Genomic DNA, 118821 nt, shown 5'->3' with positions numbered 1-118821 from the left:
TACAGTGGTTACTTTGAGAAACTGTTTATATGAACTAAATCGTTCCTTTGGGAGTCACTTTAAAGCACAAAGGAAGCAGCATCCCAAACATACAATTGTCTACACGTTTTTTAATTTATTGACTTTAGAGCAAGGAGCAAGAGACGGAGAGACAGAGGGAAAAAACACATTAATTTTTTTGTTCCTCTCATTTATGCGTTCATTGGTTGCTTCTTGTATGTGCTCTGACTGGAGACTGAACCCACAACCTTGATATTTCAGGGCAATGCTCTAACCCACATGTGTCAAACACAAGGCCCGCGGGCCAAATCCGTCCCACCAGGCCTTGCAATGTGGCCCGCACTGCGCTGTCATCACTGCACTCCGCTGCGTTTCCATCACAATGACAGTTTATGACTGTTCAGTAAACCATTCGGCCCGCGATTTAGGCTGGATTTTAGATTTTGGCCCCTTCTCTGATTGAGTTCGACACCGCTACTCTAACCAATTGAGCTAGGGCCTGTCCACATTTTAAAGCAAGAAGAAACTTTCAAAATATATTCAAGGGATATATTTTGAAATTGCCTCCTTAAAAGATTCCTTGGCAAAGGCAAGAGAAAATTGTGAAAATTTAAAAATGAAATATTTTAGATCCCTTAAAATCAACTTTGAATATAAAGTCCTTTATTCTTTTCTATGTTCTCTTATGTTCCTTCATTTTTCTCTTTTCTGTTTATCCTTCTGATCTTCTCTCCTTTCCTCCAAAGTACCTCATAAGAAGATGGTCTCATAGGTCTAAAAGAGAAAAATCACGTTGTTTCATATGAGAAACACCACTTTCCATACTTCAATTTTTATAATTACTGCCTCCTGCACGCCCCCTGCTGGGGTTGACAGGGACTTGAATTGACATTTTGGTACATGGGACAACACTCAACCAACTAAGCTACACCAGCCAGGGCTCTAGTCTAATTTCTTTAAGTAACTGCCTTAAATTATCAATTTTAAAAAATAATTTTATACATTATTCAAATTTTAATAAACTATTGAACTTTTCACTTTTACCTAAAATATGGTTGATTGGCAATACAAATTCTGGCTTTTAAAAGATGACTAGAGCATCCTTCAAGTTGCTATCCCATTCATGATTCATGAATCACTTAAAGCTAATTAGAAATTCTTTTTCTTTTCTTTTTTTTGTTTTTTTAGATCTTGAAATTCTTATGTAAATATACTGTCTTAAGATCTTTTCAAGTTTGATTAACATTTGAAAATATAATGTTCTGATATTGGACTTTTAGCAATAAAAAACATGGGTATATTTAGACCTTCAAGAAGAATTTAACCAAGGGAAATAGGCAAGAACAAAACAAAAGCATTAGCTTTTAGTAGCTGTAAAACAATGTGTGGCTTTCACAGGGACAGACTTCTTTATCAGTTGCATAATAGTAATTCTTTATTCATGAGGTGCTTATTTCCATGGAAACACTGAGATCATTTTAATTTTTAATTATACCAGAGTTTACAGTTCCATAGATTTTAACTCTAGCAGTAAGCACAGAAGCTAGAGCTTCACCCACTTCCAATTAAAAAATACAAAGGAAGACAAGGTAGTTTAAAATGATCAAGAATTTCATGTAGCTGTAATTGTGTGTTTTTTCTTTTTAATTCTTATAACATTGTATTGCTCTAAGAAAGAAATATTCCTTGTTACATGACACGTAAAGAAATCCAGATATTGATTAACATGAATTTGAATGAGAATAATTGAATTTCAAGAAAACTGCTTTCTGAGAACAAGAAATCTCTCCCACTCTCAAAATTTTCTTTTGTTCACAGGAAATAAGAATTTAAAAAGAGAAAATGCTAATTTTTAAATAAAAAATTTCCTGTAATTTCTTTTTTCTTCTTGATTAAAGAGTTTTTCTCGACTGTAGATTGTGGAAGTCTTAACTTTTAATTAACTTCCCAGCCATGAGAGAAAGTTTATTATACATGAAAGCAAAGTGGTTTTCTTTCATGTTTCAACTGAATTTTAAGCACTACATTTTGTATAGTGAGGGGAGTATATGACTACATGTTGCCTTGGGAAATATATCATAATGTCTAGAACAATAAATATAGTTTTAATATTGTCAAGTCCCTACTTAAAAACTCTAATTTTATACAGAATGAAATCTAAATAATTGAGCCAGCACTCAGGACTACTTGCAACCTGAAATGGGACCAGGCCAGAGTGGGCCTGCCTCAGACTGGCCTGAAGTGTATGGGTTCTTGACCTCATGCAGGAAAGATGTCCCAGCATGAGTCCAGGTGGTTTTGAGTATGTTTATTAAAGCTGGGGCAGTGAAACAAGGAATGTCCTAGGATAGAAGAAGCAACAGGAGACAGCCTAGGCGGGGCTGCTTTGGCTCTCTGGAAATCTTAAAGGAAACAAGTGAGCCAAGGTGGGGCCACTGTCAGAAAAGGGGGGGCCTTGGGAACAGGTTCAGGGGGTCAGCATGGGATGAACGGCCGCTGCCCATGGCTTCCCTGGTTGCAAGTCTGGTGGGGTCCCTTAGAGCAGCGGTCGCCAACCTGTGGTCCATGGACCATTGGTGGTCCCTGAGGTCCGAAAGGGTGGCGACCGCTGCCTGAGGGCTTAGGAGAGGCACCTGTGGGAGAAAGGTGCTGTTGTCCTCTGGGCGGGCCAGAGAGTAGGCGCCGGGTCCTTCATCTTGAGGGTTTTAAAGGTTGGGGATTTAGGGGAGGTCTCGGGTAGGATCTCAATAGAAAGTCATCAGCTTTTCCAGGGGTAGCCTTTCCGGTCCTGGTCTCCCCTGCCTGGTCAGCATCAGGGGTCATTAGTCATCACAGCTGGTCCTGGCATTACCCACCTTGTTTTGCTGGTTTGCTGGGCCTGGAGCTGAAATACAACTGAGGCCTAGATGTTATCTCCAGGGAGGAAAGGTGTGTGTGTGTGGGGGGGGGGGGGAGGAGGGGGTTGTCTAAACACATAATCAGTGATATGAAAGGTCACGAGGACCTAAACCACATGGTCAGTGATTTGCCAAGGCAGGGAATGCCAATCTTGCCCATTGCTAGGCACCAGCAGCTTTCTGCACTGGTGACCTTCTCTGTCTGGTGGTAAATTGCTCAGCCAGTTTGTTCAGCTGTTTCCCCATTCCACTTGCCAAGGAATTTTTATAGCTTTTTTACTATCCTGTCTCAGATGGAGCATGCATTTAAGGGTTTTTTGTTTTTTTTTTAAATAAAAGTAAGTTGAAAAAAAAAGGTATCAACTGCCAGCTTGGGGAAGATGACAGTCTAAGTGTGCAACAACCGTCCTGCTAGCCAGGAACCTACATGGCCTTCTTTTGGCCAAATGTTGAAAATGTTTATTTTTTAAGAAAGATGACAAGCTCTGGCCAGGAGGCTCAGTTGGTTGGAGAGTCGTCCATTTGCAGGTTTGATTCCCGGTCAGGGCACAGACCTAGGTTGTAAATTCCCATTAGGAATGTTCGGAGTAAAAGCGACTGGAGCTTCACTGGAGAGACACTGATGACCACTGGGAAAGATAAGGGGATGGCGATTGTCCAGTAGACACTTCTTATTTAAACCTATGCAGTGAAGTACTGCACTTGTTTCTTTTTGGTGTAAGAAAAGAATGAACTAAACAAAGACATAGCTCCTAATCTCCCCGTGACTCTCTATAATCTTTGGGCAACTTGAAACCTTCAGCACAAGAACTGCTTAATCCTTCACTGCAATTCAGATGCTAAATGTGTCTTTCATCTGAGGGAAAATGGAAAGGAAATATTAGAATGGGATAATCCTTGTTCACAAAAGTTTAATGGTTACCTGCCTACCTCAATATTAGAATGATTAGATGGGAAAGATAATCAACTAGCAGATTCCTCAGAGACAATATAGATAAATTCCCTGACTTTCTCCTCTTTAATGCATTGCTAGGGACCTCCTGGGGAACAGAAAGGATGAACCTGCCCCACAGGTTACATGCATTAGTCCTACAGGTTACATGCATTAGTCCTTTGTGAGTTTACTAAGGTAATTCAGAGCCCTGGAGTCTCCTTAGACTGGTGACAAAGCTGAGGCCTGATCCTGTGATATGAACATTAAAACAAAATATTGCCACCCCTTGTGTCTAAACAGAAACATCCATGTATCAGATGATTTATCTATCTCTTTCTAGATGTAAGCTGAAAGAGGTCGGGGCCTGCTCCTGCATTGAGCCGTCTGCCCCCTGGTGGTCAGTGTATGTCATGGCAACTGGTCGTTCTTCCAGTAGTTCCACTGATTTGCATTTTAGGGTTTTATTATATAGGATAGCGAAAGAGATTATTTCTTTCATTATACTGTCTTCAAATACTTATTGTACTGTACATAGGACACTACTCAAGGACCTGAAGATATAGTATTGAATAAAGTCCCTGTTTTCATAATTCTTAACATTTTATTAGGGGGAAACTCAAAATAGGCAAATAAATACATCAGCTGATAAGTGCTATAATGAAAAATAAAGTAAGAGAAAAGGGGATACTGTTTTCTAATGAAGGGACTGCTTCATGGATGTGTTAGTCTTTTGGGCTGCTGTAAAAAATACCAGACTGGGTCATTTCTAAACAGAAATTAATTTTCATAGTTCTGAAGACTGGAAGTCCAAGGTTAGTGTTGTTGGAAGAATGCCTTCTTTCAACTCCCAGACTTCTACTTACCTACTCACAGGGCAGAGAGGGCTGGGGAGCTCTGTTAGATCTTATAAAAGCACTAATCCCATTCAGGAGGGCACTCTCTCATGACCTACCGGGAAGTAGCTCCCAAAAGCCCCCACCGCCTAATGCCATCACACTGGGGTTTGAATGTCAACATCTGAAGAAGTTTGGCATACACACACACAGCAGGAATGGACAAGGGGATTCTGGAGTGGAGACTTGAAGATTGTGGAAAGAGCATTTCTGGTCCAGTTTATGTAAAATCTCTGAGACTGCAGTGTGCTTTGTGAATTTGAGGAACAGCAAGGAAGACTTGTGTCTGGAGTGAAATAAGGGAAGCTCAGGATATTAAAGAAGTTAGAAAGTGTGGGAGGAAAACACAGGTCCTTCCTGGCCATTTAAGGTAGGATGGGAAGCCATTGGAGAGGTTCTAGTAGAGGAATGGCATCTTATTTCTATGTTAAAAGATCACTTTTGTGCAATGTTGAAAATCATCCATGGGTGAGGAGAGTGCCTAAGTAGAGGCACAGAGAAAAACTGGCTTTGTAATAAACCAGAAAAGATTATTAAAGCTTTTTATTTTTTGCTTTAAAATAATATTTCTATTGATTTCAGAGAGAGGAAGTGAAAGAAACATCGATGGGAGCGATGAACAGTACTTCCTGCACACCCCCTAGTGGGGAGTGGGACCCACAACCCGGGCATGTGCCCTGACTGGGAATCTAACCGGTGACCTCCGGGTGCTGACACTCCACCTGGAGCCACACTGCCAGGCAAACCAGAAAAGACTTAATGGCAACTCACATGAGGGTGGTAGTGGTGGTGGAGTAGATAATGGTTAAAATCTGGATATATGACCCCTCCCCTAGCCACAGGACCCAGGAACTTCCTTCACCTCTCCAACCTCTGTCCCCAATCCAGTCCTCTTTCCTCTTTACCCAGGGTTGATTTATTCAATAAATACACAAGTTGAGTCAATCTAAAAAAAAAAATAAATCTGGATATACTTTGAAGATACAGCTGAAAGGGTTAGATTGAATGTGACATATATGTGACAGGTGGCAAGGATACCCCCTAGGTCAGCGGTTGACAAACCGTGGCTCGGGAGCCACATGCGACTCTTTGGCCCCTTGAGTGTGGCTCTTCCACAAAACACCACGTGTGGGCGTGCACGAACAGTGCGATTGTAACTTCGTGGCCCATGCACAGAAGTCGGTTTTCGGCTCTCAAAAGAAATTTCAATCGTTGTACTGTTGATATTTGGCTCTGTTTACGAATGAGTTTGCCGACCACAGCCCTAGGTTCTTGGTCTGACCAGCTGGAAGAATGGAACTGCTAATTACTATAATAGCAAGAGGAATTCCTCCCCTGAAGTTTTCACATGCTGAGCTGCACATGCATGTTAGCCAGCCAAGGAGAGATGCTGAAAAGGCATAATTTGCAAGCAACCACTCTAAATGACTCTCAACTCAGCAATCTTGGAGTGAAAGTAGCTGTTAATAGTAAAGAAATGAGCATGGCTGCATCTCAAACAATCTTAACAACACTGATACCTGAATTTCACCAATTTTTCATGTATCATGAATTATTTTGATTTTTGTTGTCTACAAAACCTAAAATATTTTACTCTCTGGCTTTTACAGTTAGCTGACTGCTGGTATATATGAAACAAGATGGGACATTAGTTGGTAATTTTGAAAGATTGGTAATGGTATGTACATGGGGTTTCATTATATTAGTTTTGTATATGCTTGACATTTTTCATAATAAAACGTTAAAAATGCTTATGTCTACCAAGGGCGATCAATCTTAAGAATTATCCCCTCCCCCTTAAAAAAAAAAACTCTAAAAGTTGTATCTCGTAAATGCAGCCGTTTGTATTTTACTTCTTTTCCTAACAAAGCAAAAGCAGTTTTGAAACTTTTATAGTGGTAAAGGAGATTTTTAGGACTGGACGCTCAGCGGCGGGAAAAGTACGAGGCATAAAAGCGTTTAAGGAAACGGATTTTTGTGGCGTGTGGGACAGTTGTCTGTTTTTTTACATTACCATAGACTACAAGGGCCAATCCCCTTTTACAACAAGAAACCCAAACAAAACACACATCAGCTGTCAGGTATACAGCCCGCTGCCCTCCGAGGACTCCCGAAAATGACGCCATGAGGCAAACGCTACGTCAGCCAGACCCCGCAGCGCCGGCGCGGACGTCAGCACGTAGACGCCCCCCGTCCAGTCCGGGCCTGCGCGAGGACTGGCTGGCCTGGCGCCCGCCGCCGGCTTTTCGGGAGACGGCGAAATTGCGACTGCGCCGGCATTCCGGGGCGGGACCTCGCCTCGCCACGCCCCTTCGCGGCATGAGTGACCAATGAACAGCGACTGCCCTGAGGCCGGGGAAATCTTCACAGGCTGGAATGACTAGCCGAGGGGACGGCCCCGCCCCCGCCCCCCTCCCCGCCCTCGCGCCCCGCCCCGCGCCGCCACCGCCCGCCTCCCTCCGCCGCCCGCCTCCCGGCTGCGGGGTGACACGGGGCTGCGGGCTGGTTAGGGGGCGAGGCAAAGTTAGACGTGGGCCCGAGGCGGCGGCGCCGTCCCCGGCGTGAGCGCGGTGAGGAGGAGGAGGAGAAGGAGCGGGTCTGCGTGGCAGAAACGGGAGGGCCGGGCGCTCGGTGGCTGCGCGCCGCGGTCTGAGGGCGGCTGTGAGGAGGCGAGTGGACCCGGGTGTGTCCCGCGGCGGCCGGCCGGGCGCGGGGAGCGGGGAGCGGGCGGGGGACGCCGGGCTGTCCCGGCCCCGTTTCCACAGCTTTTCTTGGCAGCGGGGCCCACCGAGTTTGCCTTCCTGACGGCTGTGTGCGATGCGAGGAGGAAATGGAAAGGTCTCCGCAAACACTCAGAGGCTTTCCCGGCGGGGAGTGCTCCTGGCCGGTTCTTCCTGGGTGGGGAGCGGCGGGGCAGGTGGGCAGGTAGCTGTTCACGCCCCAGGGATCGTTCGGACCCACAAACAAACCGGGAATTCCTCCCCCCGCCCCACGCCCTGCCCTGCAGCCCGGCCGCCAACACTTCCAAGTTTGCGAAGCAGACTCGGAAATTCTGAGGGGTTCTGTGTGTCAGGAGTAAGATTGCTTTTTTCTTTTTTCTTCTTTTTAATAGAAAATATGAGTGGCGACGTCGTGCCGCTCTGTATTATGACTGGACGCATTTAAAAAAATATTTTTTTTATTGATTTCTTACGGAGAGGAAGGGAGAAGGATAGAGAGTTAAAAGCATCCACGAGAGAGAAACATGGATCAGCTGCCTCTGGCACACTCCCCACTGGGGATGTGCCCGCAACCAAGGTATATGCCCTTGACCGGAATCGAACCCGGGACCCTTCAGTCCACAGGCCTACGCTCTATCCACTGAGCCAAACCGGCTTCGGCTTGAAGCGTTTTTTGTTCTGGGCACACATCCTCCGGAGAGGCTCTGACCTGATAGCCACGTGAAATGCCATTAGCTGTCAGGTTCCCCTGAAACACACATTTCCGGGTAATCTAAGTGTAAATAAGAGCTTAGGCTGTAGTTTAAGGGAATCGAGGTGGATACCTCTCTCTGGTTCTGATAAATCTACAGTTTTTACCAGGACCTCTTTTTTTTTTTTCTAGCAGATAATTTGCATGTTTCTCCCTTTCACAGGTTTATTAAATGACCAGCTACCCCTGATGAAGATAAGTTGGAGTAATTGCTGAAACGGAATTTTAATGACCGGAAGACAGTCCATCGATTGCACTTCTTTTTGTTTTCCCTACTGCTCCGAGCTTTCCTGTAACAGCTGAAAAACTTGGAAAATAAAATGAACATGCTGTGGTCTTGAACATAACATTTTTTTTTTTTTTTGGAGGAAAAATTAAAAGTTGCCAGAGTGAAAGCCAGAATGGCATCCAGAGAGAGGCTCTTTGAACTATGGATGCTGTATTGTACAAAGGTAACTGCTTTCTTTTATATTTCCACGTTTTAAAATACTTGGTTATAAAGTTTTGTGACCGGCCTTATTAGCACTTTATTTAATGGATAATAACTTATTTGTTTATTGCAATCCATTTCTTCAGGTTTGAACACGTGCACGACACTGGCGTACTATTCAAAACTGTGGGGTGTGGGTTTTATTTGATGTTTGTCTTCAATGATCCACAAACTATATAAGTAGAATGATGACCTTCATAGATAAATAAAATATTTTCATTTTTGTTTGTGCTTTCCTCTTTCTCCCACAAGTGGGAGGAGAGTTTCTCGAGAAGAGCATTAGACATTTTTCTCATGGTTAACCTTTTAAGTTGTATTAAAAAGGTGACTGGTTACATAAAACGGTTTTTGATTTGAGGTGGTTACTCTGAGCTTGCCGTGATGTTAGTGCCTGGTGAGCATCCTCTCATCTCTTCCTCACAACAATGCTGGGCGGGTGCTGTCATTATCCCCTCTGACTGATGCTGAAGTTAAGGGTGCTGAGTAGCAGAACTGAGCTTGCAACTCACTACTGCCTGATTCAAGTCCATGGTCTTAGCCATTGTGACTCCTTGCTATTTTTGATTTTGTCATTGAAAAATAATTTTCTTTTCTCTCTTTGCCTTTATGGGTGTTTTTTTTTTTTTTTGTTTTTTTTTTTCCACATGTTAGCTTTGATTTTAGGTTATTGGAGGAGAAGGGTACTACTTTAAACATCTGTTTCAAGTGAGGAGCTACATACCACTTTGAAGATACTGGCTAGGGTCAGAGAAACATCTTTAATCTACTTTAGTTACTTTAGGTCTCTGTGGTGAAGTTTTCAAGTCTCAGGCTCTGTTTCTGTTACCCCTTCTGGCTTTTTTTTTTTTTTTTTTAATACTTTCAGCTCTTTAATAAACAAGTTATTTTTTTATTTTTATTTTTAAAATATATTTTATTGACTTTTTACAGAGAGGAAGGGAGAGGGTGAGAGAGTTAGAAACATCGATGAGAGAGAAACATCCATCAATCAGCTGCCTCCTGCACATCCCCCGGTGAGGATGTGCCCGCAACCAAGGCACATGCCCTTGACCGAAATCGAACCTGGGACCCTTCAGTCCGCAGATCTCAACGCTCTATCCACTGAGCCAAACCGGTTAGGACAACAAGTTATTCTTTAACAAATAATCTCAGTTATCTGTAATATTAAATTTTAGAGGTTACACTGGAATTTTGTTTGACTTTCTGGCTTGGTTTTTGTTTTTTTTAAATATGTTTTTATTGATTTCAGAGAGGGAAGGAGAGGGGGAAAGAAATAGAAATATCAACGATTAGAGAGAATCATTGATCAGCTGCCTCCTACATGCCCCACAACCTGGGCATGTGCCCTTGGCCCGAATCGAACCCAGGACCCTTCAGTCTGCAGGCTGACACTCTGTCCACTGAGCCAAATCTGGTTTGGCATTTCTTACAATTATAGAAGGACATATACTTTGAAATGTTTAATATGGATTTTTAAAATAGCTTTTAGTCTTGTGTACTTTAATGCCAGAAATGTCTTTTTAAAAATAGACCCTTCTTCCGATAAAAAAGAATCCAAATCACCAGACACGTTTGAAAATAGTCACTAACACGTTAGCCAAAAATTAAAATGCATTTTAATATGAATGCCTAGTAGTTTGAAAATAATTTTATTTAAAAATACCTCAAACTTATTAGGTTTTACTATTTTCTGGATGACAAAAGGTAAATGGGGTTATATTGTCTTATTAATTAGTTACGTTGTTTCTTGGTTGAGTTCATGTTTATGTGACACTGTGCTAATTGAAAAAATAGTATAGTTTGTTGGCATACACAGAATTTTGTTCTTAATGATGTTTAATATAAATACGAATCCTTCTGTTCATTAAAATCTAAGTAAATAGTGAAGGCCTGTCACCATCAAATTTTGAAGCTATTCTTGGACAGGAAGATAAGTCCCATTTTTCTGTCCCATTTAAATCACTTGTGCACTTAAGATTTAAAATTCCTTTCAACTGTTTTTAAAAAAATTGTTATTTAGTACAATGATTTTATGTTTCACTATTCATGAGTAAGCTACTTGTAAGCTAGACAACATTCTTTCCCACAAACACCTTGAATTCAACTAGCTTTCAAATATACATCATAAATTTAACACTTCCGTAGTGAGGATGATTGCCATATATTCAGTTCTCTATACTTTCTCTCTAGCTTTATTGCTCTCCCTCTAGCATATAGCCCTTCAAGCCAGCTGACCTTTTTTTCACCTATTTAAGACCTTTTTAAATCTTTGATGAGTTTTCAGACTACTTCAGGACTGCTTGCATCTTTTTTTAACTGAGATCCAACTTGGAGCTCTTTTTGGGCTTGCAAGTATGGAGTCTAGTTTTGATTGTGCTGGTGTTTTGTTTTGTGAACTTGAACAAGACTTACCTCTTTGGGTCTCAGTTTTCTCTTTTGTCAAGTAATAATAGTGTGTGTACAAGGAGTATGCTTGTCTAACTCACCATTAAGAGTTTAGTTCATTTGTTTTGACCTTTGAGGGACATGGAGTTCTTTTGTCCTTATTCTATGGATTATCATATAGAACTTTTTAGTTCATCTTTCATTTTTAATCTTTTATTATGGAAAACTTCAGACAGTTACAAGTAGAGAGGATACTGTAGTGATCCCTTTTATATCTGTCACCCTGCTTCAGTAATTATCAATTTACTACAGGCTTGATGCACGAAATTCATGCAAGGGGCTCGGCCCTCGCAGCCCCAGCTGCCTTGGCTGGCCCTCATAGCCCTGGCTTCATCCACAATGTCATTCAGACAGTCGTTCTGCTGTTTGGTCTAATTAGTGTATTAGCTACTTATTATATAGGATTTTTAATGATGTTTCATCTAAACCTTACACTCACTATACCTTCTCTATCCCTGAATTATTTTGAAGCAAATTTCAGATAACATAACGATCTTAGCCATAAAGATTTAAAAAAATATATCTGTATATATAAAAGGCCAAGCAACTGTCTGACCGTCCGACTGGCCGGTAGGTATGACACGCACTGACCACCAGAGGGGCAGATATGTACTCAACAAGGAGCTGCCCAGCTGTGGTGACTTGGCAGTGGCTGTTCTTGGGAGACACAGAACAAGAGAGGAGGGAGCCTGATTCCGGGCTGTCACCCGAGGACTGCTCTTTCCCAATCCAGGACCCCTCGAGGGATGTCAGAGAACCAGTTTCAGCTTAATCCCCGCAGGCCAGGCCAAGGTACCCCACCTGCCAGAGGACCCTGCTCACTCCACAGACACCCTTTGAGCTACCGTGCCAACTTAGGTGTAGCCTGGGAGGGATGTGGGGGTGAATGGAGGGTGAGGTTGACTCCAGGTGTGTCCAGCATGTCTTGCCCAATCCCACTTTGCTGGCCATCTTCTAATTAATTTCCTTTAATGTGCACAAATCTGTGCACCCGGGCACTAGTTTATAAAATAAGAACTCTTAAAAACATAATCACAATATGATAATTCTTTAAATCATTCGCTGAGACCGGTTTGGCTCAATGGATAGAGCGTCGGCTTGGGGACTGAAGGGTCCCGGGTTCTATTCTGGTCAAGGGCATGTACCTTGGTTGTGTGCATATCCCCAGTAAGGGGTGTGCAAGAGGCAGCTGATCGATGACTCTCTCTCATCGATGTCTCTAACTATCTCTCTCCCTTCCTCTCTGTACAAAATCAATAAAATATATTAAAAAAATAAATAAATAAATCATTAAATATTTGGTCAGTGTTTAACTGTCCTGCTAGTATCATAAATGTTTTTATTTTTTGCTGTTTGACTCAATATTTATTCAAAGTAAACACTTACTTTTTCGAAAATCTGTTCAGTTTTTAACCTATACATTGCCCCTCACCCTACTTTATATTTTTATTCCTTCTATATGTTGAAGAAACCAGATTTTAACATTAGTGCTTTTCTCAGTCTGGGTTTGCTGGCCAAATTCCCTCGATTTAAATTATTGTTCCTCTCTACTGGTGTCTGCAAATTGGAATATTTAGAGGCTTGATTGATTCATATTCTATTAGGTGGGGGGAGGCTAGAATAATTTTTGACCATCTTGGTTATCAGTGGGTTTTGCCTTCATACATTAATTATTTTGTTAGGAGTTTGCAAAGCTGAGACATCCAATTCTGTCATTTCTATATTAGTAGCATATATATTGAGAAATGTTCCCTCATCAGTTATTTGATGACAGTTCTTTAAAGGGAAGTCAAGCAGACTAAATGTTTGATATTTCTCTCGCTGTTTTTAGAATGACTTGATATGTTAGCATCCTTCCAAGGTGACCTGTTATTTTTTTGAGTATCAAGTTAGACTTTAATGTTTAAAATTTACAATTAATCGTCTACTATTTTGCTGCTCCAGTTGATATGCTATCTATATCAAACAATGTATACACACCTTATTAAATGGATGACTTTGAAGACTTTTGAAGGTTTGCTTCAGGGCATTAAGATTAAGAGACATCCCTCTTTTTGTTACCTTGCTAATCTTAACACAGGTGTTCTACTGTGTATTAGCAATAGATTGATATTAAGGTACCATCCCAGTATTTATATGTAATGTGATGTTTTAAAAGGTTAGTAGGTGTTTAAGTAGAACTATATTAGAAATAACTCTTGGGTAATATCAAAAGAATACTACGAGCATGTATAAAGGTCTTCTATCAGTCTGGGTTCATTTGCAAGCCTAAATATTAAGATTAAAGTCCTTTAAATAGAACTAAAATAAGTTACTGGTTTTGGTTTTTAGCAGATAGGTGCTCGTATATTAAACTCAATATTTGAAAGGAATTTGGGTAAAAAAACTTTGCAGTTTATTTTTTTAAACAAGCTAGCCTAAATTTTCACTTTCTCTTACTGCAAATAAGGTTTAATTGCATTGTTAGAAACATTCATTTTCTAGTAGGTTGTTAACTGCATGTAATTATCATTGCATAATACAGGCAGGATAACTTATGATCACCCAACATTCCTGCTCTCTACAGATTATTTCAACAGTGTACAAGACTAATTCAGATTGCTTCTAAATGGTCATCCACACCCAGGGTCAAGGATTCTATTAACAGTGCACTCCATATAGCTCTTATAAGTTAAACATTAATTAGAACAGGTTTAATGTTGTATCTGGATTTTAGTTCAATAGTTAACTACTACTTCTTGTCTGAACATATTTTTCTTGAGTGTAGAATGCAAGTTGATTTCTTAATATCTAAAGACTTTAGCTTATATTATCTGCATTAGGCACCTGTTATTCCTTGTATCTTTTGACATTGCTTCATTTAATGTGCTTGTGGTAAGAGACAGTGCTGGCAACCATTTGATCTCTACATTATCTGACAACTTTTTGAAATTTATGTATTGCATAGAATAAGACATATATATTATAAAGTCCTCCTTAGATAGGAATAAGGATATATTTTTGTTCGACACTTAGTCTTTTGGGAGTGCTGCAGTTGGTCACCATAATATGCGGAAGAGAAACTGAGCCTCGAGAGGCTTATCAAATTCTTTGATAAGATTAAGTTATTTTTGTTCTGTCTGGTGGAAAGTATCAAATGTATTAACTCAGTAAAAAGATACAAAGTGACTCAAAAGCATGACATTTTGAAATACGGCAATGTGGGTGAAATTTGTGGTTATTTTTGTCATTACCAGGTTTATTTAATTTTTGGTAATTCAATTTACACAGAAAAATTTTGTGAAGCTACAGAATCAGAGCCAAGATTAGTCCACATCTGCTTCTGATCTTAAGGACCTAAAAGCAGGTTACCTAATTTATATCTTCAGATTTCTCATCTGTCAAATGGAAAAAAAAAATTATTTTGCATATTTCTCAGAGTTATTGAGAAAAAAATGAGTTGATTGTATTTAAATGCAATCAAGGGAAGAAATATAAAAATGTAATCTTAAAATGTAATCTTTTATTGCTATTTTAAAAATACATATATGGGCATGAGAATATATCAGTATTACTTCCATTTTGCCTTTGTATTGTATAATAATAGAGGGCAGTATTTTGTTGTCTTTTTATGAGTATTGATGAAGCTGTGCTCATGAAAGTGTTAATTTTTAATTTATATTCTTGCTTTTAAGCATAGTGCTTCATTATCTTAATGATTTGTGGTTTTATTTATTTCTTTTAACTCTAAACCAAGTTTGTTTTGGACTTTGATGATGCTCCATTTCCTGCTGTTGCCCTTTGTCCTGCTAAATCTGGAATATGACTGAGATGGATAGTTTTGAAATGAGCTCAGAGTGAATTTCCTTTTCAGAATAAAAGTTTTGTTTCATAAAGAAAACAGTTATAGAGGTGTTTCATTCAAATAAAAAAGCAAGCACCTCTTTATATACATATATTTGTATAAAATTGAATGAATGAATATTCTGAGAAAATTATAATTTATTTGCTCAATTTTGGTTATAATCCTAAGCACAGTTTTCCATATGATACACAGTATATACCAACCCTTATAATTTAACCTCATTTAGTAAGTTTTAGTATATGCAGAATGTATTAATAGCTCTTAATTTTTTGCGACTTAATCATTACTTTGTATTTAAGGAAAGTAATGTTAGATCTAAGCAAAACAAAACAAAATCATTAGCAGCTCAATAGTAGTGGCTACCAATTACATCTTTATTTGAGGACATTAGATGTAAAAGCAAGAAATGAATATTTTATATCTATAGACATGGGAGTAGCTTTTAGGAATATTACTTTTGTGGTTTGAATTGAGCTTATGAACTATAAAAAGTTAAGATGCATGAAAATTTCTTGTTCTTTCCTTTTGAATATCAATTTATTATTTTCCTGGTGGAAGACAGAATTGATAGTACTTAAATGTGTAGAACACATGTGTCAAACACAAGGCCCACGGGCCAAATCCGTCCCGCCAGGCCTTGCAATGTGGCCCGCACCGCGCTGTCATCACTGCACTCCGCTGCGTTTCCATCACAATGACAGTTTATGACTGTTCAGTAAACCATTCGGCCCGCGATTTAGGCTGGATTTTAGATTTTGGCCCCTTCTCTGATTGAGTTCGACACCCCTAGTGTAGAACATGAGGGAAAATAAACAATTTAAAATAATGTCTAGTACTTGGTCATCCCATTCACCAAATTAGCTAGCACAGGTTCACTAGGTTTTCAGGTAAACATGTGAGTTTGCAGTGGGACATCTAGGTAGAGATACACTCGTAAACCTGGAGTCAGAAGGGTAGTCTATGCTGGAAGTAAATATTTGAGTATTAATCATATTGGCAGTTATTGAAGAATTATATGAGAGAAGAGGTTCAAAGTCAGGGAGTCCTGGATAATGTTATAATTTAAGAAGTGGATAGAGGAGGAAGAATTTGTAAGGAGTTTGAAATGGAGGGAATCAGGAGTGAGTGGTTGCTTCAGAAAGTATAGGGATGTTATAAAGAAGAGAGTAGTCAGTAGTGTAAAATTCAACAAAGCAGTGAAGAAAAACATTATGGAGCATGTATTGCATTTGACAGTTAAGAGATTATTGCGTATATGTATAACCCATGGACACAGGCAGTAGTGTGGTTAAGGTCTGGGTCGGGGTAGAAGCCAGGTGGAGGGAGTCAATGGGGGGTGGTGAAGGGAGACATTTGAAATACTTTCAACCAATAAGGATAATTTTTTAAATTGATTTAGAGAGGAAGGGAGAGGGGAAGAGAGAGAGAGATAGAAACATCAATGATGAGAGAGAATCATTGATCATCTGCCTCTACATGCCCCCTACTGGGGATCGAGCCCGCAACTCCGGCATGTGCCCTTGACCGGAAATGAACCTGGGACCCTTCGGTCCGCAGGCTGACTCTGTCCACTGGGCCAAACCGGCCAGGGCAATAAAGATAAATTTTTAAAAAGATTATTAGCAAAGTAGTTCTAGAAAGAGGGGGGGGGGGGGGAGTTGTTAAAAATACAAGTTCTCATTTTGTTTTTAAATCCAAGATTTTAAATTATTTCTAAATTGCTATTAAAATATTTAAGTGTTTACTCTTCATTTTTATGTTTATCTGGATAAGTACCTTTATTGATCTGTATACCACTCTTTGCATGGTTCTAGTCACCAGCATCTGAAAATTTTCAGATTGCCAAGAATCCATCTGTAATTTGAAAAAGACTGCTCTACAAACTGAAATCATAATGATCACTTGGTACCAAAGCATATGTGATCACTGAAATTGAGTAATAGTACTAGTTACAAGGTAGTCAGCTCTACTATGCTTAAAATAATTTAAAATGAATAGAAGTGTTAATGTAGGCTTTAAAAATTCTTACATGGAATTTTTGGACTTGGGATATGTTTCTAATTACCCCAGTGTTGTTGCACCTAGTTTTAGAAACATAAGCCTCAATCAGTATCTGATATACTGCTGCAATTTTGCTTTTTGTATAGCTTACTTTTTCCATTGCAAAATTACATGGTAAATTTACTACAATGGAGTGAAAACTTGGAATCAAGCATCCAGTCTACTACAGTCATATTTCTTGGATACAGTTATTCATATTCCTCCCATATGCAGTGTCTACTTCATGTCTATCTTAAGAACTCCAAAGTCTCATCCAATCATGATATCAGTCTTAATCCTGAGATCTATGATATATATGATAATCAATTGTGATTTCTAGTCATACTGAGACCTATGATCTTAGAAGGCACTTCATAATCTGGCCCCATATAGTGCTGAAACTGAGATAGGAATGACATAATGAAGACTTCTGAAAAAAAGAAGAAAGATGCTTAAGAGGCATTGGTCCATGGCAATTCTGAAAATGGCAATGTTCCCTGGTGCCCACTACCCTCAGAGAAGGAATGTTCCATTATTTATTTGACTCTGGTTCTGTTCCTTGGGAGTAGTTGCACAGGCTGCTGTTTTTTATTGCTTTTGGATCCATACTCTTGGAACGTTTTTTTCTAACTTTATTTTTTAATTACATCTAAAATGGGCATTGGAGACTATATACGGTCTTGTGACTGAACAGCTCCCTCATTTGGCTTCCTGCATATAGAAAGTTCCCTGTGAAAACTCTTGTGCTAACAGTTGTTTTCTCATATCTAATTATATAGTTTGGAAACTCCCAACATGACATTCTGTAATATTTGAAATAAGAGACATACTTGTTGTTTTACTCCTCACTTTAGTGAGAGACTGGAGTTTCCTATTAGGTTATCTTCAGATTTTGGGGTCCCAGCCTGTATGACTGGCTTTAATTAATTTTTAAAATCCAACTCAAGCCAAAACTGGTTTGACTCAGTGGATAGAGCGTTGGCCTGCAAACTGAGGGGTCCCAGGTTCGATTCAGGTAAAGGGCATGTACTTTGGTTGCAGGCACATCCCCAGTGGGGGTTGTGCAGGAGATAGCTGATCAATGTTTCTCTCACATCGATGTTTCTAACTGTATCCCTTTCCCTTCCTCTTTGTAAAAAGTAATTAAAAAATCCAACTCATATAATATTGTAAGTTGGGAGCTGCCTAACATATGGTTGAAATATATATATGTATCTAAAAGTTTCAAGTTTTAAAACTTGAAGGAATACTGCAACCCAAATATTATTGGAAAGAGGAAGTAAGGTGTTTTTCTTATTCTTACCTGTGACTTTATGGATAAGAACTAGGTAAAATTGTGTGGATTCCTTAATTATTTCATTACCTGCTAAGGCCTCCCTGCAGGAGAATGAATGTTTTATATATATATAAATATGTAAATATTTATATGCCTGTTTGACCATTCGGCCAGTAGCCATGACATGCCCTGACCACTAGGGGGCAGACACTCAACAGGCATGGAAACATGGAACAGACTTATGAATCTCAGAGGGGAGGGGCGAGAAGGAGGATGGAAAGAGATTAACCAAAGATCTTACAGTATATGCATACAAGAGTCCTGGTACATGGATTCGTGCACTGGTGGGGTCTCTTGGTCTGGTCTGTGGGGACCAGGCCGAAATCGGCAGAACGACATCCCACGAGGGGGCCCCAGATTGTGAGAATGTGCGGGCCAGGCTGAGGAACCCCACCAGTGCACAAATCTAAACACCGGGCCTCTATTGAGAAGATAATAGCCTCCTTTAATGTACAATAATTTCAATCATATTTGGCTAGTGGCCACTGTATTGGACAGCACATCCCTAAGTGTTTAGATTCATTTTATGGTAATGGGGAACAATTTGAGGTATTTGAACTGGAGAAAAAGAGGTAATTAAATTTTAATTTAACAAATTCCATTAGTAGCTGTGTATAGGTGAAAAAAATTGAAGCTATAGAGACCAGTGGGAAGCTACATAGCAATTCAAATGAAAGAGTGTAGTACGGTATCTTAAACATTGGCAGATGATTGGATGAATATTTGAGTGCAAAATCAATAAAGTTGATTTTGTAATTATTTTATAATTGCTTATTTTATTACATTGGATCATGACATATGATAGTACAGTCAATATTCTAATAATGGTAGCCAACATGTTTTTAGCATTTGCTAAATGTCAGACCTTACATATATTATTCAGTTCTCTCAACAGCTCTGTGAGATAGGAAATATTATCTTCAATTTACAGATGGAAAGCATCAGTGTGACACAGATAGTAAATGCAAAAAAGATTTGAAAAGACTACAAAATAATGTGGCAAGCAGGATCATGAAATATTTAAATATGTTTATATGTAGCATGGAACATTTCAATTTTGTGGGAGCTTCCTAATTTTGGCACACAGGTTATAAAAATATTATTTATTAATATTTATTAAGCATATACTATGTGTTAGGCATTGTGATGTAATAAGCCTTGTACACATATTAGGTTGCTTAATTTTCACAATAGCTCCATAAAGAAGGGTACTGTCATCTTCATTCTCATAGGGGAAGAAACTGATGTGCAATCATAGGATGACTTGTTTAAGAAAGTGACGGAGCAGGGATTAGGGTCCACATAATTTGGCCCCGGTGTTCCTGTAGTACTTAATACATTTGTGTGCTGTGTTAATAAATATTGTATAATGTGGAGATAGATCATCCTGTAGTGTTTCAATATATCAAGCTCTCTTAGCCATGAAAGTGACAAAGCTTAAGATTTTTTTAAAATATATTTTTATTGATTTTGTACAGAGAGGAAGGGAGAGAGATAGAGAGTTAGAAACATCGATGAGAGAGAGTCATCGACCAGCTGCCTCTTGCACACCCCCCACTGGGGATATGCCCGCAACCAAGGTACATGCCCTTGACTGGAATCGAACCCGACGCTCTATCCATTGAGCCAAACCGGTCTCGGCCAAAGCTTAAGATTTAATTAATGTTTTTTCTGGGTGTGTGTGGATCTTTCTATTTATGGCCTCTGGCAGTAAAGTATAGATCCTCAGGCTTTACTCAGGCTGTGTGGAATGGGGCTGATTTATGTGTTAAATTATTTAAGGCCTTGAGTTTATTGATTCTGACTAAACTCTTACTACCTCTTTTTGCCCACTAAACTCCATTTTATTTCTGCTCATGATTCAAAGACAGTGTAGTATAGTGAGAAGAGCACAATTGGATTCATATATCCTCGCATTTTAAACTCAGAACTATTGATTATTAGCTGTGTGTTCACAGACAATATCCTTAGAACTTCCCTTTCTGACCTTTAAAATGGGGGAAATGAAACCTTAAGATAGTTATAAAAAAATACATTGGATGATTAAGCTATTGTATTTAATGTTTGCTATAGTACTAGGCATATGGCAGATGCTAAAAAACTGCTTTACTTTTTACTAAATGAAACATTTACAGATTTAAGTATCATTTCTTATAGTTGTTTAACCTCCTAGGAGAACTCTGCATGTGCCAAACACTTGGTTGCTCCGACCTTTAGACTTTAAACCAGATACTGTGGAGTATCTAGATAAACTATTGAGGGAGAATGCATTGATTCTTTATGGCATTATGAGACTATTTTGTTATTAACTTTTATAGAGAATCCTCTGCTTTATTAAAAAGGAAAAAATTATTTTTAAAAAAAGCTCCAGTTACTTGTATTTCTGGGGCCCTATCCTGAATTGATGAATGAATGAATGAATGAATGCTCAATGAATGAATGTCATTGATAGTTGGAAATGAAAAGGCAAGTAATGAAATCCTTGAGAAAATTGCCCAGAAGATAGGTTCCCCCCCACCCCCTGAAATATTTCCATCTTCTCAGTGATGATGAAGATAGTGGCAAATTATGATTTGATTTTGGAACAGTATATTAATAGAAAAACAAATACACAGAAGGTCAGCAGTCTGCATATTTGGAGAACATTCTTTTAGGAATTCTGATTTGTAGTGTAATACTTTTATTTTAGGGAAATAACTTATGATAAAGTAACAAAGACTCCTGAATATCATGTTGAAATTGATTAAAGAAATGTTAAGGATGTGAAGGGAACAAATTTGAACATCATTTAAAAAAAATACGTTTTTATTGATTTTAGAGTAAGGGATAAGGATAGAGAGATAGAAACTTCAATGAGAGAGAAACATCCATTGGCTGCTTCCTGCATGTCCCCCCACTTGGGACTGAGCCCATAAACCAGGCATGTGCCCTGATCAGAAATAGAAACAGCAATCTCTTGGTTCATGAGTTGACACTCAACCACTGAGCCATAAAGGCTGGGATGAACATCATTTTTAATGATGCAATTGTAATTTTAAAATACATTCAATAAACTTTTTCCAAATCAGCTTTGAAGTGTAACTTACAGAGCACAAATGCACAGATTATAAGTCAATTCTGATGAGTTTGATAAAACACACATTAATGTAACCTAATAGAAAAATAGAAAATTTCAATCACCTAGTAAAGTTACCTTTGTGTTCTATTGTAGTCAGTCTTCTTAGAGAAGAAGATCTAATTCCTGTCACCTTGTTCTAGAATTTTGTATAAATGAAATACACAGTTTGTATGCTTTAATGCCTATCATCTTTTGCTGAACATGTTTTTGAAATTGTTTGTTGTTGTATCAATCTTTCATTCATTATTAGGGATTAGCATTCCACTGTGTGACTATAGCACAATTTTTTATCAGTTAACCTGTTGATGGAATTTTGGGTTGTTTACAGCTTTTGTCTATTAAAAATAATTCTGTGGCCAAAGCCGGTTTGGCTCAGTGGTAGAGCGTCGGTCTGCGGACTGAAAGGTCCCAGGTTCGATTCCGGTCAAGGGCATGTACCGTATTTTTCGGACCATAAGACGCTCCGGACCATAAGACGCACCAGTTTTTAGAGAAGGGAAATGAAGAAAAAAAGATTCTGAAACAAATAGTGTCCTAAAATATTTTATGTGCATTAAAACCCAACATCACAGTCATAAACACATGTAATCAACCCTGTAAAGTAAACAGCAGCATTTAGAACCCTTTTAGAGCAGGGCAAGCACACAGACCACACAGAGCCGGGCAAGTAAAAAAACTTTTTTTTAAAAGTATATGTGTAGGCTATATTTGGACCATAAGACGCAGGGACTTTTCCCCCCCACTTCTGGGGGGAAAAAAGTGCGTCTTATGGTCCGAAAAATACGGTACATTGGTTGCGGGCACATCCCTGGTAAGGGGTGTGCAAGAGGCAGCTGGTTGATGTTTCTCTCTTGTCGACGTTTCTAGCTCTTTATCTCTCTCCCTTCCTCTCTATAAAAAAATCAATAAAAGATATTTAAAAAATAATTCTGTGAAAAATTTTCTTACTGGAGTGACATTGGTTAATAAAATTACATAGGTTTCAGGTGTGTAATTCTATAATACATCACCTGTATATTGTTTTTGTGTGTTCAATGCCCCAAGTCAGGTCTCTTTCCGTCACCATGTATCTCCCCTATACCATCTTCTACCTTCCCCCAACCTTCTTTCTCTCTGGTAATCATCATACTGTTGTCTGGGAATATGAAGTTGTTTTTTCCCCTTAATCCTTTCATCTATTTCACTGAGTCCTACAACTCCCATCTGACAACTGTCAGTCTGTTCTCTAACTATGAGTCTGTTTCTATTTTGTTAATTTTGTTTGATTCCACTCATGAGTGAAATCATATGGTACTTGTCTTTCTTTGACTGGCTTATTTCACTTAGCATAATCCTTTCCTGTTGCAAAGGGTAAGGATTTCCTTTTTATGATTGAGTAATATTCCATTGGGTAAATGTACTACAGCTTTTTTATCCACTCATTTATTGATGGACACTTGGGCTGCTTCCAAATTTTGGCTATTGTAAATAATACTACAATGAACATAGATGGGGTACATATATTCTTTCTAATCAGTGTTTTGTGTTTCTTTGGATACATTCCCAGAAGAAAATCACTGGATCATAAGGGAGTTCCAATTTTAATTTTTTTGAAATAACTCCATATTGTTTTCCATAGTGGTTGCACCAATCTGCATTCCCACCAACAGTGTGTGTGGGTTTGGTTTTGTTTTTTTCACCACATCCTTTCCAACACTTGTTTGTTGATCATAGCCATTGTAAGAGGTATGAGGTGATATCTCATTGTGGTTTTAATTTGCATTTCTCTGATGATTAGTGACATTCAGCATCTTTTCATATGTCTGTTGACCATCTCTATGTCCTCTTTGGAGAAGTGTCTATTCAGGTTCTTTGCACATTTTTTAATTGGATTGTTGTTGTTTTTTTGGTATTGAGTTATATATGTTCTTATACATTTTGGATATTAACCCCTTATCAGATGTATCATTGGTGAATATGTTTTCCCATTCAGTGGGTTGTCTTTTTTAAATCCTCACCCGAGGACATGTTCATTGATTTTAGAGGAAAGGAGATCTGAGAGATGCACAGACTGACAGAGACAGAACATTGATTGGTTGCCTCATGTACCCCGACCAGGGACCAAAACCTGTGACCTAGGTATATGCCCTAAACAGAAATTAAAACTGCAACCTTTCTGTGTATGGAATAATGTTCAACCAACTGAGGCACACTGGCTGGGGTGGGTTGTCTTTTCACTTTGTTGATGGTTTCCTTTGTTGTGCAAACATTTTTAGTTTGATGTAGTCCAATTTTTTTTTGTGTGTGTGTGTGTTTCTTGCCCAAGGTGATGTATCAGAGAATATTGCTATGGGAAATGCCTGAGATTTTACTGCCAATGTTTTCTTCTAGGATTTTAATGCTTTTGAGTCTAACATCCTATGACCATTTTTGTATAAGGTTTTTTGTGGATATGTTTTCACTAATCTCTGGATAAATAGATAGACCATGTGGTAAATGTATGTTTAACTTTAGAAGAAATGTCAGATTGTTTTCCAAATGATTATATTATTTTATACTCTCACCAGAAATGTAGTTTCGGTAGCTCTCCATTTTCACTATGTCTTTTAACCATCTGTGTGTCCCAGAAGTCACTTATATTTGGTATGATTAGTCTCTTTAATTTTAGCCATTTTAATGATTGTGTAATGAAGTTTCATTTGATTTTAATTTGCATTTCCCTGAATAACTAATGATGTCGAGCATACTTTCATGTGCTATGGAGCCATTTGTGTATGCCCTTTTGTAAAGTTATTTAGTCTTTTACCCATTTTTAAATTGAGGTATAGCTTTGTATACTCTTGGTAGAAGTTCTTTGTAAGATATATGTACTGAGAATATTTTCAACTGATATATTGCCTTTTTATTTTCTTAATTATGTCTTTTGAGAGTTTTTAATTTTGATTAAAACCACTTATAATTTTTTCTTTTTTGGTTTGTGATTTTTGTGTGCTGGCTAAGAAGTTTTTGTTTATCACAAAGGTTGCAAAGGTATACTCTTATATTTTCTTTAGGTTAATGTTTAGGTTTTTTATTTTATTTAATTTATGCATTTTCTATTTTTCATTAATTCATTGAAGAAATATTTATTGAGCACCTACTGTTCAGTGCTAGGCACTATTTTAGGCACTTGATGTCCATTAGTAAACAAAAACAGTTCACTCTTAGTAGCCCCTTAGATAGGCTCTGCACTTGTGAAACCTACATTTTATGGAGAATGCCAAACTAATAAACAAGTCAATTATAGAGTAGTATTTTAGAAGGTGAGAAAGAACCATGAGGTAGGGCAACAGAATAGGTAAAAGTAAAGCTGAGTAAGGAGGTTTGCAATTTTAAGCAAGGGTGATAAAATTAGGCTTCATTGAGAATATGTCATTTAAAGAGTGAATTTAAGGTGAGGGAATTAGCCATTTACCTATTTGAGGGAAGAGTGTTTTGGGTAGAGAAAATAACTATTACTAAGGTCTGAAGGTTGGAGCACGTCTCCTATGTCCCAGTAACAGCCAGCAAGCCAGTGTAGTACAAGGTAATAATGGATAAGGTCAGAGAGATAGGGGAGGACAAATTGTTTAGAATCTTATAGGCTATTACTAAAACTGTAACTCTTTATTTTTTATTTTTATTTTAAAATATAATTTATTAATTTTTTTACAGAGAGGGAGAGGGATAGAAAGTTAGAAACATCGATGAGAGAGAAACATAGATCAGCTGCCTCCTGCACACCCCCCACTGAGGATGTGCCCGCAACCAAGGCACATGCCCTTAGCGGGAATCTAACCTGGAACCCTTGACTACGCTCTATCCACTGAGCCAAACCGGTCAGGGCAAGACTGTAACTCTTTGTGTGAGTGACACAAAAAGCTATTTGGGGGTTCACTATAGTTGGAACTTATGTCTTTCTAAATGTCACTTAGATTTTATTTTATTTTTTCTTTAGATTTATCAATTTACATATGCATAAATAGGAGTAAACCTTTGTTTTCTTTTCTGACAGATATATTTAATATTCTTAATGGTTTTCTTATTTCAGAAAGATCCAGATTACCTGAAGCTATGGTTGGACAATTTTGTTTCTAGCTATGAACAATTTTTAGATGTTGACTTTGAAAAGCTGCCTACCAGGTACGTAGAAACACTTAATTTCTTACCCTTGAGGGAGTTTCTCAATTTTTGACACAAAGACTTCATTGATGACATATACAGGGAAGGCAGTTATGTGACATACATGATACTCCTTCCTATATAACCATGCTCTCATGGCAGACATTGCTCATTGATCTCAGCAGTCCTTTTTACTGATACTAGACTTGCTTCTAGAAGGTTCTTTTCTTTGGTCAGTCCCTGGCAACTGTTTGTCCTGCAATTTGCTTCAGTTCTGAAACTACACTGAGTGCTAGATCCCACAACTTAAGGGCAAAGTCCACCTTAAGACTGCCTAAGCTTCAAACAGTTTGTAAGTCTTGTAAGCCATATATACTTATTACCAACCAGCTATAAATTTGGGGATTCTCACAACTCTCTCAGGTTCAATAATTTGCTAGAATGACTCACAGAATGCACTGAAAACACTATACTTACTGATTGTGTTTTAATCATAAATGATACATGTAGGACATGGCCTGGAAGAGTCTTGGATGCAGGGCTTCCATGCTCTCTCCCTATGGAGTCAGGGCATGTTGCCCGCCTTGAATATCAGTGTGTTCAAATAAGGAAACTCTTTGGGCATTGGGTGTCAGAGTTTTATTGGGTCTTATACTTCATTGACCATGTGATTGAATTCAGTCACCAGCTTCTTTCCCTCCCAGAAAGTTGGGAAAAGAGGGTCTTTTAGATGTGGCCAGTCTAGCTTTTTTCAAAACCTGCTAAGGGCCTACCCTGCATCATTTCATTTGTATAAAATTTCTTTATTACACCACAGGCATTTGAATTGAAACTTACTTTTCTATTTCTGGCCTTAGAGTAAGGCCTTAGAAAAACATCTTGTTAGATGTGAAGTATTTATATTTTAAAAAGATAGATTTGGAAATGGGGGGGAAATTGAAATCTATGGAGAAGTATAAGTGAAAGTACAAATCTACCACTTTCCAACTCTTGCAGTTCCAAGCCCACTGCCCAGATAAAGTTGTATCTCAAGTCATCTTGAAGACCCTTGTGTAATTCAGGGAATAGAGGTTAGGTTGGCTGGGTTAAAAAAGCTGGAGAAATGAGGAGATACTTTTAATTACAAGAGAAACTTCATTTATAGAGATGTGTTGAGAAGGGAGGGGAAAAACAGATGATGAGAAAGAATATCTGGAGAATTAAAAATCTTCAAGGAGGAAAACATTAGCAGGTTGGGGGTGGAGGTAGGCAGTAAGAGAGTAGGCACAGATGAGTTGAATATGGAGAATCAAATGGGAACCAGATAATGAAGATCCAGCATGCATTGTTAATGGACTTTGATTTTTTTGTTATGGAAGATACAAATCTCTACTAACGAATTTTCTGCATAAGAACATCATGATGAAGTGTTTTTAAAGTCACTTTGGTGGATTTTGGAGGTTGGATTGGAAAAGGGTTAAGACTGAAGGTAGGAAGCCCTGTCAAGAGGTGATTGTAATAATTAAGAGAAAAAAAATCAGAAGAGCTTTGGACCAATGCATTGAGCTTTTTTTTTTTTTTTCTCTTTAAAAATATTTTATTGATTTTTTACAGAGAGGAAAGGAGAGAGATAGAGAGTTAGAAATATTAATAAGAGAGAAACATCGATCAGCTGCCTCTTGCACATCCTCTATTGGGGATGTGCCCGCAACCAAGGCACATGCTCTTGACTGGAATTGAACCCGGGACTTTTCAGTCAGCAGGCCAACGCTCTATCCACTGAGCAAAACTAGTTTCGGCTTGAACTTTTTTTTTTTAAAGAGAATAGTGGTTGTTTTGATTTTGTTTTCAGTGCATTAAACTTAAGAGAGGATGTGGTTGTGCTTCGAAAGCAATAGTGCTGTAGTATTTATAAATACAGTTTCAGAATTCTTCCTCATTAGATTATTTGTAACAGGTTTATAAAGGTTAAAAATATTAAAATTTTAATTCAAAATAAGGTATATGTTATTGATTCCTTAAAAGAGTATTCTTGTAGTTTGTGCATAGAAGTGCTTTTAAAATAATTTATAGTTCACTTTATATCTTGAACCTAAGGATTTTATGGAGTTAAGATTTGGACCTTTGAATGCCTAGGATTTTCTAAGGGGCTCTTGTTCCTGTCCTTACATTATAAGTGTCTCTTTTTTGGGTACATCATTTCTAAAAACATTATGTACATTTATAGTACCACTACTACATTAAAGTAGGTGGGAGAATGCCAAGAACAATGCTTTATTTATGATTTTGTTGGCTCCTTTAAAATTGTATTTTATATCTTCATCAGGAAACTGAATGATAAATTAGATTTAACTAGTAGAAAACTTTTAACTTCTCAAGTGAATACTATGTACAAGATGTATGAAATTAGTCAACCATAAAGAGGAAACTCACAGATAATCATTTAAAGTAAACTAATCTATAGAATTTACAAGTTAATTCATAACACAAGACAAGGATTGTTTTTACTGGAATTTAAAGCCTTAACATTTAAGCTGGATTTCTTCCTGTGATAGAGACAGCAATTAGTAGCTCTTTACAATAAACATTTATAGTCAAATAGAGGAATAGAACAGATTTCTAGAATAGGTTAGGGAAATTTCAGGAAAAAGGAACATAGAATTTTGTGTAGTAAAGTCCTAGAAGTAGGAAAATGCTTCTCAATTCTTAAATCCTCCTCATATTAGGAACATGGCTAAAAATTTCAACTTTGTTTATATATCGTGTTCTAACCAAGTCCAATTTTATAATGACTTTGTAAAAAAAAGCCCCCCAAAATAGATTTCTATTTTAGAAGCTGATTTTCCCCCCTGACTAGTAAATACAAACATGCAAGTGGATAATGGGACAACTAAGAACAAAAGGGACTACTTGAAATAACTAGGATTGATTATTAGAAAATATTTTGTTTGCTTATGTTTTTGGAAAAGTGAGAAAGAATAGTTGAGCTTAATCTTAAAAATCAGTTATCTTTAAATGTTTATTACTTTGAAGTTATTCTGTTTTTTCTAATCTCTTTTTTAGCTTTTCAGTAAGAAAAAAGTATATATACAAATGAGAGTTTCTCTGGTACCATCTACACTAATAAAAGAGTATAATGCAAATTGACCATACCTTCACGACACCCACCAACAAATCAGGAGTGAGTATGCAAATTAACCCAACAAAGATGGTGGGTTAATTTGCATATGCAGGGGCCCACAGGCTGAGGGCAGGCATTTTCACCGTTGCAGCCACTCCGGGCCTGAGGGCAGCATGAGAAGGTGGGAAGGCGGGAAGGCGGCTCCAGCCGGAGCAAAGGCGGTGCTGGCGGCCAGGGGAAAGAAGGCCCATTCTTGCACAAATCGTCGTGCATCAGGCCTCTAGTCTATAAATAAGAGAGAATGAAAGAATCCACAGCTACAAGTGAAGTAATGCCTACATTAAAATAAAACATGTATTTTTGTAAGATAGTTGTAGAATTTGACAGTCTTGGCAATGTGACCTGTGATTTATTTCCTGTGTAATTAAAGTCAGGTGTTGATTTTATAAAACACTTTACATTGTAGTGTGGTTCAGAAAGAGACTAATAATATTTATCATATTTCTTACTGTAATTGCTAGTAATGTGCTTTACATTTTCTGGCCACAGTGAATGAATTAACCTTTTTTTAACTCTGTAAAAATAGTAGTAATACTTCATATTAAGCATTATCAGAAGAGGGACAGTTATGAAGTATAATTATTATTAGGAGTTTTTTAGGTATTTCTTTGTGATTTGGGCAGTTTTCTTAATAGTGTCAGGGAAATTAGTATACAGAGGCTTACAAAAAGATTCTTAGGCTTTAGTGATAGTACTTTTAAAATATACTACATTTTTAGAGTTCTTTACATATTTCAAAGCTAAAAATGTACATTAACTTTCTGATTTTAGAACCCTGTGAAGAGAGTCAGATGATACTACAATTTTATAGATTAGGGAACTTTATAGATTAAATGAAGTGCTTCATGTTACATAGGTGGAACTTAGTAAGCAGGTCTTCTGACTGTGCATCTAGGGAATTTTTATTCTAAGAGATACACAGAGGAGCCAGTCACATCTGGTGTTGGATTTGTCCTTAAAGAACCATATAGTCTTCTTACACAGAAACCAGTTGTCAAAAATATTGAAATATTACTTTAAAATATCTTCTATTGATGTTCATGCTTGGGTTCTACATTCACCTCTTTATTCTGTCTACTTTCTTTTTGCTGGTTATCTTCTCTCCTTTATCTGATCACATGGCTTGGAGAACCTATAGATAGGTGAATATTATTTATTTAAAGCACTTGACAAATATTAAACTAGGTATAGGTACTACATTTCTGTTTGCTAGTTATTTCTTTTAGAAATGATATACACATTATTTCTAAGTAGAAAGTGAACTAATTTATATTCTAAATATTTTCTTTAAAAATAGCACAATTCAAAATATAAAAAGTCTCTTTCTCTGTCTTTTTGGTAAGCCTCCTCTGAAGTAAGACTAACCACTCCTCTTTAATAATCTTCTCAAGTGTCACTAATCATCCATCTGGCAGTGCCTTGCAGAGAAGAAGGCATAGAATGTCTGGAATAAAAGAGCTTCTTTAGGATTTGAGCTGAAAAAGCAATTCCTCTAAAGTACAAAACATTTTCTTCCTGTATTTAAACACCCTTCTTTTTAAAATTCTTTATTGTTTAAAGTATTTCATGAGTCTCCCCCTCCCCCCTCTTCTTTTGTTCTCCTTGTATTGTAGGGTAGATGATGTGCCTCCAGGAATATCTCTGCTTCCTGACAATATTCTGCAGGTTCTGAGGATCCAGCTACTATACTGTGTTCAGAAAATGGCAGATGGGTTGGAGGAAGAACAGCAAGCTTTATCAATTTTGCTTGTCAAATTCTTCATTATTCTTTGCAGGTATCTAGTGCAAATAAACTTTGTTTTAAGTAAATATTACCAAAATGGTAATGCATTTATTGATTATCAATGGTGTTTTATCAGATGGAGCTTTAAAGAATGAGTGTTTCTTTTGCAATAGGCTTGTGGTTTGTTATATTAGAAAGCCATTTCCTAGTTATAGAGAGATTCAGCCAAGATTTTAAAAATTGCTTTAGAGTAAAGACAATGACAGTTTTTCCTAACCAAGAGTTTGTTGCACTGGCATTTTCTAAGTGGTCCTTACCTATAGACATATGTACATTTTTATTACTGTGAATTATTTTTGAAATGTATTTTTCTAATGTTTCGTTTTACAAATGTACCAAGAAATTATAGTTATTTTATAGCTTATATTTTTCAGGTTTATAGATAATTAGGTCTGTGGTACTTAAATTTTGGTATGTCTAAGAATCAACTGGGAAAGCTTAATAGAAATATAGAACTTGAGCCTTATTACAGAAATTCTGATACGGAAGAGCTCAGGCACCCCAGCTGGTGTGGCTCAGTGGTTGAGGGTCGACCTATGAACCGGGGTTTGCGTTTCTCTTCCTAGTTAGGAGACATTTATATCCTGCTATGTTTCTGAATTCACTTATTAACTTCAGTCTTTTTTTTTTTAATAGAGTCTTTAGAGTTTTATATGTACAATATCATGTCTTCTGTGAATAATGACAGTTTTACTTCCTTCTTTCCAATTTGGATGCCTTTTATTTCTTCTTGTTTGATCACTATGGTTAGCACTTCCAGTACTATGTCAAACTGGAGTGATGAAAGTAGGCATCCCTGTCTTGTTCCTGGTCTTAAGGGAAATGGTTTTAGTTTTTGCCCATTGAGTATGAGTTGGCTGTAGGTTTATCATATAAGGCTTTTATTATGTTGAGGTAAGATCCCTCTAATTCTCACTTTGCTGTGAGTTTCTATCAAAAAAGGATGTTGGATTTGTCAAATGCTTTTCCTATATCAGTTGATATGATCATGTGATTTTTGTCCTGTAATCTGTTAATGTGCTATATCACATTTATTGATTTGTGAATATTGTGCCAGCCTAACATCCCTGGAATAAATAAGCATACATTTTTCTCACTATTTATATGTAATAAATATATGTATATTTTTTTTCTTCTCACAGAAATCTATCTAATGTGGAAGAAATTGGGACTTGTTCTTACATAAATCATGTCATCACTATGACAACACTTTATATCCAGCAAGTAGGTGTGAATTAATATGTTCCTTTTTGTGGCTTTACTGAGAGTAACTAAGTTTTACTTTTTCTGTAGCATAGTAAAGTTAAATGTTTTCAGAGGACATAATAATTGAGAAGAGAATTAAAATTGCTATTGGTACAATATATTTCAGGCATCTTATACATATCTAAAAATAGAGATGCAATTATTAATATATTTATTTAAATAAGCAAATTATTTTATAAATGGCTTTTAAAATGACACAATTTGTCATTTTATGTATTATTTATTCATCAAACATCTCTTATTGAGCACATGGGTTTTTTTGAAAAGATGTTTGGTTATTCATTGGAAACCCTTCCTAAGAAATTAATAAAGCTTGAGAGGTTATATTCAGTTCATCTAATTGACTATATATTTTAGATTCGAATGAAACTTAGACTTATATGAATAAAAATAATTTATTATTAGATAATGAATGAAACATAGTCCTTTAATGATCTAAGAACGTTATAGAGTTTAATATTTTTAACTAAATATAATTTTATGATTAACTTTATTCTCAGTTAAAAAGCAAAAAAAAAGAGAAGGAATTGGCAGATCAGACATCTATTGAAGAATTTGTAATTCATGCATTGGCATTTTGTGAAAGTTTATATGATCCATATCGGAATTGGAGACATAGAATTTCAGGGTATGTCTTATAAGTCATAATTTTCATTTGAACCTGCATGTCATAATATGTGCAATTCTTCAAAGCAAAGCATATTCTCTATCAAATCAATTGGTAAGATGTGTATAGGATGACCCCTATTTCTGTCTCTGAAGTAGAGAACTATATTGAATTCATGTTAAATGCCACTTCTAGATAATCAGTTCACCCTGAACTTTTATTTTGTGATGCAGTTGAGTGCTAATAAGCAGATAGGGAAATTTCAGAGCACAGTGGCATCAAGTAGAGAACACATATTTTTCATGGAAAGGTCTCTGTTTTTAAAGCATATTTCATAATTTGAAAATGATTTTTAACATTTTGTCTAAGGGGCGGGTCCAGGGAGGAGGGAGTCAATGGGAAAAACAAAGGGGACATTTGTAATACTTTCAACAATAAAGATAAATTAAAAAACAAAACAAAAAAACCCCACAACATTTTATCCATTTATTTTTAATAAGTGGAGCTTGTGTCAGTCAGTCGGTCTAGTCAGGAAAACAAACCATACTAGTATTTAACAAGAGAGAACATTCCTAGCCTATTTGGCCCAATGGATAGAGTGTTGGCCAGTGGATTGAAGGGTCCCGGATTCGAATCTGATCAAGGGCACATACCTGGGTTGTGGGCTTGATCCTCAGTATGCAGCATGCAGGAGGCAGCCAATCAATGATTCTCTCTCATCACTGATGTTTCTATCTCTCCCTCTCCCTCTCCCTTCCTCTCTGAAATCAATAAAAATATATTAAAAACGAAAGAATATAAGGTGGGCAAAAGCAGGTTTACAGTTGTGAGTAGGTAAAACAGTTTATTCATTTATTGCTATTAAATTTTTTATAGGAGCAGCTGTAAATCTACTTTTGTCCCACCCTCTATAATACAAGTAAATTGTTTAATAGATATTAGAGAACTCAAAAAGCATTAGAGGGCCACTGATAATGCAGACACAGTGACTTCAGGAAGCAACTACTTCCCTGGGGCCAAGGTAACAAAGGGAAGAGATTGGTGTAATCAGAAACTAGAGGTTTGGAGAGCTTCTGAAGTGCTGCAGGGCTTGAACCTCTGAGGAAAGAGCATTGCTTAGCCAGTGTGGGTACTGATGAGCAGTTCTGAGATTGCCAAAAATAAGTGGAAGATAGGAACCAACTGCAAATGTTGCATTGAATCCCCATTTTGCTCTTTAACCTTCTAGGCTCAATTTAGTACTCACTGTTGGTGAACTCAACAGTTGGGGTTGCTTGGCAGAGTGAAATATAGTTTGCAGAGTGCCTGTCCCAGAATCACAAAGCAGTAGAATATAGGATAATGATTTTGGAGTTTTGTGACAACAGCATAATTACCAGTACAGAGCTCAGTGAGAAGAGTTGGTAAAAGTATATTCTATTTGCGTTGGCCTCACAGGAGTCTTTGGAAATATTTCAACTATCAATATATTGGAATTGTCATTAAAAACAAAACTGATCCCAGCCCATACTGGAGCTATATCCTTAAAATGGAAGAAGCCAGTAGTGTGAACTCTTTGTGTCCAAATAAGATTTCAAAAAATGTAATAGAATAGCCTGATTTCTGATGAATTTCAATGGCACTGTTGTAATAAACTACTATCTTAGGTATCAAATTAGCAGTACTGCTGAACAGTTCTTTTACAGATTGGAAATTTTAAATATTTAATTCCTTTTTTCATTTCGGATTTGGAGACATAATCTGGTAGTCATGTTTGACCATTAAGCATTTTTTATTTTTGTTTACTTCAAGAGAAGAAATCCTTTCATTGGTAAGCATTTAAGTTATTGGCTAGACTTCCTCTTTAAGATTATGTCATTCCTGGAGATGTATTATTTAGTACACAAATTAAAAGTAAAATATTAAATTTATTTTATAGTTATTTTTGTAATTGTGCCCTATCTACAAGTCCATGATAATAATTTGGTATTAACTTATTTTTAATGATAGACGAATCCTAGGTACAGTGGAAAAGAGCAGACAGAAATATAAGCCAGCTTCTCTCACTGTGGAGTTCGTCCCCTTCTTTTATCGTAAGTAACTGCTCTAATTCCTCTTACTTTGGTTTTGTATTGGTAGCCCTGTGACTTTAGGCAAGATATTAAATTCTGACTTTCCCTTCACTCATTTGTAAATGGGGGCAAAATGTCATCCTCATATGGAATATTATGATAATTAAATAAGATGGCATAAAGTAACTGAAGTATTACCTGATAGATGGTTTCTCTTTCCTTTTCTGTGAGAAAACACATATCTTCCTTGCCTTTTATAGACATTAGCCTTTTCACAAATAGTTCTTAATGTTTTAGTGTCAGACATTCCCAAGACATATTATAAAAGAAAAATCTTATTTATTTGTGTATTATATTCACAGAGTGTTTTCAAGAAAGTGAACATCTCAAGGAAAGCCTTAAATGTTGCTTATTGCATCTCTTTGGAGCCATTATAACTGGTGGGCAGGTGAGGAAAGTGTTGAATGTTAATATATGAAACAGTGGTTAACAGTGCAAAAAGCTTTCCATGGTTTGTTTGTTTGTTTATTTATTTTTAAATATATTTTATTGATTTTGTACAGAGAGGAAGGGAGAGAGATAGAGAGTTAGAAACATCGATGAGAGAGAGTCATCGATCAGCTGCCTCTTGCACACCCCCTACTGGGGATATGCCCGCAACCAAGGTACATGCCCTTGACCGGAATCTAACCCGGGACCCTTCAGTCCCCAAGCCGACGCTCTATCCATTGAGCCAAACCGGTCTCGGCTCCATAGTTTATTTAATGTATTCTTTGTCTTTTTTATAATTTTGTGAACCCAACAAATATTTTTCTAACTAATCTGCTTCTTTTATTTGTTAGCTCCTTAGAAACCTAAATAATAATAATATTATCATATTATCTTTTTATTTGTAAAGTGATAATATCTTTATAGTCTACTAAGACATATCCTTGACCAAAACTGTGTCACCTGGCTATTCCTAGCTTAGCTACAAGGGAAAGTGGTGAGTTTTCTATGTGGGGAGATTGCTATCTGAGTAAGAATTCTGTTAGGAAATGAAGACATGTAAATCACTGGTAGTGTCTGTCAAAGTATCTGATTAAAAATGTTTTATATTTGATATACTAAAATAAAAAGTTGTCTGAAGACCTGCTAAATTCCTTTTTTTTTTTCAAACACAGAAATTCAGTGTTTTGGATTTCATTTTTGTTGTCTCTCATGTTTCAGAAGAATGCTTTGCAAGCAATTTCTCCAGCCACCATGGAAGTTCTTATGAGAGTTTTGGCAGATTGTGATTCCTGGGAGGACGGAAATCCTGAAGAAGTGGGTAGGAAGGTAGAACTGACTCTGAAGTGCCTTACAGAAGTGGTGCATATCCTTCTCACGAGCAGCTCTGACCAGCGTCAAGTGGAAACCAGCACTATTCTGGAGAACTATTTCAAATTGCTGAATTCAGATCATTCAGCTTTACCTAATCAAAGGAGGTCCAGAGAGTGGGAAAGCCGGTTCATAGCTCTACAGATAAAAATGTTGAGTGCGTATCACAAAGAGTTTATTATACCCATTCCTATTATTTCCTAATTAATTTACCTCTTTGTCATCTGAAAAGCTTAAATTTAAAATATGGCTAGATTAAATGTTTTCTGATCCCAAATTTTCTACTTCATAAATTGATGATTTTGTTTTTATTCCCCTAGATACCATCACAGCCATGTTAGATTGCACAGATAGGCCTGTTCTTCAAGCCATTTTTCTTAACAGTAACTGCTTTGAACATCTCATACGACTGCTACAGAATTGCAAGGTATTTTTCTATTATTACTATTCTTGATTTTTATGAAGTCATTTTATGTTTTGATTCAAATTTGCGCATATTGTTTCTACTTATTTATTGTGGTAAAATACATATAAAAATGTACTATTTTAACAGTTTTTAAGTGCATAGTTCACATTATTAAGTACTTTCACATTCACATAGTTGTGCAACAATCGTTACCGTCCATTTCCCATGTTTCTTTTCATCTGGTAAAACTGAAAGTCGATACCTGTTAAACAACTTTTCATTTTCCCTTCCACTCAGTAACCACCGCTGTACTCTCTGTCTGATTTTGACTACTCTTAAGAACCTCATGTAAGGAGAATCATACAGTGGTTTGTTTGTTTTGACTTACTTATTTCAGTTAGCATAATGTTCTCAAGAGTCATCCATGTTGTATCATATCTTCCTTTTTAAGGCCAAATATATTTTTGTGTCTGTGTGTGATACTCCATATTTTGTATTTTTCATTCATTGCTTTGATTTTTACCTTGTGGCTGTCAAGGATAATATTGCTATGAGTATGAATATATAGATCTCCCTTTGAGACCATGCTTTTAATTCTTTTGGGTATGTATCCAAAAGTGGAATTTAGTCTGTCTCAATAGCACATTGTCTTTTCTGTGAGACATTCTCTGGCTGATTCTTTAAGAATTTAGGGATATTAACTAATTTAATTATTGCTATTTCTTATTTTAGTAACTTTGAGTTCCAACACAGAACTAAATAGTAATTATAGTATGTGAACTAATTTTGTTATAAAAAAATGAATATGTACACAGATGATAATGTATTTATTTTTAAAATATATTTTATTGATTTTTTACAGAGGGGAAGAGAGAGGGATAGCGAGTTAGAAACATTGATGAGAGAGAATCATCGATCAGTTGCCTCTTGCATACCCCCACTGGGGATGTGCCCACAACCAAGGTACATGCCCTTCACCGGAATCGAACCCGGGACCTTTCAGTCCGCAAGCCAACGCTCTATCCACTGAGCCAAACCGGTCTGGGCACAGATAATAATTTAATTAAAAAAAAAAAAGTGGTGTACTTCACGAGTGGATTCTTGGATTTGTTTTCAAGATATGTGGAAATCCATTTAAGCTTCATTTCTGCTTATGGGTTAACAATCCAATGTTCTTTCTCCATTATTCTTGTCTCTGTTTTTAACAGCTATTTTTAAATGCTAACAATAAGGTGGCAGACAAGAACGAGAAAGACCTGGCCAACAAATTACTGACAGAAATAAATGAGGACCAGGTATCTACAAAGCCTGCATCTTGTTTCAGCTGAAGTCCAAAATCAATAAATGGGAACAACTATTCCTGTACTTTTCTTTCTTTTGTCTTAAAATACACAAACATTACTGAACTCTAATCTAAATTATTTTTGAAAATTCTTCAAAGTAATTTTAATTTTTTAATCTAATGATAAGTCTATTACTATCTTCATAGTTAATATAAATAATCAATAGCATTCCACCTGTGTATGTGTGTGTTCTTTTTAGTATGAGGAGATACAAAGTACAGGAATAGGATCCCACTATCAATGCTGTCCACGTGGTGATGACTTCTTATTTTGGGGGCTTCCTTTTCTAAACATTGTGGTGTATTGGGATTTTAGGGCTTTGTTTGTGAAAATGTATGATCAGTTTTAATATATTGATTCTTTGCTTCTTGTTGACAAATAATGATTATAATTCAATGGACAGCCTGAATCTTGGAGGAAGGGAAGAAGATGCCGAACTCTTTGAGTCTAAATTTAGAATAAGGCTTAACTTTTTTTCTTTTCTAAATATTCAACTCTGTATAAGGTAGAAATATAATAGTTATGTTGCTTTTTATAATACATTAGGTAATTTAGTTTGGCTAGACCACTTTCAAAGTTGCTTTGTCATTTTCTTTTGCCCAAAAATGTTTGTGAATGAGCTTACGTGATATCATTATCTTAATGTTCAGGTTTATAAATAAAGCTGTGATATAGAAAAGGACATAATCATCTCTCATTTCCTGTTCTGGATGTGCAATATCAATTATAGAGTATTGTTTTAGATTTCTCTGAATTAGTCCCTCTTAAGGCTTTCTTATAGATCAATAAAATAGTTATAATAGTCTTCTGAGAGGTTTATGCTAGTATTTCTAATTTTAGGTTCTCTGATGCCTAGTCCTCTTAGAGTCTAGGAAAGATCTTTTTTTGTATGAAATTCTGTATGCAGAATGTTTAATGCATATTATGTTTATTAAATATATAATGTTTAATAAACAAAGAACATCAAGATATCAGCTTAAATAACTTTCCTGAAAGTGTTAGAGCTTGGCTTAAAACAACAAAGATCAAATCAATTCAGTCTCCTTGTACTTAAATCTTTTTTAGCAGGAGGGAGAGAGGAATATCCTCTTTGGGGAGTGACTAGCTTCCAGTCATAGTAATATAGTCCCAAAAACAAGTTTTGGGGACTCTTAGGTTTTACAACTTTCTAGTCCTTATGTTATAATTTTGTGGTTGATGATTAATGTTCAGATTTAAAAAAAATATTATTGAGTTTATATTTGTTTTTGGTGTTTTTTATTTATTTTTTTACTCCAAATCCACTGATCTGAAATTTAACACATATCTTTTTTATGATAAAGTTTAAACCAAAATAGGCAAAACAACTTTTGCATTGAAGTTACCTTCTCAAAAACATGATGGTGCTTACCAGATATATACTTCATTTTCTGTTCTGCTTCAAATTCTATATTTTATGTAAAAATAGTTACTCTTTATTATTTGCGTGTGTGATTGGTGCATGCACATATCATTTCAGGATTTGGAAACTTAAGTAGACAAGACTATTTTAGACATCTCATTGTATAAGCTAACAAAATTTAAATGTAGGAAGTCAATGTGTATTTTTAAGGAGAATTAAAACATAATAGAATTTCCAATGATATACCTCCCTCCCTTCCTCTTGAGATTGTCCATTTAAAAATAAAAAGCATGAATTAAGTAAGCTTGGTGTTTTGTATTGTTGATCCCCTCCCCCCCAAAAAACATTGTTTTAATGTAATGAGTGAATGTAACCCTATCGTTCTTGACATATGGCTTATTTTCTCTCAAGTTGGTAACTTTTCTTGCAGGTTCTATATTGTTTCAGAAATCAATTTTATTGAAAGAGGAATGTATTGCATGTTAAGTAATTATTTTTTCAGGTTTTCAGAACAAAGGTTTCCTAATTAAATATAAATCTTGACTATATTTATTAATTTCTTGCTTTTCCCCCCTCTGGTAGGCATTTCAGGGACAGTTGGATTGTTTGGCTGTATCAACCATTCAGGCTTTGACAGCAGTAATGAACAAATCTCCAGCTGCTAAGGTGAAACATATTCCTTAGTTCTAAAAATGTTGCCTTTGATTTATGAGTTTTTAATATATAACCCCCAAAGTCATGTAGAAAAGTGTAATGCATAAAGTTTCATGCCTGAAATGAAATAGTTTATAAAATATCTCATCTTAGTGTAGGAGTTATTTTTTCTGATAATTTTAAAGACATATGCCTATGATTGATCACTGCTTTGGGATTAAGACATTGATGACTAAACTGCAAACTAGTAAGGATTTACAGTGTCAGTCAATGCAAGGGAAGAGTACTGGTTTTGAAATGGTGAAATGATTTTTTTAAGTGACTTTATATAGTTCATTTAAAGAATTGAATCTCATATTATAGGTTTTTTTTATTAATAAAATAATCACACTTTCACTATTTGGTCATTTCTGACTGATGAGAACATGGACACTTTTCACACGTTAATAGCCCTATCAATTCTGGACTTGTTTTTCCATATGGCCATGGAAACTTTGCTTCTTTAATTAAAGTCACTTAGTATTTTCGTTTTCTTCTTATTTGTTTTACTACCTCTGATTCTCTTCTGCTATCCGTTTATGCTGATTTGTGCTAGTAGTTTCCTCCTTGAGTAGTTTTAAAGATTGTGAGATCATCTATATAAAGTGGTCAGCATAGTGCCAGGCACATGGTAAGTGTTTAAAATGTTATTGTCTATTGTTATTACCACTAGAGGCCTGGTGCACGAAAATTCATGCACTGGTGGGGGTGTTCCCACAGCTTGGCTTACACCCTCTTGCGGTCCGGGACCTCTCAGGGGATGTCCGACTGAAGGCTTAGGCCTGCTCCCTGGGGAATTGTGCCTAAGCTGGCAGTCAGACATCCCTCTGGGAGCCCTTGGAGGATGTCCACCTGTGGTGGGCGGGCCTAAGACATTAATTGGATATCCTTTGCGATGCTGTGGAGGTGGGCGAGGCTCCTGCCACTGCTGTTGCCCTGGCCAGCCATGAGCCAGCTTCTGGCTGTGTGACACTCCCTCTGTGGAAGCACACTGACCACCAGGGGCCAGCTCCTGCATTGAGCATTTGCCCCCTGGTGGTCACTGCGCATCATAGCGACCAGTTGTTCCTGGTCATCCTGCCATTAGGGTCAATTTGCATATTACCCTTTTATTATACAGGATATTATATAGGATTTACTTTTTATCCATCACCTCTAATTGAGGCTTTATGCCTCAATTACCTTCCTAGTACCAGAAAGGAATGAATTACTCCTTGTTCCCTGTACCATGCCTTCAGTTGTATTTCACTCTTTGTTGTTGTTTGTTAAGGGACTAACTTTTGCCTTATATTCTTGCTATATATGAATCTTGGTTAGATTCCTGCTGAATAGGCTTTTACAACTGTTAGCTGGCTTGGGAATCAAAGATTCATTTACAAGTTTCTGTAAGGAAAAAGATCATTTCCAGTTCTAAGTATTTTGACGTATGAGTATAATGGGTTGCTTGTATTGTATTTAAAAAATACCTTTTGAAAAGATTTTCTACCCTTGATTCTCCTCCCCAGTCTTACTCATTTAAAAAAAATCTTTGATATATTAATGAGTATATATACTGAGTATATACACTGAATGCATAATAATCTGGCCACTCAGTGCATATCCTATATAATAAAAGGCTAATATGCAAATTGTCCCCTCAACCAGGAGTTCAATCAGCAGGTAGGCCGGCCAACTTCCCCTTGGCCAGGCTGGACCCCACCCATGCACGAATTCATGAACCTCTAACACACACACACACACACACACACACACACACACTATGGCCAGGTTATTATGTGTTCATAGATCATAATGGCCACTCAGTGTATATTTCTGCCTGCTTTATTGGACCAGTTTAGTTTGCTAGGTTTTTTTTTTTGTGTCTCACTAGTTCATACATGTGGTTTAGACCTTACTAGAATGAACTCAGTGTTCCAGTAAATTCAGACCCTTTAGATTAGGGATGGGGAACCTTTTTTCTGCCAAGGACTACTTGGATATTTAAAACATCATTCCAGAACCTTACAAAAGTGTCAACTTAAAAATTGCATTCTGTATTTGTTCAGACATTTAATTAACTTATCCCTAATGCCTTAGGAGGGCCAGACCAAATGATTCCATGGACCTTATATGGCCTGCAGGCCAGACGTTCTCCACCCATACTTTAGATACAAAGAGTCAAAAGGAAACTACCCAGTTGTTGTTGTTTTTGTTTGTTTGTTTGTTTTGTTTTTGATGTGTGTGTGTGTCTGTGTTGGCCACTACTCCAAATTGCCAGGACTCTTTCATCATTTGAGGCTGCTATCTGACTCCTGTTATTCCCAAATTCTCCTTATTTTTTCTCCATTTTTGTTTTGACTTAATATAATACTGCCGTAATTATAAATCAAGTGAAGAAAGTAAAGTGTTGCCAAAACCAGTTTGGCTCAGTGGTAGAGTATCGGCCTGCGGATTGAAGGGTCCCAGGTTCGATTCCGGTTAAGGGCATGTACATTGGTTGCGGGCACATCCCCGGTAGGGAGTGTGCAAGAGGCAGCTTGTCGATGTTTCTCTCTCATTGACGTTTCTAGCTCTCTATCTCTCTCCCTTCCTCTCTGTAAAAAAATCAATAAAATATATATTTTTTTAAAAAGTGTCATGTAATCTAACCTGTAAAATACAATAATTTTATGATACACAACTATTTACTAATTTTTTTATTTTACATTTTGGTAGATTATTGTAACATTGTATTCCAGAACATATATGGAGTTTATTTTAAGATGAAGACATGTGATTTGAGAAAACAGAAATGTTAAACTCATGATTTTTTAAATATTATGTTTATTAGTTTAAATGGATATTATTCAACATTTTAAAAAATATTTCAGCAAATTTGGTCTCTGAAAATATGCTTTGATGTATTTATTTTCCCTCTCCTAGGAAGTATTTAAAGAAAGAATTGGTTATGCACATATGTTTGAAGTATTAAAGTCTCTGGGTCAGCCATCACTAGAACTACTTAAAGAACTTATGAATATGGTGAGTTTTTAGCTCTTTTAAAAAAAGTTCTGTTATCTTCATATCAAAGACGGTAACTAAAACTTTTATCTCTTCTGTTGCTTTACAGGCTGTAGAGGGTGACCACACTTCAGTTGGGATTTTGGGCATTAGTAATGTCCAGCCTCTCTTGCTTCTTATCCAGTGGCTTCCTGAGCTAGAATCCCAAGACCTGCAGATCTTCATCTCTGATTGGCTGAAAAGAATTTGTTGTATTAATAGGCAGAGTCGAACTACGTGTGTCAATTCAAACATGGGAATTAGAATCATTGAAACCCTTGATTCCCATTCTTCCCTTCATCGAACTTGTGCTGAGAACCTGATTGCTCTCCATGGTTCCTTGGGGAATCAGTCAGTGAGCTCTGAAGAAATCCGTCGACTACTAAGATTGCTGAGAGTGGATGAATCTGAGTATATACACCCTTATACTACTCCTGTGACTCAAGCAATCCTGACAATGGCTCGAAAACAAAGTCTAGAGAGTGCACTGCAGTATTTCAATTTGTCACATAGTATGGCAGGAATTTCTGTGCCTTCCATACAGAAATGGCCAGGGTCTGCCTTTTCCTTCAATGCTTGGTTTTGCTTAGATCAGGATCAGGTGATTCTTGGCAATGCTAACAAAGGAGGAAAAAGAAAACAGTTGTACAGGTACTGGTACAAGTTATGGGATATAAGTGAATAGTGTCATGAGATATATGCTGTGATTCTTAAAAAGCTTTTTCAAGCACCAATTTTTTTTATATGTTTTTAATTTTTCAAAATTTTTATTTCTCAGGTAGCTTGAATGAAATTGTCAGCAGTCCTTTCCCCCACAGCAGGGTGTGTGTGTGTGTGTGTGTGTGTCTGTAGTGGAGTTCAAAAGCAGAAATGCAGCTCAAGCATCTAGTTTTAAATGTACAAGTTACCTGAAGTTTTTTCATCCTTAAGGTGTATACATTTTAATTATAGGTGCTTTGTCGCTTTCATAATATTAATTGTATATCTTTTTTTTAAAATATATTTTATTGATTTTGTACAGAGAGGACGGGAGAGAAATAGAGAGTTAGAAACATCGATGAGAGAGAGTCATCGATCAGCTGCCTCTTGCACACCCCCTACTGGGGATCTGCCCGCAACCAAGTTACATGCCCCTGACCGGAATCGAACCCGGGACCCTTCAGTCCCCAAGCCAAAGCTCTATCCATTGAGCCATACCGGTCCCGGCTAATTGTATATCTTAAATATTTTTTTAGTTAGGTTATGGAGGTTAGTTTGAAAACAAGTTCCATCTTAAAAATATTGTAAAAAAAGGAGTAATAAATTTGAAATTGAATGATAATTTCTCTGTCCTATTGAAGGTGCTATGTAATTATATGAAGGACCACAAAACCTTTATATACTAGTATGTACATCCAAAATTAGTTATTTCAGTAATCATTTTTAAATGCCTTTGATTTTTAAGACCTTTACTTATGCTTTCTGAATCTTATTTGGGCAAATTTTTAAGACTTGAAAACTTATAGCGTTACTATTTTTTATTAACGAGATTCCATCTATAAGACTACCTTTTATAATTTACTCAACTCTTATGTCCTTCCCAAAAGACTTCAAAAACATTGTTGAAGCAAGGTTGAACTGACATGTGATAATAGAATATAAGCCACAACTTGTTTGATAAAGATATTCATGATGAGGTTATGGTTTTTTGTGCTTCAGTGATGATAAAACTGAAAACTGATTTTAAAAATACTGATAATATATATATTTTTGTTAGCTTTTTTACAGGAAGTGGCATGGGTTTTGAAGCCTTTATTACCTATTCAGGTATGTTGGTTGTGGCCGTGTGCACAAAAAGAGAATATGCGACCGTTATGCTTCCTGATCACAGTTTCTGTGATTCTCTCTGGGTAAGGATTTAGGGCATCACATTTAACTATTTTTTTTTTAATCTTTATTTTGAAAGTATTGATATTACATATGTTCCCCTTCCCCATTGATTCCTTCATTTATTTTTTTTGATTTTTTTTTTTCTTTAAAAAGCACACATTTTGTGTATGTACATCAGGTGTTGTCATCTGCTTTTTTTGTTAATCCTCTCCCGAGGACATTTTTTCTTTTCTTTTTTTTTTTAACATTTATTTATTTTGTAAAATATATTCTATTGATTTTACACAGAGAGGAATTGAGAGGGATAGAGAGTCAGAAACGTCGATGAGAGAGAAACATCGACCAGCTGCCTCCTGCACACCCCCCAATGGGGATGTGCCCGCAACCAATGAACATGCCCTTGACCGGAATCGAACCGGGGACCCTTCAGTCCCCAGGCCGACGCTCTTCCACTGAGCCAAACCGGCTTCGGCCCGAGGACATTTTTTCCATTGATGTTTTTAAGGGAGGATGGGACGTGGAGAAAGAGAGAGAGAGAGACATTGAGACATTGATGTGAGACACATTGGTCATTTGCCTCCTGCATATGTCCCAGCTGGGACCAGGGATTGAACCTGCAACCCAGGTACATGTCCTTGACCAGACAAGATCTTTTGATGTCCAGGCCGTTGCTCTAACCACTAAGCAACATCAAGATCTAAGGTATCATCTCCTTTTTGAGAATCAATTAATTTTCACTTTCTATTCATGTTGCAGTTCGTCTATAAGGAGGCTAATACTATTTATCATTATCATTGTAAATTTAGCAGGAATCATTTTTCTGCTAAAAAAAATAAAATGAAATGTTATTTTTTTTATGTGTTCTAGACCTAAATTTGATTTTTGAATTCTAATTTAAAATGACAACATAAATTGTTAAAAACTACATTTCTGTTGCTGCTCTTAAAATATAAAATGCTTCTCATTAGAAAAAATCGATTCTAAAGAATATCATAAGCTGGGACCGGTTTGGCTCAGTGGACAGAGCGTCAGCCTGGGGACTGAAAGGTCCCGGGTTCGATTCCGGTCAAGGGAATGTACCTTGGTTGTGAGCACATCCCAGGTAGGGGGTGTGCAAGAGGCAGCTGATCGATGATTCTCTCTCATTGATGTTTCTAACTCTCTATCCCTCTCTCTTCCTCTCTGTGAAAAATCAATAAAATATATTAAAAAAAAGAAAAGAAAAAGAATACTCATAGACTTGGAAAACGCAGAAAAGATACTATGTAACAGTTGTGTATAGATTTTCTAGAATATATGTAAGTACTTTTATTGTACTTCAGGAAAGTTATTGTTTAAGATCAATTTTTAAAAATTTTTATTGATTTCAGAGAGAGAGGGAGAGAGAGAAACCTCAATGATGAGAGAGAATCATTGATCAGCTGCTTCTTGCACGCCCCCTACTGGGGATCGAGCCCACAACCTGGGTATGTGCCCTGACAGGGAATCAAACTGTGATCTCCTGGTTCATAGTTTGACGTTCAACCACAGCCACACCAGCCAGGCAAGATCATCATTTTAATCAGCATTTAGTCATGCTTAAAGTTAATATTCTGCTGTTCACACACACTAGTTAGAGAGTACTAAATACTCTGAAAACATAGTCATTCGAAAAACTTAATGTGATTTTTCACCTTTTAAATATATGTTTTTACTTTACCAGCACAACATAACCATTGTTCACATGCCTGGAAAAAGGCCCTTTGGTCAGAGTCTTGTCTATATCTACGATAACGGACAGCAGAAGGTCTCTGCCCCTCTCAGATTTCCTGCTATGAATGAAGTAAGCACATCTAATCTACTCTTTATAGGACCAATTGATTGAGAATTCTTGAAAATTCAGTTTAATGTAGAGGTTCTCTTTATTCTATTTGCCCATAAATTTTAATGTTTCCTGTATACCAAGATATATTTAATTCAGTTAGCCTGTCATCATTAGATGAAGTTAGACAACATGTAATAACAATTCAAGGAAGAAATAAATGTAATTAAAAACTTAGAAAAAAACAAACCACAACTTACAACAGCCAAAGGAAAACTAAAGAAAATGAAGAGAGCAGAGCAAAGGATCCTTTAATAAAGCTCTCCTACTATACAAAATACAAACTGTTATAATGAACTTGTTTCATTTTCCATTGAATTTGAAAAAATAATGAAGAAACTTTACATATTCACATTATAGTTGAAATTTCTTTTCTAGGGTGACTCTTAAAGAACATTAGTGCAAAATTTATTTGAAAGTATTTGGATAATTTTGAAAAGGGCCTTTTCTGAAGGTAATGGAATGGATTAGATTGCTTCCCGAATCCTAGGATTCTGTATTAATTTTTTGTTGCTATTTACCTCAATGACCATTTCAGGGTAACCTATAGTTGGCATTGTGTTATTGATGTATAATACTCTGTTTATAAATTTAAAGGGGAAAAAGGAGTTTTCTCTATTTCATAATTTAGTAAAGTTGTTAAAAATTTTGTTTATATACATTTATTAAAAATTAAAAATTTGCAAAAGGATATAAAGTGATATTACAAAAGTAATGCATCCAAATCAAGTAGGTCTGAGGTAACATCTGTAATGTTCTCTTATGTGTACACATGCATACACATTCATGATCGGACAGATGTATTTATTTGCTTAATTTTATGTATTGTTTCATTTTAAATATGAGGAGAGAAATTTAATTAAAAGAGTGTAATTTGTTTTGTTTCTTAATTTTTAGCCTTTTATTTCTTGTTGCATTGGTTCAGCTGGGCAAAGAACCACCACTCCTCCACCATCCCAAATCCCAGATCCACCTTTTTCTTCTCCCATTACCCCTCATCGGACATCATTTGGTGGAATTCTATCATCAGCCTCCTGGGGAGGAACAATTGAAAAATCAAAATCGACGACTAAATTGATATCTGCGGGAACCCAGGACAGTGAATGGGGATGCCCCACATCTCTGGAGGGTCAGCTAGGGTCTGTTATTATCTTCTATGAAGCAATACAGCCTCCTCAGGTGAAGGCATTATATTTAGCAGGTGTGTATATTAACATTCATACTGTTTAATTAAACTTATTTTTTTCTGTTGCCTAAGTCTGAAAGGGTATATTTGTTTTAATTGAAGCTTAAAGAGAAGGAAAAAAAACACCTACACACCATACTTCCCTCCCCCTTGGCATTATTGAGATAAAATTCGTGCACTGGGCCTCTAGTATTGGTTCCCTCAGCCCAGCTTACATTCCAATCGGGGACCTCTTGGGGGCTGTCCAATTGCCTGGTTGCCCCCAACAGCCCTCCCACGCCAGTCTGGTTGCCCCAACTGACTTCCCTGCCAGCCTGAATGCCCCTATCCTTCTGCCATCCTGCTCTCGCCCCCAACTGCTCTCCCTTGCCGGCCAGATCACCGCTAACTGCCTCTGCCTCGCCCCCACCACTATGGTTTTGCCCAGAAGGAAGTTGGACATCTGGAAGATGGCTGGTCATCCCAGTCTAATTAGCATAGTTCCCTTTTATTAGTATAGATAGATTATATAGGATAGGATTGCTTAAATGGTGGGGAAAGTTTTTTTCATCAGGAGGAGATGCTCTTTGCAGACAAAAATACATAATATAATCTCTATATCTGGACTGATAGCCAGCCATATGCACTATACTGCCAAACTGGTTATTAAAAAATTGAACCACTTTCTTACACTTTACACCAAACAACTATTGCCCTTAAAACCCCTCCTCAGCACACATCTTAGGTTCTACCTTCGCAGTTTAGGTTCTGATTGGTTGGTTTCTATGCCAGTCAGTGTCAAAAGCTCTGCCTCCTAGGCAGCCATTGGCTCCTTGCAATTCACCAAGATTTGGTTCTGATTGGTCGGTTTCTATGCCAGTCAGCATCAAAAGTTCTGCCTCTTAGGCAGCTGTTGGCTCTTTTGGGAAGTCCAGGACAGCCCCACTGACAGCTGTCTCTCTCTCTCTGGGCCTATCTCTGGGCCTGATCTGCAATGTCTGCAGCAGCTGCTGATCAAGCCCTGCCTCTCTCTTCGTGTGGCTGCTGATCAGGACCTGCCTCTCTCTCTGGGCCTGTTCTACAGTTACCACAGCAGTGGTGAGGTTGTTAGACCAGAGGCTAACAACCTGGCCGTGCCCACCTCCCTTGGCCGTCCTGCCTGTCCTCCTGTTGCCAGCCTTTTGGGCCGTGGTGGAGGGACCGAAAGGTGCCCCATGCACTTCCTGGTCACTGCTTGTCCGTCTGATCATTTAGGTCATGACAGCCCTAGGCTTTTATTAGTATAGATGAACTGTTGTACTTACTGTTTTTTTTTCTTATTTTGACTGATTTACTTATATTAAAATTCCAGGATAAATATTCAAGGTGTGCATATTATGGCTATTAATACATATTACCCAATCAGCTTCCAAAAGATATATACAGTCCTTAGCAGTAATGCATGAGTATGCCAGATTCATCACAGCCTCATTAAAGTGGAATGGTCAATACTGTTTCCTCCATTTTTTAATGTAAAATGGAACAGTTTTAATTGTATTTCTTTGATTTGATTTGATTTTTAAAAAAATACATTTTATTGATTTTTCACTGAGAGGAAGGGAGAGAGAGATAGAGAGCTAGAAATGTCGATGAGAGAGAAACATCGACCAGCTGCCTCCTGCACACCCCCCACTGGGGATGTGCCCGCAGCCAATGTACATGCCCTTGACTGGAATCGAACCTGGGACCTTTCAGTCCGCAGACCGATGCTCTACCACTGAGCCAAACCGGTTTCGGCTGATTTGATTTTTTTATTAGTAAAGAATTTTGTCCTCATTTGTTATTCAATTTCTTTGATATCCAGATATATCAAAAGTGATATAAAAATAAAGTACATTTTGGCTAGTGTGTTATATGAGTAGCTTGAAACAGTTCAATTTAAAATTTTGTTCTGATTACACAGAACTGAAGAGGCTTGATCTATTCAATGTGTGTGTTTGTGTGTATAAATAATTTTTAGGTCCAAACTGTTTAAGCCCTTGGAAGTTTCAAGAGTCTGACATGATGGACCTGCCTGGTAATGTCCTCCTTCACTACACTGCAAAGGTCAGAGTAAATTCATGGATTGTTTATCTATTTGTAATTAAGTATGCTATCTATGAACTAGAATTTCTTTTTAAATTTCTTTTGTCATTTCAGTGGGTAATTGAGAAGTGGCTTGAATTGCCATTAAAATTATTAATTTTCAAAGGAAGATGAGAAGCATTAAAAATAAAGGTGCACCTCTCATCTACAGTTTAGAGTGATCATTAGTCATCCCAATAGTATGAATAGGAATAGCTGTAATGGGAATTTGTACAAATGAATCTATTTCAGTAAATGAAACTGTTTAAATGTGTTTTTTTCCCTACTTTTTTGGAAGGAGCGAGAAAACAGAATTGTTCAGCATTTGCTTTGTTAATTTTTAAAATATGATGTTAGAAGACGAAAAAAGGAAATGTTTACTTAGGATGGAGAAAAAAGCAACCACTTATAAGCATACCATGCTTAGTCATTTTTCCCTTGGACAAAAGGTCAGCAAGGACCAAGTGAAATAGATCAAAGGTAGAGCTGGGAGAAAGAAAAGGGAGACGTTGCATAAAGAAACTATTAGTTGCCCTCATTATATTCAATGTTACATTGACCAAGAAAATGCTTTTTCTGTGTTAGATTATACATGATAGAACTTTTTCCTAGTTTAGTCTTCTAGTTTAGTTTAGTCTTTTGGCCATAATTCATTACTTTGAATACTCATTTGTTATATCTGACCCAAGAAAATTTACTTATTAGTTGGAATTTTCCCCTAACTTTTTATTTTTATTAATTTCAAACCCACAGAAAATTTGAAATTATTTGAAAGGTGAAATCCTGTATAGTCTTCACCTAAATTTGCCAATTACCAATGTTTTTAAAAAGGCAAAAAAGCCTTCTTGCATATATGGTTTAAAAGAGAAAAAAAAATGTGAAACTATGTGGTTGATGAGTGGTAAGTTCTAGCTCTAACTCATCTGCCAGATGACAAGCAGCAGTGACCTGCATTTGATAAGTACTTTAGAATCTAGTCCCTGATTCTTATAAGAATCAATCAGAGACTAATAATACTAAACTTAATATTGTAGGTATCTTATAATTGACTATGCTATGTATCTTTTAAAGTTATGGTGAAATGTTCCATCTATGGTTAAAGTGTTATGTATTGTCTTTATTGTGCTTAGCTGTTTGCCATGTTATTTATTTATTTATTTATTTATTTATTCATAGGCCTGCAAAAATTCAATCTGTCTTGATTTATCTACTAATTGTTTGCATGGAAGGTTAACAGGAAACAAAGTAGTAAACTGGGACATTAAGGTAAGTTAATGATAAATGGTAGACAAGATATTTTATAAGTTTTACTGATTCTGTAGAAGGGTTTATGATTTAAGCACTACCAGATTTATTTGAATAATAAGTCACCATTAAAATGTTTGCAGCGTGAACAAATTAAGTAGTTAAATGACTGATTTGCTTGAAATTTAGGTTTTAAACTATGCCATCAACTTAACAATTTTTATGATAATAATATACTATCTTATTAATTGCTTCACTTGTTAAAAGGTATTTAATCCCTAAAACTATGTGGCAGATTTCTGGTCACTTTAACACCAATTAAATATGCTTATTCTTTCCGTGAACAAATCATTAGGATAATTCTTCCTGTGTAAAAAGAAATCCATCAGTTTGTATTAATCCTCATGTTATTTCTGTAGTATAAATATTTATTTATTTTATTTATTTTATTTATTATTTCAGGGGGAGAGAGAGAGAGAGAGAAAGAGAAAGATCAGTGATGAGAGAGTACCAGTTATCGGCTGCCTCCTGCACGCCCCTACTGGGGATCAAGCCCACAACCTGGGCCTGTGCCCTGACCAGGAATCGAACTGTGACCTCCTCATTCATAGGTGGATGCTCAATCACTGAGCCATGCCAAATGGGCTATAAATCTTTTTTCCTCTTTGATTTTAAGAACAAATATCAGTTAGCATAGTAAGATTTATGATATGCTCACCAATTTATAAGTTAACTTTGGCTGTCACTTGTAAGATTGGTTTTACAAGGTTTGTAAATGTGAAGAGGTTGTATACAAACTTTAGTTGGACCTACATGGCAGTTGAGAACATTTTAGCAATTCTTAATAGCTAATGTTATGTAGACTTCCTATATGTCAAGCACCAATCTTACTTATGCACACCGATCTTATTTTACAAAGTGGGAATTAATATAATCTAATTTTAGAGATGATGAACTGAGGCAGAGAAATTAGTAACGTGTCAGAGGATTTGAATATATTTTGTTAAGCTATTCAAAATAGTCATTTTGAACTTTGGTTGAAGCCACCTACTTCACCTATTTTGTTAAGTAAAAGTAGAGGAATCAGTCATTTCTCCTGTCAAATATATTCTCTCTTTATTTGTTCCTCTGTTCATTATGCCTAATAGCCTTGTGACAGTTTCCTCTTACATCCTTAGTGTTACAAGATAAAGTCAACTCATGTGGTCATGTTTAGATTGCCTGTTTGGAATTCCTGAACTTTGGAAAACTAAGGTGCGGTAAAAAAGACCTGGCTTAATCTCTGTTGAGTGTTGATTATGGTGACTTCTAAAGCTGGTCTTTAAAGCATATGCCGATACAAGGGTTCCTATAGCTTAGATTGTCCCATACATTGCCTAAAGATTTAGTAAATTATAACCTCATACATACTGTGTAGTTATCAAATGACAAAATTGTCTTTGTTTTAAAGATTAAAATATTATAATTTTCTTTTTCAGGACATCATAAACTGCATAGGTGGATTAAATGTACTCTTTCCTCTGTTGGAACAAATTAGCCACTTCAGTGAAGGACAGATTCCCGAAGGAATAAATGAGATAACAGTTTCTGAATTGATAACATCTGTAGAAGGAGATCGGGTAATACCGATCTCCACAAAGACATCAGGTATTAAGATGAAATTAATATAAAATAGTCATTGAAAAATTGGAGAACTAATTGAAAATAGATTAAGATGTCTATTAGGAAGAAACTTAACCATTTGAGGCTGAGGCAGCCCATCCCTAATTTTACTAATGTTCAGAAAATGTATAATACTTTAATCAGAAGACTTAAGATGTTGGTTTTACTCTTATCCCAAGTTTGTACTTTTAGTGGAAATATGACAACATTGTTAAATTTATGGTAGAGAAAATATTTACATGTGCATATAAGTATACAATATGCAATTGCTTCTTTTTCTGATATTTCTGTTCTGTAAGTGACCTTAGGAGGCAAATTTCTTAACTGGATTCTTTGTATGTTACACAATAGTCATTATGATAGAGAAAATATGATATAAAGTGATTAGAATAATTATGATAATTAATGGCATGTTCCCAATTCCAGAGTCAAGACTAGAGAGAAATTTAGTTGCAACATTTATATTGATTGTGAAACACTTGATTCAAAGACATCCTATTAACCAGGACAATCTTATTCACTCCCATGGAGTTGCTACTCTTGGTGCCTTACTTCAGAAGGTGAGCTCGTCTAACATTATGTAGATGTGGCTGGTGATTGTAAATAGCAGTTAGTGTTGGAGGTTCTTCTTCCTAATAAATAATATTTTTTAAATTACACTATGACAGCTTGTTATATTAGTGTATATAATTTATTTCACAAGTAGATTTTAATAATCATTGAATCACCTTATACAAGAATTACTTATCTTACATAATAGGAACTTGTTTGTTACCTTTGTTATTTGGGATATGTGATTAATTCATAACCGTAGGAAAATATGTTCTAGCATTACTTCAGAAAAATTGTCTTAAGTTGTTTACATTTTTCTAATCAACATTTTTATATTTAGTAGATGTTCTGAATAAATTACTTGAAATTATAGCTTAAGGATAATTATTTAAACTAAGCTTTACAGAAACCTTTTCTGTTTGGATTTCAGGTGCCAAGAACTTTAATGGATGTTAATGTATTGATGGCAATTCAATTACTAATTGAACAAGTATCATTAGAGAAAAATATGCAGCTCCTGCAACAAATGTATCAGTATTTACTTTTTGACTTTCATATTTGGAACCGTGGAGATTTTCCCTTTAGAATTGGTGAGAGCAGGCTGTTAGATATAATTTTATAGTTGTTTTAGAAATTTATAACTACATGTATGACTTTATGATAGGTATATTATTTATGAGTGAACTTTCTGTTTTAGGTCATATACAGTATCTTTCTACCATCATCAAAGACAGCAGGAGAGTTTTCAGAAAGAAGTATGGTGTGCAGTTTCTCCTAGATACCCTTAGGATTTATTATGGGTATGATGTCCTTATGCCTTCTCAGTTTGATATTTTCTGCCTGCTACTTGATTGGAATATCTAGGTTGTTTATTTTCCAGCAATTCTAATATCCTTTAACTTCAGAGAGGCAGAATAGTGTGGAAGTCAAAATGAAAAACAATGAATCATATACTTTGGGTTTGAATCTTGTGTTTCATTAATTGACTAAACTTTTTTATGCTTATGTTTTCTGTTCTGTGACAAGGATATAATAAAATTGAGATATCCTATGATTGTTTTGAGGATTTAAAATATATATATATATATATATTATTGATTTTTTACAGAGAGAAAGGGAGAGAGATAGAGAGCTAGAAATGTCGATGAGAGAGAAACATCGACCAGTTGCCTCTTGCACACCCCCTACCAGGGATGTGCTTGCAACCAAGGTACATGCCCTTGACCGGAATCGAACCTGGGACCCTTCAGTCCAAAGACCGACACTCTACCACCGAGCCAAACCAGTTTCGGCTGTTTTGAGGATTTAATTAAATGAATTAATAGTGTATAAAGCACTTAGAATTGTGTCTGCTACATAGTGAGTGTTGCATAATATATACATTAATATCTTTGTCATTGAAACTCCTAACTTCAAAAGGCTTCCTATTTATTATAGAAAAAGAAGCCAAAGATAAAATAGTTTTTTGTTTTTTTAATTAAATTTATTGGGGTAACATTGGTTACTAATATTATGTTATGAGTACTAATAACATGGAAACATCTTTTTTAAATTAATTTTTTATGTGAAAACTAGAGGCCCAGTGCATGAAATCCGTGCACTCAGGAGAGTCCCTCAGCCCAGCCAGCTGTGAGCCCAGCTTCTGGCTGAGCAGTGCTCCCCCTGTGGGAGTGCAGTGACCACCAGGGGGTAGCTCCTGCATTGAGCATCTGCCCCCTGATAGTCAGTGCACATCATAGCAACCAGTCATTCTGCCATTTGGTCAATTTGCATATTAGCCTTTTATTATATAGGATATTCAAATATAAGAATTTTAAATTTCAATTCTTGCACTTTTACTTTCTCTTTCAGAAGTGATTGTAAATATAGTGAGCTGTCACTAGATGATATTCGGACAATAAGGACTTCTTTGTATGGACTAATTAAATATTTTCTATGCAAAGGTGGAACTCATGAAGAGATACAAAGTATTATGGGTTACATAGCTGCTATTAATGAAGAAGAACAGGTATTATGCCCAAGATGATCTAATTTTTCCTTTTAACATTTAAGTTTCTGTATCATCATCTTTTAAACTTATATATGTATAATAAACATTTTAACAGTAAAATATTTATAGTATCACATGTTATTCAGTTAAATAAGTAAAGTTTATCTACTAACTGAAAGTTTAATAAACTAGATGTCAGTATAATATAATATTTTAATAAACTAGAAAGTAGGCTGTGAAAATAGTTTCTTTTTCTGGCAATTCTGAGCCTATTTTCATAGGTCATATAATGTATATTTACCTATCAGAGTTACTGGGCAGATTTCTAACATGAATTTTAACATAGATTCATATAAATTTTACATAAAGTAAATTGTAAATATATTTCTATTTTTAAATAATTTTATATACATTACTTATTTATAGCTCAGAACTACTTTTTAATACAGTGGTTCTTAATGTTTAGTTAGCTTTACCTGGGAACTTTTTATAAATTAAAAGATACTACTGAATCAAGCTCTCCAGGTGATTGTGGTACATGGTAGAATTTGAGAACCACTTGTATAAAATATACAGATCAGGAATTACTCTTCCCACTTGTATATTTGAAAATATATGTTCAGAAAGATTAGGAGACTTAAAAATTTGTCACACAGCTGATAAACCTGACTAGAAGAACCAAATGTCTTTACTGCGGTTTCTGTGCTCTTTCTGTATTCCACTCTCAGCATCAAATTTGAGGCACTTTACTTTATGTTGACTTAAATATTTTTGCCTGTATCATGAAATACTCATTGTGTACTCATTTTATACATGCCTTTATAATTGGTATTATATAGATAAGTGAACTTTGGCATTTTCCCTATAAAGTTGGACTACTTCAAAAGCTTCTCATCATTTAGAATAATGAGTAGCCATCTTAAATGTTAACTCTTTTGTCGCCTGCTATGATTCATTGCCAATGAAATTTTCTTGATCAATTCAAAGAATTATTTTTTGAAAATTTAACTCTGTATAGAACAATACCAGCCATTGTAGGTTTATATTGATGAACCAATTATCATTTTTACTTTTAGCCGAATGGAGGCAGGGGTGAGTAAGAAAAGCTTATAAGTAATTATGAAACAAACAAACCAAAAAAGAGCATGATAACATCTATAAGAGAGAAACAAAGTCCTATGAGGTTTTCATACGAGAGTATTACATTGTGAGGAGATCAGGAAAGGCTTTATGGAAGAGATTGCTTTCATATGGATATAGCAGAATAGGTATGGTTTAGCAGATAAATGTGGCTGTGAGAAGATATACAAAAGGAAGTGGAATAAACCAAAAAAGAATAATAGTCTGAAAGGCAGGGTTCAGAAGACATCAGATAGTTCAGTTAAGCTAGAATATTAGGGTATGTTGGATTTAGTGAAATAACTGTTTGTGGTTTATGATTTTATTTGGCTTCCATATCTGAGTGTGGTCATTTGATTTGTGTTTGATTTTAAAAGCTCTTTGGAATTTTGGATATACTCTTTGGTCTCCTGCGTACCAGCCCAACTAGAGGTCAGCTTTTTTTATTGCTGTTTGAACCAGGAAATGCTGACATACTTTATGCCTTGCTCTTAAATCAGAAGTACTCTGACAGACTAAGAGAAATCATTTTTAAGGTACATTTTTCAGATGTCTTTATATTTATGGACAGTTATGGTATATGAATTTACTTGGAATATATACATTCTATGAATGTAAACCTGTTTTATATCTACTACTAATTATAAATTGTCATTTGTTTTGATATATATTCTCCATGTTTTTATTGTTTGCATTTTTAAAAGCTAATTATATTGTAATCTTATCAATCATTTCAGTGAAAAATGTACTTTGTTATACTATCCTCAATATAAAATTTCTCATGTCCATTTTCACTTGTGGTGGGTCTACATGGCAGATCATAATTAACCTTATATAGCACTCACTATTTGTCAGGGACTTGCAACAACTTCATGAAGTGTATATTATTTTCATCCCCATATTTCAGATGAAGAAACTCAGGCACAAAAATTGTAATTTGTCTTGTCAAAGAAATAGAACCTATTTTATTAAACACTCTAGAATATTCCAAACTCTGAACTTTGACTGAAGCCACCTACTACACCTTTTTTGTTGACTAAAAGCAGAGTCAGTTATATTTCTGTTGCTGAATACATTATTTTTTCCCCATGATTTATTCTCCTGTTCATTATGCTTAATTGCTTTACAACAGTTGTTTTTTCTTATAATATTAGTGTTACATTATAAAGTCTACTTATGGGGTCATACTTGGATTGCCTATATTTGAAATCCCTAAACTTTAGAAAACAAAGATACACTAAAAAGTGGTCTGACATAGTCTCTTGCATATTGGTTGTGGTGACCTGTGAAGTCACTCTTTAAAACATCTGTCCATACAATTGTTCCTTTGTGGAGATGAGATTAAATGTTATTTCTTTTAAAAATGGCCTTGGAAGGATTCTTCATGATACTATTTTCAAGACTAGAGGCTTGGTGCATGAAATTTGTGCTCTCAGGAGGGGTCCCTTAGCCTGGCCTTTGCCCTCTTGCACTCTGAGAGCCCTTGGGGGATGTCTGACTGCTGGCTTAGGCCCACTGGACATCCTTAGCACTGCCATGGAGGCAGGAGGGGCTATAGTGGAGGTGGGAGATGCTCCCGCTACTGCTGCTGCGCTCAACAGCCATGAGCCTGGCTTCTGGCTGAGTGGCACCCCGCCTGTGTTGAGCGTTTGGCCCCTGATGGTCAGGGCGCAACATAGCAACCAGTCGTTCCACCATCAGGCTGAAACTAGCTCTCCAACATCCCTCGAGGGGTCCCAGATTGCAAGAGGGTGCAGGCCAGGCTGAGGGACCCCTCTGGTGCAAGATTGGGGCCTGGAGGTTGGCCAGTCAAAGAGGGACTGCAGGAGGGCTCCAGGGTGTGTCTGGCCCATCTCAGTACCAATAGGCTGGACCCCAGCAGCAAGCTAACCTACCAGAACATCTATCCCTTGGTGGTCAGTACAGGTCATAGCGAGCTGTTGAGTGACCTTAGCATATCTTTAGTATATTATGCTTTGGTTGAATAGCCAACTGGATGACTGGACACTTAGCATATTAGGCTTTTATTATATAGGATTACCCTTTCCCACATATGGTTTCAGTTTCTCTTTTTGAAAAACGTTGATCTCACTCCAGGAAGTATGGGGTTGCTGATTTACTACCAATTTTAACATATAGATAGGTTGCTTTGCAAACTGTTTCTTTGTTAATAAAATTATTTTGATAACTGCTACATAAATGGATTACTAGATTAATCTAGAAGATCTTTGTTCTCTTTGAGAACACACTTTTATTCCTCTTACAAGCTACAGAGTTTATTTCCTTATATACCTTAGCCATTAAAATAAAATTTAAATTATTCCTTTTATCTGCTAAGAAATACATGTAAACTAGAATTTTAAACATATTATTAATTCTAACATAAATATGTTTTAGTCCAATTTATTTTCAATTATTTTTGAATGATTGTGAGATATGGAGCACTCCTCCCTATTAGTGCTGTGTTGTTTTTTTTTGTGTGTGTGTGTTTTTGGGAGGGGGGTTATACTTAAGGAATATAATTATGTTTCAAAAACATATTACACCAATATTTTATTCAATATTAACCTGTGACACACTGTTCTCAGTTCTCTATATTAATAAGACTCTTATTACTATTGTGACCAGGTTATGGAACAAATGTTGAAATGTACAAATGTTTATGAACGAAGTAAACAGCGTATTCGACTCAGAGAAGTTGGCTATTCAGGATTGGGACTCCTTCTAAATGAAACACCTGTTAATACTTCTCTCATTAAAAACCTCATCAATCAAATCATAAATACAGGTATGACTAAGGGTAATGGTACTGATGATTTTTTAAAAATATATTTTATTGATTTTGTACAGAGAGGAAGGGAGAGAGATAGAGAGTTAGAAACATCGATGGGAGAGAGTCATCGATCAGCTGCCTCTTGCACACCCCCTACTGGGGATATGCCCGCAACCAAGGTACATAACCTTGACTGGAATTGAACCCGGGACCCTTCAGTCCCCAAGCCGACGCTCTATCCATTGAGCCAAACCGGTTTCGGTACTGATGATATTTTTAAAATATATTTTTTTAATCCTCATCAGCGGATATGTTTTCATTGATTTTTTTTTTAGAGAGAGAGAGGAAGGGGTTGGTTGCCTTCTGTATGTGCCCTGACCAAGATCAAACCCGAAACCTTTTGATGTACAAGACAATGCTCCAAACAACTGAGTCACCCACCAGGGCAATCCTGATTATTTTAAAAGATGTTCTTCATAGCAGCATAGCTCTATTTGATGGTTCTCATCCCTTCTCCCCCCTTAATCCCCCCTGCTTGATGGAGCTTGCTTTTTAAATTACCTCCTTCCACCGAAACCGGTTTGGCTCAGTGGTAGAGCGTCGGTCTGTGGACTGAAAGGTCCCAGGTTCGATTCCGGTCAGGGGCATGTACATTGGTTGCGGGCACATCCCCAGTAGGGGTTGTGCAAGAGGCAGCTGGACGATGTTTCTCTCTCGTCGGCATTTCTAGCTCTCTATCTCTCTCCCTTTCTCTCTGTAAAAAATCAATAAAAATATATTTAAAAAAAAATAAAAATAAAATAAATTACCTCCTTCCTCAGCTTGCTTTTTAAATTGCTTGTTGTTGTTTTTTAATGTGTTTATTGATTTCGGGCATGGGGGGGAAGAGAAATAGAAATATCAATGAGAAATAATCAATTGGCTGCTTCCTGCATACCCCTTACTGGGGGGTATTGAGCCCGCAACCCAGGCATGTGCCTTGACCAGGAATTAATCCACAACTTTCCAGTTCATCGGTCAACGCTCAACCACTGAACCATACTGGCTGGGCTTAAATGACGTATTATTTAATTCAGCAAGGCTTTCCTTGGGTAATGTTTCTTATGTGCCTTTTTTCTTATTTTCTTCCTATGTCTAACACAGTGCCTTACTTGGTAGGCCTTTAGTTAATGTTGATTGACTGATTAGTAAATAATTGAGTCTCTCTAACAAGAAATGAAAACTAGAGAAAATATGTACAAAATACCTTATCTTTTTTAAAATCTTAAATTGTTAAAGGCAAAATTAAAACTTTAGACATTTCTTTTTTTAAAAGCCCCCCCTTTTTTTTAATATATACTAAAAACTATAAAATTATCAGATACTGGGGGTTCAAAAGGTAAGAGAAGGTCTTTGTCTTGAGTGGTTTACCATCTTGCTGCTAAGACAAAACATGTATTTAAAAATATAAGTAATAGTATAAGACTCAAGTAGTATGAACAGTATGTTCAGGCAATCAAAAGAAAAGAATTATCATTACAGTTTACTCAGGAAGATGTCAAACATTCTAAACCTATTGTCTTTATAAAATTTAAACATATCAAAAAAATATGCTCAGGTATAAAAACAGACACATAGACCAAGGAACAGAATCAACCCAGAAATAAACTTATGCATATATGATAAACTATATTTGACAGGGTGTCTACTCAATGGGAAAAAGGTAGTTTCATCAATAAATGGTGTCAGCAAAACTGAATATCCACATGCAAAAGAATGAAAATGAACCCCTATCTTATACCATTCACAAAATTTAGCACATGTGGATTAAATATTTAAATATAAGACCTGAGCCATAAAACTGCTGAAAGAAAACATGGAAAAGCTGCTTATAATGGGTCTTGACAGTGATATTTTGAGTATGATACCAAAAGCTTCAGCAAAAAAATGTCAAAATAAGTGGGACTACAACACACAGAAGCTTCTGCACAGCAAAAGAAACCATCAAAATTAAAAGGTAACCCACAGAGGAGAAAATATTTGCAAGTAAAAATCTGATGGGTTAATATTCAAAATATATAAGGAAATTGTACAAGTCAACAGCAAAAAATCCAATTAAAAATTTAACATAAGGACCTGAATAGCTATTTTTCCAAAGAAGATGTACAAATGACCAACAGTAACATGAAAAGGTGCTCAACATCCTTAATTATCAGGGAAATACAAATTCGGCCACAGATATCCCTTCAGACTTGTTAAGATAGCAATTATAAAAAAGATAAGAGAGGAGTGCTGATGAAGATGTGGAGAAAAGAGAACCCTTGTGCTCTATTGGTGCTAATGTAAATTGGTATAGTCACTGTGGTAAATGGTATGGTGGTTCTTCAGAAAATTAAAAAGTGGGATAGCTAGGTCATACTCCATATCCCACTTCTGGTTATATATCCAAAAATGCATGAAATTACTATCTCTAAGAAACCTTTACCCCCATGTTCATTGCATCATTATTCATAATAACCAAGACATGGAAACATCTTGTGTCCATTGATAGATGAATTGGTAGAGAAGATATGTTATATATAAATATACACAAATATTAGTCATAAAAAGGAAGGAAGAATCTGGATAGTATTCTGCTAAATAAAATAAATCGGGACAAATACTGTCTGATCTCATGTGTGAAATCCAAAAAAATCAGCACATAGAAACAGAGTAGATGGCGGTTATCAAGGCTGAGGGAGGGGCAGGAGGAGATACGGGTGAAAGTGGTCTAAGTGTATAAACTTTTAGTTATAAGATGAGTAAGTCCTGGGCATCTAATGTACAGCATGGTAACTATAGTTAACAATATTGTGTACTTGAAAGTTACTATGAGAGCAGATTTTAAATGTTTTCAACACACAAAAAAAGGTAACTGAGTGGGATGAATGTGTTAACCTTATTATGGTAATCATTTCACAATATACACACACACCATCAAATCATTACCTTATAACCTTAAATTTATATAATGTTTATGTTAATGAAATCTTAATAAAGTTGTAAAAAAATTAAAGGGCATTTGTTGTTGACAGCAAAAGATAAAATGAAAATGAAGCAGTTATTTCAACATTTATATAATTATTACCTACAATTTTTTCTTTGGTTATCTCTGGAATTTAATTTTAACTTTTCTTTTTCCCCACCACAGATCCTGCTATTAATTTCAAAGATCTGTTATCTGTGGTATATTTATCTCACAGAACATACATAAATGTCAGGGTGGTCATCTGCAGAAAGGTTAGTAAACTGTAAGATAGACTTTAAAAATAGCAGTGTCATTTGAATAACTTTCAGATTGAGTGTTTTGCACCAGATGTAAGTTTTAATATCTGTTCTTTTATAAATTACATTTTATGGTTTCCTTTTTTTTATGTGAGTTAACTTCATGTTCAAGCATTCAGCATATGAATTTGTTCTTTTGAGCTCATTACATGGGCGCCTGGAAATACGCCTTTTCAGAGTTAAAAGTTTACAGCAAAAGAGTAGTTTCTTTATTAAGGACTTTCAATGATTATGACAATTTCTATACGTTTATAATATTTTTGAGTTTCTAAAACTTAGAACTTTGTGGAATTTTCTATAATCTGTTCATGACTATTCCAACAATGATTTGCCTTCAGTGCACCCATTTAACATTTAACTAATTCAACAATTAGTTATCCCCTGAGATTCTTTTCAATTAATACCTCCTCTCTATTCCACTGGAAGCACTGACCTGTCTGGCATTTAATTTGCTTCCTTGCTTTTCTTTCCCTGATTAGATCACAGTAAATCAGTAAATGTGGATATATATCTTTCTCTTGAATGGCTACTTAGTTTTTCAGTTTTGGTTATTAAGTATATTTTATCTGATTCTTTGTTGATGGGCATTTAGGATGATTCCTCTTTTTTTCATGTTAATAAACTTTTAGAAAGAACATATTTTGCATATATCTTTATCTGTTTGTGGTGACACATCTGCAGTACATAATCCACGAAATGGAATTGCTGTGTCATAGGGTATTTACAGTTTACATTTTGATGGATTTTGCCACATTGTTCTTAAAACAGGTCATGTAAATGGATCCTATCCTTTTAGTGAGCAACTAGAAACAGCTGTCCATGAAATCTAGTTTTTTTTGTGTGTGATTTTTTTAGTACTTAAAATTTTTTTTTCTTTATTGATTAAGGTATTACATATATGTCCTTATCCCCTCAATGCCCCCCTACCCCCACTCATGCCCTCAACCTCCTGGTGTCTATGACCATTGGTTAGGCTTTATATGCATGCATACCAGTCCTTTGGTTGATCTCTCCCCTTTACTCCTACCCACCCCTACCTACCCGTTTGACAGTCTGATCGATACTTCTCTGTCTCTGGATCTGTTTTTGTTCATCGGTTTATGTTATTCATTATATTCCATAAATAAGTGCTCTATAGTTTTTATTCAAGGAAAGCTTAATCTGGAAGAAAAAAGAATTGGTATATTGCACCTTTAGAATAATGGTAGCTCACTGATTGATAGCATTAATGAAGAAACTCCACATCTCATTGTGCCTTATTACTTTCTATATCAGCATCAGTGTACATTAGAACTATTAATATTGAAGTTCTATCAACATTATTCATCTCCTGCTGTGAGACCTGTCAGAGTTAGAAATTCTGAAATTTCCTTTTATCTACATAGAAGTTTATTGGCTTTGTGTTAAAAATGTTTTAAGGATCTTACCTAAGTTTGACAGTGTTTGAAAACTTTTTATTTTCCCAAAAAGTGAAATCAGTTAGAGAGTGGAGATCATACACATTGCCACATATCTTTAATTTCAATTACTCATTCTAGTTAAACAGCAGCTTCTATTTTATTGGAATTAGTTTTTCTGGAATTAAAGTTTAGTTTGCTTTTGTTTCCACAATATAGAAAGAATGAAAACAATGTTTTTTGCCAAAACAACCATAAACTTTGCCTTAAAAAAAATGAGATGGGGAAAACATTATTCTTGAGGCCCTTAGGTCCTATCAAAGTGTCTTGTTTATCCTATATTCTTCCCTAACCCTAGTACCAGGACTATGCCTGCCACATAGTAAATGTTCAATATTTGCTAAACAAATGTAATACTCATGGTAATATTTAGTTAGGAGGATATAACTTATTAAATTTTAAATATACCTTTATATTTTCTCTCTGACCAAGTTAAATGAATAACATGAGTGTGTTGACATGTGGAGGATTATTTATCTTTATCTTTCAATAAATATTTGAGTACATCTTAACTCTGTAATGAAATAATGTAGATTAGTTTCAAACATAATATCTGTCTTCCAAATAGTTTCTAACCCAGTTACAAACATAATCTTTTGAGAAGTTCTCATTAAGTTACTTTGTCATTAAAATAACTGAAAAGAAATTGTTTTTGATGTAAAGGATTGTGTACTTTTTGACAAATTTTGTTTTCTTAATCTCTTTGCAGATTTTACAGATTTTACAGTCCCAGCCAGATGCAGCACATCAAATTTCTCAACAAGTGGGTTGGCAAGACACTTTAGTTAGGCTCTTTGTTAAACCAAATTTTGAAAATGGAAATACTTTTCATAAGCATAATAGGGCTGTTTTAATGAAAGACCATGATAAAAATATATCAGCTGAAGATATCAAGAGGAACTTTGATGAAAAGACAGACGATGAAAAAATCAACTCTTTTGCCTCAGCTAATGTGTCTTCTGATCAATGGAGTTTGGAGGATAGACATTCCCTAGATTCAAACACACCGTTATTTCAAGAAGATAGCTCTGTGGGAGAACTCTCTTTCAAATCAGAGAATCAGGAAGAATTTTGGCACAGTAACCCTTCACATTTGAGTTTAGATCTTAGTGGAATTGACTCATGTGAACCGAGTGATAGTGGCAGTCAAATGCCAGATAGCTTGCCTAGCACGCCATCCCCAATAGAGTCTGCTAAATCATTTTCTGTGCAATCTGACAAAGAAAGCAGCATCACAAATGATACGGGCTTTAGTGATGACTTCTGTTTACTTGAAAGCCAAGAGGTAAAATACCTTATTTGTCCAAATGCTGTTTTTATTTTTATATGTCTACTAGAGGCCTGTGCATGAAATTCATGCAGGGGATGGGGGTGTCCTTCATCCCAGCCTGCAGCTTCTCCAATCCAGAACCCTCTCTCAATCCGGAACCACTGGCTCCTAATTGCTCCCCTGCCGGCCTGATGGCCCGAACTACTCTCCCCTCCTAGCCTGATCACCCAAACTGCCTAACTGCTCCCTTCTGCCGGCCTGATCTCCCTAATTGCCTATCTACTCTCCCCTCTTGGCCTGATCCCCCTAACTACATATTTGCTCTCTTCTCCTGGCCTGATCAGCCTAACTGCCTATCTGCACTTCCCTCCTGGCCTGATTCTCCTGCCTATCTGTGCTCCCTTCTTAGCCTGATTCCCCTAACTGCCTATCTGCTCTCCCTTTCTCTCCATGCCCTTCAGACCCCCGGTGCAGGCGTGCTGAGAGCTCTCCGCCACAGCCCCGCCCCCGTCCTGCTTGGTTGTTATGTGCGGATGTCCCGGCCAATTTGCATATTCCTCTGTTATTAGTATAGATTATACAGGCAGTCCTCTGGTTATGCTGGAGATCCATTTCTACCATGTGACAATTTTAGCCATATGTTGGAACCCACCTACATAAGCACCTACGTCACTCACATGGAGCACATACACAGCAGTAATGAAGTGAAACTAATAAAAATTTAAAAGAAAGATAATAATTCCTGACCTTAACTTGTGGTAAATAAATAATAAAGCACATATGTACATATATCGGAATGACAGAACTTTTTAAATAAATAAATGGGAGATGGCAACGTAACCATGAAATGACATACGTTGAGTCCAACATAACCTGAGGAATGCCTGTATACTTCTAATCCTTAGAAATGTGTAATTGTTAACAGTTCCAATTTTATATTCAGGTTCTAAGTTTCAATGATCTCAGATATTAGAAGCATGTAAGTCACTAACTTGTCTTAAGAACAAAGCCAGTGTCTTACTTATCCTTGTATCTTTCTAGGATCTACTAGTAAAGTTCCAGGTTCATCCAGGCACTTCAATAATATGTTAAAGGATTACAGTCAGTATATGTGATGGTTCTCCTGTACTTTTAACACCCACTCCCTCCAATAATCTAATATTACTTTATATTTTTTATAGAAATGTGAGGAGGAGCTTCTTCAATTACTGACAAATATTTTGATCTATGTAATGTGTAAAGGACTAGAAAAGTCTGATGATGATACTTGGATTGAACGGGGACAAGTGTTTTCAGCACTAACTAAATCAGTAATATCCAGTGAGCTACTTCGACCATCAGATGAAATAAAACTAATGTAAGCATTTTGTTACCAATTACCCTGTGCTGAAACAGCCAAGGTTTAGGCGAGCCTGAGGGAGGGCTGGTGAAGGATGAAGAAAAGACAGAAAAAAGAGAATAAGCTTGGTGTAGTTGGATCTTCTGTGCCTGGCTGAGGCCACAGAACATATCCACACTGCAAGTTGATGGTTTATTTTATAGTCCGAGGTAAACAAGGTAATTTACAACATTCTTGTAAGTTTCACTTGTTTTGGCAGCACTTGCTGCACCTCCCACAGCTGGTTAGCTACCCAGGAAAGATCTAGGGAGCAGTCACAAGATCAAGCTTAATTATGCTTAAAGGGGTGTGTCCTCCAAGCTGGAACTTGTTTTCGACTGTGCTAGCTGGTCAGTCCGAGGATTAACCCTGTAACTGCTCCCTATTCTTCCCCTCTTGTCTTGGAATGGACCAGAGTCTAAAATATTTTATTGAACACTTATCCAGTATTCAGTGGATGTAGAAAAAAGAAGAAACTTTCTTTTTAGCCCTTTTTTTGGCTGTTGCTTTTCTATTGGGATCTAGAGAGAAATCAAAACTAGTTCCAGTGTGAAGAAATTTAAATCTAATTAATTTGGGTTGCAAGTCATTATATATTTCCTGTTGTTTAAATTGTTTTCTACAGTATCAAAGCACTTGGTGCTTGTGTTCTATAGTCTTGTCCATGTTTGAGGGTTTCCATGCTAAGGGAAGGCAGTAGTGTTTTCATTTTTAGAAATTTAATAAATCTTTATTGTTCAGATTATTACAATAGCTCCTCTTTTTTCCCCCCCATATCTCCCCTCTACCCAGTTCCCACCCCACCCTCTGCCTTCACACCCCCATCCTCATCCATAGGTGTACGATTTTTGTCCAGTCTCTCTGCACCCCCACACCCTTTTCCTCCCAAAAATTGTCAGACTACTTTCTTTCTATACCCCTGATTCTATGATTCTATTATATTCACCAGTTTATTCTGTTCATCAGATTTTTTTTTACTCGATTTTTAGATTCACTTGTTGATAGATATGTATTTGTTCATAATTTTTATCTTTACCTTTTTCTTCTTCCTCTTCTTAAAGAATACCTTTCAGCATTTCATATAATACTGGTTTGGTGGTGATGAACTCCTTTAGCTTTTTCTTATTTGTGAAACTCTTTATCTGTCCTTCAATTCTGAATGATAGCTTTGCTGGGTAGAGCAATCTTGGTTGTATGTTCTTGCTATTCATCACTTTGAATATTTCTTGCCACTCCCATCTGGCCTGCATAGTTTCTGTTGAGAAATCAGCTGACATTTGTATGGGTAACTAACTTTTTCTCTTGCTGCTTTTAATATTCTCTCCTTGTCTTTTGCTCTTATCATTTTAATTATGATGTGTCTTGGTGTGGTCCTCTTTGGATTTCTTTTGTTTGGGGTTCTCTGTGCTTCCTGGACTTGTAAGTCTATTTCTTTCACCAGATGGGGGAAGTTTTCGGTCATTATTTCTTCAAATATGTTTTCAGTATCTTGCTCTCTTCTGGCACCCCCATAATTCTGATGTTGGTACGCTTGAAGTTATCCCAGAGGCTCCTTATACTATCTTCATAGTTTTGGATTCCTTTTTCTTTTTACTTTTCCAGTTGAGTGTTTTTTTGCTTTGTATTTCAAATCTTTGACTTGATTCTTGCAATCCTCTAGTCTACTGTTGGATCTCTGTAATTATTCTTTATTTTAGTGAGTATATGCTTAATTTCTAGTTGGTCCTTTTTCATATCCTCAAGGGTCTTGCTAAATTTATTGTCCTTTTCTAGAAAATTCTTGAAAAACCTTATAACCGTGGTTTTGAATTCTATATCCAGTTGTTTGCTTTCCTCCATTTCTGTTATTTGTGACCTGTTTCCTCGTCTCTGCTTTTTGACTGCTTCCCTAAGTTGATGGAGTGTCTTTGTGTGCTAGGTGTTCTATAGGGCCCAGTGGCTCAGCGTCCTCAGTTACCTGAGGTGGACACTTGGTGCACCCCTTGTGTACACAGTCTTGTTGCAGTTAAGCCTTGATTGTTGTTGGTATCACTGGGAGGAATTGACCTCCAGGCCAATTGGCTGTGAGGATCAGCTGTGTCTATGCTGGGACAACTGTGCTGGAGAAACCCTTATGAGACAAGACTTGCTTCGGTGGGGCTTTGGTTCTCACTGAGTATGCCCCCTGAATGTGCCCCTTATGGATCTGAGGAGTTGTAATATGGATGGTCCTACTCTGACCCCTGGGTACACTGGCTCTTGGATCTCCAAGCAGATGCTAATTTAGCCTCTGCCTAAGGCCACCTAGCAGGAGCTACAGAGAGAACTGCAGATTCTTCTTCTTTGTTTGGGTTTTGGAGGTGCCCAGATAAGGCCCAGCTGTGAAGCACTGCAAACTGCTCCGGGGCCTTGGGCCTTCTTTTGGATTTTCTGGGTTTCACTGACTCAACTACAGTTTGTTAGGTAAGTTTAGAATTCAGAGGACCAGGCCATTCTTGTGCAAAAGCCTCTGTGCTCAGTTTGGATAGGGCGGATTCTCAGGGTGGAGCAAGCAGCAATGGCTTTATGGGGCAGGATCTCAGGGTGGAGCAAACAGCAATGGCTTCTCATCAGCCCTGCCCTACGAGGCTGCTGGGTCTCAGTGTCCTGTGGTAATCCCTGTGAGCACCTCTGAGAGAAAGCCACCCTTGAGTTTTGCCCGCTGCCAGACAGTCCAATTTCTCCCCATATGAGTCTGGGTCTCCAGAGTCTCGCCCTGAACTGGAATTCAGAGCAGTCAGGACTTTTTATCTCCGTTCCAATTGAGAAAGTCTGTACCTCTGCCTTTACTTCCACAGCTCCTCTGAGTTTCAGTGTGCTTTTCTCTTCTAGATGTAGAATTTCCATTCAGCTAGCCTTCCCGTGGTTCTGGATGATGTCTGTTTTGTCTTTTAGTTGTAGGTTTGAAATTGTTGTGTGAGGCAGCAGTTCAGATGTTTACCTATGCTGCCATCTTGGTTTCTCTCAAATTCTTTGTTTTTCCACAGAGCTTAGCCCACTATAAGGAATAATAAGGCTTTCTTTTATAACCTAACAATTTCAGCTTTAGATAAACTTTTAAATATTTCATTGAAACTTGATTGTGAATTATTTTCATAGCTTTTTAATAGTCAACAGGTAACTTTTGCTTTGCCATTTAGTATTACGTATATTAAAAATAGATTCTCCAGCACTGGCCGGTGTGGCTTTGTTGGTTGGAACATCAACCTGCGTACCAAAGGGTCGTGGTTTTGATTTCCAGTCAGGGCACGTGCTCAAGTTGTGGGTTTGATCCCCAGTTGGGATGTGTGCAGGAGGCTTCTGATTGAAGTTTTTCTCCTTCTCCTTTCCTTCCTCTTTTCTCCTCTCGCTCTAAAATTAATTTTTTAAAAATACTCATGAGATTAAAAAGTTGCTTCATTGTTATTAAACCAGAGGCCCGATGCACGAAGATTCATGCAAGAATGGGCCTTCCTTCCCCTGGCTGCTGGCATCACCTTCATTCTGGCCTAGAGCTGCCTTTCCACCTTCCCACATTGCCCAGAGACCCAGAGTGGCTGGAGCAGTGTGGAACACCTGAGTCGTCATCTTGGTGATGAGGCAAGCAACCCGCTCTGTCCCCAGCCGCTGGGGCCTGTGTATGCAAATTAACCCCACCAGCTTTGTGAGTTAATTTGCATACTCCAGATTGGCTGGTGGGTGTTGCAAAGCTGCAGTCAATTTGCATCTTACTATTTTATTAGTGTAGATTCTATCCAAGTGTTCTGTGTTACTTGCCAGTGTATCTTTGGAGGTACAGTCTTAGTAAATAATAACTTTTTAAAAATATCCTACTATTTTTCTAAGTTTCAAATGGTTTTAAGAGGACTTTTTACACTTAGTTTGCTGCAGAAGATGTTAGAATGGGCAGTCACAGAAAACAGAGAAGCAAAAACTAATCCAGTTACTGCTGAAAATGCCTTCCGACTCATGCTGATCATACAGGACTTTCTGCAGTCAGAGGGACTAGTTAATTCAAACACATGGACTGAGAAGGTATAGTAATATTTCTTTTGAAATTATATCTTTGGTAATAAAAGACTCTTTCTTGCTAACTTTAAACAAATTTTGTATTCCCCCTTTTCAGAGTATTAATATTTAATCAGATGCAATAAGCATGGATAAGATGTGATAGTCAGATTTTTGTTAGCTTGTTACTAGGATAAGTCTTTTGGCTTTTATTAACTGTACATTGAACTAGTTTTGAGATATTTATAATTTGTATTAGTGTTGGGGAAAACTCATCATCAGATTAAAGAACTGAATATTTTCCTTTTTCAATTTTTCCTTTGCATTAGCTTTTAGAGGATATGATGCTGCTCTTCGACTGTTTGTCAGTGTGGTATTCTGAAAGTCCATTATGGGTTAAACTCTCTCAAATTCAAATCCAGATGCTTCTAGGATTTATTGGAAGGGGTAATTTGCAGGTTTGTCAATTCTTTTACACATTTTCTATATTTCCAAGCAATTTAGGAATTATTTGTGTGATAACTAGATAATAATATGTTTTCAGTATTTTAATTTTTTTAATTAGTTCCAAAATATTTATGATTTAATTTTTGTTTTAGTTTTGAGAGTCAGCTAATTATTTTTTTCTGATTTTTATGACTCAGTATATTTTTAAAGTTTTCCTTTAAAATATTTATATGTAGCTTATATTAAAAGTCATTGCTCATATCTATATTTAATGAAGCTAGAAGCTATACTGCTTGCATAGACTATATATGTTCAGTTTAGGCAAATTATTTAATTTTTAAATATATTTTTTATTGATTTCAGAGAGGAAGGGAGAGGGAGAGTTAGAAACAGACTGAACCCACAACCTGGACATATGCCTGACCAGGAATCAAACCATGACTTCTGGTTCATATGTTGATACTCGACCACTGAGCCACACCGGATGGGCTAGGCAAATTATTGTTTTAAGTTGTTCATTTCAAAATCATATTCTGTTACTCCGCTAATCCACTAATCCAGTTTACATTCTATTTAATATTTTTTCATTCATCACACACCTACTGAATATCTTCCAAGTATTAGCATTTTTTAGAGAGAGAGAGAGAGACAGTGACAGAGAGACATAAATTTGTTGTTTCACTTATTCATTAATTCGTTGGTTGATTCTTATATGTGCCCTGACCAGGGATTGTACCAGCAACCTTTGTGTATAATGTTCTAACCAACTGAGCTCTACTTGGCCAGGGTAGGGTAATTAGATTTCTGATCAAAGGACTTGTTCCTGTCCTTTATGTATCAGAATGCTTTTGATTGCAAATAATAGAAACATCAAGTCCAACTGACTTCTTAAGATTAATTGGTTTATATTATTGAAAATTCCATAGTTCAAATGAGTTCAAGGCATGATTCAGTCAAGGCTCCAGTTCCATTTATTTGCTGTTCTTGCAGCACTGCTCTCCATCGCATGTCCTTTGGTCCTAAGCATGGCTGCTCTTATTGTCACAGAATGGTTGCCAACAGCTCCTGTGGCTATGTGCTTCTTTATTCATATTCAGAGAAAGAGAGTGCTTCTTCCTACAGTCACTGTTGGTAGATAGTTCTTCATGGATCTCTTGTGTTTCTGCATATCATAACTAGAGACCTTGGATGGTTTTTTTTATGAATGGTCTGAGGATGCATGTATAGTGAACAGCTTTGGAAAGCAGAGATCATGTCTTTTCTCCAGAGCAAAAGGCAGGTTTGTTTACTGTCCAGCAAAATAAAGATAATGTCTCTCTGCCAAGCAAAGTTTAGGCACACTTACTACCACATATAAAAGACTTGGGTTCTTTGTGCTCAGGGTTCCTTTCTTATAATGCAACCATGGTGTGTGCTGGCATCATCTAGTCCTATTCATCCCTCACCATGGGGGCTGCAGTTGGGAAACCAAGGTAAATGGTGATATTCTGCCTTTTGCTATTGCTGCAGATCTTTGTTTCTGACCCAGGAGTCTAATGTCTTCTGCCAGTATCTATGAAACTATGTTAGACTAACTTAGCTTAAAGGTGAGATAAATTCTGAGACCCTTCACATTTCTTAACAGTTATGTAAAAATAGTTCTGAACTTGTACTAAGGCTATTCCTGAATGAATCCTTGTGACAATGATAATGACATGAGTTGATTGAATTAGTCACTGTGGCAAAGGATTGGAAGTTTGGCTTTTAACTTTTAGGACCTATTTTTGGAACTAGAAGTGGAATCATTCCCCTATCCTTGCAGACTGTAAGAGGAATAGAATGGATGTTAGCTTAATTAGCCACCACAACTTTACTACATATTCCAAATTAAACATATGGTAGATACATTCATAATTTCTTTTAAAAACAAACAACAACTTCAAGAGTGAAAGAACTTTTGCTATCACTAATGTTGGCTTTATTCTGCTCTGTCTTACCTATTTTCCTTTAGGTTTGTGCAATGGCATCAGCTAAGCTAAACAGCCTTCTGCAGACCAAAGTGATTGAAAGTCAGGATGAAGCATGCTATATTTTAGGGAAGCTAGAACATGTTCTAAGCCAATCAATCAAGGAACAAACAGAAATCTACTCATTTCTGATTCCCCTCATCCGTACTCTGGTTTCCAAAATTTATGAGCTTCTCTTCATGAACTTGCACCTGCCTACCTTACCTTTCACCAATGGTAGTTCCTCATTTTTTGAAGATTTTCAAGAATATTGCAGTTCAAGTGAATGGCAAGTTTACATTGAAAAATATGTAAGTTTTACCTTTTTTGAGTGAGATTTTTCTGCTAAATTATTTTTATGAAAGTATATATTAAATATTGTATATATTTTTATAAGATTATACCTTATATGAAGCAGTATGAAACCCATACATTTTATGATGGTCATGAGAACATGGCACTTTATTGGAAAGATTGTTATGAAGCCTTAATGGTGAATAAGCATAAAAGAGACCGGGAAGGAGGAGAAAGCAAGCTCAAGTTTCAGGTAAAAATTGTTAAGTGTTTTAATATCTAGTTGTTTTTTTTATGTTGATTTCAAGTAACAATAAGCCTAATGTCTAATTTTCTACAATTATTTCAGAATTGGAAGGAAAACTTTGATCAGTAACAAGAATTTAATAGTGGTTATATAAAAGTCTTTTAAGCTGATAATAGGTTTCTCTAAGGAGTCTGGATATAAATCAGTGCTTAGAGGGAAATTTGTATCATTAAATATTTATATTAGAAAAGAAGGGCCTTAAATTAATAATTTAAGTTTCCACCTTAAACTAGAAAAAGAAATGTAATCTAATTAAATTAGTTTCTAAGTCAATGAAATTGGAAGTAGAAAAACAATAAAGAAAATCAATGAAACCAAAATCTAGTTATTCAAAATATCAATAAAATCGATAAATTTCTAGCCAGATTTACAAAGCAAAAAAAAAAAAAAAAAATAAAAAATAGCCAATAACCAAATAAAAGGGGAAGTATTATCACTGACTTAACAGACATCAACATGATAATAAAAGATTATTACAAACCAGTCTATGAACATAAATGGCATGACAAGTGAAGTGAATCAATTTCTTGATAAATTTACAAAACACAGTAATAAATAGATAACCTGGATAGTCTTATGCATGTTAAGGATAATTGAATTTATTAGTAAAAACAAGTAAACAACTTCCAAAAGGGCAAACTTCAGAAGCGGTTTTTTCACTGGCAAATTTTACCAAACATAATGGAGAAATGATACCAATTCCTCACAATCTCTTCAGAAATAGAAAAGTGGGATCAATTCTCAATTCATTATATGAAGGCAATATTACCTTCCTGTTCAAATCATACAAAATAGTACAAGAAAACTACAGACCATTGTCTCTCAGGAACATTGGTGCCAACCAAATACAGCAATGTATGGAAAAATAATATATCACAATCAGATAGAGTTTATCTTGGGAATGCAAGGCTGGTTCAACATTTGATAATCAAACAATATAATGGACCATACTTTATCAAGAAAAAAAATACATGATCAGATAACATACGGAAAAGTATTTGATAAAATTTAACATCCATTTGTGATCAAAGCTTTTAGCAAGCTGGAAACAAAAGGGGAGTACATAAATTTCTATATAATTCCTATAGCTAATTTTGTATTTAGGGTGAACAAGTAACAGTGCTTTCCTATAGGACAGTGGTTGGCAAACTCATTAGTTAACAAAGCCAAATATCAATAGTACAACGATTGGAATTTCTTTTGAGAGCCAAATTTCTTAAACTTCTTCTAATGTCACTTCTTCAAAATAGACTTGCCCAGGCCATGGTATTTTGTGGAAGAGCCACACTCAAGGGGCCAAAGAGCTGCATGTAGCTCAAGAACTGCAGTTTGCCAACCACGGCTATAGAATAAAGAAGATAAAGAACTAAGCAGGAATGTCTCCTCTCACTATTCCTATTCACTATTGCTTCGTAAGTCCTAGCAAATGCAGTAAGAACAGAAAAAGAAATGAAAGACATTTACATTGGGACAGAAGAAATACAACTATTTGCAGATAACATGATTTTCTATGTAGAAAATTCTAAGAAATCTATTGAAAATGTTTTACAATTAATGACTTTAGCAAGATTGCAGAACACAAAATCAATACACAAAATTCGATCATATTTCTGTAGGTTAAGCAATAAACAACTGAAAACTGAAATTTAAAAAAATACTTAGAGTCCTGGCCAGCATTGCTCAGTGGTTAGAATGCTGACCCACGTACCGAAAGGTTGGGTTTGATATCTGGTGAAGGGTGCATACCTGTGTTGCAGGTTCTATCCTATCCCCAGTCAGGGCACAGGTGGGAGGCAAACAAATGATATGTCTCTTTCATAGCAATGCTTCTCTCTCTTCCTCTCTCCCTCTCCTCTACTTTCCACTTTCTCTAAAAACCAATGGGAAAAAATGTCCTCACTACTTGGGTGAAGATAAAAAATATATATACTATTTAGAGTATCTCTAAAAAAATGAAATACTTAGCTATCAGTTTAACAAAATATTCATAAAAACTATAAAATGTTGATGAAACAAATTGAAGACCAAATAAAATGCATGTTTATTTCATAACATAGGCTCCTTGTTGGTTATTTCCTCAAGTTTAAAAACACAATGGGTATGGCTAGAATCATATCATGCTTCATTAAGGGAAATTATTGCTGAAGAATAAGAAAATTTTGCTGATTACCAGCTTCTTGTGCTATATGATTTTATTGGGTCAAAATTTGAAAGTTATGGCATTAAAATTTCAAATATACCTGTAAATATATGATTCGGTGGTATTATTTATTGCTGTTTCAGGAATTTTTTGTGGAGCCATTTAATCGAAAAGCACGCCAAGAGAACTTGAGGTATAATAATATGCTTAAACAACTTAACACTCAACAGTTAGCCACTCTGAGACGCTGGAAGGCAATACAGATCTATCTTACATGTGAAAGGGGACCTTGGGCTGAAAGGTATGAATGTATACCATCTATTAAGTAACCTTTTCTTTAGAACTCTGGTCTAGAACTTTTTAAGCCAATGACCTCTCCAATACAATTTAAAAAACGTTCAATTTATAAAAGTACATGAGAAATGGGAGAATAGGATATGCATTTATTTATTTTTTTAATTGTGAAGTTATATGTCCTTTCTTTGGAATATGATGAATGATTGGAATTAGGCTTATAATGTGTAAAGACCTGTAAAATGTTAATATAATAATATTAAATGGGGGAAATAAAAGTTTCAAAATATATGGGATAACATCATGATATGTAAAATGCAGTTTAAGACCAGAAAGAAACACACTCACTGTTGCTGTGATGACCTTTGGAAAACAAACAATGAAGGAAAAAATTGCTGCCAGAGGTTGCTGTCACAGGTCACAGCTAGGCAAGTGTATGCATTTTAAAATTCAAGTTAAAAAAGCATCTGAGTTCCTTAGTATATTATGGATATTAATCACTTACCGGTTATATCATTTGCAACTTACTTCTGCCATTCATTAGGTGGTCTTTATTTATGTTCAGACACTACTTATGCTACCTATAAACCACATGGCATTTTAGGCACACACCAAAAAAAGTTAGCTTGCCTTAGATACCTCATATATAAACTGTAGTTACACATGCATTGGTTTTCTCTCAGTTTTTTTTTTTTAATCAAAATAAGTTAATGAATGTGAATGTTTTTATAAAATGGTGTTAAGCACATGTAAAGTACCTATACTTTCTAATTTTATTTCAGTCTTTGTAACTTTAAACTAAATAATTTTATGTGTTTATTTTGAATATTGATAGGAAACAAAATCCAATTCACTGGAAATTAGCTAATGTAGAAAATTATTCCCGTATGAGACTTAAGTTGGTGCCGAATTATAATTTCAAAACCCATGATGAAGCTAGTGCTTTGAGAGATAATCTAGGTGAGTCCCAGTGGCTATTTATTTGTTGAAGATAGTAAGGGTGTTGATGGGGTTCATTATTATTTTTATTGTTTACTCATGAAAGAAGGATGATAATTTAGAATTGATATTTAAGTAGTTACATGTATTAAATTCTGTTACTGTTGGCCTAAGTCTAACATGACTTCCTATTTAAATTGATTGTAATTTTTCAAACAAAAAAATAATTTAAAATCATAAAATTATACTGTCATTCATGTGAAATGTGTTCTCTCTAATATCCATTGGGTACAGTGAAACAATGGTCCTTTCTCCTTACTTTTGCTTACCAAGACTGAGGCCGATGTTAAACATATCTAGAATTCTTGGCAATGCTAGGCCTTTCTTCTATTACGTATTCTTACAGAATTCTAGATACTTAAGAGTCTTAGATGGGCCAATGTCTTTTTCTTAAAAATGCATAGCCTGCAGTAATTCGAAGCAGACTTTAAAGCAAGTGTGTCAAACTCATGGTTAGCTGGCTGTAAGTTTGACATGCTTGCTTTAAAGATTCTATAATTCTTTAGAAAACCATTCTTTTCTAACTTTCTGCCTTGGCATTTCTCCCTTTTGAAGAGAGGTACTCCAAAATACAGATTAAGAGTCATTGGCCAGTTGTGCGTATACATAGCTACCTGTGTTCCATTGTGTCTGTTGTGTTCTTTTATGTTCAGTTACTAAGTTACAGATGAAATTAGTACCAGTTTTTAAATTTTTTTAAAAGTTCCTTAATATATTGGTCAGTAGAGTTGATGCCATAAAATTAATCAAGAGAGCTAAGTACCTTCTTTATTTGTAATGCACATTATCATATAATTAATAGTCAGAACTTACAAAAAGAACTATAGTATGATTTTTTTGAACTTTGTGGTTAATAGATATTTTGTTTTTAAATAGGTGTCCAACCCTCACAGCCTTCCAGTGATTCATTGCTTTTGGAAGTAGTGAAACAAGTAAAAGTTAGTGATATGGAGGAAGATAAGTTAGATCTTTCTGAAGAAGAAATAACAGCCAGAGTAAATATGTATGTATATGTATTTGAAATTACTTAAAATTATTTTGTTCTGAGAAGTGGGATTATAAAATTTTGTAAGATAATTTGCTTAAAATTTTAATACTATACATTTCCAGGATCCAACAGTTAACGTTATATCAGCTGTTAGGAATATATCAGTGTTAACTGAGATTATTGCGGAAGGCTTCTTAGAACTGAATTAACTTGAAGCTGGACCTTGAAATTAGAAACTATTTGATTTGAATGATAATGGAAATATAACATCCATTTTATGGTTTATAGCTTAGATGGAAGGTACAGCATGAAATATAACTCTTAAGCAAAAGTAAGAAATTATAAAGATAAAAGCAAATGCCAGCCAGCATGGCTCAGTGATTGAGTATTGATCTATGAACAAAGAGATCATAGTTCGATTCCTGGTCAAGGCATATGCCCAGGTTGTGGGTATGAACCCCATTGTGGGCTGTGTAGAAGGCAGGCGATCAATGATTCTCTCTTATTGATGTTTCTCTCTTTTTCCCTCTCTCTCTGCTTGACTCTCTTCCTCTCCTTCTCCCTCTCAGAAATCAATAAAAAAAAGATAAAAGCCGAAATTCATGGAAAAGAAAAAAACAGAAAGATAAAACTAAAGTTGTTTATTTTTGTTGTTGTCATTTGTTGTTAATCCTCACCTGAGCATATTTTTCCATTGATTTTTAGAACTAGTGGAAGGGAGGAAGGGAAATATATAGAGAGAAACATCAATGTGAGAGACAGATTATTGATTGGTTGCCTGGACCAGGGATTGCACCCCAGCCCAGGGCAGGCATCAAGCCTGCAATCAAGGTATATGCCCTTGACCGGAATCCAACCTGAGACCCTTCATTCCACAGGCCAATGCTCTATCCATTGAGTCAAATCAGTTAGGGCTAAAGCTTTTTATTAAAACACAGATAACAAAATAATAAACTTCTATCCAGACTGGTTAAGTAAGAAAGAAAAACAACATAAATTACCAGTATCAGCAATGAAAGAGGAGATAATACTACAAATATTAAAATTATTAAAAAGAAATGCTAATGACCACTTTATACCAATAAATTTGCAAATTTAAATGAAATGCATAAATTCTTAATATATTTTGTATAAGTAAAAAAATACCATATTCAAATATAAATCTCATGTCTTATAAAATTAATATCTTATTTACAAAGAATTATTCTACTTCATATTTAAACAATTTAAATATTGTCCCATATTCTCATTACTAGTTTCAAAAAAAGTATTTTTACATTTTAATTGTATATAACCTATTAAAACAAAATTCAGTGAATTTTTAATACTACTGGCAGAGGTACTGGCCATGTAATTTTAGTTATATTTGGGAGATATGAATTGGTCCATGAAATATATTGTGAATAAAGGATTTTAACATTAGTGGTTCCATAAATTATTATTAGAAGTGCTAATTATGATGGATTTTTAAACTGTGAAATGAGACTTTCCAAGAGCAAATCAAACTAGAGCATCATCATCATTATAGTATCCCTGACAAGAAACAAGGTAATGCTATGTACTGCTAATCTCCATACCTTACTTAGAGTGAAGTCAGTTTTGATTGGTTTTTGTTTTTACAGTGATGAGAATAAAGAACAGGATCAAAAAGAAAAGTTGGTGTTCTCAGTAGACTGTGAACTCATTACAATAATTGACATAATTCCTGGCAGATTAGAAATCACTACTCAACACATTTACTTCTATGATGGCAGCATTGAAAAAGAAGATGGTGAGGAGTTCTGGGGGAATGATTTCTGTTGTTCAGTATTAAGTATCCAGTATGTCAGTCATTAATGTGAAAAGAAAAATCAAATGGGACTGTGGAATTATAATCTACCATGAAAAGGAGAAATGGAGAGTCATATGAGATTAAATTTATATTCAACAATGTATTTAAGGGAATTGCTATAAACTTAAGTTATAAAATACAATAATAATTTTACTTTGTATGTCCACTCATTCCTGTAGGCTTCTCACCTAATACTTTATCTAAAAATAAAAGGATATTTAAATCTAAGATGTGAATAAAAAGAGAGAAAAATGTTTCTAAGATATAATATTCAAATTATTTTGTATTCTAATAGGAAGTAAAATAGCTATAGCATTTTTAAATAGTTTAAGAGAAACAATTTAAACATCCAATAAATTTAACAAATAGTGTTTTAATATAGAAATTGAATTCCTTTTCCCTAAGTGCTACTTTTGTTGGGAAACTAGGAAGTATTTTCTGCATAGCATGAGTACCTTTTTATGGCACTTAGTCACAGGATTCCTTCTGTTTTAAGGGGTAGGCTTTGATTTCAAGTGGCCTCATTCTCAAGTTCGAGAGATTCACCTGCGGCGTTACAACTTAAGGAGGTCAGCCGTTGAGATCTTTCATGTTGACCAATCCAACTACTTTCTCAACTTCAAAAAAGAGGTATGTAAGATGCTAACTTTTTTGGAAGCCCCAAAGTATTAGCTTGAAATCATTTTCCAGTTAGTGAGCTATAATGAAACTTTGGAAACACTTCTTTCATCAAGTCGAAAAGTTAGATGAAAAAGTATGTACAGGGTTGGGCAAACGTAAGTTTACAGTTGTTCGTGTGGAAAATAAATAGGAACGCAAGAATAAACACTATGTTTTGTATACTCACGAATGTAAACCTACTTTTGCCCCACCCTGTACTTTGGAGGCTAGACAGTATATGCATTTTTGTTGGGATTTATGTTTGAGTGTATAGGGAGTGCTTGTTTTCAGTTTTTATATATGAGTAGGTAGGAGAATATTGAGTGTTAGCCAATACGTAACTCATGGTATCCAATTGTGAAATAATATGGAATATATATAATATGATTGGATTCATGCAATTAGGTTAGGTTCAACTAAATAATGGGGCATGTATTTAGTCTGGAGTAGAGTAAATTCTTAAGCAGTGTAAATAATGAATAGATTACCAGTCACTGAAGCCAGGTTCCCTGGGTCCAAGTATCTGCTCCACCATTAGCTGTGTAAACTTTGACATATTACTTGCCACATCCTTTCTTCCCTCTACCATTCTCTTGGAGTCAGACTTGCATCACATTCTGACGTGTGCCCCCACCTTACTAAGCTCTCTCTCCACTCTCTCTCTCTCAAACTTCTCTCCTAATAAAATTGTTTCATGCTCAAGTCTGTCTTGGGGAGTGATAGTGAGTAAAGTTTCTTTTGGGGATGATGAAAATGTATCAAAGATAGAAACTGCTTATGGATGCACAACTCAAATGTACAAATTAGACCACTGACTTGTATACTTAAATGGTGAATTTTATGGTATAGAAATTATCTCAATAAAGCTGTTACAAAAGCTTTAATCCTGGTCTGTCTTGATCAATTTTTAATAGGTCAGAAACAAAGTATATAGCAGACTATTGTCATTTCATTCTCCAAATAGTTATGGAACTAGATCACCACAGGAGTTATTCAAAGCATCAGGATTGACACAGGTAGGAAATTGTGTTCATTTTACATCTCAGAGTTTTGCGTAAAAGTAAAACTTACTTCTTCTGATTATTTTATTTTGATTATTATAACTGTTGTTCTTCCATTCAGATTGATCTTTTAAATTATCTTTGAATCTTTGTTTCCCTCACACATACAGTGCCCTGTCCTCCAGCTCTCATACTACTCAGTTTATAAATATATCTTATGAATTTTTTTTTGTTTTTTTGTGTGCTAATTTTCTCTTTTTAAAAAAGAATGGTTTTTTTCCCTTAATAATGAAAGTAACCCATGTATGAGGTAACAAATGGGGAAATATAAAAGGCAAAAAGGTTAAAAGCATTATTCTTCTGACAACCAAAGCTAATGCTTTTGTGTATTTAACCCTCACCTATTTCCTAACATCTCTTTACCCTGTACTGCCAAAATCCCAGGAAAGGCCATTGTTTTTGCAGTCCAGAACTGTTAGTAGTTTCCTAATTAGAGTCTCTAATCCTGGCTCTCTCCTTCATCCACATGTGCATTAATAGTTTATTTTATTTTTCAATTACAGTATTTAGTATTATTTTATATTGGGTTCAGGTGTATAGCATAGTGGTTAAACAATTATATAATTTAGGAAGTGATCCCCCTACTAATTTTAGTTCTCACCTGACACTATATATGATTTTTACAATATTATTGACTGTATTTTCTATACTGTACTTTAATCATAATCTTAAGTGTTGTTCAAAAAGCCATCAGCCATTTCTTTTCTGTTGCTTATAGAATAAGCTTTATGTAATAAAATACAGTCTCTGTTTTCTGTGGAATAAATTTTATTAATTAAATTTCTCAAATTGGCACCTAAAAACAATTATAGTTGGGCTTTTAATAAACTCTGAATATATATATTAATTTCTCACCATTTACCATAAGTTACATACCTTTTTTAAATGTTAAATATTTATTATCATTTATTGAACATTTTTATTAATATAAATCATAATAGAGAACCCAAAACTAGACCTCCCCTCCAAATATTTGGGAATTTAGTAGCATTTCAAATTTAGTCAAGAAAAAAATCTTCAATATTCTCTACATGGTGTTATAATAACTAAGTTATATACCTTGAATGTTAGTCTGTAAGCAAAATTCTCTAGCATGCCCACACTGTGTAGAGTAATATTAGCACGCTAGGTACAATAAGGTGATAAAAGAAAAAAAATATGATTGTCTTTCTTCAGAAAATTTTGTATCCAATGTGTAGCAAAATTTTTCCTCCATGCTCTATAAAGACAGTTTTCTGAGGTTAATGTAATACTCATATAAAATTTGTAGATCATTCTAGTATATTAAGATAAAACAATATATACATATATGAAAATTTAATTTATAATAAACTTTTAAAATTAAAATTTTTTAAAGATAACCAAAAAAATATTTAATTGAAATAAAGAATTTGTCTGTAGACCTTTTAGATTGCAGTATAAAATTTCTGTGGAAATTTCTGTTCCTTTCTTAGAGGCCAATTTTAAAAAGAGAGTGGATTTAGAAAAAAAATTGATTTTATGTATCTATTAAGCCTTTTTTGAAGCCCCATTCCTTTTATCAAAAAGATGATAGAGATGAGAAAAAAAGATTGTCAGTAATCCGTAATAGATACTGATTTCTAAGACACATAGAATAATTTTGGTTTTCTTTTCTGTGCTGTCTAGAAATGGGTGAATAGAGAGATATCAAATTTTGACTACCTTATTCAAATAAATACAATGGCAGGCCGAACCTATAATGACCTTGCACAGTATCCTGTGGTAAGTTTTATATAAATATGGCATCGCCTTTCAGTTTTATAGTATACAAAATACATTGCATATGACAGTTATTTTTTTATTTTTAAAAAGATATAAAATGCTTTTGCCTTTCTGTAAATTTTCTAACCTGCTATTTTCAAGAATTACATAACCATAACAAATAATTAAAAATAAAGACCTTTTTTAATTTTGCTTCATTGAAAATATTCCATTGGAATTACAGGAAATGATACTTTTGGTTATTGAAATAAAGATTAACATTGGCAATAGGTAAAGAATTTTTAAAGACTTTTTTTTTTTGCTTTTAGGTAAGCATTTGATGTTCTATATGGAGATAGTAGTTTTTTTAGGAAGAGATGTCTAAATTATAAATTGTGTTTCTTAGTTCCCCTGGATTCTACAAGATTATACTTCAGAAGAGTTGGACTTTAATAACCCATCTGTATTTCGAGATCTTTCCAAACCAATTGGAGTAGTTAATGATAAAAATGCCAAAATCATGCGAGAAAAGTAAGTGCCTTTATCATTTTGAAAGATATACATTGGTTATTTGAATTTGTGTTTATTTCTATGGCCAACCAAGTGTTATTCTATTTAAATGCATAACTACTTTGGCTAGTCAGTCTGATAATTCCTTCAATAAGTTTTCTTGAAAATGTATCAGTTGTGCTATAAATATCTTAACTGTAGGCTATTTCCCTTTGCCAGATTTAAATTAATACTACTTATAACTTCCTTTCACTTTGTAATAAGTATGTACAAAAGGGTAATAAGTTCTTGAAATTTTTCTTCCCAGGTATTATAGACTTAACTTGCTAATCTAACATGTAAAAATACTCATCTAAAGTAATATTTTAGTAGATATAAAATTAATAATGCTAACCTGTTATTCACAAATATTGTGAGTGAAGAACAGTGAAATGTGTGGACATTTTAAAAGTGCCATTTTAGTTAGAAAATATTTTATAATTTTATATATTTACTAAAGGCCTGGTGCATGAAATTCATGCACTGGGGTAGGGGGAGGTCCTTCAGCCTAGCCTGCGCTCTCTTGCAATCCGGGACCTCTCGGGATGTCTGACTACCTGCTTAGGCCCAACCCAGGGCTAAGCCAGCAGTCAGGCATCCCTCTTGCAATCTGGGATTTCTTGCTCCTTGCTGCTCAGTTCACTGCTCCTCAGTGCTGCAGCAGCAGTGAGTGAGGCTACCTTACTCATCAGCCATGAGCCTGGGTTCTGGCTAAGTGGCTGCTCCCCCTGTGGGAGTGTAATGACCACCACGGGGCAGCTCCTGTGTTGAGCATCTGCCCCTGGTGGTCAGTGTGCATCATAGTGACTAGTCATTCTGGTCGTTCTGCCATAACAGTCGCTTAGACTTTTATCATATAAATTATGTAGATATTTTACCCTATAAATGTGTCGGGGTTTTTTTTTTTTCAAAGCCACCTGCAGACAAGTAAAAGTAATTTTCATTCCCTTTTTCTCCATGTGAACTTGTAGATGACTTGTCAGTTATGATTTCTAATAATAAGGACAGACTTAGTTGTAGATTTATTTGGGAATAGATGGTACATTATTTCTTTTTTTATTCTTTTATTTGCAAATCTTCCTCAGGACTTTTTGTAGTGTTTAATATTTGACTTGATTTACTAGTGGAATTTGGCAGTTTATATATTACCTCACTGCTATTAGTCAAACATTATTTTTCTGACGATAATAAAATGAAAGGTTTATTTTTAACACTAAGCCACAGGAAATACTTACCATATAAATAACTTATTGATAAACAAAGGTACAAGTGATTTTAAATTTCAATAGTCTATTTTTTTTGCATAGTTACAAATGATTTTGACCTGAAAACTTATTTTTTATTCCCCTGAATATTAGTGATTTCAGTATAAAAGGAATTGGTTTCAGCTTGAGGAACTAATTAGTATTTTGGTTGAAAATTTGTGTCTGTTGCTTCAAATAAACTGTTCACTCGTATTTAAATTTTATACCCCAAAATTCAGATATCACCATTCAAACCATTAAAAACAATTACTCCTATTGTACTGCTTTTATGTACTACTGGTGGGAATAAGTATCAGTTATAGTGTTTGCAGAATCACTATATGTCCTTCTATAATGATCTGGTTGAGACCTTGCTCCTGTCCACTATTTCCTTCATCTTTTTCTTTTAGGCATTCATTTTCATAATTCTTTTTTTTTCTTTTTAAAATATGTTTTATTGATTTTTTTTTTTTTTTTTTTTTACTGAGAGAAAGGGAGAGGGATAGAGAATTAGGAATATCAATGAGAGAAACATCCATCAGCTGCCTCCTGCACACCTCCTACTGGGGATGTGCCCGCAACAAGGTACATGCCCTTGACCGGAATTGAACCTGGGACCTTTCAGTCTGCAGGCCGACACTCTATCCATTAAGCCAAACCAGTTAGGGCCATTTCCATAATTCTTGACTGATTCTCCATATGTTTCTTCTATTACCTTTGTCCCAATAGTATGTCTACTTATCACATTGCTTGCAATAGCAAAAAAAAAAACAAAAAACAAAACCCCAAATAACCTAAATATTTAAAAGTAAGAAATAGTTATAAATTGTCATATATCCATATGTGTACTTGTTATAAATACCACATACCTATTAAAAATAGACTACTTAGTCATTTGGAAAGATGCTAATAGAAAACTGTTAAATGATGATAAATTATAAGCAATATATTATGTATAGGACTTTTATGTTAAAATATAATTGTGTATTGACTTATACATTAGGGATTGACTGATATTCACAAAAATGTTCATATATTAGCTGATTTTTAAGCTTGGGTGTTTTTTTTTTTTTTATCTCTGTGTTTTCTCATTTACTTACAGTGAACATGTATTATTGCATAATACAGAACTGTTCCCGAATCCAATATTAGTGATATTTCATTGTTCAGAAAAAAGTATTACTGAATAAATTTTTTTCTATTGATTAAATGGTGTCTTGATATGAATACATATATTATGAAATATTAGTAAGAACTTCTTAAAAACTGTTTTCAACAATGCAATACAACCTTATCTCCTAATTTAATTTTATTGTTGTGGCTACAAAACTTTAGTATTTTTTTTTGGTTTGTTTTTTAGATATGAAAATTTTGAGGATCCAATGGGAACTATTGATAAATTTCATTATGGTACTCATTATTCAAATTCTGCTGGAGTTATGCACTATCTTATTCGTACAGAACCATTCACTACTCTCCACATTCAGCTTCAAAGTGGAAGGTATGTTTTGGGTAAATATACCATTTCCTTAAGACTACACGTTATTGTTAAAAACTCTTTGCCTTCAGGTCATGTACTGTATAATAGGGCCATATCTTTTTTATTCTCCTCTATTAAGTTTTGATTCTGTCGCTTCTAGATAAATAATCTAGTTTGAGAATGGGTCACTCCAATTGACAAACACAAATGACTTTTAAGGAGAATTTTTTTTTTTTTTACTATTTTCCAGTGCACCTGTTATTCTTACTATAGTTTTACCATTGACTTAGAGTTAGAACTGATTTAGAGCTAGATCCAAATCATCTACCAAAAATTAAAACCTAGCCAATGCCTACATAGTCCTCCTAAAAAATATTAATCAAGAGAAATAAAAAGGAGGACTAAAGGGCTCTTACATTATTAGTAGCAGCTCAAATAGGTCTGTATGCCATTGTCTCGTATTACCTGTTAGTTTTAAAATGTATCTATGTTATACATTTTCCTAATGATCCTGAAGAAACAAACTTCTTTATTGAGTCCTCAGTTCCTCAGTGTATCCCCCAGGTAGTTCTCTTCTGATTCATATTTTGTCTTCCATGTTGCAGTATTCTTTAACATTACCATTTGCCTTTCCTACCCAATTAAGAGCTATGTAAGCATTGCCTATTCTCCTGTCTTTACAAGTAGCTTTTATTTCTCAAAATTAGCCCTAGTCCATTTTTTCCAATTTTAGTACTTTAAGACTTGGCTTTTAAGAAGAGAACTCTGTTCTCAAGATGACTGCAAATCTCCAAATGTTACATTTATAATGATAAGCAAGTAATTTCTCCTCCAGTAAAGTATACTGTGGTTTTTTTCAGCTTTTAATTTTATGAACAAATGATTTTTTACAAAGCTTTGAAAATAGATTCTGTTTGTGCTTCAAAGGACACCATTAAGAAAATGAAAAGATAGCCCATTTAGTGGGAAAAAATATTTGCAAATTGTATATCTGATAAAGGACTTTTAACTAGACTATACTAGTATAGAGAACCCATACAACACAATAATAGACAACCCAAATAACTACTGGACACAAAGGATCTTAATAGACATTTTCCCAAGGAAGATATGCAAATGAACAATAAACATGAAAAGATACACAAAATCATTAGTCATCAGGGAAATTTAAATCAAAACCAAATTGAGATATCACAAGGATGGCTATAATCAAGACAGGTAATACCTCGTGTCAATTAGCATGCTGAGAAATTGGAACTCTTACATACTACTGGTGGGAATGAAAATGATGCGGTCTCTGTGGAAAACAGTCTTCAAAGGGTTAAACATAGAATTGCTATATAGCCTAGCAATTCTACTTCTAATTATCTCAAGATTAGAGGCCTGGTGCACGAATTCATGCATGGAGTGAGGGGGTCCCTTCAGCCCAGCCTGCACCCTCTCAAATATGGGACCCCTAGGGGGATGTTCAACTGCCAGATTAAGCCTGATCCCGGGGATTGGGCCTAAACCTGCAGTCGGATATCCATCTCACAATCCTGGACCATTGGCTCCTAATCACTCATCTGCTTGCCTGCCTGGTCACCCCTAACTACCCCCCCGCCCCGCTGGCCTGATTGTCTCTCACTGCCCCTGTGTGCCGGCCTGATTGCCCCTAACTGCCCCCACTGCTAGCCTGGTTGCCCCTAACTGCCCCCTCCCTGCTTGCCTGGTTGCTCCTAACTGCCTCCTCCCTGCTGGCCTGGTTGCTCCTAATTACTCACCCCTCCCTGCCAGCCTGGTCACCCCTTACTGCCTTCCCTGCCAGCCTGGTCATCCCCCAACTGCCCCCCTATGCCGGCCTGGTCGTCCCTAACTCCACCCCTCCCCCACTGGCTTGGTCGCTCCCAACTGCCCCCCTGCCGGCCTGGTCACCCCACGCAGCCTGCTGTTCAGTCGTTTGGTTGACCCTCACTAAACCCCGTGCTGGCCTGGTTGCCCATGCAGCCTGCTTTTCGGTCGTTTGGTCGTCGCTCACTACCCCTGCCAGCCTGGTTGTAGGCAGCCATCTTGTGAGGTTATGAGGGTTAATTTGCATATTACCTCTTTACTATATAGGACAATTGAAAACATGTCTATGCAAAAACTTATACACAAATGTACATAGCAACATCCTAGGTAATAAAGAGGTAATATGCAAATTGACCATCATTCCAACACACAAGGTGGCTGTCTCCATATGGATACAAGATGGCCACCACAAGATGGCCAGCAGGGGAGGGCCATTGGGTCAACCAGGCCTGCAGGGGAGGACAATTAATAGCAACCAGGTCAGCAGGGGAGACAAGTAAGGGACAATTGGGCAGGCAGGGGAGCAGTTAAACATTGATCAGGCTGGCAGAGCAGTGGTTAGGGGGTGGTCAGGCTGGCAGGCAGAAGCGGTTAGGGGCAATCAGGCAGACAGGCAGGTAAGCAGTTGGGAGCCAACAGTCCTGGATTGTGAGAGGGATGTCCACTGGATCAGGCCTAAACGGGCAGTTGAACATCCCTCAAGGTGTCGCAGACTGGGCTGAGGAATTACCCCCCTCTACCCTGTACACGAATTTTGTGCACCGGGCCTCTAGTTACTTATAATAGCCCAAATTGGAAACATCCAAATATCTATCAACTGGTAAAGGAATATACAAAATATGGTATATCCATAAATGGAATATTACGTACTTGGCTGTGAGTGAATACAAGGAATGAAAGCTTGATGCATGCTATGACATAGATGAACCATGAAAACAGAATGCTAAATTAATTAAGCCAGGCACAAAGGCACATGTAGTATGGTTTATATGAGATGTCTAAAATAGGCAAATTCATAGTGACAGAAAATAGATTAGGGGTAGATGAAGAGTGACTGCTTATAAATATGTTTCTTTTTGGAGTGATGAAAATATCTAAACTTGATTGTGGTGGTGGACGCACAACTCTGTGAATATACTAAAAACCATTAATTATTGAATTTTCTACATAAGAAGAGTGCGTTATATGTTAATTATATCTCAGTAAAGCTGTTCTCTCCCACACGAACAAAAAAATTCTACCGTTAAAGCTGTACCTCTCCTTGAGTTTGGATATACCATCATTAAACTTTATTAATGACCCAGTCATTGACAAAATTAAATTCAGAGTTCTGCTAAGTTTAGCTTAGCCTCAATCCAAGATTGTTGGGCATGAAAAGTCAAATTAGTCATCATTGTCATTTATTAAGTCATTTAATAAATCCAGGAAGCCCTAGCCTTTTTGGCTCAGTGGATAGTGTCGGCCTGAGGACTGAAAAGTCCCAGGTTTGATTCCGGTCAAGGGCATGTACCTTGGTTGTGGGCACATGCCCAGTGGGGGGTGTGCAGGAGGCAGCTGATGGATGTTTCTCTCTCATCGATGTTTCTAACTCTATCCCTCTCCTTTCCTCTCTGTAAAGCAGAAATGTTAAGAAAAGAGAAACTATCATTAGGGAACTTTTAAAGAAATTTTAAAGGTTTGTTTCATGCCTGTTGTTCTCATTCAGCATTCACCTTTCTCTTTCAATCTCTGTGTGCAGGTTTGATTGTGCAGATCGACAATTCCATTCCATTCCTGCTACATGGCAGGCTCTCATGGACAATCCAAATGATGTGAAGGAACTTATTCCTGAATTCTTCTATTTCCCAGAGTTCTTGGAAAATCAAAATCGTAAGAAATAGGAGATTAAAATTTTGAATATAATATTTTAGGTCCCAATGGAGGATCCTGAAAAATATCTGTTAGAACATCTTTGTTATATTCTATTGATTAGTTAAGATACATTCTGCCTGTGTACTCTTCTTACAGGGCTTATTGATGCCAAGGTACTCTTCTTACCTTCCATGGAAGTGCTATAGTTAAGTAAGATAAATGGGTAAAATTTGAATTGATAAGAGAATTTGTCAGAGTACAGTGTTTATTAGAGAAGCAGAAATGACCATATGCTATTTCATATAAATGACCATATAGCAATTTGGTTAAAAATGTTTGAGTTAGGTAGAAGGAGGATTTAAACCAGGGATCAGCAAACTACAGCCCATAGGCCAAATCCATGGGCAAATGTGTTTATAAATAAAATTTTGCTGGAATACAGCCAGCCAATTCATTTATATATACAGACTGGCTGCTTTCACAGTAAAAGAGCAGGTTTGAGTAATTGCAACAGAGGCCATAGGGATCACAAAGCCAAAAATATTTATTATTTGAACCTTTATTTAAAAGGTTTGCTGATTCCTGATTTAAAGCAGAAGATAGGAGGCAAATTGAAAAGAATGACGGTATTAATTGTCACAGTATTTGAAAAATCAGTATGTTTTTGAAGGAGACAATCACGGAGCTAAATACAGTCTTTTATTTATTTTTTATTTTTTTATTAAATTATTATCTGTGTACATATTTTAACATTGCCCCCCCCTCTCATATAATACATACCCTCCTTCCCCAGAGTTTTGTGTACATTGATTGTACTTATATGCATGTATACAAGTCCTTCAGTTGATCTCTTATCTCCCCCAGATCTCCTTCCCCTCCCCGCTGTAATTTGACAGTCTGCTTGTTGCTTTACTGTCTTTATATCTATCTTTTGTTTCATCAGTTTATAATGTTCTTTATTATCCAAATGAGTGAGGTCATGTGGTATTTCTCTTTCATTGACTGGCTTATTTCACTCAGCATAATGTTCTCCAATTCTATCCAGGTTGCTGCAAATGATGAGAATTCCTTCTTTTTTATGGCAGCATAGTATTCCATTGTGTAGATGTACCATATTTTTTTGATCCAGTCATCTGCTGACGGGCACGTAGGCTGTTTGCAAATTCTAGTTACTGTAGATTGTGTAAATACAGTCTTTTAAAATATCCCAATACTTTTTCTATGAGGAAGTTTTAGACTTAGTTTAAGCACAAATAAAGAAATGAGCAAGATTGTTACTATTGTTCTTTCAGGAAATTTCACAGTGTCAAAGAACCATAACCAACTTCTTTTTCCTAGCATATAATGTTAAAGTTTAATCCTTTGCTTGCACAGTAGGATTATTTGTCAGGCCAGGAAGAACATATTCAGGGCCTCATGTCCTGTGGTCATGCACACTTCGACAGTTGTTTGGAGGTAGGGCATCTGATTCTCAGTAAGACAGTTAGAATTGGTCACTTTAAGAAAGTCAAGTGAATCTATTGACATAGTCTGATCCTATACATTCTTAGTCAGGCATAGGACTAAAGTCTTCTAACGTAGGGTATCTAGGATAGGTGGGATGAGCAGATTAAATTAGAATGCAGAATTTACAGTTCTCTAAGTTTGACAATTTCTAACATTCACCAGAGCCATTCCTAACTATACATTGCCTCTTTGTTTGAAATGAGCTAGTTGGGAGAAAGCAAAGTATATTAGTTAAAATGCCAACAACTGTTAGTTAATATTAGCCTTATATTAGTAAAACAAATATTGGTAAAAACAACTCCTAATTGTGTGATTCAGAAAATTTTAATATTTTCCCTCATAAAAACCCTGAGGTATGGTAGTTTCCGGTGGCTTAACAATATCATCCAAGCAAAGTTCTTTCTATATTTCACTCTGCTATTCTAAGTGGTTTGGCTTTGTCCTTGGCTACTTCCTCTCATGGTTACAAATGACTAAAGCAGTTATAGGTAGCATAGGCAGACATAATGGTGTCTTAGAAGAAGTGAGGTTGTTAATTGTGTCATTTCTTAAGATCGAGAAACCTTTTTGTAACTTCCCCTCATTCTCCAGAGTGGGTCATATACCAATCCCTATACCAGTCACCTGCAATAGGCATGAATTATAAGGGCAGGGATGGACAACTTGAATATAATCCGGTTCTGCTACAAAATGAGGAATGGCTATCAGGTGGCCAACGCTAACTGCTATACAGTAATTGGGTTGATAAAGCTATAGACCCTGTGTGTCCTGTCATTCTGTGACATTTAACTCTTATACTTTGAGACGCACTGATATTTTAAGGCAGTTTTTTTTGTGGGTTTTTTTTTTTTTTTTTTTTTTTTTTTTTTTATGAAGGTCTTTTGTGTTAACACTGTTCCCTTCCCATACTTTATAAATTAGAAAATTTCATTTTTGGGTTCTAACTATATGAGCAAATCTTTATGATGTCAGTATTTATTTAGAATATTGGTATATAAATATTTTTCTTTCATAAAGCAAGTAAAAATCTTAAAGTGAGTTTAATGTATGAGTTAAAAAAGCTCTAAGGTTATATTTTGTACATCAACCAGTACAGTGACTATACTAATTACTTTTAAAATTAAGAACACTTAAATAAAAAAAATAAAAAAAAGAACTCTTAATCTTGCATTTTTGTTCAGGCTAAGTTTTTATTCATAGCTATAAGATTCCTTCAATAAGAAATTGCCTTAACCAGTTTGGCTCAGTGGATAGAGCTTACTGAAGGGTCCCAGGTTCAATTCCGGTTAAAGGCATGTACCTTGGTTGTGGGCACAACCGCAGTAGTAGGTGTGCAGGAGGCAGCTGATTGATGTTTCTCTCTCATTGATGTTTCTAACTCACTCTCTCTCTCTCTTTCTCTTCCTCTCTGTAAAAAATCAATAAAATATCGATCAGCTGCCTCTTGCACACCCCCTACTGGGGATGCCCGCAACCAAGGTACGTGCCCTTGACCGGGATCGAATCCGGGATCCTTCAGTCCACAGGCTGATGCTCTATCCACTGAGCCAAACCAGTTTCGGCTAAAATATATTACTTTTAAAAACAACAATTATTAATCTGATTTACCCAAGAAGGGAACTTGATTCTCACTTTTCACTCTTAATGAAAGAAGAAAAACCTTCAGTTTTGATAAGGAATGTTCATTCATATTTGTTCTATTTGATTTACTTAAATCTAAAATGACTTGATACATTTTTATTTTATATGTCTTAGATTTTAACCTGGGTCGTCTACAAGTTTCCAAAGAACTAGTAAATGATGTCATTCTCCCCAAATGGGCTAAGTCAGCTGAAGATTTCATCTATAAACATAGGAAAGCTCTGGTAAGATTTTGTGTTTAGTTATTAGAGAGATTGATAAGATAAAGATAATTGTATTTTCCAGAAGATGGAATTTTAAGTGTATCTGACTATTAATCATTTTTCTACATTAACTTTTAATCTATTATATACGATGTTTGCATAATATAATAATTTATTCTGAGGGTGATGAATGTTCAGATGTAGGGAAAGTAGAGTCAAGTCCCATGGGTCTATGGCAAAAAAGTCAGTTGTGTAAGGTACCTGCCTGTTGTATGTGAAACGATTTCAGTCACCAGGCTTGGTGTAGTTTGATTTATTGTAGTTCCCACATTTGTTTCAAATCTAATATAAGGATCAGTATACTTTTGTTTTCTTTGAAGGATTTTAGCAAGTTTTTAAGATAGCTAAATTCTAAATGCCACTTTAAAAAATGTTACTAATTTTTAGCTAAATTTTCACTTTGGAATCGAAGTAGTAGTGAGAGGCTAATGTTGCTATTGTATTTTATCTTGCAGGAGATGTGCCCTCCCCCATCCCCCCCAATAATCCACCTAGTTCTCTATTTAAACTGAAATGTTGCATATTCTAAAGCTAATTAGGCCAATACTTAGAAACATTGCTTGTCATTAGTATATAGTTTGTCAAATTTACAGTGTTCAGGATTAGGTTATAATAATTATAAGCAATAACCTTATGCATGAGTAAGGCAACTCTGAAAAAGAATCTGTTTCTTATAGCTAAACAGGAACTTCTCAGATGCTTTCCTCTGTATTATGGATGACATGCAGTGGGGGTCCAGGATTTCAGGGATGCATTCTCCTTACTAATAAGATGGTAGTAGTTTGTGTTTCAGTTATGTATTTCTGCCTAGTAAACTATTTCAAAATGCATTGACTTTAAACTATAGCCATGTTCTTATCGCTCACATTTCTGTGAGTTGATTGGTCTCAATTAGATAATTCTTATGGTCCTGTTTGAGATTCTCATGCCCTTGGAGTCACATGATAGTTAAGGCTAGAGTCAAGTAGGCTTCATTGAGACACTGGCATGCTGGACTTTTCTTCTTCTCCATGTGGTCTCAGGATATCGCCTTTCCATGTGGCCTCTCTACCTGGGTAGCCAGACTTCTTACATGGCAGCTCAGGGCTCCCCTGAAAATGAAGCTTCCACATTTTCTCATGACTTGAGGTTGTGAACTGTCACAGCATCACTTCTGCCACCTTATAATCATTAAACAGGATCAGTGTACATTCAAAAAGAGGGAAAATAAATTCCCCCCCTCAATGGTGCAAGTGAGAAAGAATTTGCAACCATCTACTATACTAGTCTGTCTGACCTTTAGCCACAAATTATTCACTTTCCTCCAACATACAAATTACACATATTTCTTCTCAAGAGCCCCCAGAGTCTCATCTCTTTGAGACACAGATCTTTAAACTTTTTTCATAAAGGACATTATAATAAACTAAAGGACCAGTGCACAAAGTTTGTGCATAGGTAGGGTCCCTAGTGGCTGCCACCTGTGGACCGGGGCCTCTCTTCCTTGGCTGCCAGCTGCCAGCCAGGGCCTGCCTTCCTTCTGCACCACCCCCTGGTAGTCAGCACACATCATAGCAAGTGATCGAACTCCTGGTCAGTCGAATTCCCGAGGGGACACTTTGCATATTAGGCTTTTATATACATAGATATTTTTGTTGGCTGTAAGGTCTATGTCAAAATTTTACCATTGAAATGCAAAATAAATGTGTGTGGCTGTGTTGGACCAATCTACCAATCTGGCAGCTAGTAAGATTTGGCACACAAGGAGTGGTTTGCTGATCCTTGCATTAAGGCATGAGATCTAAAGTCCAGAAACTTACTATTCACCTAAATGTGGGGATGAAACTGTTTAGCTGTGTCTCTTGGATCAGCAGACTAAAGTAAAAAAACAAATTATCTGCCCTCACATAACAACAGTGATGTGACAAGGTCAGAATTTGATAGACTTTCTCATTCAAAAGGAAGAGAAAGCAAGAGGCACTTAGCAGTAACTACGTAGTTTGTAACTATTAAGAATTCTAGCAGGAACATGATCTCTAGTTCTTTAATAGGATCCAGTGCTATTCCGAGTGGTTCTTTATGGCTCCTTTGTTCTACCCTTAGGCTCTTGAAACCACCCCCACAGTCATTCTTTGTTTCCCATTTAAAAAATAAAATTGTTTACATGAGTATTTTTATCAGCCTCTTTCTTAACCATAGTAACTTGAAAGTCAAAGGTCTTTCTTCGTTTTTGAACAGTTTCTATCTTTTTCAGACTGAATAAATTTTCTTTTAAAATATTTTGAGTTTCATAGGCATCGATTCTATTGGACAAAAACCTTCCATATTACTTTGGGCTGAATGAGAGGCTTCTAAATTCCCTTAAGATTCTTGTTAAAAAACTACATATTGTGTGCTTCCTTTATGTGAATTAGGCAGACAAGACTCTGAACTAATGAAGCTATCCAAAGTTTTTAGGTCAGAGAAACTAATGCAATTCATATTAATGTCTCTTTGAATATTCTGGATTAAAAGAAAAGATCAAATTTAAAGATTCATGCAGAACGTAAAATGAGAGGAGAAATTTGTAGTGGAAAAAGACTGTAATACTCAATTATTATTCTTAATTACTATTTTTTACAAAAGGATATTTCTCATCTTTCAAATAAAGATTTTTTTAAATGTAGTTTTATCATGTCAAATGGTTATGTCCAAAGTATCATGTTATAAGCACATATTATATATTTTAGTAATATAATACAAGATAAAAAGTACATAGGTACTTTTGGCTGACACACATCATGGCTGACACAATTCAGCAAAAACACAGAAGAATGTAGGTAAAGCAAACCAGCAGTGAGAGATGGTAATAAAGCAGTCAATTAAACAAAATCTAACCCATTTAAAAGTTCAGATCTCTAATCCATCAAGCTGTTATGATCATCGCCCAGGAATTGCTAAGTAACTTTCATTTCTACTTTACTGTTTTAATTGCTTAAAAATAATAATGACGCTTTTGATTAAAAAAAAAATTCAGCCCAGTAAATTTGAAGATTTAGTTGGCTTTATTCAATGATTCATGATTTGGGCAGCATCCTCTTTACCCTAGAAAGGAGTTCCCAGATGCTGTACAAAATGGAAGGCTTCTGTAGGCAGAAGGAGACAGGAAAAGGAAGTCTAACATAGAATGTGTTGTTTCTGGCAGCTCACCTTTGGGGGAAAGGCAAGGGTCTGTCATGAAAATAACTCACTAGTGCTGATCAGTTAATTCCAGATTGACTGGTTAAAGCTCATATTACTGGAATAGGCTGAAATTGCTATGAGTTGCTATGAGTCTTGGTTTGTACAAGTGATTCCATTTTTGGATTATTGTATCTCTCTGTTCCTCTCTCTCTAATAGTCTTAAGATACTATATATTTTCTTGAGTGTGTCTAAGAGGGAGAAATACCTCAACAGATGAACTAAACCATTAGTTAGGAGATGCATATGTAGTAAATAGTAATAATTACATTGTCTGCATTGAACAAGATATAGTCAATATTTAGTAGATGATGAATATTTGTTAACTTGATTTTGAGATAATTTTATTTACAGTGGTAAGATTTTGTGTGGAAATGCTTAATTTACTCTTACTTTTTTAAAGGACCCATCTTTACATGGTACTTGGAAGGTATTTTATATTAATTAATTATTTGTTCTTTTTCTAGGAGTCTGAATATGTTTCTGCTCATCTTCATGAATGGATAGATCTAATTTTTGGCTATAAACAGAGGGGGCCAGCTGCAGTGGAGGCACTCAATGTTTTCTATTACTGTAGTTATGAAGGTAAAACCTATGTACTTTTTATCTTGTATTATATTACTAAAATATATAATATGTGCTTATAACATGATACTTTGGACATAACCATTTGACATGATAAAACTACATTTAAAAAATCTTTATTTGAAAGTGAGAAATATCCTTTTGTAAAAAATAGTAATTAAGAATATATATGCAAATCTGTAAGTGTCAGTTATTGGTGGCATAAAAATTTTTGATCTCTGGAGATATTTCCTATTCAGTCAGGTCTTAAATTAGATATTTAGTATTAAGTTTTTAGCAGACTTTAATAAAATACTTTTAGAATTACAAATAATAATTCTTTAAATTAATGATGACATTCTAATGTTCATTAGCTCAGGATCAAGAACATTTCTTGAGGGCTTTGAAAGTCATACTAAGCAGTCCTTGTCTAAAGATTGTGAATAGTATGAAGTTATATGAATTATATAATAGCAGTGCCCACATGACTTTCTGTAGCTAGAAAGATTTTTATTTCTATAAAATTTTTATTTCTATAAAAATTTGTAGGGAGGCAGTGTAGCATGATAGTTAGGAGCATAGTAATCAGACCCACCTAGTTTGGCCAATTACTAGCCATTAACAATTCATATTAGGTATGTCTAAGAATAATCAGTTAACCGTATTGTCACATTTCCCAACACTTATTAGATAAGCAGTAATTTATAGCAGCATTTTGGTTAATCCTCCTCAAGGCAATTTTATTCCCATTGTTTTTAGAGAGTAGAAAGGAGGGAGAGAGAGAAACATCAGTGTGAGCAACACATCGGTTGTTTGCCTCCCACCCGTACTCTGAGGCCACGGATCAAGCTTGCAACATGCCCTTGGCCAGGAATAGAACCAAGACCCTTCAGTGCATAGGCAGATGCTCTAACCACTGAGCAGTGCTGGCCGTATAGGGCTATACCAGTATTTTTGTGTGGTTATTACATTTCTTTGATCTTGACTATGATGAGGAAAACAATTAGGTATACTATGAGTATAGTTTGCATTTTTCTTAGAGAAACTTTTTGGACTCTCTTAAATTTGTTTAAAATATTTTAGTTCTAAATAGTTGATAAAATGTATTCTTTTACATATTTAATTTTGATATTTTACTGTTTTTTAAACATTACCCTTAAAATGTTCTATAAATTAAAGAACGGAATAATATTTTAATGAAAATATGCTAATCAGTCTCTGATACATTACTCAGTTATGTGGCTTACTGATTTATTTTCACTCTGTAGTGAGTTGACTACTTTTGGTTTTAGGAGCTGTGGATTTAGATGCCTTAACAGATGAGAAGGAAAGAAAAGCCTTAGAAGGGATGATTAATAATTTTGGGCAAACACCTTGTCAACTGTTAAAGGTAAGCCATAAAAGTTATTGATTATATAAAAAGTTTAGAAATTAATTGCTAAGGGGTGTTACTACCAGTATTTTCAAGGATTTTGATGACTTAAAACCCTATGTCAAAATTATTTAGAATTTGAGAAAAATATATTGTCTCTTAATAAAAAATAGATTTAAATGTTTGTTTCTGTTTTGAAATAACAAAATATTGCAGTCAATCCACATATACAATCAGTTACTCTGAAATCTCCAAGAGGCTTATATTTATTCAGAAAGCCAATTACTTTATTTTGTTATTTCTGAGAAAGAAAATGATGAGATTAAAGTCTCCCTATTAGATGAGATACTACTCCCTCCTTTATTTTATTTCATTTTATTTATTTCTTTTTTAAATACATTTTTAGCCCTGATTGGTTTGGCTCAGTGGATAAGAGCATTGGCCTGTGGACTGAAAGGTCCCAGGTTTGATTCCAATCAAGGGCATGTACCTTGCTTGTGGGCACATCCCTAGTAGGGGGTGTGCAGGAGGCAGCTGATGGATGTTTTTCTCTCTCATCAATGATTCTAACCCTCTCTCTTCCTCTTTCTATATAAAAATACATTTTTATTGATTTCAAAGAGGAAGGGAGAGGGAGGAAGAAATAGAAATATCAATGATGAGAGAGAATCATTAATCAGCTGCCTCCTATACGGCCCCTGCTGGGGATTGAGCCCGCAACCCAGGCATATGCCCTTGACAGGAATCAAACCTGTTACCCTTCAGACCGAAGGCCAATGCTCTATTCACTGAGCCAAACCAGCTAGGGCCCTCCTTTATTTTAATTGAAAACCAGTTAGGTTATGTTATTAAAACAGTTCTTATATTGGGACTTGTTCTATATATAAGACTTTTTAGTAACTGACATCTGCCCAAAAAAGGGCACTTAGCAGCCTGAGCCCAAACCCAGTCCTAAAACTCAAATTATCCTACCTAATAAAAGAGTAATATACAAATTGACTGTACCTCCACCACAACCACAAGCCACACTCACCAGCCAATTAGGAGCAAGTATGCAAATTAACCCAACCAAGATGGCTGCAGTTACGGAGCAAGCACGTGGCTTGGGTTTCCCTGGCAATGGAGGAAGCCAAGCTTCCTGCAAACCCTGGCTGGCCCAGGCCTCCACTCAAGGCTACAAAGTTTTAGTTATAGAAGATAAGTAAATCCTAACAAAAGTGGCTGGGGCCACAGAGCAAGCAGGAGGCTTGGCTCCACTCAAGGCTACAAAGTTTCATAATTGGCCTGCCTGCAAACCACCACAGGCCCCTCTTCCAGGCCGCTTCACGCCCCAAGGGAACTCCCACCCTGATCTGAGACACCCTTCAGTGCAAACCATCTGGCCCCAACCCATGCACCAGGCCTCTATCCTATCTAATAAAAGAGTAATATGCAGATTGACCATTACTCCAACACACAAGATGTCTGCCCCCATGTTGTCAAAGATGGCTGTCCCTATTAGGTAAACACAAGAAGGCTGCCACAAGATGTTTTGATTTTAGAGAAAGAGGAAGAGAGAGAAACATAAAAGAAGGTGAGAGAGAAACATTGATTCATTGCCTCCTATATACACCCTGACCAGGGATTAAATCCTGGGTATGTGCCCTGATCTGGAATCAAACCAACCACCTTTTGGTCTACAGGACAGTGTTCCAACCAACTGAGCCACACTGGCCAGGGTACAATAATATACTATTTATTATGTCTTTTTATTTTGTTTTTTTAATGCAAGTACGCTACGTGATTTACCCAACTCTCACAATAAATATCTAATTATCCTCATTTTTCAGATGGTGAATCTAGGCCTCAGATAAAATAATACCTAGCTTACAACACCTTAGAGAAATCAGATAGTAGTTTTTCCAAGTTTACACAATTAGAATGTGACTCTATCATGCCATATTTCTTCTGAATTTATAGCTGCAAGTTTCCTTGTTGAACAAAATCTCTTTTTTCATATTCTTTGTGCTATTATTTATATCCTAATTTTGACACTTTCTGCCTTAGTTATATATAATTTTTTTTGGCTCACTATATTATCTATACTGATAAAAGAAAAAGATGCAAATTGAGTGTATATTTGCAACACTCACCAGCCAATCAGGAGTAAATATGCAAATCAACCCAACAAAGATGGTGGGTTAATTTGTATACACAGGTGCTGAGCAGCCTGGGCAGATGTTAGCCTTGTCGCCATATGTTCCTCACCACCCCAGCAGCTCGGGGTCTCTGGACAGAGTGGGAAGGTGAAAAGGCAGCTCTGGCCTGAGTGAAGGCGGTCCAGCATCCAGGGGAAGGATGGCCCATTCTTGTGTGAATCTTCATGCATCGGGCCTCTAGTAAACAGAAAAGCAGCAATCTTCTCTTCTTCATTTTGTATCTTTCTGATATATGTTATGTGTGCAGTAAATGTTCATTGAATTGAAATCTCTAGTTATTTCAATAGTGGTCTATACTCTGGGTGATTGATGTACTTTTGTTTTTTCAATTATCAGACTAAATTTTATAATGCCTATTATTCCTTAGCAGCAGTTTATTTAAAGCCTCCAACATTGATTCTTACATAATAGTCATATTTAAATTCAGTGCTTTATTTTTTTTTTAATTTCTTTATTGATTAAGGTATCACATATTTGTCTTAAACCCCCATTCCAATCCCCCACTCCCCTCAGTGCTTTATTCTTTAACTGCTGATTGAAACAGAAGGCAAAAGTAACAATAAAACAGAACACTTCATTGGGCTTTGAAATAGATTCTTTAATGTTTTGCACCATTAATTTTTTTTTTTAGTAAGAGTAGTGCTAATTTGTCTTTATTACTCTACAAAAGAGACACAAAAATCAATCTTTAAAAAAAAATAAAGTGAATAATTGAGAGTTAAGTATTGAAGTACGTAGAGCTGTCATATCTATTACCTATAATCTAATATTTTGTGAAGGAGATTTAGGAAAACAGAAGTAAAAAACCTTTTAGATAAAAATTTATCCTTTTAGCCGAAACCAGTTTGGCTCAGTGGATAGAGCGTCGGCCTGCGGACTGAAAGGTCCCAGGTTCCATTCCGGTCAAGGGCATGTACCTTCGTTGCAGGCATATCCCCAGTGGGGAGTGTGCAAGAGGCAGCTGATCGAAGACTCTCTCTCATCGATGTTTCTAACTCTCTCTCTCCCTTCCTCTCTGTAAAAAATCAATAAAATACATATAAAATTTTTTTTTACCCTTTTAGATAAAATTTATTCTGCATTTTAACTGAGCCTTTGGAATGTTAACTTGATTTGTCATTTTCTTTTTATTTATAAAGATAATACTGTTCCATGTCTCCTACATTAACCTTAAAAAAGAATATTTTATTTTAAAAGAAATGCAGTAATATCTATAAATTTACTTAGAAAAAACAAGTTTGGGAAAGATACAAAAATAATAATAGTATTTTTTGAGTGGTATAATTCTTGTGATTTTTCAGATTTAATATCTGGAATTTTTTTAAAGGTATCTGATTTTCCTTTTTTGTAATCTACTTTTATAATCATAGTGGAGAAAAGCTTTTCATTAAAAAAACAAAAACAAAAACAAAAACTATATATATATATATATACAAACACACACACACTCACACACACACACATATTTTTTGTTATTTCAGAGTGGGAGAGAGAGAAACATCAATGATGAGAGAGAATCTATAAATTGATTCTGATAGTATTGACATTTTTACCTTATTTCAGGAATTAAAATTCACCCATATTATAATTTTTTGCTTTTGAATAATGCCTTTAATTTTACCAAAATTTAGGAAGACAGAGATAAAAAAACAAGTATATGTAATCCAACATAGAAATAAGTGCTAAATAAAATATCAAATAAAGTGCTCAGGAAAATAATATGAGAATAATTAATTCTGACTTAGATATCTAGGAAGATACCTGTAGGAAAAACTTTAAAGTAGAAGCAGAGTTTTCTAGAAATGAAGATGGTAGGGAGGGAGCAGTCTGAGCAATGACCTGGAATTGGGAATAGTGCATGGTATGTAATCTGTTATATTATAGCTAGAGCCCAGTATGTTGGGAGGAATACAGTGAGAGATGTCTTAATATAATTATGAAATTATTTTTCCTTAAAATTATTTTAAAGGAACCACACCCTCCTAGATTATCAGCAGAGGAAGCAATGCAGAAGCAGACCAAAACCGAGACTTCAACCCTAAACCTATTTCAACACCTCTCTGAACTCAAGTCATTTTTTATAGAGGTAATATCCAACTTGGTAATGTCAGAGAGTTTTCTCTGTGAATTCTATACGCCTCAGTGTTCCTTTTATTCTTCAATATAGGGAGTGGATTATAATATTTAATCCAAAGTAGTAAATAATTCTGAATTATCTCTTCTTGGATTTTTAAAACAATCTTATTGAATGCTTTTGTCTGACTTGTTCCTCTTGGCTTTTTTCTTCTATTTCACATTTTCCTGGCAAGGAAGAATAAATATTTTATTTAAATTGCTCTTTCTGTAAATTGAGATGGTGATAGAGGGAATGTAAAATAACTCTTAATTATAATGTCTGCTCATCTATAAAATATGGACGAATAAGTCAGATTTTTAATTGCTTATATGAAGAGTAGTTGGATAAAACAAGATAATTATGTAATTGAAAGATTTCCTTCCACTTTAATTGTTTAAATATACATACTAAATTACTTTGAATAATTCATAATGTGGTTATGAAATGCATTTGTATCTATGAATTTGGATAGGACAGGTAATAGTAAATCTTTTGGCTAAAAGTTAATAAGAGTCATTCAGAGATGTATATAGAAAAGGCGGTACCTTGCATGTAATGCAGAGAGATTGGTAAACTTTCTTAAAGGTTTGCATAATAGACTCTGGCTATATACATCTAAAGAAACAGCAGAGGAGTGGAATACAAGAAGGTGGTGGGTTTCAGAAGTTACAATTGTGCCATTCAAATATGGTATACAGGCGTCTTCAAACTACGGCCCGCGGGCCACATGCGGCCCGCAGAGGAGTCTGATCCGGCCCGCCAGGTTTTTTGGGCAGTGAGCGCAGCCAAGGTGTTACAGTAGGAATTAGTAGTTCATATAGTCCGGCCCTCCAGCTCTCTGAGGGACCGGGATCTGGCCCCCACTTTAAAAAGTTTGAGGACCCCTGGAAATATCTTTCCTACATTTTTTAATTAAATAAGTTTTAATAGAGTAAAATACTGTGTCACATAATTCATTCTTATTTACAGAAACAGTTTTCAATCGTTTGTGCCTAAGAAAGATAAACAGAATCAACCACTAAACCTCTCTCTTGTATTTTCTAGGGAATTAGTGATGGTATTCCACTAATAAAGGCCATTGTCCCCAAAAGTCAGTCTCGTTCTTTTATGTCTCAAGGCAGTCCTGAGTTACTGGTAAGTTGTTTTATACTTTTTGCACATTGCCATATATATGTATATTACAACTTACCAAAAAAATTAGAAAGTGAAAAAATTTTAAAGCCTTTAAAAAAAATAGAATTTTTTTTTTTTTTTTTTGACTGAATTCAGTGTATATTTGTGCATTTATGGAGAACCTACCAGTGCTCTCTGGTGGGTAACAGAAATACATTTTACTGTATTAACTGCATTACTAATGAGTTTATCCATATATATATCCATCACCTCCCCCTTGCATGACAAAGCGGGGTAGGCCCCTATTCATATTTGAATAGCAACCTGTGGTTTACAAAGCACTTTTTCTTGCATCTCTGTCTACCTCATAACTCTGTGGACCTGTAGATTATTCTTTATGTCCAGTCTAGTTACAGGCTTCCCAAAGGTTAGAGAATTCACCAGATAGCATATTTTTATTTTGCTTGGTGGTTTGTAGTTTTATATTATATCTTTTTTTTTTTAATTAATTAATTTATTTATTTTACATATTTTAATGATTTTTTTTTGCCCCCCTCCCTCCCTCCCCCATATCCCCTCCCTCCCCATAGTTTTATGTCCATTGGTTGTACTTATATGCATGTATACAAGTCCTTCGGTTGATCTATTATCTCCCCCAGATCCTCCTCCCCTCCCCGCTGTAATTTGACAATCTGCTTGTTGCTTTACTGTCTCTATATCTATCTTTTGGTTCATCAGTTTATAATGCTCTTTATTATCCACAAATGAGTGAGGTCATGTGGTGTTTCTCTTTCATTGATTGGCTTATTTCACTCAGCATGATGTTCTCCAATTCCATCCAGGTTGCTGCAAATGATGAGAATTCCTTCTTCTTTATGGCAGCATAGTATTCCATTGTGTAGATGTACCATAGTTTTTGGATCCAATCATCTGCTGACGGGCACCTAGGCTGTTTCCAAATTCTGGCTATTGTAGATTGTGCTGCTATGAACATAGGGGTGCATATATCCTTTCTGATTGGTGTTTCTAGTTTCTTGGGATATATTCCTAGGAGTGGGATTACTGGGTCAAATGGGAGTTCCATTTTCAGTTTAAAAAAAATAGAATTTTTGTAGAATTTGACCAAGTATAGAAATGAATTTTTCATTTTTTATATAGCTTTTATTTTAAGTAGTTTCTATAATTTTAAAGTTTATTTGGAATAATAAATATGTGAAAATATGAGAAAACTTTGTATAAGAAAAGAGAGTATAACATCTTAGGTATTAAAATTTATCATTTAGTAGTAATAATTAGGAAAACGAGAAGTAATACAGAATTGATTATGATTTACTTGCAGCACATGCTAGTGAGTGCTTTAAATGATTTTGTCAATTAGTCCACTTAAATATTCTGTAGGATGAGCAGTATTATTACTGTTCTACAGATGAGAAATTAAAACTCAGAAGTGCCGGGACCGGTTTAACTCAATGGATAGAGCGTCGGCTTGGGGACTGAGGGCACCCGGGTTCGATTCCGGTCAAGGGCATGTACCTTGGTTGCGGGCATATCCCCAGGAGGGGGTGTGCAGGAGGCAGCTAATCGATGACTCTCTCTCATCGATGTTTCTAACTCTCCCTTCCTCTCTCCCTTCCTCTCTGTACAAAATCAATAAAATATATTAAAAACAAAACAAAACAAAAAACTCAGAAGTAACTTGCTTAAAGTCACAGAGCTAGCAAGTAAGGGATCTGGGATTCTGGCATGTGTACCAAACCTAGGTCTGGCTTACTCCAGTTTTGTCACTTAGTAATTATAAAAATAGAGTACAACAGAATGAAAGTTAGAGATTCCAGGATTAGACCTGTTTTTCTAATTATGCATATTATATATTTACTTAGAAAAAACAAGTTTGGGAAAGATACAAAAATAATAATAGTATTTTTTGAGTGGTAGAATTCTTGTGATTTTTCAGATTTAATACCTGTATTTTTTTTTAAAGGTATCTGATTTTCTTTTTTGTAATCTCCTATTTTTATAATCATAGTGGAGAAAAGCTTTTCATTATATATATTTCAGAGAGGGAGAGAGAGAAACATCAATGATGAGAGAGAATCATTGATTGGCTGCCTGCCCCCTGCACGCCCCTAATTGGGGACTGAGCCTGCAACCCGGGCATGTGCCCTTTATGGGAATCGAACCTGGGACCCTTCAGTCCACAGACCCATGCTCTATCCACTGAGCCAAACCAGCTAGGTCAAAAATATTTTATTTTTTAAAAGAAAATATTCACTTTGTGAGATTTTAACAATAAGTTCTAATTTCTGATTATATCATGTGAGCACTTAATTATTCTCTGTTGCTTTCTTTAATCTTTCATTTAATTTTCCTCTTCATATGTTCTTTTTCTAGATAACAGTGAGCATGAATTATGTTATTGGAACCCATGGATGGCTACCTTATGACAGAAACATTTCTAATTACTTTACATTTTTCAAGGATCAAACTGTAACAAATCCAAAGTAAGTAAATGAACATTTAAATAAGTCAGGTATAATACTTATTACCTAGAAAAACAACTAGCTTGATTGATTGGTTTTATTTTTAAAGTAATATTGTATACATCCAGATTTTCTCTCTCCTTTTTTCCTCTTATTGTTTATTTCTTCCTCTCTTCCTTCCCTCCTTTCTATCTTCCTTCTTCCTTTTCCCTGACTTGACACCAGCTTAAAGACAAAATAATTTCTAGCATACCATTATGGAAGCACAAATTATTGGGAATAGTTTTTAGACTTAATTGTCATTATTTTTATTGTTCAATTTTACCTCAATATGTTTTGTGTAATAAGACTTTATTATTTACCTTAGTTATCTTTTAAAATATTCAAAGGCTACATTCTGAGTTCAGTTGAATTATTCCTTATTCTTGAGTTGTTTTAGCTATATTTATTAGAGTCAATGTCTTTTCCTTCTTATCCCACGTAAGACTTAGTACTGTTTTGCTTTGCCCAAAGTATACCGTCAGTAAATTAACACTGAATAATAAAGGTTTGGAGCTGAATGAAGGGTCAGAATTGGCCCTCATTATTCATAACACACAATGAAGTATAATCACTTCTTTGTATCTTTCTGCAGAATTTAGGTTGGCTAAGGGCACAGGTATTTCAGTGGCAAACAGATAAAACCCATACGCTTTCTTTGGTTGGAATGGAAAATGATCTTCATGGGTATTTATTGTTGGATACATATTTATGTCTTTGTGTTAGTAGATCCCAGTTTCAGTTTGTTTCTCCCATCCAAGTACTAACCAGGCCCAACCCTGCCTAGCTTCCGAAATCAGACAAGATCGGGCGCGTTCAGGGTGGTATGGCCGTAGACAATTTCTGACTTTATCTTTATACAGGGTTGGACAAAAAGTAGGTTTACTGTTGTGAGTACATAAAACACAGGCAGTTTGTTCTTGTATTATTATTTTTAATTATATTATGTATTATAATGGTAAACCTACTTTTATCAAACCTGTACTGAGAGGCTACTATTTACAAAATTGGCTTTGAAAAGCAAGATTTAAATTTTTTTACACCTTTACCAATTTCAATTTATTTATGCTTAATCCTTGAGGCTTTGTTGTATAAAATTTTATTTTATGAAAAGTATAAAGTAAGATTAATGTATTTTCTGAAAGTCTTAATCATTTATTAATAGACATTTCAAATTGAAGATCGAACAGACATTTTATTTCTTTTTTAGAGATGTTAAAAAAATAGTTAAAGTCTAAGTGATCTTTAAAGGAAAAATCTAATATTTAATTGTGTTTACAGAACTCAGCGTACTCTGAATGGTCCTTTTGCTCCAGGGCTGGAGATCACTTCTAAGCTATTTATAGTGTCACATGATGCAAAGTTGCTTTTCAGTGCTGGACATTGGGATAATAGCATTCAAGTGATGTCACTTACAAAAGGCAAAATTATTTCACACAATATCAGACATATGGGTAAGCATTAACATTTTTCTCCCCCAACTCCAAAATGTCTCTATTTTTTTTAACTATAAAAGGAAGAGAAAAAAAAAAGTAGTACATACTTATTAGGAAAAAAATTACATTTTACCTTTGAAGCTGAGTGTACTTTTTGATAGAGCAGTGTTATATATATTGTATGCTTTCTTTAAGAGTGTCTAATATATTTTGGGTATATTAACCACCTTATAAATTAAATACAGCTTTATAGTATCTTAAAGATGTTAGGCTAAAGTCTTTAAAAATTTGTTGATAGAAATAAGAATTTTAAGACAAAGTGGTAAGAAGAAAAAATCTGTCATAGTTGAATAGTACATCAACTGTCCTATTACTTTGTTAAACCATGAAAAAGGTAAAATTGTTGAATGTTCTTTTACCTGGTACTTCTTAGTGTCTTAGTGTTCAATATAAGTATAAAATGAGTAGATTTTCCCCTAATAAACTTAATAATTAAATTTAGGAAAGAAAGTATTTTATATTGAAAATCTATGGTATATTATGTACTACATTGGTTAAGGTCACATATGTTGTATAGGATTACAGTTCCAAATGAGAGTAAAAGGTGAATGGGGATGAGAGAGCAGAGAAACATATCAGAATTTACTGGGGCTCCATTTCAAGCTACAAACCTTCTGCCATGATTCTGACAGGCATTTCCCTGTCCTGTGTCTACACTTCTCCCTCGTAGAAGGGTGGCCCCAAAGAAAGCTCTCGTGTGTGATTTTAATACTGCTGCCTTTCCGTGCCACTCTTCTCGGTGCTTTTCCAAAGCCAGTTCTATATTTCTCTATTAGAACAACTGATTTAGTAATAGTTTTAGCATAAACTAAAATTGCCTGTTCCATTCCAGCAAAACCAAGCAATTTAATTTACCTTTTTTGTTTTTATTTTTTCTTGCAGATATTGTGACTTGTTTAGCTACAGATTACTGTGGAATACATTTGATTTCTGGTTCCAGAGATACTACATGTATGATATGGCAAATAACACAACAGGTAGTTACACATTTAAATACTCTGTTTAGGTCAGAGATTCACCTTGGGAATACTATTGAAATGTTCTAATTAGAATAGTGAATTCTTCTCTGGCATAGAATGATTATTTGAGCTCCTTTGTATTCTTTTGCCCTCATTCTGTCCTGACCTAAATCACTACATTTTATCCTAGGTTTATTGTCTGGTTCTTTACCTTTTATCCCCTATTATTTTCCAAATACTCCCAAAGAAGACATACAGATGACCAATAGACATATGAAAAAATGCTCAGAGTCACTAATCGTAAGAGAGATGCAAACTAAAACCACAATGAGACATAAACTCAACACCTACAAAAATGGCTACCTACCATTAATAAATCAACAAGCAGGTGCTGGCGAGGATGTGGAGAAAAGGGAACCCTAGTGCACTGTTGGGGGAAAACAGTATGAATTTCTTTTAAAAATTAAAAATTGAACTGCCTTTTGACCTAGTGATCCCACTTCTTGGAATAAATCCTAAGAATTCCAAAATACCAATCAGAACGAATATATGATCCCTATGTGCATAGCAGCATTATTCACAATAGTCAAGATCTGGAAACAGTTTAAGTGTACATTAATAGATGAATGGATTAAAAAAAAAAAAACAACTGCTACATTTACACAATGGAATATTACATGTCTGTCAAAAGGAAGGAACTCCTAACCTTCTGCAATAGCATGGATTGGCCTGGAGATTATTAAACAAAATAAGTCACTCAGAGAGAGAGAAATAATATGATGTCATTTACATGTGGATTCTAATGAACAAAATAAACTGATGAACAAAAAAACAGCCTGATTCATGGATACATGGTACAGACTGACAGATATCAGAGGGGGTTGGGTGGGATGGAATGGATAAAGAACGTGAAGAGAATAGACAAAGAACATATATGCATAGCCCAGGGACACACACACAGTGTGGTGAGGACCAGAGGGAAGGGAGGGCGAGGTCTGGGTGGAGGTGTACAAAGGAGGGTAAAATGGGGGACATCTGTAATAGTATCAACAACAACAAAAAAAAAGTATTGATTCAATAAAATAAAACCTCGGAAATTAAATTATAAAATACCATTTCAAGATAAAAACGGAAATTGCAAAAGAATCAAACTGAGATCCAAACCATTGCCATTACAAATATACAAAATCCAAAGAATAAGTAGTAAGGGTCAAATTTGATGTGACTAAAAATAATATTAGCATGGAAGGTAGAATTAGTGTAAAAAACAAAATAATTAAAGCTATTAGATAAAGAGTGATTACTATTGAAATCAGCAAAGTCAATATAAAGATAATTGATGTTCCTAAATAGGTACTCAAATTAATGAAAAAGAGAAAGTGTTGAGAAATATAATAGAAAACATTTCTTTGAAGTGAAGGGAGAATAAACTTGTAGAAAAGGGCAAACAATATACCTGTTAAAATTAATCCAAAATAATCAACTTTGAAACTATTCAGATATTAACTTTTGAGCTACCAAATATTGAGAGTAATTTTAGAACCCAAGGAGAAACAAGAATGAGTAATGTGAACACAGTCAGTGGTTAGAACTAGTTGCAATGTTAGTTTGTAATTAGACAGTTTAAATACAACATAAAATATTTTAGCAGGAAGTAGTCTACAAGGCAATTACCTTTGCTTTTCTGTTTCAATATTAGGGAGGTGTTCCTGTGGGTTTAGCATCTAAACCCTTTCAGATTCTTTATGGACACACTGATGAGGTACTGAGTGTCGGCATCAGCACTGAGCTTGACATGGCAGTGTCAGGATCAAGGGTAAGATTTCACCTTTAAGAAATGCTAATTTTTCTATATATAATATTTGTTTAATCCTTATCCATGGATATGTTATTTAATTTATTTGAGAGAGACGAGAGAGAGAGGAAGGGGAAGAGAGAGAAATGAGAGAGAGAGAGAGATGAGAAAGAAACATTGATTTGTTGCCTCCCATATACTACATAGCCACAGGAGATTGAACCTATTATCTGGGTATAAGCCCTGACCAGGAATTGAACCTCACTCTTGGTATACGGAATGATGTTCCAAACAACTGAGCAACCTGGCCAGGGGTAGAGCAATATTTATATTTAAATTTTTTGTAGGGGAATTGATAAAAGTATAGAACTTTTTATTCTGTGTAGGACTTTGCAAAACTAGAAAACTGCAGAAAGAAATTTAGACAACTTTATTTTGGGAATTTACTGGTCTTATTATTTAAGGATAATAGGGCATTTTAAGAAATAAAATACTATTTGAAATTTCAAGATTGGAATTTTTCCTCAAGTACTTGGTGGAATAATCACTTTCTCAGTTCGTTTCCCATATTTATCCAGTCCACTTTCTTTTTTCTATTTTGGTGTCTTTTTTTCTTTTTCATTTTCTAATATTTTCTGTGTGTAGGATGGCACTGTGCTTATACATACTATTCAGAAAGGTCAGTACCTGAGGACTTTACGACCACCTTGTGAGAGTTCTCTGCTCCTGACCATTCCCAATTTGGCCATATCCTGGGAAGGTCATATTGTCATCTACTCCAGCATTGAAGAAAAGACCACCCTCAAGGTATCTACCAGTTTCATGCAGTAGGGCTTGACTATAAGCTTGTTTTTTTCCTTCCTACATTATATATATGAAACATTTTGAAGGAGGGAAGAAAACCATATTTTAAAAAGAATGTGTTTTCCTTTTATCCAATTTGTTCATTCCATATAATTACCTTACCCTATCACAATCTCAGCCTCATGTTTGTATTTTGTTTTAGGGATTTCTTTTGTCCTACAAAATATATTATTTCAAAAATAATTTCTGGTTATGTAATAATTTCTTATTGCCAAGACAGGGTATACATATACAAACCATAAATTTTATATGTTTACTTGCAGTGATAAAGCTTTTTTAAAATATTAAGAGAATTTATATTTGTTTTAAGAATGTAGGGGGATTTTTTTTGTTTTTGTTTTTGTTTTTTGGTTTTTACTGGATGAGGTTTTAATTCTTTTGAAAGAGTAAGAAGAGTTCTCTTTTTTTTTTTAGATATATTTTATTGATTTTTTTACAGAGAGGAAGAGAGAGGGATAGAAAGTTAGAAACATCGATGAGAAAGAATGATCGATCAGCTGCCTCTTGCACACCCCCTACTGGGGATGTGCCTGCAACCAAGGTACATGCCCTTGACCAGAATTGAACCCGCAACCTTTCAGTTTGCAGTCCGACGCTCTATCCACTGAGCCAAACCGGTTTCGGCAGAAGAATTCTTATTTAGTATTTATTTACATGGCAGTCTGATTTGAAATTACTAGAGTAATTATATTGTACTTTCTCTTAAAATATAACCATGTGTTTATTCCAATATTTTAAATCTAATAATCATTCTGTTATATAGTTTTAATTAACAGTATTAAAACTCAGTTTTAAATTGAGATAATTTTCTTCATCTAATCTTTGCAGGATAAGAATGCATTGCATCTGTTTTCTGTAAATGGAAAGTGTCTAGGATCTCAAGTCCTGAAGGAACAAGTATCAGATATATGCATAATTGGAGAACACATTGTCATGGGTAGTTTACAAGGGTTTCTGTCAATAAGAGATCTCCACAGGTAAATAATAAGAATTATTGAAGTAAAAATTATTACTCTAAGGTTTCTAACATTTTGGTTTGCAGTTTATTATGAACATGCCTTTTTTTTTTTTAGTAACTATGAAAAAAATGAAGCTAATTTATTTCTGGATTAGTAAAGTATAGATGTGCATTTTTTTAAATGTAAACATTTTATACTAGGTATATTTTACCACAATTATAGATTTGGAAATTTGTCCAATTACAGTTTGAATTTTCACAAACTAAAGTTAGGGGTTTTAAAAATATTTTTTAAATTGTGGTAAAACTAAAGTATTTTAAAGGCTAATGTGTCTCTTTATGATTGTGTGTGTGGAGATAAAATTGGTGGAGAATCTTATTATTTAATGCAGTGATGGAGAAGGAAGTTTGAATAGTGGATATGTTTTATGTTTCCTATATGCTTACATATTCTTTTTTCTCTTTATAAAGAAACTTATTGTGGCTTATTTATATTCCTCAAACTGTTTTGGCTTTTCCAAAAACAGTTTTTTCTAAATTATTTCCTGATCCAAGATGGTCTATCTTAATGCATTCAATCAGAATTACTTCTATAACCAACATCTCTTTTCTGTTTTTGTATTTCCCTTCTCATTTTTATCTTTCTTCTGTGGTAGAGCACTCCAACATATTATTCCAACATTTTGTTTTACAACCTTACTTGCAGGGCATTTTTAAGAAAATTCCAAATTAGAAAAATCAATGGGCTATTTTAGCAGGTTAGTGTAGAATATTCATTACATCATAAGGTTCTTTATTCTCTAATAATAAAAGTTGTGGGTATTTTTTCTAATGGTGTATTATATTTCATATGAAATTTTAAATGTGTATTATTTTATCATACTATTTTATATGTTTTACATATTATATCTTTTAAGGTAAAGTAAATAGACCAATTTTATTGACCTTATCCCCCCCACATATATTTTTTGAGCTTTTACCCTTCTTATTCAACTTTAACTTGTTAATCAGCAAGATAAACGTCATTTAATAAGCGCTCATATATATGGTTAGAAGAAAAACAGATGTTGAAAATAAAGAAAAGATCTCTTTTAAGTAATGCTATAAATGTGGACCCTTGTGTGAGGCACTCAGACTTTCTGAACCTAAATCCCACATCTCTAAAATTAAAATACACAACTAGGTTATTATTAAGTTAACTTCAGGAATAAAATTCTAAGAATCTATTATATATTTATATAATATTGTATTTATGTACACATGTATTTATGTGTGTGTTTTTTATTTCTCTTTTAGTTTGAATCCCAGTGTCACCCCATTATCCATGAGAATGCCTATCCATTGTGTTTCTGTAACCAAAGAATATAGCCATATTCTGGTAGGATTAGAAGATGGCAAATTGATTATAGTGGGTGTTGGCAAGCCAGCTGAGGTAAAACCTTGTTAAGAATTTCATTTGCCATAATTTGGGGGATTTCTTTGGTTCTTCTTCATTCCAACTGAATCAAAAATATCTGTTATAGTCTTAGCTGTTTGGCTCCATGGATAGAGCGTCAGCCTGCAGACTGAAGTATCCTAGGTTTGATTCTGGTCAAGGATACGTGCCTGGTTGTGGGCTCGATTCTTAGTTGGGGGTGTGCAGGAGGCAGCTGATCAGTGATTCTCTGTCATCATTGATGTTTCTATATCTCCCTCTCCTTTCTTCTCTGAAATCAATTTAAATATATATACTAGTATATATATTTGGACAAACAAATTTTAAAAATGATTTTTCAAAGGGCAATAAAAAGGTTAAAATTAGTAGTATTCACGAGTGTTGATTATATTATATGGTTGAAAGCACACATTTGGCAATTTTCCTCTGTTACTTTGTATGAATAAGAAATTTATTTTATTCTCTTTCCTTAATAATAGTTATTCTTCTTTTCTCTGGATTATTTTAAACAGATGCGTTCAGGGCAGCTTTCTCGAAAATTGTGGGGATCGAGCAAGCGACTCAGCCAGATTTCATCTGGAGAAACTGAATATAATACTCAAGATTCCAACTGATTGTTATTTCCATCTTCTCTCATGGGGAACTGAAACTCAACTTACTGCTTTGTCACTTTAACCACATCTACCAACTGTCGGAAATGTTTCAGGGTTTTATCCCTGAAAATTACTTAGGGATTACCAAAATTTGGTATGGTATATGTATAAAGATATCTGTTGTATTATTATTCACGTTAAAAATTTCTGGTTAACATTATTCTATTTAACTAATTCTTGGCCCGCACTATGATAGATTTTAGAAAATTTACTTTATTATATTCAATGCTCTATTTTAATGATCATTAGTCCATTTTGAAAAAGAAACTTCTAAAAAATTAAGTTATACTTAATATACTTATTCTAAATAGCAATATTTAAAGTAAATCTAATAAAAGTACAAATAAGACGGTTGAAAGACATGGCTTTTAATATATTCTTTAATCATTTTTCTATTTACTGACCACCATATTTTTAAAAGAGTCAATTTACTTGGATCTCCTGATTGAAGTAATATTTTAAAGGTATTTGTTGCATACTTGTATTTTCATAACTCTGTATAAATTCCAGATTTTCCTGATTAGTTGAAAAAAAGTCTATTGAAACTGGTACATTGGTTCATTCCACTACTACTTAAGCAAATCACTAGTAAGATTTTATTGAAATGTATTATTATTATTAAATAATAAAGGTTGAGTAGGAATAAGAGAAACTAGAGATACAAAATGCTGATTATAATTTTGACAATTGGGTCCTTACCGTAGAAACATTTGCAGCACAATTTATATCTTCAAAGTTCAAAATTTCTTGACTTTTTCTTTACTAAGTGAATACTTCGTTTTCCCCTGATAATAGAAGAGTTAGCAATAATACCCAAATATATTACATTTCTCAGTAGGTCTTCCACATGATAGATGTATTAATGGGGAAGATATGTATAACTTAAACTAGTCATTTAGATATAGTAATTTTTAAAGATACACATTTCTATTTCATGTTATGTGTAACTTTTAGAATTACAGTTATTTTTATTATGCATAGCTAAATGTTACATTATGCTTTATTTAAGATTTTACAGTAAAAGGTTGATAGATTTATTTTGGAATTCAAAAAGAATGTTAAACCTAGTGCTTTTATAAGGTCATTTCTTGAATTAGATCAGAGAGCTTTTACAACTCTGAGTGTCATTAATTTGAGATTCTATGAGTTTGGGGGCATTTATGAATCCCTTGAGATAGTGAGAAAATTTTTTGGAATGAATAGTGGTATCGCTTTCTTAAAGGGGTCTGTGGTCAGGAGAAAAAAAAGATATTTTCTACACTAATAGCTTCTTAAAATAAGAATATTCTTTTTCATCCCACAAATCATAGATTTCCTTATATCAACTGTCATCTCAATTGAATCTTTAAAAAGTTTTCTCTTACCAATTCTTCTCTCCTGGTACCCACAGTATCTACTATCCTTTTCTTTATAACTCTGTGAATGAGTAAAAATTTATAAGAAGTAAAGGATTCTGTTTAGGGAAGCTTTTTGAGTAGATTTTATCTGCGTCTTAACTAATAAAAGGTTGTGTATTCGAATAATTTCTTCCTAATTATTTTAACTCCTATTTTATTCAGTAAAAAACAGTGCTGTTTGAGATAAATAACACTGAAATAAGTTGGTGCAGTAACTGTAAAATAGAACATATGTAAATGTATAGGTTTCCTTCTTGAGGAATTTGGGTGAAAATGTCTCAAGTCAATAGAGATAATTATGAAGTTTTTTGATATTTATTACTTCTATTAGTTTTATCATTCTATTTTAATTTTTATCTTACATTTTTTATGTGGTTTCAAGTTAGCAGACTAACATGATTGCTTTTTGGTATTTTAAATGTTGATCTGTAAAAAAATCTTTCTAAATTAACACTACAAATTTTCTTCTTATTATTTATCCTAATATTTTGATAGAAGGATGTTTCTTCATTTAAGGTCATTTAATACTGGTTTTGAAAATTATTTTAGATGCTTACAAGTTACAAAAAGTTTAATTTAGATTACCAAGGGAAATTCCTAAATTTATGGTTTTTACTTAGCTGCTTTTTAGATGGAGGAACTGAACAAGCAGTACTCATTTTATAGCACAAGTAGGCAGCTTTGTTCACAGTAAAATAGATATCCTACCTGCACTGACAAATGAGCAGAGCAGAGGAATTATACTTTATATTACTCTGTCCAAAAGTAAAAACCCAAAATGTAGAATTTTGAAGTAAATCTTTGAGAATACTAGCAACAGTCTGGAGGAACAGAACTTAAAGTGTATCTATTAAAATAAGCAAATATAGTAGAACCATTGGTTGAATAATATATTTCTCCTTTAAACAGGTTAGTCCAGTGAATTAAAAATCACTAGATAACCCTAGCTGGTTTGGCTCAGTGGATAACAGTGTCGGCCTGAGGACAGAAGGGTCCCAGGTTTGATTCTGGTCAAGGGCACATGCCCAGGTTGCGGGCTCGATCCACAGTAGGGGGTGTGCAGGAGGCAGCCGATCAGAGGTTTTCTCTCATCATCGATGTTTATCTCTCCCTCTCCCTTCCTCTCTGAAATCAATAAAAATATATTTTAAAAAATCAAAATCGCTAGATAATCACAGGAAAGATGTATTTTGGGAGATTCTGGTGTATTTAGATACTATCCATATAAATTATTCCTATATTATATAATGGGAGATATTAACAATATCATTAGAATGGACTAACAGGTGGACATTTCAGTTAATGAATACATCTCAACTTGTCTGTTATAAAGTCTACAGTACTTTTCATTTGCTTTTGTTTCTTGATAGTTGACAATGGTAATGATGGAAATAAAATTCTCAGCATTCTATTAATGAGATATTTATAGTAAGATATGATTTTACTTTTAGAAAGTAAGGTTAGGTATGAAAACATATAACTGTGCTCACTTAGAGAATAAAAAAGCTTTATAAGCTCTTTTCCAATTCTCAATTAGTATTTTCATTTTCTTAAAATTGGAGGAGAGAAGATAAAATAATACATCTCTTTTCAACTATCCCCAGTTAGTATTTTGTCATTTGCTTAGTTAAAATTAGAGGAGAAAAGATAAAATAGACCGTTACATGAAAATTTAGGAAAGTATATGATAATGAAGCTTAGCCAGTTGGTTTAAAATATTTTTAAGTGTGGACCATGGCTGATTGTTCAGTTCATTACAGTATTGTCCTGATATGCCAAGGTTGTGGGTTTGATGTCTCATCAGGGCACATACAAGAATCAACCAATGAATGCATAAATAAATGGAACAATATATCTCTCTCTCTCATCTCTCTCTAATAATTAAAAATATTGTAAGCATGTGAAGCTTATGATAGCTATGAATAAGTTTCTATGTATTAATTTTCTTGAGGTCACAGTGCTTTTTTTTAAAGGATACATGCTTTTGTAGGAGATAAAATGCCAATTATTCATTTGTCATTAGCAAGGAACATTAGTAAAGCTTTTTTTCCCTATGTAAAGCATATAAATATTCTTAAAGAGCTGTTATTAAAAATCAGTTTTGCTTCTGCAGGAATAAGTGTATCCTCATACTTAATTAGAATTTAGAATTGTAAGTTGAATCTTAACCTAAGATTTTTTTTACATATTGCTTGAGTAAGATAGGCAAAGAAAATTTTAACTTGAATTCCAGCTGCCCAGGAGCCTGCAGGTCCTTGCTTCCGGAGGAGCACCACTCCTGTAGTTCCCTCTGCCCCCCCGCCCTCCCTCTCACAACAGGCATCCCACCCCATCTGGCCACTTTGTGCCTGCATATGCAAATTAACCCACAATATTTGTGAATTAATTTGCATACTCCTGATTTGGTTATTGTTGTCATGGAGATACAGTCAAATTGCATATTTCTTTTATTAGTGTAGATTATATGAAAAATACTATCTTATGTATTCGATAATAGTATGGGTTGGGTAAAGTTTGGTCTTTTCAAATACATCATTAAACTTGTCTTCCATAAATAAGTTTTTAAACCAATCTTTAGGTTAGAGTTTTTGAGTGACATAAGAAATGAAATATATTCTTTTTCTTTTCTAAATCTAATCTATTTTATCAGCCAGACACATAGCTTGTCCTAATTACTGTTTCTCT

The 118821-nt window shown here is 35.4% G+C and overlaps 1 protein-coding gene across 8 annotated transcripts; it reads left to right on the top strand.

The window, feature by feature from the left end:
- Positions 1-7161: 7161 nt before the first annotated feature.
- On the top strand, positions 7162-117060 carry NBEAL1 (neurobeachin like 1). 8 transcript variants are annotated; one of them, XM_045575607.1, is made up of 56 exons: positions 7162-7294; positions 8359-8647; positions 25517-25608; positions 30361-30522; positions 31673-31754; positions 32297-32424; positions 34393-34475; positions 34817-34902; positions 35664-35970; positions 36134-36240; positions 37428-37514; positions 39526-39609; positions 42538-42636; positions 42725-43305; positions 44411-44543; positions 46226-46345; positions 47282-47585; positions 49549-49634; positions 50829-50918; positions 52376-52544; positions 52986-53119; positions 53542-53701; positions 53809-53911; positions 54966-55119; positions 56598-56756; positions 58849-59008; positions 62163-62251; positions 64463-65038; positions 66205-66380; positions 70280-70433; positions 70736-70864; positions 72844-73149; positions 73236-73385; positions 75723-75880; positions 76709-76833; positions 77749-77875; positions 79483-79631; positions 80188-80321; positions 81266-81367; positions 83060-83155; positions 83541-83665; positions 86288-86428; positions 89976-90106; positions 93350-93459; positions 97165-97282; positions 98554-98651; positions 102801-102917; positions 103992-104081; positions 106452-106561; positions 107861-108033; positions 108958-109052; positions 110734-110850; positions 111475-111636; positions 112522-112670; positions 113948-114083; positions 114599-117060. In XM_045575607.1, exons 2-56 carry the CDS (start codon positions 8597-8599, stop codon positions 114698-114700), a joined length of 8166 nt encoding a protein of 2721 aa, XP_045431563.1. In that variant the 5' UTR covers positions 7162-7294; positions 8359-8596; the 3' UTR covers positions 114701-117060. The 8 variants fall into 8 exon arrangements, with proteins under 8 accessions (XP_045431563.1, XP_036276576.1, XP_036276575.1 ...); XM_036420683.2 differs by having other exon boundaries at positions 54963-55119; positions 80194-80321; XM_036420682.2 differs by having other exon boundaries at positions 54963-55119.
- The last annotated feature ends 1761 nt before the right edge of the window (positions 117061-118821 follow it).

Source organism: Pipistrellus kuhlii, unplaced genomic scaffold (assembly GCF_014108245.1).
Source record: "Pipistrellus kuhlii isolate mPipKuh1 unplaced genomic scaffold, mPipKuh1.p scaffold_m20_p_7, whole genome shotgun sequence".
Classification (NCBI taxonomy): Eukaryota; Metazoa; Chordata; class Mammalia; order Chiroptera; family Vespertilionidae; genus Pipistrellus; species Pipistrellus kuhlii.
This window is presented reverse-complemented; position numbering and strand designations above follow the sequence as displayed.

What these genes read in the sequence shown, in the direction of transcription:
- NBEAL1 (XM_036420682.2), top strand. Translation starts at nt 8,597, where the DNA reads ATGGCATCCAGAGAGAGGCTCTTTGAACTATGGATGCTGTATTGTACA. An exon ending in GGGTGGTCATCTGCAGAAAG is followed by an intron (nt 62,252 to 64,462) that starts GTTAGTAAACTG and finishes ATCTCTTTGCAG; the next exon opens with ATTTTACAGATTTTACAGTC. An exon ending in ATAACAGCCAGAGTAAATAT is followed by an intron (nt 77,876 to 79,482) that starts GTATGTATATGT and finishes TTGTTTTTACAG; the next exon opens with TGATGAGAATAAAGAACAGG.